Source organism: Stenella coeruleoalba (genome assembly GCF_951394435.1).
Source record: "Stenella coeruleoalba genome assembly, chromosome: 11".
Lineage (NCBI taxonomy): Eukaryota > Metazoa > Chordata > Mammalia > Artiodactyla > Delphinidae > Stenella > Stenella coeruleoalba.
In genome coordinates this window covers 19,878,817-20,003,611 of record NC_137157.1, presented here as the reverse complement: position 1 = coordinate 20,003,611, position 124,795 = coordinate 19,878,817, and the positions used below count along the sequence as shown (strand labels likewise).

Below are 124,795 nucleotides of genomic sequence, written 5' to 3'. Positions count from 1 at the left end.
CGATCTTTTAAATTTGTTAATGAAGTGAAAAAAATGTATATCATCTCCTAATGTTAAACCAAATCTACATTCCTGTGACAAACCCAAGTTGATCACGATGTACTAACTTTTTAAGCACATTGCTGTGTTTGGGTTGTTCAGCTTTTTGTGTCCATTTTCATGACTGAGATTGGCTTGTAATTTTCCCTTAGCCTACTGTCCTTATCTGGTTTGTAATCAAGGCTATGCACATGGCTTGCTCCCTCTTCAAGTCTTTGCTCAAATGTCACTGTTCATCTCAATGAGGCCTTCTGTGCCTCCATTTTTAGATATTGTAATTGTAAACTCAGCACCTTTATTTCTCTTCTTTCCCTAGTCTCCTTCCCCAGCTACCTTTTTCCTACCACTTACTGCTTTCTGTTGTATGTAATTTGATCATTTACTTAACCCCAAATGTTTGAAATTCTTTTGTGAAACTATCTGAACCTAGTGACATCATTGGAGTAGTTCCTTGAAAGTTTTCTTTTTTATCTTTATTTTTTAACATCTTTATTGGAGTATAATTGCTTTACAATGGTGTGTTAGTTTCTGCTTTATAACAAAGTGAATCAGCTATACATCTATCCCCATATCCCCTCCCTCTTGTGCCTCCCTCCCTCCCTATCCCACCCCTCTAGGTGGTCACCAAGCACCGAGCTGATTCTCCCTATGCTATGTGGCTGTTTCCCACTAGTTATCTGTTTTACATTTGGTAGTGTATATATGTCCATGCCACTGTCTCACTTCGTCCCATTTTACCCTTCCCCCTCCCCGTGTCTTCAAGTCCATTCTCTATGTTTGTGTCTTTATTCCTGTCCTGCCCTTAGGTTCTTCAGAACCTTTTTTTTTTCAGATTCCATATATATGTGTTAGCATAACACAAATAACTCAGTTTCGTTTCTTTTTATGGCTGAGTAATATTCCATTGTATATATGTGCCACATCTACTTTACCCATTCATCTGTCAGTGGACACTTAGGTTGCTTCCATGTCCTGGCTATTGTAAATAGTGCTGCAGTGAACATTGCGGTGCATGACTCTTTTTGAATTATGGTTTTCTTAGGGTATATGCCCAGTAGTGGGATTGCTGGGTCATATAGTAGTTCTTTTTTTTTTTTTTCTTTTTGTGGTATGCGGACCTCTCACTGTCGCGGCCCCTCCTGTTGCGGAGCACAGGCTCCGGACGCGCAGGCCCAGCGGCCATGGCTCACGGGCCCAGCCGCTCCGCGGCATGTGGGATCCTCATGGACCGGGGCACGAACCCGCGTCCCCTGCATCAGCAGGCGGACTCTCAACCACTGCACCACCAGGGAAGCCCGGTATAGTAGTTCTCTTGATAGTGTTCTTGATTTTTAACTTTCTTCTGTAGAAATTGGTCTTTTTAAGCATTTGTCTCTATTGGGGTCAACTATAGTAAACTGCTTTTTCTAAGGAATTCTCTATTTCATTTAGTTTTATAAACTTACCTGCATAGAGATGTATACAGTAGTCTCCTTTGATTTTTTAAATTCTTCTGCATTAATAGGTATTTCCCCTATGCCTGTCTCTTCTTTCCTTCCTTCGTTCCTTCCTTCGGAGTTAGATTGATTCTCCCCCTTCGCCCCCCAATTTCTCAGCATTTTGTGGACAGGGTTTCTAGTTCAAGAGCACCTTCTTCTGTCAGTATAATGAAGTGCAGTTTTTTTTAAGCAGTAATGGAGTTGGGGTGAGGAGGATAAGTTGATGTGTCTTGTTTCACTTTTGTTTGCAGGACCTTTAATTTTTCCTCTTGTCTTTCTTATCGCTCCAAGACGCACCACTTCTATTTTTCCCTAATATTTATATTATTTATTTATATTTATGTGTTTATTTTGGTTGCTGCAGGTCTTAGTTGCAGCATGAAGGATCTTCCTTGCAGCATGCGGGCTTCTTAGTTGCGGCATGAGGGCTTCTTAGTTGCAGCATGCAAACTCTTAGTTGTGGCATGCATGTGGGATCTAGTTCTCCAACCAGGGATCGAACCCCGGCCCCCTGCATTGGGAGCACAGAGTCTTACCCACTGGACCACCAGGAAAGTCCCAGGTGCCACCTCTTATCACCAGAAGCAATGTTTCTTTAAGGCTGCCACCACTATTGGTCCTGCTTTCTTTCAAAACCCAGCCAGTACTGTAAACTACCAAGTCCCTGGCCTGTCTTCCTTGTTTTGATTCTTAGTAGTATTACATTTTGTCGTTCTAGGAGTTACATTATCTTTACTTAATCTAGGTCTTCTGCTCCCCAGCACTCTTTTGCATATAGTCTCTTAAGCTTCCCCTCCTGCAGGCTCATACTGTTCCCACAGGCTGACAGCAAGAGCTCTGTTAGAATTTGTTGTCTACTTCTCTACTAGGAGAAGGTCATTGTATTTTCGGTCTCCTGATAACGTGGAAGGCGTGGGTTATGTGTGAAGTCTTACTTTTCTATTTCATTAATTTCTGCTCTTACCTTTATTACCTCCCTACTTTCTTTTTTTGTTCTTTTTGTAACTTTTTATGTTAGGCCATTAGGTTGTTCATTTCCGACCTCTCTCCTTTTCCAAGATGCTCATTTAAGATGATAAATTTCCCTCTATGTATCATTTAGCTGAACCCCACAAGTTGTGATAGGCAATATTTTCATTCCCATCCAGTTCTAAGTATTTTTAAGTTTCCACTATAAGTTCTTCCTTGATTCATGAGTTGCTTAATATGTGTTTTTAGGCTTTCAAACAAATTTGGTTCTTAAAATTTATTGTTGGGCTATTCTAACTGGATACCCCTATAATCTGAATCATACCTATGATTTGAAATGTGTTAACGAACTCAAGGTCCATCTTAAAAAAATAGTTTATCCACGCTTGATAAGAATGGGTATGCTCTAATTTGGAGGTGCTGGGTTCTAGATATATCCAAGATATATCAAACTTTTTAATTGTGTCATTCAAATCTTTTATGTCTTTGCTGATATCTTTGTCTCCTTGGTCTAGGAATAATTGAGGAATGACTGGATATGTGTTAAAATATAGTCTGATAGTGGATTTATAAATTTTTTTAAATTAATTTATTTTTGGCTGCATTGGGTCTTCATTGCTGCATGCGGGCTTTTCTCTAGTTGTGGAGAGCAGGAGCTACTCTTGCTTGCAGTGCGCGGGCTTCTTATTGCGGCGGCTTACCTTAGTTGTGGAGCATGGGCTCTAGGCGCACAGGCTTCAGTAGTTGTGGCACGCGGGCTCAGTAGTTGTGGAGCATGGGCTCTAGGCACGCAGGCTCAGTAGTTGTGTCACACGGACTTAGTTGCTCCACGGCATGTGGAATCTTCCCTGACCAAGGCTCGAACCCATGTCCCCTGCACTGGCAGGCGGATTCTTAACCACTGTACCACCAGGGAAGTGCGGATTTATAAATTTTTCCTTATAGTTCTATCAACTTCATTTTTGTATTTTGAACCTATTTAATTAGGTGAATACAAGTTTAGAATGCATACATCTGTCAGTTGAACCTTTTTTTAAAAAACGTCTTTACTGGAGTTTAATTGCTTTACAATGTTGTGTTTCTGCTGTATAACAAAGTGAATCAGCTATATGTATACATATATCCCCATATCCCTCCCTCTTGTGTCTCCTTCCCTCCCTCCCTCCCTATCCCACCCCTCTAGGTGGTCACAAAGCACCAAGCTGATCTCCCTGTGCTATGCGGCTGCTTCCCACTAGCTATCTGTTTTATATTTGGTAGTGTATATATGCCCATGCCACTCTCTCACTTCGTTCCAGCTTACCCTTCCCCCTCCCCGTGACCTGAGATAGATTCTCTACGTCTGCATCTTTATTCCTGACCTACCCCTAGATTCATTAGAACCATTTTTTTTTTAGAGTCCATATATGTGTTAGCATACAGTATTTGTTTTCCTGTTTCTGACTTACTTCACTCTGTATGACAGACTCTAGGCCCATCCACCTCACTACAAATAGTTCAATTTTGTTTCTTTTTATGGCTGAGTAAGATTCTATGGTATATATGTGCCACATCTTCTTTATCCATTCATCCGTCTATGGACACTTAGGTTTTTCCATGTCCTGGATAGTTGTGCTGCAGTGAACATTGTGGTACATGACTCTTTTTGAATTATGGTTTTCTAAGGGTATATGCCCAGCAGTGTGATTGCTGGGTCATATGGTAGTTCTATTTTTAGTTTTTTAAGGAACCTCCATACTGTTCTCCGTAGTGGCTGTATCAGTTTACATTCCCACCAACAGTGCCAGAGGGTTCCCTTTTCTCCACACCCTCTCGAGCATTTACTGTTTGTAGATTTTTTGATGATGGCCATTCTGGCTGGTGGAGGTGATACCTCATTGTAGTTTTGCTTTGCATTTCTTTAATGATTAGTGATGTTGAGCATCCTTTCATGTGTTTGTTGGCCATCTGTATATATTCTTTGGAGAAATGTCCATTTAGGTCTTCTGCCCATTTTTGGATAGGGTTGTTTGTATTTTTGATATTGAGCTGCATAAGCTGCTTGTATATTTTGGAGATTAATGCTTTGTCAGTTGCTTCGTTTGCAAACATTTTCTCCCATTCTGAGGATTGTGTTTTGGTCTTGTTTATGGTTTCCTTTGCTGTGCAAAAGCTTTTAAGTTTCATTAGGTCCCATTTGTTTAATTTGTTTTTATTTCTACTTCTCTAGGAGGTGGGTCAAAAAGGATCTGGCTGTGATTTATGTCGTAGAGCGTTCTGCTTATGTTTTACTCTAAGAGTTTTATAGCGTCTGGCCTTAGATTTAGGTCTTTAATCCATTTTGAGTTTATTTTTGTGTATGGTGTGAGGGAGTGTTCTAATTTCATTCTTTTGCATGTAACTGTCCAATATTTTCCGCACCACTTATTGAAGGGTCTGTCTTTTCTCCATTGTATATTCTTGCTTCCTTTATCAAAAATAAGGTGACCATAAGTGCATGGGTTTAACTCTGGGCTTTCTATCCTGTTCCATTGATCTATATTTCTTTTTTTGCGCCAGTACCATACCGTCTTGATTACTGTAGCTTTGTAGTATAGTTGGAAGTCAGGGAGCCTGATTCCTCTAACTGCGTTTTTCTTTCTCAAGATTGCTTTGGCTATTTGAGGTCTTTTGTGTTTCCATACAAATTGTGAATTTTTTTGTTCTAGTTCTGTGAAAAATGCCAGTAGTAGTTTGATAGGGATTGCACTGAATCTGTAGATTGCTTTGGGTAGTAAAGTCATTTTCACATTGTTGATTCTTCCAATCCAAGAACATGGTTTATCTCTCCATCTATTTGTATCATCTTTAATTTCTTTCATCAGTGTCTTATAGTTTTCTGCATACAGGTCTTTTGTCTCCTTAGGTAGGTTTATTCCTAGGTATTTTATTCTTTTTGTTGCACTGGTAAATGGGAGTGTTTCCTTAATTTCTCTTTCAGATTTTTCATCCTTAGTGTATAGGAATGCAAGAGATTTCTGTGCATTAATTTTGTATCCTGCTACTTTACCAAATTCATTGATTAGCTCTAGTAGTTTTCTGGTGGCATTTTTAGGATTCTCTATGTATAGTATCATGTCATCTGCAAACAGTGGCAGCTTTACTTCTTCTCTTCCAATTTGGATTCCTTTTATTTCTTTTTCTTCTCTGATTACTGTGGCTAAAACTTTCAAAACAATGTTGAATAATAGTGGGCAACATTGTCTTGTTCCTGATCTTTGTGGAAATGGTTTCAGTTTTTCACCATTGAGGACAATGTTGGCTGTTGGTTTGTCATATATGGCCTTTATTATGTTGAGATAAGTTCCCTCTATGCCTATTTTCTGGAGGGTTTTTATCATAAATGGGTGTTGAATTTTGCAGAAAAAAGCTTTTTCTGCATCTATTGAGATGATCATATGGTTTTTATCCTTCAATTTGTTAATATGGTGTACCACATTGATTGATTTGCATATATTGAAGAATCCTTGCATTCCTGGGATAAACCCTACTTGATCATGGTGTATGATCCTTTTAATGTGCTGTTGGATTCTGTTTGCTAGTATTTTGTTGAGGATTTTTGCATCTATGTTCATCAGTGATTTTGGCCTGTAGTTTTCTTTCTTTGTGACAACCTTGTCTGGTTTGGGAATCAAGGTGATGGTGGCCTCATAGAATTAATTTGGGAGTGTTCCTCCCTCTGTTATATTTTGGAAGAGTTTGAAAAGGATAGGTGTTAGCTCTTCTCTAAATGTTTGATAGAATTCTCCTGTGAAGCCATGTGGTGCTGGACTTTAGTTTGTTGGAAGAGTTTTAATCACATGTGCTTGTGATTGGTCTGTTTATATTTTCTATTTCTTCCTGGTTCAGTCTTTGGAAGGTTGTGCTTTTCTAGTATTTTTCCAATTCTTCCAGGTTTGTCCATTTTATTGGCACATAATTGCTTGTAGTAATCTCTCATGATCCTTTGTATTTCTGCAGTGTCAGTTGTTACTTCTCCTTTTTCATTTCTAATTCTGTTGATTTGAGTCTTCTCCCTTTATTTCTTGATGAGTCTGGGTAATGGCTTATCAATTTTGCTTATCTTCTCAAAGAAACAGCTTTTAGTTTTATTGATCTTTGCTATTGTTTCCTTCATTTCTTTTTCGTCTATTTCTGATCTGATCTTTATTATTTCTTTCCTTCTGCTAACTTTGGGGGTTTTTTGTTGTTCTTCTTTCTCTAATTGCTTTAGGTTTAATGTTAGGTTGTTTATTTGAGATTTTTCTTGTTTCCTGAGGTAGGATTGTATTGCTATAAAATTCCCTCTTAGAACTTCTTTTGCTGCATCCCATAGGTTATGGGTCGTCGTGTTTTCATTGTAATTTGTTTCTAGGCATTTTTTTATTTCCTCTGTGATTTCTTCAGTGATCTCTTGGTTATTTAGTAGCATATTGTTTAGCCTCCCTATGTTTGTATTTTTTACAGTTTTTTTCCTGTAATTGATAGCTAGTCTCATAGCATTGTGGTTGGAAAAGATGCTTGAGATGATTTCAGTTTTCTTAAATTTACCAGGCTTGATTTGTGACCCAAGATATGATCTATCCTGGGGAATGTTCCGTGAGCACTTGAGAAGGAAGTGTATTCTGCTGTTTTGGGATGGAATGTCCTATAAATATCAATTAAATCTATCTGGTCTGTTCTGTCATTTAAAGCTTGTGTTTCCTTATTTATTTTCATTTTGGATGATCTGTCCATTGGTGAAAGTGGGGGGTTACAGTACCCTGCTATGATTGTGTTACTGTCGATTTCCCCTTTTATGGCTGTTAGCATTTGCCTTATGTATTGAGGTGCTCCTATGTTGGGTGCATATATATTTCCAGTTGTTATATCTTCTTCTTGGATTGATCCCTTGATCATTATGTAGTGTCCTTCCTTGTCTCTTTTAACATTCTTTATTTTAAAATCTATTTTATCTGGTATGAGTACTGCTACTCCAGCTTTCTTTTGATTTCTATTTGCATGGAATATCTTTTTCCATCCCCTCACTTGCAGTCTGTATGTGTCCCTAGGTCTGAAGTGGGTTTCTTGTAGACAGCATATATACGGGTCTTGTTTTTGTATCCATTCAGCCAGTCTGTGTCTTTTGGTTGGAGCATTTAATCCATTTACATTTAAGGTAATTATCTATATGTATGTCCCTTTACCATTTTCTTAATTGTTTTGGGTTTGTTATTGTAGGTCTTTTCCTTCTCTTGTGTTTCCTGCCTAGAAAAGTTCCTTTAGCATTTGTTGTAAAGCTGGTTTGGTGTTGCTGAACTCTCTTAACTTTTGCTTGTCTGTAAAGGTTTTAATTTCTCTGTCAAATCTGAATGAGATCCTTGCTGGGTAGAGTAATCTTGGTTATAGGTTTTTCCTTTCATCACTTTAGGTTTGTCCTGCCACTCCCTTCTGGCTTGCAGAGTTTCTGCTGAAAGATCAGCTGTTAACCTTATGAGAATTCCCTGTATGTTATTTGTTGCCTTTCCCTTGATGCTTTTAATATTTTTTTCTTCGTATTTAATTTTTGATAGTTTGATTAATATGTGTCTTGGCATGTTTCTCCTTGGATTTATCCTGTATGGTACTCTCTACACTTCCTGAACTTCATTGACTATTTCCTTTCCCATTTTAGGGAAGTTTTCAACTACAATATCTTCAAATATTTTCTTCGGCCCTTTCTTTTTCTCTTCTTCTTTTGGGACCCCTATGATTCGAATGTTGGTGCATTTAATGTTGTCCCAGAGGTCTCTGAGGCTGTCCTCAATTCTTTTCATTCTTTTTTCTTTATTCTGCTCTGCAGTAGTTATTTCCACTATTTTATCTTCCAGGTCACTTATCTGTTTTTCTGCCATAGTTATTCTGCTATTGGTTCCTTCTAGAGAATTTTAAATTTCATTTATTGTGTTGTTCATCATTGTTTCTTTGCTCTTTCATTCTTCTAAGCCCTTGTTAAATGTTTCTTGTATTTTCTCCATTCTATTTCCAAGATTTTGGATCATCTTCACTATCATTACTCTGAATTGTTTTTCAGGTAGACTTCCTATTTCCTCTTCATTTGTTTGGTCTGGTGGTGTTTTTTTACCTTGCTCCTTTATTTGCTGCATATTTCTCTGTCTTCTCATTTTGCTTATCTTACTGTGTTTGGGGTCTCCTTTTTGCAGGCTGCAGGTTCGTAGTTCCCGTTGTTTTTGGTGTCTGCCCCCAGTGGGTGAGGTTGGTTCAGTGGCTTGTGTAGGTTCCCTGGTGGAGGGGACTGGTGCCTGTGTTCTGGTGGGTGGGGCTGGGTCTTGTCCTTATGATGGGCAGGGCTGCATCGAGCAGTGTGTTTTGGGGTGTCTGTGAACTTAGTATGATTTTAGGCAGCCTCTCTGCTAATGGATGGGTTTGTGTTCCTGTCCTGCTAGTTGTTTGGCATGGGGCGTCCAGCACTGGAGCTTGCTGGCCGTTGGGTGGAGCTGGGTCTTAGTGTCGAGACAGCAATCTCTGGGAGATCTCTTGCTGATTGATATTACATGGGGCCAGGAGGTCTCTGGTGGACCAATGTCCTGAACTCGGCTCTCCCACCTCAGGGGCTCAGGCCTGACACCCAGCTGGAGCACCAAGACTCTGTCAGCCACATGGCCAGGTATGTGGGGAGTTTCTTGCCTTTTGGAAGACTGAGTTCTTCTGCCATCGTTCAGTAGGTGTTCTGTAGGAGTTGTTCCACATGTAGATGTATTTTTGATGTATTTGTGGGGAGGAAGGTGATCTTTACATCTTACTCCTCCACCATCTTGAAGGTTCCCCTGCAATAGGAGACTCCACTGAAGACACCAACCTCTGCAAGAACTAGAGGTGTAGAGGCATTTTTTTCAGAGGGTTTGCAGCTTGCTCTTTTTTTTCTTTTCCTTTGTACTTCGTCTCGTTTCCCTTGTTCACAGGGATGCTTCGTGTAGAGGCCTCGCACCCGGCACTTCAGATCAGAGTGCCTAGTGAGAAATGGCTGCGCTGACACCTTAGCTGCATGGGCCGGTCCCTGCCAGTTGAACCTTTAATCATTACGTAGTGATCCTAATAATGCTTTTTGTATTAAAATTCTATTTTGTGTGATATTAATAAAACTTCTCTATGTTTTTCTGTTTTGTTTAATATTTACCTAGGACATCTTTTCCCATCCATTTACTCTCAAACTTTCCATATCCTTTTATATTCATGTGTATCCCATAGTGCATATGTGGTTTTGTTTTATGATACAATATAATAGTCTATCTTTTAACTGGTAAGTTCTGTCCATTAACAGTTTCTGTGACTAACTCACACTTCTGAGCTTCTACCATGTGGTACTTTATTTTTTTTCCTTACCTTTTCTTTTTCTCTTGTGTGCTTTGTGTTGAATGGAGTGGTTTTTTTTTTTTTTTTTTTTTTTTTGCGGTACGCGGGCCTCTCACTGTTGTGGCCTCTCCGGTTGCGGAGCGCAGGCTCCGGACGCGCAGGCTCAGCGGCCATGGCTCACGGGCCCAGCCGCTCCACGGCATGTGGGATCCTCCCGGACCGGGGCATGAACCCGTGTCCCCTGCATCGGCAGGCGGACTCTCAACCACTGCCCCACCAGGGAAGCCCAAATGGAGTGTTTTTGTTTCTGTTTTAATCTCACATTTTACCCACCTTTACTCATTCAGAAATTATATTTTCAATTTCTAACTCTTGTAGTTTACCATTCACACTTAAAATCTATAATTATTCAATTTCATTTTCTTTATAGAATTTTTTAAAATTAATTTATTTTTGGCTGCATTGGGTCTTCATTGCCGCGCGCAGGCTTTCTCTAGTTGCAGTGAGTGGGGGCTACTCTTCGTTGCAGCACACGGGCTTTTCATTGTGGTGGATTCTCTTGTTGCAGAGCACACGCTTCAGCAGTTGTGGCATGCAGGCTCAGTGGTTGTGGCTCGCAGACTCTAGAGCACAGGCTGAGCAGTTATGGCACATGGGCTTAGTTGTTCCATGGCATGTGGGATCTTCCCAGACTGCGGATCGAACCCATGTCCCCTGCATTGACAGGCGGATTCTTAACCACTGTGCCACCAGGGAAGTCCTCAGTTTCATTTTGAACAGCTTTCCTTTGAACACTTTGATTCCAATCATCCCTTTCCAGTCATGATATATATACATTCCAGTGTATACATATATACACTATTGTTATCCATTATTTCTGGCTTTAATCCCTGAAGTTAGACACTATTATTATAATAATATATACAGACAGTTGATAATTTACTTATGTATTTGCCAATTTCTGCACTCAGAAAATACTCCTTTTTGGATTTTAGACCATCCTTCTGGCATCCTTTTCCTTCTTCCTGAAATAACATCCCTTAAAAGTTCTTTTGGTAGTAAACTCTATTTTCACTTATCAGAAATTGTCCTTATTTGCCTTTTATCTTAAAATATCATTTTCTGATTTGATGTTTTTTCTCAGCAGTTCAAATATATGCCTCCACTGATGCTGTTAGGAAGTCTGCTTATTGTTGCTTCATAGGCAGTTTATTAAATTGTAGTTCATTTTTATATGATCTGAATATTCTGTCTTGCTACTATGTTTTTTAGGGTTCTGTAGTTTCATTACAATGAGTCTAGGTGTGGATTCTTTCTGTTTGTCCCCTTTGGTTCTTCATATATCTGTAGATTCAATTGTTTCATAGAAATAAATTTTATGGAAAATTCTTAGCTATTCTCTCTTCATTCTATCTCGGACTCTAATTAAATTATATTAGATCTTATTACATCCACGATATCTATAAACTTCCATCAATTAGCTGTTACCACATAGTAAACCACCCTAAAGCTTAGTGGCTAAAAGCAAACACCATTTTATTTGTTTGGAATTTTATGGGTTATCGCTTTGGGCTGATCTCACCTGTAACTCATGTGGCAGCAATCATCTGGCAGGTCTGTGGGGACTGGGTGATCTAATATGCCTTTGCTTACACATTTGGGGATATGCAGGCTATTGGCTATGGTGCTTCAGTTCTCCTCTAAGTGGGCTCTCCAAGAGGCTGGCTCAGGCCCATTCACATTAAGGTTTCAAGGTTCCAGCTGAAGCCAAAAGAGGGCAAGCCCAAAGTACAAACAGTTTTTAAGCCTCTGCATGTGATGTGTTCCATGTGCCAAAGCTATTCAAATAGCAAAGCTAGCTTTAAAGAGTGGAGAAATAAATTCCAGTAACTTGGTGGGAGGAACAGCATAGTCACAGTGCAAAAGTCTGTGCATACAGGGACAGGAGGGATTATTGTGGCCATCTTTACAAATAAGCTATCACAAACCTCTTTCATGGGAATTCCCTGGTGGTCCAGTGGTTAGGACTCCATGCTTTCACTGCTGAGGTCCGGGTTCAGTCCCTGGTTGGAGAACTAAGACCCTACAAGCCACACCGTGCAGCCAAAAAAAAAAAGCCAAAACAAATCTCTTTCATATTTTGCACCTCCCTGTATCTCTGCTGAGATGTGTGTATTTTTGGTTAGTCACTATGTGAAATGCAGCCAAATGCAATTCTGAACAATATAGAGGTAATAACTGAAATTCATTATTTTACCTAGTTTGCATTAGCTAAAATGGACTCTTACTGGGAGAAATCCAAGCATATATAATGACTCAAAATTTGTATTACTTCTGTAACAGTGCTGGGCAAGTGAATAGGTCCTTGGGCCAGTTTCCATCCATGTGGTCAGTCAGGGACCCAAGCCGATAGAAACTGCCGTCCTCAACATGTGACTTCCAAGTTTGCCCTAGAGGTGGTCTCCGTACTCTTTTCCCCTTCTAGCTGGCGGGGATGGAGGTTTTTATGGGCTAGGCTTGGAAGATGTAAGCAGTTGACACATCATTTCTGCTCACATTTTATTGGTTAGAACTTAGTCACCTGGTCACACCTAACAGTCAGGAAGACTGGCAAATATTGCCAAGCTGAGGGCCCAGGAAGAGAAGAACGAGGAGCTAGGTGAGTAGCTAGCAATCACTGCTTCCTACCAAGAAGAATTCCAAAAAGAATCTTAGAAGTTAAGTATAATATTACCCAAGGAGAAACTCATTCAAATGGTTTAAAATGTGACATGGGGGCTTCCCTGGTGGCGCAGTGGTCGAGTGTTCACCTGCCGATGCAGGGGACACGGGTTCGTGCCCTGGTCCGGGAGGATCCCACATGCCACGGAGCGGCTGGGCCCGTGAGCCATGGCTGCTGAGCCTGTGCGTCCGGAGCCTGTGCTCTGCAACGGGAGAGGCCACAACAGTGAGAGGCCCGCATACGGGGAAAAAAAAAAAAAAAAAGTGACATGAAAATCTAGGACAAAATTAAATTGGGCTCTGCCACTTATTAACTGTGAGAACTTGGTCAAATGACTTGAGTTCTCTAAGCCTCCACTTTCTTCACTAACATAATGGCCATAATAATAGTATTTATCTCAGAATTTTTTCTTTTAGAAAAGTGAAATAAATGCATAAAAACTCTTAGTTAGGTACTCAACAGCATATAGCCAAGGACTCAGTAGATATAAGCTATCGACATTGATAATATTATAATGGGTACTTGTTGAGTCACTGGCGTAGTATTTCCTGAATATCAAACATATGAATGCCTACCAACACCAGACATATTTAACATAAAAAATAAAAATTTTATATTAAAAATTAGAAGTAATATTTTATCAACAAGTGTAGATTTTTAGATGGAAATATAACAGTTCCTTCTTTTTTTTTTTTTGCGGTACACGGGCCTGTCACTGTCGTGGCCTCTCCCATTGTGGAGCACACGCTCCGGACGCACAGGCTCAGCAGCCATGGCTCACGGGCCCAGCCGCTCCGCGGCTGTGGGATCTTCCCGGACCGGGGCACAAACTCGTGTCCCCTGCATTGGCAGGCAGACTCTCAACCACTGCGCCACCAGGGAAGCCCAACAGTTCTTTCAAATAGAATAGTTACTTAGGTTATGTAGAAAGCATCTGAGTCTTTAAGGAAGTATTTTCAAGAGAAGATCTAAGGGGACTTCCCTGGTGGTCCAGTGGTTAAGACTTCACACTTCCACTGCAGGGGGCACAGGTTCAATCCCTGGGCAGGGAACCGAGGTCCGGCATGCTGTGCAGTGCAGCCAAAAAAAAAAAAAAGCATCTAAGAAGTTGACAGCTATTTAATCAAAAGGAAAACTGCATAGACTGGTTTAGAAGGACCCTATGGCAGTCAGTGCTTTCACAATCTTAAGGCCAGTCTCATTCCTTACCCCATCCAATTCTGCCTATAATTGGCAAATTATATTGATTTTTATTAAGTTTAGTGAACTGACACTTAGCACATCAAAGAGAACAACTTCCTAGACATCCCTTTAACCAGGGAGCCCTTTCCCTCCAAGACCCTGTAGGAAAGCTTCATGGCAGCTGCCAGTTCCCTCCCACTGTCTCCTACTTGCTCGCCTCCCCACTACACCTTTATTTTTCCTTTTTCCTGTTACCCTGGATCTTCCCTTTTGTGTTCTTCTATCATTTTCTTTTGTAAACAAGATAACTTTCTCATGCTTTTGTTGCATCCCCTCTATTACTCCATTCACCAAAACAAAGGAGCCTCCTAAGAAGGTCTGAAAAGGACAAGATTATATGTAAGTATTGATATTTTTGCAATCATAGTTAAAAAGAAAGCTTAATTTGGAAAGTTAATCTTCTAGGCAGACGTCCCAAGCAGCCTTGATATGAACCTCTTGGTCACTCCTGTTCACTCACTGAGCACTATGGCATCTGCCACAATCTTCTCATGTTGACTCCTGCTGCCCTCGTCCTTTGGCCTCTCCGTTCCTTAAGATTCTTGTCTAAGTGACCTGCCTCTGCACTCCATGCAATGTCCTCCAACTTCTGTGGCCATACCTGGAGCTGTTCCACCTTCAGAATTCCTCTTTCAGAAATCCTACCCTCAACCAATTCCTCCTACCTTTCTAGCTCAGTCTCATCTGTTCCCACTATAACCATTTGCCAGGCTCATAAGAACTTCCAATCCTTTACCTTTTTATATACTTTTCCTCTCTCCATGAGCCCCACTCTTGAGGTCTTAGACTCAGATCCCATCATTTCACTCAGTCTCTTGCAAATAACAACCTGTGCTTCCACTGCATTTGTCTGGCAAAGTGTTACTCCTGCAAAAATCCAACTGTCTTTCTTATGCCTACCCCAGCTCTGGTGCCTCTGAAGAAAATTACCCAAAGGGGCAAATGTGTAACATTTAAATTTATGAGTTCTGGCTTCATTTGGGCCCTCAACATTGCCCCAATTTCCCATTTCCCTCTAGCCAATTCATTCTCTCCAGTAAGCCTTTTCTACTCTATTCAACCTTTAACCCTACCACCTCCCTTCATGCTTAGTATTTGTTCCTCTTCCTATTTTTTTCTGAGGAAATGTTGAGACTGAAACCCCCAAAACTCCTGCCATCCAACTTACAACCTACCTGCATCTGTGTCCATCCTCTCTTCCTCTTAGACTAAGGAAGATGTCCCTCCTCCTGTGATCTAACTTCTATGGCCTCTTGTCTTCCAAGATTCTTATATTATCCATTATTTCTCTCTTTCTCTGCTCAATCCCTCCCATTAACATTAACAAATACTCTCTCAGCTTAATTCCTGAGCCTTATTTCCAAACAAACTGCTACTGTCCTATCTCTTCCTCTTAGCAGCCAAAGTTCTAGAAAGAATTATCTAAGTTTGTTGCCTCAATTTCTTCTCCTCCCATGTGTGCTTTAAGCTACTTTAAAACAACTTTGGCCCCTCCCACTAATTCAAAATGGTGATCGCTCTGAAGTGACCAGTTATCTCCGTGTTGCTGAATTGAATGGACGTCCTCTGGTCCTCACCTCACTTGACTCTCAGCAACAGTCAAAACTATCGCCCACTCTTTCTTCCCTCATTCTGTCTTCCTTGGGCTTCTTCCACAGCTACACATTCTCTTGTTCCTCTTATCGTGGCAGCTTCTCAGTGCTTTGCTAGCTCTTCCTCCTCTAATGGACCTTTAGATGCTGGAGTTCCCCAGGAATTGGTTTTACTTGTTTTTTTTTTTTCCTCAGTTTGCACTCTTTCTCTAATGTTTTCATATATACATATGGCTTCAAATATCAGTTTTGCAAAGTGTGGTTCATGGGCCAGCCTGTACCAGGATCACTTGCAGAGGGTGAAGTGGGGCATGTGGCGGAGTGGGAGAAAGGAGTGTTAAAATTCAGGTTCCCTGGCCCAATCCAGGGTCTACCAAATTAACTGTGGGCGGAGACTGGGAATCTGCATTTTAAATTCATTCTCCAGGTTATTCCCATACCAACTAAAGTATGGAACCACTAATTTGATTTGTCACATTAACAAGGACAGCTCAACATCTCCATCTGCTGACTTATTAAAATCATTGCCTTATTTTCTCAAATGTTAGGAAACAAAAATCAGAAACACAGGAACAAAGTAAGGAACAAAAGAGATGAAAGAATTATCTGCCTCATGAATAATCAAGATTGGATTATGTCAGCTTTTGACTTTCCTAGCTCCAAATGAGAACTGTTCTATATTTGGGTTTCAATTTTTAATCCTTAACCAACTGAATAAAAATGTAAGAATTGGAATGACTATTTCATCACACACAGTCTCTTAAAATGCAGCATTTTATTCTTTTGTTGTTATTTCTGAGATATACATTTTAAAGTAATAACTAGAATTATGACTTATAACATTATACCAGAACATATAAGATTTTTAGAAATTTCATGTAATGTCTGAAACATTTATATTAACATATTTCCATACAAATAACCCAAAGAAAATTTAGTACTAGTTTTTTTTGTTTGCTTTTTTTATACTGCAGATTCTTATCAGTCATCAATTTTATACACATCAGTGTATACATGTCAATCCCAATCGCCCAATTCATATCACCATCCCCACCCCACTGCAGTTTTCCCCCCTTGGTGTCCATACGTTTGTTCTCTACATCTGTCTCTAAACTTCTGCCCTGTAAACTGGTTCATCTGTACCATTTTTCTAGGTTCCACATACATGTGTTAATATACGATATTTGTTTTTCTTTTTCTAACTTACTTCACTCTGTGTGACAGTCTCTAGATCCATCCACGTCTCAACAAATGACTCAATATTGTTCCTTTTTATGGCTGAGTAATATTCCATTGTATATATGTACCACATCTTCTTTATCCATTCATCTGTCGATGGGCACTTAGGCTGCTTCCATGACCTGGCTATTGTAAATAGTGCTGCAATGAACATTGGGGTGCATGTGTCTTTTTGAATTATGGTTTTCTCTGGGTATATGCCCAGCAGTGGGATTGCTGGATCATATGGTAATTCTATTTTTAGTTTTTTAAGGAACCTCCATACTGTTCTCCATAGTGGCTGTACCAATTTACATTCCCACCAACAGTGCAAGAGGGTTCCCTTTTCTCCACACCCTCTCCAGCATTTGTTGTTTGTAGATTTTCTGATAATGCTCATTCTAACTGGTGTGAGGTGATACCTCATTGTAGTTTTGATTTGCATTTCTCTAATAATTAGTGATGTTGAGCATATTTTCATGTGCTTTGGCCATCTGTATGTCTTCTTTGGAGAAATGTCTATTTAGGCCTTCTGCCCATTTTTGCACTGGGTTGTTGGTTTCTTTAATATTGAGCTGCATGAGCTGTTTATGTATTTTGGAGATTAATCCTCTGTCCGTTGATTCGTTTGTAAATATTTTCTCCCATTCTGAGGGTTGTCTTTTCATCTTGTTCATGGTTTCCTTTGCTTTGCAAAAGCTTTGAAGTTTCATTAGGTCCCATTTGTTTATTTATTTTTTCATGTCCATTACTCTAGGAGGTGGATCAAAAAAGATCTTGCTGCAATTTATGTCAAAGAGTGTTCTTCCTATGTTTTCCTCTAAGAGTTTTATAGTATCCAGTCTTACATTTTAGGTCTTGAATCCATTTTGAGTTTATTTTTGTGTATGGTGTTAGGGAGTGTTCTAATTTCATTCCTTTACATGTAGCTGTCCAGTTTTCCCAGCACCACTTATTGAAGAGACTGTTTTTCTCCATTGTATATCTTTGCCTCCTTTGTCATAGATTAGTTGACCATAGGTGTGTGGGTTTATCTCTAGGCTTTCTATCTTGTTGCATTGATCTATGTTTCTGTTTTGTGCCAGTACCATATTGTCTTGATTACTGTAGCTTTGTAGTATAGTTGGAAGTCACGGAGTCTGATTCCTCCAGCTCCGTTTTTTTCCCTCAAGACTGCTTTGGCTCTTCGGGGTCTTTTCTGTCTGCATACAAATTTTAAGATGATTTGTTCTAGTTCCATAAAAAATGCCATTGGTAGGTTGATAGAGATTGCATTGAATCTGTTGATTGCTTTGGGTAGTATAGTCATTTTCACAATATTGATTCTTCCAATCCAAAAACATGGTATATCTCTCCATCTGTTGGTATCATCTTTAATTTCTCTCATCAGTGTCTTATAGTTTTCTGCATACAGATCTTTTGTCTCCCTAGGTAGGTTTATTCCTAGGTAATTTATTCTTTTTATTGCAATGATAAATGGGAGTTTTTCCATAATTTCTCTTTCAGATTTTTCATCATTATAGGAATGCAAGAGATTTCCGTGCATTAATTTTGTATCCTGCAACTTTACCAAATTCATTGATTAGCTCTAGTAGTTTTCTGATGGCATTTTTAGGATTCTCTATGTAAAGTATCATATCATCTGCGAACAGTGACAGTTATACTTCTTCTTTTCCAGTTTGTATTCCTTTTATTTCTTTTTCTTCTCTGATTGCCGTGGCTAGGACTTCCAAAGCTATGTTGAATAATAGTGGTGGGAGTGGACATCCTGGTCTCGTTCCTGTTCTTAGAGGAAATGCTTTCAGTTTTTCACCATTGAGAATGATGTTTGCTGTGGGTTTGTCATATATGGCCTTTATTATGTTGAGGTAGGTTCCCTCTATGCCCACTTTCTGGAGAGTTTTTATCATAAATGGGTGTTGAATCTTGTCAAAAGCTTTTCCGCATCTACTGAGATGATCATATGGTTTTTATTCTTCAATATGTTAATATGGTTTATCACATTGATTGATTTGTGTATATTGAAGAATCCTTGCATCCCTGGGATAAATCCGACTTGATCATGGTGTATGATCCTTTTAATGTGTTGGATTCTGTTTGCTAGTATTTTGTTGAGGATATTTGCATCTATATTCATCAGTGATATTGGCCTGTAATTTTCTTTTTTTGTAGTGTCTTTGTCTGGTTTTGGTATCAGGGTGATGGTGGCCTCATAGAATGAGTTTGGGAGTGTTCCTTCCTCTGCACTTTTTTGGAAGAGTTTGAGAAGGATGGGTTTAGCCCTTCTCTAAATGTTTGATAGAATTCACCTGTGAAGCCATCTGGTCCTGGACTTTTGTTTGTTGGAAGATTTTTAATCACAGTTTCAATTTCATTATTTGCGATTGGTCTGTTCATATTTTCTGTTCCTTCCTGGTTCAGTCTTGGAAGGTTATACCTTTCGAAGAATTTGTCCATTTCTTCCAGATTGTCCATTTTATTGGCATAGAGTTGCTTGAGGTAGTCTCTTAGGATGCTTTGTATTTCTGTGGTCACTGTTGTAACTTCTCCTTTTTCATTTCTAATTTTATTGATTTGAGTCCTCTCCCTCTTTTTCTTGATGAGTCTGGCTAATGGTTTATCAATTTGTTTATCTTCTCAAAGAACCAGCTTTTAGTTTTATTGATCGTTGCTGTTGTTTTCTTTCTATTTCATTTATTTCTGCTCTGATCTTTATGATTTCTTTCCTTCTGCTAACTTTGGGTTTTGTTTGTTCTTCTTTCTGTAGTTCCTTTAGGTGTAAGGTTAGATTGTTTACTTAAGATTTTTCTTGTTTCTTGAGGTAGGCTTGTATAGCTATAAACTTCCCTCTTAGAACTGCTTTTGCTGTATCCCATAGGTTTTGGATTGTCGTGTTTTCATTGTCATTTGTCTCTAGGTATTTTTTGATTTCCTCTTTGATTTCTTCAGTGATCTCTTGGTTATTTAGTAAAGTATTGTTTAGCCTCCATATGTTTGTGTTTTTTATGGTTTTTTCCCTGTAATTCATTTCTAATCTCATAGTGTTGTGGTCAAAAAAGATATTTCGTATGATTTCAGTTTTCTTAAATTTACTGAGGCTTGAATTGTGACCCAAGATGTGATCTTTCCTGGAGAATGTTCTGTGCGCACTTGAGAAGAAAGTGTAATCTGCTGTTTTTGAATGGAATGTCCTATAAATATCAATTAAATGTATCTGCTCTTTTGTGTCATTTAAAGCTTCTGTTTCCATATTTATTTTCATTTTGGATGATCTGTCCACTGGTGTAAGTGAGGTGTTAAAGTCCCCCACTATTATTTTGTTACTGTCGATTTCCTCTTTTATAGCTGTTAGCATTTTCCTTTTGTCTTGAGGTGCTCCTATGTTGGGTGCATATATATTTATAATTGTTATATCTTCCTCTTGGATTGATCCCTTGATTGTTATGTAGTGTCCTTCCTTGTCTCTTGTAACATTCTTTATTTTAAAGTCTATTTTATCTGATATGAGTATAGCTACTCCAGCTTTCTTTGATTTCCATTTGCATGGAATATCTTTTTCCATCCCCTCACTTTCAGTCTGTATGTGTCCCTAGGTCTGAAGTGGGTCTCTTGTAGACAGCATATATATGGGTCTTGTTTTTGTATCCATTCTGCAAGCCTGTGTCTTTTGGTTGGAGCAGTTAATCCATTCACGTTTAAGGTAATTATCGATACGTATGTTCCTATGACCATTTTCTTAATTGTTTTGGGGTTTCTATTTTAGGTCCTTTTCTTCTCCTGTGTTTCCCATTTAGAGAAGTTCCTTTAGCATTTGTTGTAGAGCTGGTTTGGTTGGTGCTGAATTCTCTTAGCTTTTGCTTGTCTGTAAAGCTTTTGATTTCTCCATTGAATCTGAATGAGATCCTTGCCAGGTAGAGTAATCTTGGTTGTAGTTTTTTCCCTTTCATCACTTTAAGTATATCATTCCACTCCCTTCTTGCTTGTAGAGTTTCTGCTGAGAAATCACCTGTTATCCTTATGGTAGTTTCCTTGTAGGTTATTTGCCATTTTTCCTTTGCTGCTTTCAATAATTTTTCTTTGTCTTTCATTTTTGCCAATTTGATTACTATGTGTCTCAGCATGTTTCTCCTTGGGTTTATCCTGTATGGGACTTGCTGTGCTTCCTGGACTTGGGTGGCTGTTTCCTTTCCCATGTTAGGGAAGTTTTCAACTATAATCTCTTCAAATATTTTCTCTGGTCCTTTCTCTCTCTCTTCTCCTTTTGGACCCCTATAATGCAAATGTTGTTGCGTTTAATGCTGTCCCAGAGGTCTCTTAGGCTGTCTTCATTTCTTTTCATCCTTTTTTCTTTATTCTGTTCTGCAGCAGTGAATTCCGCCATTCTGTCTTCCAGGCCACTTATCCATTTTTCTGCCTCAGTTATTCTGCTATTGATTCTTTCTAGTTTAGTTTTCATTTCAGTTATTGTTCATCTTTGTTTGTTTGTTCTTTAATTCTTCTAGGTCTTTGTTAAACATTTCTTGCATCTTCTTAATCTTTGCCTCCATTGTTTTTCCGAGGTCCTGGATCATCTTCACTATCATTATTCTGAATTCTTTTTCTGGAAGGTTGCCTATCACCACTTCATTTAGTTGTTTTTCTGGGGTTTTATCTTGTTCCTTCATCTGGTACATAGCCCTCTGCCTTTTCAGCTTGTCTATCTTTCTGTGAATGTGGTTTTTGTTCCACAGGCTGCAGGATTGTAGTTCTTGCTTCTGCTGTCTGCCCTCTGGTGGATGAGGCTATCTAAGAGGCTTGATGGGAGGGACTGGTCGTGGGTAGAGCTGACTGTTGCTCTGGTGGGCAGAGCTCAGTAAAACTTTAATCCACTTGACTGTTGGGTGGGGCTGTGTTTCCTCTCTGTTGGTTTTTTGGCCTGAGGCAACCCAACACTGGAGCCTACTTGGGCTCTTTGGTGGGGCTAATGACAGACTCTGGGAGGGCTCACACCAAGGAGTACTTCCCAGAACTTCTGCCAGTGTCCTTGTCTCCACGGTGTAACAGAGCCACCCCCTGCCTCTGCAGGAGACCCTCCAACACTAGCAGGTAGGTCTGGTTCTGTCTCCCCTATGGTCACTGCTTCTTGCCTTGGGTCCTGATGCGCACACTACTTTGTGTGTGCCCTCCAAGAGTGGAGTCTCTGTTTCCCCCAGTCCTGTCGAAGTCCTGCAGTCAATTCCCACTAGGCTTCAAAATCTGATTCTCTAGGAATTCCTCCTCCTGTTGCTGGACCTGCAGGTTGGGAAGCCTAACGTGGGGCTCAGAACCTCCACCCAGTGGGTGGACTTCTGTGGTATAAGTTAAGTGTTCACCAGTCTGTGAGTCACCCACCCAGCAGTTATGGGATTTGATTTTACTGTCATTGTGCCCCTTCCACCATCTCATTGTGGCTTCTCCTTAGTCTTTGGATGTGGGGTATCTTTTTTGGTGAGTTCCAGTGTCTTCCTGTCGATGATTGTGCAGCAGCTAGTTGTGATTGTGGTGTTCTTGCAAGAGGGAATGAGAGCATGTCCTTCTACTCTGCCATCTTGGTTCCTCAAAATGCAGCATTTTATGGATTTTCAAAGTTAGCTTTCCTGGGGTTGGCTAATAAAAACCATTGTACTTTCCATTAAAAATTTAACATGTGTCACTATAATTCTACCTAATATTTATTGTTCTTGTTATAAAAGTATTCATTCTAAAACAATTTTTAGAAGATAAATAATTTATGAAGAAATGAAATTCACTCATAGTCTCACTACCAAGAGACAATACACAATTTTAAATTTGGGGTATTATTTCCTTTCTTCTGTACATAAATGTATTTCCCCCCAGATAATGTAAAAGTATATTTTGACTTTTGTACCTGCCTTAGTTTACTACCAGTTCTTCAATTTATTTGTCTGTTTTTAATTATATATTTTTACCTCTTTAAAATTTGGCAAAGGCTTCAGGATTTTATTGACTTTGATCATACTTAAGAGACTGCCTAGTTCAAGTCTCAGGGCTAATTCTTAGAAGACCACATTTTTACTACTGCTCCATATATGTCATTTGCCCATTTATTCCCTCTAATTACCTGGATTCCTGACAAAATGTTTTCTTATTTTCTTTTTTTTTAATTGTTGCACATTTTATCATTGAAGTATAGGTGATTTGTAATATTGTATTAGTTTCAGGTGTACAGCATAGTGATTTGGTATTTTTGCAGATTATATTACATTATAGGTTATTACAAGGTAATGGGTATAATTCCCTGTGCTATCCAGTATATCCTTGTTGCTTATTTACTTTATATATAGTAGTTTGTATCTGTTAATCTCATACCCCTAATTTGTCCCTCCCCACTTTCCTCTCCCATTTGGTAACCACAAGTTTGTTTTCTGTATCTGTGAGTCTGTTTCTGTTTTGCGTATATATTCATTTGTATTATTTTTTAGATTGTATAAGTGATATCGTATAGTATTTGTTTTTCTGTCTGATTTATTCTGTAGGTCCACCCATGTTGTTGCAAGTAGCAGTATTTCATTTTTTTAAGCTGAGTAATATTTCATTATATATATATATATATATATATATGTATGTATGTATATATACCACAACTTCTTTATCCAGTTGTCTGTTGATGGGCACTTGGGTTGCTTCTATGTCTTGGCTATTGTACATAGTGCTGCTATGAACATTTTGGTGCATATATCTTTTTCAATTAGTGTCTTCATTTTTTCTGGATATATACCCAGGAGTAGAATTGCTGGATCATATGGTATTTCTAATTTTAGATTTTTTTTTTTTTTTTTTTTTTAGGCCGCACCATGCGGCATGAAGGATCTTAGTTGCCCGACTGGGGATCGAACCTGTGCCCCCTGCATTGGGAGCGTGGAGTCATAACCACTGGACCGCCAAGAAAGTCCCGATTTGTAGATTTTTGTGGAACCTCCATATGGTTTTCCATAGGGTCTGCACCAATTTACATTCCTACCAACAGTATATAAGGGTTCCCTTTTCTCCAAATCCAATATTTGTTATTTGTAGACTTTTTGATAGCTATTCTGACAAGTATGAGGTGATATCTCATTGTGCTTTTGATATGCATTTCTCTAATAATTAGTGATTAGCATTTTTTCATGTGCCTGTTGGCAATCTGTATGTTTTCTTTGGAAAAATGACTATTCATGTCTTCCCATTTTTTTGATTGGATTTTTTTTATATTGAATTGTATGAACTGTTTGTATATTTTAGATATTAACCCCTTGTCAGTCACATCATTTGCAAATATTCTCTCCTATTCTGTAGGTTGTCTTTTCAATTTGTCAATGGTTTCCTTTGCTGTGCAAAAGTTTAATTAAGTCCCATTTGGTTTTGCTTTCACTTATTTTGTCTCAGGAGACTGATCTAAGAAAATACTGCTATGATTTATGTCAAAGAGTGTTCTGCCTGTGTTGTCTTCTAGTTTTATGGTTCAAGGTCTGACATTTAGGTCTTTAAACCATTTCAGTTTATTTTTGTATATGGTGTAAAAGAATATTCTAATCTCGTTGTTTTACATGTGGCTGTCCAGTTTTCCCAGCATCACTTGTTGAAGAGACTGTCTTCTGCATTGTATCAATATATTCTTGCCTCCTTTTGTCGTAGAATAATTGACGGTAGGTGCATGGTTTTATTTCTGGGCTTTCCATTCTGTTGCATTGATCTATGTGTCTGTTTTTGTGCCAGTACCATGCTGTTTTGATTACTGTAGCTTTGGAGTATAGTCTGAAGTCTGGGAGGGTTATACCTCCAGCTTTGTTCTTTTTTTCTCAGGATTGCTTTGGCAATTCAGGGTCTTTTGTGGTTACATACAAATTTTAGGATTACTTGTTTTATTTCTTTGAAAAATGTCCTGGGTATTTTGATAGGAACTGCATTAAATCTGTAGATTGCTTTGGGTAGTATGGCCATGTTAGTAATATTGATCCTTCCAATCCAAGAGCATGAGATATCTCTCCATTTCTTTGAATCATCTTCAGTTTCCTTAATCAATGTTTTATAGTTTTCAGAGTATATGTATTTCATCTCCTTGGTTAAGTTTACTCCTAAGTAATTTTTAATGCAATTTTAAATGGGATTTTTTTAAACTTATATTTCATTATTAGTGTATAGAAATGAAGCAGTTACTGTATAGTAATCTTATATCCTGCAACCTTGCTGAATTCATTTAGGGGGGACTTTAGTGTTCTCTATAAAAGTATCATTTCATCTGCAAATAGTGACAGTTTTACCTCTTCCCTTCCAATTTGGATACCTTTTATTTCTTGTCTGACTGCTGTGGCTAGGGCTTCCAATACTATGGTAAATAGAGGTGGTAAGAAGGGTATCCTTGTTTTGTTCCTGAATTTGGCAGGAAGGCTTTCAGCTTTTCATCATTGGGTATTATGTTGGCTATGGGTTTGTCGTAAATGGCCTTTATTATGTTATGTTCCCTCTATAGTCACTTTGATGGGAGTTTTTATCATGAATTGATTTTGAATTTTGTCAAATGCTTTTAGAGATGCATCTGAGATGATCATGTGATTTCTGTCTTTTGTTAATGTGGTGTATGTATCACACTGATTTGCATATGTTGAACCATCCTTGTTACTCTGGAATAAATCTAACTTGATCATAGTAATGATCTTTTTATGTATTGGTTGGATTCAGTTTGCTAGTATTTTGTTGAGGATTTTTGCATTTGTATTCCAAAGATATTGGTCTGTAATTTCCTTTTTCTGTAGTATCTTTGGTTTTGGTATCAGGGTGATGGTGGCCTTGTAGAATAAATTTAGGAGTGTTCCCTCCTTGATCCTTTTGGAATAATTTGAGGATAGGTATTAGTTCTTTTTTATATGTTTGGTAGAATTCCCCTGTGAAGTTGTCCAGTCCTGGACTTTTGTTTGCTGAGAGTTCTTTTTGTTTTTTTGTTTGTTTTTTTCTTTTTTTAACAGATTCAATTTCACTTCTAGTGATTGGTCTGTTCAAATTATCTGATTCTTCTTGACTCAGTCTTGGCAAGCTGTACATTTCTAGAAATTTGTCCATTTCTTCTAGGTTGTCGAATTTGTTGGCATATAACTGTTCACAGTATCATGATTTTTTTCCTCTGTGGTATGGGTTATTTCTCCTCTTTCATTTCTTATTTTATTGGGGTCCTCTCTCTTTTCTTCTTGGTGAACCTGGCTAAAGTTTATCAGTTTTATTTATTTTTTTAAAAAAAACAGCTCTTGGTTTCATATTTTCTAATTGCTTTTTTGATCCCTATTTTATTTCTTCTCTGATCTTTATTTCCTTCTTCTGCTGACTTTGGGCTTTTTTTTGTTCTTCTTTTTCCAATTCTAGGTTGTTTGCGATTTTTCTTGCTTCTTGAGGAAGGCCTGTATCACTATGAACTTCCCTCTTAGTATATTGATATAGCTTTTGCTATATCCCAGAGATTTTGGAAAGTTGCGTTTTCATTTTCATTTATCTTGAGGTATTTTCTGATTTCCTCTTTGATTTCATTATTGACCCATTGGTTTTTTTAGTAGCATGTCATTTAGTTTGCACATGTTCCCCCCCCCTTTTTTTTCTGTAATTGATTTCTACTTTCATCCCATTGTGATCCAGAAAAATGCTTGATATAATTTCTATGCTGTTTAATTTGTTGAGGCTTGTTTTGTGACCTAGTATGTGATCTATCCTGGAGAACATTCCATGTGCACTTGAAAAGAATGTGTATTCTGCTTTTTTTGGATGTCATGGCCTTGAGATATCAATTAAGTCCAACTGGTCTATTGTGTCATTTAAGACCTCTGTTGCCTTATTCATTTTCTGTCTGGATGACCTGTCCACTGATGTCAGTAGGGTGTTAAAGTCTCCTACTATTATTGTATTACTCTCAATTTCTCCCTTTATGTATGTTAGCACTTGCTTCATCTATTTAAGGTGCTCCTGTATTGGATGTGTATATGTTAACAAGTATAATATCCTCTTCTTGTATTGATCCCTTTATCATTATGTAATGCTCTTTTTTTGTCTTTCATTATAGCTTTTGTTTTAAAGTCTATTTTGTTTGATATGATTATTGCTACCCCCACTTCCTTGTCATTTCCGTTTGCATAAAATCTTTTTACCATCCCCACTCTCATTCTGTATGTCTTTTGCCCTGAAGTGAGTCTCTTGTAGGCAGCATATTGAAGGGTCTTGTTTTTTTATCCAATTAGCCACCCTATGTCTTTTGATTGGATCATCTAGTTCATTGACATTTAAAGTGATAATTGATAGGTATGTATTTCTTGCCATTTTATTCCTTGTTTTCCAGTTGTTTTTGTAGTTCTCTGTTCATTTCTTCTTTTTGTTTCTCCCATTGTGGTCTGATGGTTTTCTTTTGTAGTATGCTTAAGTTCCTCTCTTCTCGGTTTTTGTGTACTACTGTAGGTTTTTGATTTGTGGTTACCATAGGGTTCATATATATTGACCCATAATTATATCTACTTGCTTTAAACTGATAATCATTTAAGTTCAAACACATTCTAAAAGATCTACATTTAAATTTTTAACTTTTTAATTGAAGTATAGTTGATTTAGTGTGTTAATTTCTGCTGTATAGTAAAGTGATTCAGATTATATATAGATATAGATAGATAGATATAGGTATATACACATTCTTTTAAAAATTCTTTTCCTCTATGGTTTATCACAGGATATTGACTATAATTCCCTGTGCTATAAAGTAGGACCTTGTTGTTTATCCATTCTCTATATAATGGTTTGCATCTACTAACTCCAAACTCCCAATCCTTCCCTCCCCAACAACCCCACCCCCTGCCTTGGCAACCACAAGTCTGTTCTCTGTGTCTGTGAGTCTGCTTCTGTTTCATAGATAGGTTCATTTGTGTCATATTTTAGATTTCACATATAAGTGATATCATATGGTATTTGTCTTTCTCTTTCTGACTTACTTAATATGATCATCTCTAAGTCCATAAAAGATCTACATTTTTTATTCTCCTCTACCATGTTTTGTTTTTCATGTCATATTTTATATCTTCATGCTTATCCCTTTACTGTTTATTGTAGTCATAATTGCTTTTCAATTAAAAAAAATTTTAAATCTATCTACTGGCTTATTTAAGTGATCTTCAATCCTTACTACATATTTGCCTTTCCTACTGGGATTTTTCCCTTTCAGAGAAGACCCTTCCACACTTCTTTCAAGGTAGGTTTAGTATTGCTGATTTCTTTATTTTTGCTTATCTGAGAGATTCTTTCTCTCTCCTGCTATCCTAAAAGATAATCTTGTTGGGTAGAGTATCCTAGGTTGCAGGTTTTTCCCTTTTCGGACTTTGAATAATCATGTCACTCCCCTTTGGCCTTCAAAGTTTCTGCAGAGAAATCAGCTGATAACTTTATGGGGATTCCCTTGTATATGATTCTTTTTTTTTCTCTTGATGCCTTTAGAATTCTCTGACTTTTGCCATTTTAATTATGATATGTCTTGGTGTGGGTCTGTTTGCGTTCATCTTCTTGGGGACTTTCTGTGCTTTCTGAACCTGGATATCTGTTTCCTTCTTTAGGTTTGGGAATTTTTCAGCCATAATTTCTTCAAATACATTTTCAATCCCCTTCTCTCTCTCTCTTCTCCTTCTGGAACCCCTATAATGTGAAAGTTGGTACGTTTTATACTATCCCATAGATCTTGTATGTTGCTTTCATTGTTTTTGTTTGTTTTGTCTCTCTGCTCTTCCGATTGGGTGATTTCCATTATTCAGTCTTCCAGATCACTTGTGTTCTTCTCTGTCGGTTAGTTGTCTATTCACTGCTTCTAGAGTGCTTTTTATCTCAGAAATTGAATTATCTATTTTTTTTATTAAGTCCTAAGTTTCTGGTTCCTTATTAAGATGATCTGTGCTTAGACTGATTCTCTTAATTAAGTTAGCATTTTTATTACCAACTTCTTGAATTCATTGTCTGGTAGACTGATTATCTCTGTTGCATTATTTTTTCAGGGGTTTTCTCTTGCTCTTTCAACTGAGAGTAGTTCCTCTGCCTTTTCATTTTACTTAACTTTCTCTGTCTCTATGAATTTAGGTTTAACAGTTATCTACTGTCTTGAAGGGGTGTTTTTACGTAGGAGCATCCCTGTGTAGACTGCATGTGTCCAGTGTCTTTGATGGGAGGGCTGGATATGATGTGGATGTCAGCCACATCTTTCCTCAGGGTGTGCTGTCCACTGCCACTTTGATAGGGGGTGTGTCTGGTGTTGCTAGAGCTAGAGTCTGCACAGGGTGTGAGGCGGACTTCTTCTCTGCTCAGTGGCAGGGGCAGGGCCTGCTCCCAAGTGGCTGGAGTGGATGCCCTGAGGGTCAGGCTTGAGCTGGCTCTGCTCCCTTTGTGTTTTTTTCCTTCTCCCTGCATTGGGGCCTTTGCCCCAAGGAGGGTAGTGCAGAAGTAAGTGGGGCTCGTGTACTTAGAGAGGTTCCATGCACTGCCTATACAGGTGTCTGCAGCTCCACTCAGATGTAGCCTAAGGCCGCATCTTTTCCCTTGTTGTGGTTGTCCCACACCTAGTGCAATGTTGTGGTGTGGAATGGGCAGGGCTCAAGTGTTTGCTTGGCTGGGGCTCATGGCATTCTGGTTGTGGGCACTGAAGCAGCTGGGCTGCTGTCAGAAGTCTGGGCTGCTTCTGTGACACTGTCTGAGTAAATGCCAGTGGCCTCTGCCACCCCACCTGGATCATACCCCAGGCCTCCCAGCCACTTCTGCATCCTAAATCAAGTCTTTTCCCAGGACCTGGCTGCGCTAGATCCAGTACCAGCTGTGGTGTGGAGTGAGGTGTTCATTCAGCTCAAATGGGGCGTGCAGTAAGACAGCAGCCACTAGGGCAGACCTCTCCCCACCCTGTCTGGGGATGAGCCAGCACCCGTGTACTTCTCACGAGTGGGGTCTAGGCTTCTCTCCTCTGCATGGGAGGCCCAGTCTGTGGCTCAAGACACTCACTCCTCGGGGCAAGTCTCTGCCCTTGCGATTTCCCCTCCCCTCCCCTGTGAGTCCCCTCTCAGGGGCACAGGTCTCGACTCAATGCTGTTTTATTTTTTAACTGTGCTGAGCAGCTTGTGAGATCCTAGTTCCCTGACCAGGGATTGAACCCGGGCCCTTGGCAGTGAAAGCATGGAATCCTAACCACTGGACCACCAGGGAATTCTGGGGTTTTTTGTTTTGTTCTGTTTTGTTTCCGAGCCGATGTTTTTCTTCCTATCCTACCCAACCACGTGGGAATCCTTCTTGCAGTTTCCCTTTTTGGTCCCCCGGATGTGATTTGCAGTGCTTTTCAAGTGTTGGGCCAACCTGCAATCCTGGAATGGGCCCAGCCTGATCATAAAGTGTTGCTCCTTTGGAGAACGAACTAACGTGGCTTGCTAGTGTTTCGTTTGGGATTCCCATGAGGTAGACTGGCCTATGGTTTTTCCTTTCTTGTGGCAACTGAACCAGGCTTTGGTGTGGGGTTGTGTTGACCTTGACGGAAAAATGAGACAATGTTTTCCTTCTGTTTTCCATGCTCTGGAAGAATTCTGGGGGATTAGTGCTATTCCTTCCATAAATGTTCTGACCTAAGCTGCAATCACATTTTACTTTTAAACCCTTGATCATTATCTGTATGCTTTTTGGTATATGTAGAAACAGTTTTAAAAATAAACACTTTAAGAAAAAGTAGGCAAAAAATATTTTTAATTAGAAAATGTGTCACTTTCTTAGCTAAAAGCAATGTAATAATTTCACCCTAAAGACTACACTGGAAACCTCACCCCTGACCTGGATAACAATCCTTTACATACTTTCCTCACTATCATCCTCACCACTGACATTTATCAGGCAGGAGTATTTGCCAGGCACTGTGCTGGGTATGTTGCATGTCATTTCTTCCATCCTCACCAGAAGCCTATGAGGTAGGCAGACACCAGTATTGCCTCCTACGTTTTAGAAGAGAAAGCTGAATCTTGGCAATCAATGTCTAGGAGCGAGGACTCAAACCCCGTAAGTCGGACCGCAGAGAGTGTGCTTTTCACGTGCACATGCCACTGTGTCCTGGGGAGGCGGCATGGCCTGGAGGGGACTAGAGAAAGAGACAAGCTGGGCTCCAGCCCACCTCTGCCCCCAGCTGGCTGTGAGACCTTGGACAAATCACGTAATCTTCCTGACCCTAGTGTCCTCGATGATAACATACAAGATGTGGGGCTTTGAAACTGCCTGTGAAGCCTGGGAGTTTTGGAGGCACTGCCTTGGGGTCAGGTAGGGTGAGCAGCTTTCCCTCTTCTGTGTTACATACTGGTCTTCCAGAGGGTTTCATTTGGACTATTGGTTCTGAGGCTTTAAAATTCTGGAAGACCATTTGACGACTCATCAACTTCTGAGGTTCTTTCGTTCTAATGATTCTACTGAATCATTAGATAAATGATTCCATGAACATTCTGATTCTGTTATCCATCTCATTATCTATTAAGCTCTGAATAAGGTGTGGATTGTATTCACCTGACCAGAAATCTCCATCACACCCAAATATTCATTTCTTTAACTTTTCTAGAATTCTTCATGTTAAGAATGATACCCAGATAACCCCTAAATTTTTACCACATAAATCCCATTTAGAACTTATTTTCCCCCATACAGTGACATTCTCCAGGTTGTAATATTACCACCCTCTCCTTACACTGCTTTCCACTTAATTTCAGTTGTGTTAAGGACAGATCCTGACATTCCATGTAAGCACTCACAGTGATTTCTGAATCTGGATAACGAACTCACTCCTCAAAGATTAAAAATCAAAGCAGCAGATAAAATTTAAGTTTTTATGAGACTTCAGTTTTTGAAATACATAACTCTTACAGCACAAACACAGTTATTTACAAGTTCTTTTTACAAAATATGTATGCCATTTTGAAAGAATACTGTTAAGATCATGATCTAAAATGCCTGTCAGAGTTCAAAAAGGACACATAAAGTCCACAGTACAATGACATAAATAAAGCATGGCTGAACATCAGGGCTTACCCACACGTAAAAATACGAATTCTCTATCCCAGTGGTCACAGACCAATGGCCTATGGCCCGAATCCAGCTGGTGGCCTGTTTTTGTACATCTGCGACTTAGACATGGTTTTGACATTTTTAAAGGATTGTTAAAAACAAAAGCTAAACTAAACAAAGAATATGCAACATAGACACAGGTGGCCTGCAAATATTTACCATGTGGCTTTTTTACAGAAAAAGTTTCCTGACCCTTCATTGTGTGAAACTGATTGAGAGCCAGCTACTGGAATATACTGATGGGTATTAAAGAAGACACCACTGTTACGGGCCACGACCACCAGCACTACTCGTCTCTAAAATGAGGCACTTCTTTTTGAATATGTACATCTTCAAAACATAATTACATCTGGCAAGTAGCTCAGCTACTTAACTCTAGCCCTTTGTAATCAGGCCTCCACATGAAATCACAGTATTCTTAGGGGCTGAAGAAAACAAGCACAAAGTCTCAGATGTCAGTCACTGAGCTCATAAATAATGGTAAGTGCGTTAAGATCCCATTGTTTTAAATGTTAATAAAATCCATAATTTAGGTACTGCCAATAGGACATGATATTGCTGCTGCATTAGTTAAATGACATCTATAAAAACATGTTTACACATCCCGATTCACTGTTTGCAAAAGCAAGGATAACTTAGTTAACTTAGTATGTACTTACTTTAGAAATGAGAAATGGAAAAACCAAACAAACAAAAAAAACCCCAAAATGTAAAACCACAGCAAAAAGCTTTGGAATGCAAGACTGGGGACTCTTAGCAATAGCACTCAAGCTGGCTGAGGCTTCTCATATTAGTTAGCTGCTCAGTTGCCATAGCAACCATTGCTGTCTCTCATCAGCGAGGCTTTTCATTAAAAGAAAGATCGGTCCACGAGCAGATGCTTTAAAAGTAAAACCAGAGCTGCTCAACACACACATTTCCTGTGTGTTGGTTAAGCAATTCCTGGTCAGTAGGCTACATTCATTCCAGAAACCAAGTATTACACTGGATGGTATTCCTTCTTCAGGCCAAGCTGGCTAAGCATTACATCATGAAGACATCTCTGATGTCGAGTTTTAAAATGCTCAGTGAATGCTGAGGTAGATTTTCAGATGAAGATCCTTTATACCTTGATTCGGTCAGGACTGGCTTCTTTGTGTATCCTCCTCCTGGGAAATATCTTCCGCTTAAGTGCAATTAACTAAAGGATGAAAGACAGAAAATAAATTTTAATTCTCCAGGTTGACAAACTTTAACTTTCTTTCTGAGGGTCCTATGACCTTAATCTTTTCCACAGTCCTATACATAAAAAACAGACAGCAAACATCATTCCTCCCCTCAAAACGAAACCAACCACTGATTTTGTCTGGCTTTGGTTAAAGTTACTTTGGTCCAAGTTTCATTTTTTTAAGACCTATAAAAACTACAGATTTTTACATAGCAATTACCACGTATATTTATTTTCACAGTATCTGTTTGTCAAGTCTTTCTACTGAAGGAAATGGACTCTTCAGCCATTAAGATGTTGTCTCTGGGTTTGAAAATGACTACATGTGTAAGTTGGAATTTTAATTTTAAGAATTCTATCACCACTTTTTTTCCTATACTTAGTGACCACAGCAATAATCATTGGGCATTGCCTGTATTTTCAAGTTCATGAATGGGTTGAAATACAAAAGTTCATTTATAACTTAGCAGCTTAGAACTTGGATAAATACTTCTAATAGAAACAGTTTATCCATGATACATCTGAAATAGAAAACCTGACCACCTTTATAAGAAAGTTTCAATTTCTACTGCTCCATCTTGAGGTGAAAGCAGAACTTTGCCCGGACCACCCTGGTCTGGATGACGAGCTGGGATTCTGGGGCAGCGGAAGAGGCAGCCCTGGCTTGTGTGGGAGTGTGCAGGAGTTAAGGAATTCGATTCAGGCAGGTGAAGAGCAGGGTGTCGGGGAGGAGAGGGGATTTACTCTTCCCTTCCTCTCGCCCTGCCTCTCTGGTCCCCTATTCTCTGCAGGTATAAACGACAGCGGAGAAAGACCCTCCTGTTCCTTCCATGGCCGCCAGCTGCTCCTTTCAGCCAGTGTCCCTCTCCTCCCCCATCGCAGGCCAGCACACAGCTGACTCACAGGTTCCTCGCTGGACCTCCGTTCTAAAAGCAGGTACAATCTGTTTAAGATTTTTTTCCTAAGAAAGATTTTTACTTGCCAAGAACAATGGCAACAAGACCAAGAGGAAGGTTTCTATTCCGTGGGAAGTGGATGAAGGTTAAATTGCAGTCCTGCTCGCCTGTCAGACCTTTATTTCCTGAGTTTCCTTCCATCTGCAGCACGAAGCCCAGGGCTATTTACCCTAAAGCTCTCAGTTCTCGGCCGCCGCCCCGCGCCCGGCCTCCTCATTGTAAGTAAACTCTGTAAGCTTCCCATCCTGACAGCCAGAAAAGCTCCACTTGAGAGTCACCTGGAATGAGGCTGAGGCAGGTTCGCCTGCCCGGCACAAGTCGGTCAGCCCAGACACCCGTCCCTTCCTTCCGAATCCTTTCTTTTCAGAGCATCTCACACCTGCTGTGGCCTAATGAGGACTCTCTTATCCCTTTCTTTTGACCTCACAAATCTCCCTCTGACTTCTGGGAGGGGGCTGTGTGTGCGCCTGTGTGGGGATGAACTCCCAGCAGCTCAAAGGAAATGTAAGTGGGAGACGGGCCGTGTGCCCGAGCCAGGCACCGTCAGCAGAACAGGGGGAGGCCTGAAGATAAGATGCTGTGGCCACTAGTTTGGAAAGATTAACAGAAAATTAGTGTCAGATGCAGATTCGAGGTGGTTTTTTTGGTTTAAAATAGTTTGACTTGCAGACTTCAGGCTAAAACTGAAAAGCTCTGTTTATTGAGCTCCAGGTACAAAGAATACTGGTTATAGATTTAGAGGATAAAAGGAAAAAAAAAGGCGATTATGACTGTTGCCTGAATATTATGAAATATTTAACATGAGTATAAGCCAACAGGAGAAATAAACATTTTCTTCTTATGAATTTATATCATTTTCTTAAAAAAATCAGATTAATGATACCAAGAAATACTGTTTGACATCCACATAAAATATATAACACTTACCTGTTCAGCAAAAAATGAGAATACAGTAAATATAATCAATGTTGCTAGCACACAATGAGTCCAAAACTTCAATTTGTCTCGATACACCCTCCTGTTCAGAGGGAAAAGAAGGAAGATATGTAGTTATGTGTAGGGTTTAACTATCATTACTTAGTAAAGCTACTAGTTTAGCAAAAACAATGTCTGGAGGCAATTCTAAAATGTTAACATAATTATACATTTCCCACCTGAGTTCAGATTTTCATTGTTATAGTAAATATTGGAATTAGTAAAAGTTACCCAGGCAGGGGAGAGGACTTCAAAAGAAAATAAGAATTTTTAACAAATTAAACAAAATCCCCTCTTCCATTCATTTGTATTTGCTCAGTCACCCAACCGACACCTCCTGTGGATACAGCAAGGCGACAAGGAGAAGTCCCTGCTCTAAAGTATCTGCAAACCTGGGGAGGCGCTGACGTGCAGACAACTAGCCATCACACACGTGGACAGAAATATCTGTTATCAAAAGCAGAGTCTTGTGGAAAAACAGTGAAATGAGGAAAGCACCACAGAGATGGGAAAGCACCACAGAGGTGGGGACACTCCATTTGAGCCTTGACGTGGGGAAGGAGAGCCTGTGGCTGAGAAAGGGGATGAGCGTCAGCAGCCGCTGCAAGCTGCGTCCTGCTCAACTGAGCCCAGTCTGCACGGAGGCACGAGGGACACTCGGCCGAGGAGAAGCAGGTAGGTGTAAACTGCAGCTGTTCGGGAAAACCACGCAATAGCATTTGGACATAATACTCTGTGGGAAGTGCGTGTGTGTGTGTCACAACCGGGGTGCAAATGGCGGCCGTGTGAAGGATGGATGTCAAAGCAGGTGGCCAGAGGCAGGCAATCCGGTCAGTCTGGGCAGAGAAAAGAATGAGGGCTGTACTAGGGCAGTGAGAATGGAAGGAATGAAGCAACAGAAGAGACATCCTGAGGGTGGGATCAACTGGCCTAGGAGATAAATGGGAGTACAGCAGTTTCATCACCTGTAATTTGGAAATAATAATTTGTTATGAAGATTAAATAAATGCTTAACATAAGGCTTAGAAGATATGCTATGCTAACAACTGCCAGGTTTAGGCCTCTGCTGAGTTCCAGGCTTATTCACACCTGCCTGGTAGCGGGTGTCTCTACTCTGAGTCACATATTCCAAATGGTACCCTGCCCCGCACTGTTCTTCCTCCTGTGTTTCCTACGTTAAGAGGATCAAAAACCAGCTCAGTGAGTTCTAAGTCTACAGTATCATTCAGAATCTGTGTGTAATTTGAAGAGCTAAGAAGCCACAGGCTGTGACACAGCTAATGAGTTGCCCAGTGACCAGAGAACCCTGTAACGGGAGCTGAGCTCCCCTCAGCCAGCCATGCACTGAGCACCTACTGTGCACCACGGATGCAAGTGGACTCGGACAGGGAGAGCCAGTCTCTGCCCCGACGAGGGCTCACAGTCTACAAGGAGCGACAAGCACACCACATGGACTGCTCTAAGTGCAGAAGCTGCTCTTCCCAAGAAAGGGACAGGAAGAAAGCCACTGCAGGAAACCAGGGGAAGATGACGGGGACTCAGGAGTGCAGGATCACGAAAGGAAAGCAAAGGAAGACGTTTCTATCGGGTTGGCCAAAAAGCTCGTTCAGGTTTTCTTCCGTAATGTGGAAAAACCAGAAGGAACTTTTTGGCCAGCCCAACAGAAAGCAGGGCGGCATTGGTGGGTCAGCAGCGAGAGATGACACAGAAGCAGGGCGGCTGAGGAAAAGGAAGCCCCCGGATCAGCAACCTGCACCTGATTCACCTCATCTGTACAACACAGAACTCAAAGCCCCCTCCAGCTACTCTTAAACCCACTCCTTTCTTATTCAGTAGGCCCTTGAAGGTGAATTTAGTCATGAACTGGATTGGTGGGGACTGACAGCTGGAACTGTCCAAAGTTCTTTTTCCTCTGAGCTAAGGCAAAGTGAAAATGGTGAGAAGCCGTTCCTTGCCATTGCTAGAAGACAAGTTATTTAGTAACAACTTCTCCTTATGAAAATAAAAATAGGTACATAGTAGCAATACACGTGCTAATTGTCTCACTTACCCAACTGCAAGACACCAAAGAGCTCTAGCTGCCAAGGTCTGCTAATTTCCTCTCTCAAATCTCTGCCAATTGTATCTACTGCTTCTCTTTATTCCCTGGGCCATGTCCTTGGTTCACACCTGGACCATCTGTTTCCAGGACAAGTGAAATGCTTACTGCTTGTCTCTGCCTCAAGTTCCCAGACAACACTGCCTCACTCCAGACGCCTTCCTCACCAGTCCACCCCGCAAGCACTGTTAAGTTATCTTTCCAAATCATGAACTCTGATGAGACAGACATCTAAAAAAGTCTCTCCTGGGAACCGCTATTCTCTAAAGAAAGATGTCTAACTCAGATACAGCCCTTCACAATTTCTCCTTTCCCTCTCCACAGCACTGTCTTCTGGAAAAGTCCTTTTCATAATTCAAAACCAAGTCCAAATGTCACCGTCCTGTCATGGAACTAGCTGCTTCCTTCTCTGTACTCTGAGAGCACTGAAGCCTATCTAGTCACGTCCTCCGTGTCACGGCTGGTTCGCTGGCTTCTGGTGAAGGCCGGCACAGTGTCCCTTCCATCTTGAACAGGCAATACCACACCTAACTTGGCCTCACTTTACTGCACTGCACAGCCCTGTGTCAAGCAAGTCTGTCGGCACCATTTTCCCAACAGCATTTGCTCACTTCGTATTTCTGTATCACATCTTGGTAATTCTTGAAATATTTCAAACTTCTTCATTATTATGTTTGTCACGGTGATCTACGATCAATGACCTTTGATATTACTACAACTTGCTGAAGGCTCAGATGATGGTTAGCATTTTTAGCAAATATTTTTAAATTAAGGAATGTACTTTTTTTTAGATATAATGCTAGTGCACATTTAATAGACTATGACATAGTCTGAACTGGGGGACGTCCCATGTGAACTGGGGACGGCAGTGGTCTGGAACCGAACCCGCAGTATCTCCGAGGCTTTGCCCCTGTTCCTAGTGCCTGGTGTGGCGGGCAGGCAAGGGGTCAAAAATTTCCCTAAATTGAAAGATAAAATGATCTTTCTAATGAAGTGTTGGTAGTAAAAATCAAAGAAGGAAACATTCTAAAGCAGCTTTGGAATACAGTGGAACGAACGTGTGGAGGGTCAGGAATCGGGCTGGACTTGCCACTTGTCAGCTACTCCACCTTGAGCAAATCACTCACTTCTGTTACTGTGCTCTCACCTGTAACGTGGCAACAAGAGTAGCACCTTTCATTGTAAAGAGTAAATATACTGCCCAGCGGGTACTCAAGAAACAGGGCAGCCACTTTGATGGCAGTGATGACAAATAAGGCTCAGAAAGTGTGCTCAGCCACTGAGCTCAATAAAAACTATGCGTGTACTTTACAAAGAAAGCAAATAACACAGTAAAGAAATTTCATCACTCTAAAAAAAGAAAAAATACACATATGTACGTACATGAAACAGGAAAACTTACCATTCCTGCAGCTCATGCATATGAAGGAAACGGTTTCGATACTCCCTTGGCAGCTCAAACTGGGATGGGATGGGGAACACTGATTCGTAGAAGTCCCTGAGAACAGCCTTCACTGTCTGGGCATCTTTATGATTGTGGTCAATGTTGTCATTCAGGCAAACAAACTTCCTGGAAACGAGAGAGACCCAGGGTTACTACTGGTTATCATAAGGATGATCCTTACCTAACGAAAGAAGTGTGGATTCCAAATATATTTTAAATGGACTTATGTCCCAAGCTGTTGCATTTACTGATATGATTCTCTAGGGGAATAATGTTCTGTAAAATTTTTCTTTAGATATTCCTCTCCTGTAAAACAAAAAGAACTAGGGATGATAATTTTGAATGTGCCTTCTAGCTATGGGAGTGAATTATTTTAATTTCTATTTGGCATGTCCCTGACTGAAGCATTCTGTTAGCATCTAGGGAAAAACCTACTAAATGCCTACAACTGAGTTCTCTGAACTGATACAGTTACATTACTAAGAACAGTCCTGTAGATCATTGCGATAGAGATGGTTCCTTATAGCTATAGATTTTATGAGATTGATGACGACTTCTTCACATGTCTCCAACCAGGCTGTAAGATGCTAGAGTTCCAGCAAAAAGTAGGTTACAGTGGTGCTTCCCTATGTCTCCAACCAGGCTGTAAGATGCTAGCGTTCCAGCAAAAAGTAGGTTACAGTGGTGCTTCCCTACTTGTTTCAGGTTCCCTTCCCGGCAAAAGTCACTAAACTGAGGGCCCATTAAAACAGTAGGTAGGGATAACACCACTTTTGAAGTACATTTAATTTTTTTTTTTTACAATTTTATCAAGTCTAATAAAGCCCTCAGATCCTACTACCAACTTACAGGAAATACAGGGGACAGAGAAACACGTTAAACAACTGGGAGACAATCAGAAAAGTCCAAAGTTCAGGAAATCTACAGAATATATAATCTGATTTCTTCATATACACATGCAAACATTTATATGGTTTAAAAAAAAAGAGATGGGGAACCTATGGACTTAATTGCAATGAATTAACTTGATACCATTTCAAACCAACAAAGTTAAAAACATAAATGCTTATAAAAGACAACGGAGGAGAAAAGTCTCTGCTTATTGAAGATGAGTGATGAGTAAGTGAAAGTTCATTATCCTATCTCTTCTCTAAAGTTGGGGAAGTTTAAATTAAAGGATATTAAAGAGTTATGTCAACCAAATACAATGCATGAGGCTTGACTGTTTCCTAGATTAAAAACAAACAGCAGCTGTAAAGGGCATCTGGACGCAACTGGTGAAGTGTGAATATAGACCATCTATTAGATGGTTCTATTTTAGTCAGTGTTAAGGTTCTTGGATATGTGTTAGTGGTCCTGTGGTATAAAGGAGAATGACTGTTTAGATGTGCTAAACACTACTGAGCCCGTGCTCTAGAGCTCGTGAGCCACAACTACTGAAGCCTGCGCACCTACAGCCCGTGCTCCAAAACTACTGAGCCCATGCGCCACAACTACTGAAGCCCGCTTGCTCTTGGGCCCACGTGCCGCAACTACTGAAGCCCACGCGCCTAGAGCCCGTGCTCCACAACAAGAGAAGCCACTGCAATGAGAAGCCCACGCCCAGCAACGAAGACCCAATGCAGCCAAAAAAGGAAGAAGACGTGTAAAATAATGAGGGGTAAAGGGTCTGGATGTTTGCAACTAATTTTCAAATGGTTTAGCAAACAAAACAAAAACCAAACCTGTGTGTTTTTGTGTTCATACAGAGAGATGGAGAGAGAGAGCAGACAGACATAACAAAATGCTGAAACTTTAAAAGTCTGAGCTAAGGGTTTATTGTACTATTTTTTTCAGTTTTTCTGTATCTTCAAAATTTTTCAATAAGTTGGGAAAAGTTAAACAAGAAAGTACGTGTATGAGACAAAGAGTATGTGTAGACACAGGGTAACTAAAGCAGACCTTGCTGGGTGCCCAGCAAACACTCCCTCTCCTTCCAATGAGAACTTGCATTTTGCTCCGTATTTCTCCCCCATGAGCTGACTCAAAAGGTAGGCAACCGCACCCCAACCCAGAGTCAGCTTCTGACTAGCGTAAGTGAATCCCTCCCCTTCACTGCGACTGGTATAGAAATGGGGGGAGGGGACAACACACGACACACAGGAAGGGACAATCCCCTATAGCCTCAGAACATGGCTATGTCTGCAGGGACATTGGAACAGCTGCAGCTGCCCTATCTCCAGCCTGAGGATGAAGCCAACACAAGCAGGAAGGGAGAAGGGCAGCGGAGCCCAGATACCGCCTATCCTAGATTCCCTGTTAATGCGATAAACCTGTCCTTAAAGTGTAAGTCAGTCAGAAGGCTGGTTTTCCACTCCTGACTTAAAAATCAGCCCCCCAAAGTAAAACAGAACAAGAGTTAAAAATGATAAAATCTGTTCAGGGTTATAGGACGTATCTAGGCCCAGCAGACACTGCTGGAAAAGCCTGTCTTGCCTTGGGTCTTTTCAGCAAAACCCTATCCCTTTAAGTATCATGAAGATGTCTGTGAATCCTCTCGCCCAACAACTTTCAAACTGGCACAAGACATAAAAGTATAGGGTACAACTAAAAACTCTAACTTCTCAATTGGTCTCACTACAGATCACCAAGGACTGAGCAAGCACGTCGATAGAATGGGGGAAGCAAGAAGCAAGCACTGAAATTGGCTCTTAAGGTTGTTTTTGTTTTTTAAAATTTGAGCAGGGCATTCCAGGAAGGGAACAGCATGTACAACAAGAGCTGCAAGCTGGGTGGTTCTTAATTATTATGGCTTATTGTTTGCTTAGCTTGTGGGAAATATTCGTTATTTTGTAGGAAATATTTTATGAATATACTACATAAGTATTAAAAATATTTTCATTTTTCTTAAAATTCCATATTCCCCCCTGCCCAAAAATCAAGAATGGAATTTTAAGAAAAAATACCATGGCTTTAAAATGCCCGGAAATTTTACACCTCTGATCATGTATAATTAAGATCATAATTTAAAAGAGATAAAACTGAAAACTTCCAAAAGCATTTGAAAAACTCAGATGAAAATATTCAATTTCATAAGCCAAGGTTTTTTTTCTGAGAAACTACTGAAACACCTATTTCCCACTAAAGTTCAAAACTCAAAAATGCAGATTTTAACCAATTTTTTCGAACTAGGGCAACTGTTAGGGGGCCAGGCTGGAAATTTTCAAGGTTTATGTAAACCTGAACATTGAATTTATCCCCAAAGAATGACTGCAGTTTACTGGATTTTCACATTTATGGTAGCATTCCTTTTTCCTCAGAAGCTAATTTGAACTTTACTTTGAATTGCAGGTCTAACCACCAAAACAACTTCTCTGGTAGCACCTTTTTAGAAATGCTCTGAGAGTGTCAGCCGTCTGGCCTCACCTCCCCGATGATGCTGTCCGCCCCTCAGCCCAGCCCTCAGCCTCACTGAACAGTCCTGTCACTGGACTCTGAGATGTCCGTGCTAGTCCCTGTGCGCGCGGGGCCCGATCTCAACTCACAACTCCCATCTCTCGGTTCAAACACTACCTCTACCGTTAGACATTTCCGTCTGCTCCAAACAGAAATAAGCCACTTCCGTTTCTCTAGTCCTACTGCTTTTTTTCCTCCATACTTTCTATTCAATTGCGCTGTGAACCTAAAATGTTCTAAATTAAAAACAACGACAACAAACAACAACAACAACAGTACCTGGGGTTTTTTCTTATATCATCCAACTGGCCAACCACATGAGAAACATTGGTACGAATCATCTTAAAAGCAATTTCTTCTTCTCCCATGATTTCAAATCTAATATCAAAACATATTTAAAGAGTTTAAATATTTATGTGGATATGTAAAATAAAATTTCAATAAGAAAAGCATTTTATAAAACTTAAAAAAAATCAGCATCCTTGGAATGACTTAATTTTTCCATATTACTAAAGAAAATCTCACATAAATTTCAAAGAATGCTTAATAGATAAACTATGGTAAAATTATGAAAATACCACTCATAATTATCCTTAAATTAAAAAAAGAGAAAATGTATGTAGTACTTACCTATATTTGTTTTTGTCCTTATATGCTTTGTGGATTCTATCAGTTACTGGTTTACAGTTGGTTACTAGACTTTTAGTGACTGGTGGCTGCGAGAAAATACAGACATTATATCAGGGCAAAGACTAGGGTGAGGCAACTGAAGCATCATCTCAGGTGCAAAATTTAAGGGGGCACAGACAGACTCAGTAATTAAGATGACTTTTTTTTTTTTTTTTTTTTTTTTGCGGTACGCGGGCCTCTCACTGTTGTGGCCTCTCCCGTTGTGGAGCACGAGCTCCGGACGCGCAGGCTCAGTGGCCATGGCTCATGGGCCCAGCCGCTCTGCGGCATGTGGGATCTTCCCAGACCGGGGCACGAATCCGTGTCCCCTGCATCGGCAGGCGGACTCTCAACCACTGCACCACCAGGGAAGCCCAAGATGACTATTTTAATGTAATATTCTTAAAAATCAAATTGGCATACTATGGCCCGCATGCTAATTGCCTGTTATTGTGAATAAAGTTTTATTTTAATCACACATTACTACACACTATCTGTTAAAACAGTCTTATAAGTGATTGCTATAATTTTTTCAAAATGAAAATAAATTTCGAAGATAAACTGTAATGAAGTGGTCTATATGATACTCATAAGCTAAGCTGTCATTCTTATAGTCTAATTAGAAAATACTTTATCCTGTGTGTAATCACAGTTAATTACAGTAATGAAGCCAACACCTTGGCTAAGAGTTCACTCGAGTAATGTTAACTAATGCTGTCTGTATAATTAGTACTTATGCTCTAAACAGCTTTATTTGCATAAGCCTGAAGACTAACTTATAACCATTAGCAAAGCAGCCCCTACTTACTTAATCCTTAGCGTTCAAAGGATATTTGCTGATTCTAAACCTCATGCCAGATATTTGGTAAAACAGTAAAATACTCTAATAGATGAATATGTGTGCATTTCTTTAAAAAAAGCCCTAAAATCCCTCAAGAACCTTTCATCGTGCCTGTAAAAGGGAAAGATGAATAACTGTTTTCTACGCATAGATCATCTTCCTTAGAAAAGAACACTCTTCTCTAAGTTCTATACCAGTGCAAGGGGTTGGTAATTGTAAAATCTTACTAGGAAACCAAAGTTTATAGAGAAGGAAAGACAGACAAGTGAAAGGACGGATGTGGAAATACAGATGGTGAAAGACAAGTCTGGAGCGAGCACTGAAACAGGCTGAGCCACTCGCAAAGCTCCCTGGACCTGGGGTGACGTCAGTAGCCTCTAAGGCAACCTGTCAGTACGATCACAACGTGGTCCCGAAGACAGTAAAGACCAGAGAGGCCTGGTCCAGGGGAGAGGCTGAGCGGAGATGGTTTAGGAGCCCAGCACACCTTCTCCTTTCTTCCTCCTCTGTCCAGTGCTCTGGGTTTGCCCACCAAGAAGATACCAGAAAAGACAAGTCAGGGCAGCCTGGAACCCTCGGCTCACTGTTCCCCTCCTGGAGAAAGGGTGTACCCAGATCTCTGATAACTGGTAGAACTTTATTTTGACAAATACATAAAAAAAGTGTTTAAACCAGGACACTGACCTCTGGATGATTTAGAGTTGACTATATTAGCTTTGTTGGGGTAACTCCAAATTGGGGGGAAACAGAAAAGAGCTTTATCATTGTTTGAAAAGTCCTAAAACTGAGAATGTCTTTTAGCCTATGCAATCTACTTTTTTTTTTTTTAACTTTGATTCTATTCTCTCTGGAGGCAGGGAACACACCTACAGTGATTACAGATGTGCCTTTTTAATCATTAAGAACACGCTTGTAAAGAACTACTAACATCTCTGTATAACATTCTGGGTCTGACAAAGCATTTTTACTGGATTGCGCCAAAGACCCAGAAGAAGCTGCTGCAGCTCACAAGACAAGCTGCCATTCTCCTATCAGCCTGACTGCGCATCAGCTCCATGCGAGGCCTCCCGAGAACCCGCAACCCAGGACTAGTCTCCACCTGCTGATTCATGCCTGTTTACCCCACTAGAGGAAAATCCCTTAGGGCTGACACCAGGTCTTATACCTCTACCTCAGTTTTGTTGATTTCATAGTTTTAAGTTTTAGAATATTTAGAGAACTGGCTTTAAGTGACACATTTGTATACAAACCCATGTCATCTGCTAAACTAACCAACGCATGATCAGCAATACTTACAGTTTGTCTACGGGTTCCTAAAGCTGCTGGGCTGCCCCTCACACTGTCTCCTCATGAGGGAGCTTCCCAGGACCCTCCGAGAACACAAGTGAGAAATACCATCCCTGCCGTGTGCAATGAATGCCAAAGGAATGACTGCCTTCTTTCAGGAATCAGATTTTTAACTGATTCATTACTCTTCTCTACATTCATTTACAAACATCTGCAGTTAATTATAGGGCTTGAACATTTGCAAGATGGTCAGTTTTTTTAAAATACATGTTATTATGCTTATGAAAGTGTACTCTATTCATTATAGAAAATATGGAAAATACTAGTGTGAAAAAACGATATTAAGAACTACCTATGGGGCTTCCCATGGTGACTCAGTGGTTAAGAATCCGCCTGCTAATGCAGGGGACATGGGTTCAAGCCCTGGTGCAGGAAGATCCCACATGCCGCAGAGCAACTAAGCCCCTGCGCCACAACTACTGAGCCCGAGTGGCACAACTACTGAAGCCCATGCACCTAGAGGCCATGCTCTGCAACAAGAGAAGCTACCCAATGAGAAGCCTGCGGACCGCAACAAAGAGTAGCCCCTGCTGGCTGCAACTAGAGAAAAGCCCGCGTGCAGCAACAAAGACCCAAATGCAGCCAAAAATAAATAAATAAATTTATATTAAAACTACCTATGTTATTAAAAAAAAAGCCGGACACAAGACTGCACGCTGCATGATCTAAAAAAAACCAAAACATATATACACACACACACACACACACAAATGGACTATTACTCAGCCATAATAAGGAAATGAAATTGAGTTATCTATAGTGAGGTGGATGGATACAGTCTTTCATACAGAGTGAAGTCAGAAAGAGAAAAACAAATACCATATGCTAACCCATAGATATGGAATCTAAAAAAAAAAAAGGTCTGAAGAACCTAGGGGCAGGACAGGAATAAAGACGCAGACGTAGAGAATGGACTTGAGGACACGGGGAGGGGGAAGGGTAAGCTGGGATGAAGTGAGAGAGTGGCATGGACATATATACACTACCAAATGTAAAACAGATAGCTAGTGGGAAGCAGCCACAGAGCACAGGGAGATCAGCTCGGTGCTCTGTGACCACCTAGAGGGATGGGTTACGGAGGGTGGGAAGCAGATGCAAGAGGGAGGGGATATGGGGATATATGTATATGTATAGCTGATTCACTTTGTGATAAAGCAGAAACTAACACACCATTGTAAAGCAATTATGCTCCAATAAAGATGTTAAAAAGAAGAAAAAGAACTACCTGTAATTTAACCTACTGTCATTTTCATTAATTTGGGGATGTGTGTGAAGGTATCAGGAGTTTTCCATAGTTCAAACCGTATTCTGTATATGGCAGTACCCATTTTCTCCCCACCTAATTTTATTTTATAAACATTCTTCCATATATATCAGTAAAAATTAACTGTAAGCATCACATAATGGCTGTATTATATCCTTGGTCCATCAACTCTAAATGCACTTTTTTTTTCCACATTATCATTTCTCTGAAGCTGGGATGCATCTTACAGATATCAAGAGTCTTCCAATCATTTCAGCCAAATGCTGCTCTGATACACTTGTGTATAGATCATCCACTGCCCCTAGTGGTAAGATCCAGAAAATGCCAGCATCAAAGCAACTGAGCTTTGATGAAAGATGGGATTCCGCCTGATGTTTAACCTCAGGATTGTTCTCCCAAGCCAGTGAGTATACTCTGGCGCTGCCTTCCGCTATCCTTAGTGAACAGGATGTCTGCTTATAGAATATAAGCAACTAATCTCAGTATTAGCTTAACATCCATTAGGGAGGAAAAAAAGATATTCCAAAGAAAAATATGAATGATTCTGGATTATCTGTGCTACTGATTTCCACCAAAGACCTATAAACAGAGCCTGCTTCTAGGTTTTCAAGTGCTCTACAGAAATGATGTAACTAACACCCGATAAGGATATACGTTCTACTTTACATAAAAGAACCCATGGCACTCACCAGATTGGGATCATAGTACGCTTCCTGAGTTGGTGGGATGTTGTTTAGCTGAGTGATGTTAGCAGGAAGCATTTTCGAACAATTTATTAACACGTGTTCCAGACCTGTTAAGTCCTAACAAAGCAAAAATAAAAGGATAAACCTATATACATTACAAGTAACAACTGTGGTTTTAAAAATAAAAATGTTAAAGTCACCAAAATTTAAGCGTTATCGTCAAAGAGGGTTTGACTATATGATTCTTAAGGACACCCTAAAAAGAGCAGAATGAAACAATACAAATAACTCATCTTTGTCTCAAAGTAGAACATACGGGCCTGTGAGGCACCGTTTTACACAAGGTGGTCCACGGGATCACCAGATGGGTGTCCTGCAGCTGGATTCATCTTGGAGCTCTCCATTAGTGAGTGTCCTACTCCTGGGACTAAAGGATGCCATGACAGAAGGGGCTCTGCAACACCGTGGGCCTGGCTAAGATCTCCACTCGGCCACACCTGAAGGCCCTGAATGAGCTTGACACGAGAATCGAAAATCTTATCTGCAGGTACGGTCTGCCTCGTCTCCAGACAATACAATTACAATCCCTACTAAAAGCCCCCAAAAAATAATCTTATAAAATATGAACTTCAAATTTGATTTTAATCCTGGCATTTAAAATGGACTAGTTGTGAACCCCCTCATTAAATATGAAGAATTACTTGTACTTGCATCCATTGAAGTATGTAGGGGAAAGAGAGAAAGTATCAAATGTAAAAGTTTCATTCAAAATGTCATTAAGTTTAGGGGAAAAAAAATGACAATACCTGCAAACTTAAAGGCAGGTCGTGAATTCTGGTAGCCAGTGTGCGGATTTCTCTGTCAGATAAGACACCAGATTGGTCTGTGTCAACTTCATCAAAAACCTGAGATATGTTCAGTGGCTGAACTGCACTCATGAGATAATAAAAGTAAGAGAAGGCAAACTGCATGTCCTCAGAGTGGCGCACTTTGTGAAATGACGTCTTGTCAAATTCTTCAGGGAACCTGTCCAAATGTAGCATATCATAAGATCTGGATATTTAAGATATATACAGTACCTAACACTTGTGGAGTCAGAATCTTCCTTCCCACTTATTTAGATAATACCTTCGACATACTAGTCATCAAGTGTTAGAGCCATAAACGCAGCATAGCAAGGATGTAAACTTCAAGCAGCCTTGGCTCTGAGCACACACAACTCAAACACAAGCAAGACTTACATGTCTTGCAGTTCTTGCATAACTATTCGGTCGATCATGTGAGGCATGTGTGCAGGGACTTTCCGAGATGTGAATCCAAACTTGCTATTTAGAATTTTGTTTACATATCGGAGGGAATCTGCGAACGTATCTTTTAGTTGCCTCCCTGTGTGTTTGCTCTCAGTAAAGTATGCCAGTTGTGTCTTCAGTGACTCTTCTTCCTGAAAAGAGAATTCCACACAACACAGCATTGTGTTTAGTGCACAGGTGCCCTGTGCTAACAAGAGACAGAGGTACTACTTTATGTCACCTGGTAATAACTAGTCACTAACTGTCCTGAGGGGCAAATGAAACGAGCACTAACAGGTCTCCTCAAGCATCCTAACATCAGGACAAACTGGATTTCAGTGAAAGTATCGCCAACATCGGCTCGAGAACAACAGCTGTGGGGTGGAGGTCTGCTTTTAGGGTACTCTTTAAGGACTAGTCATTGATCATGAGATTTCATAGCCAATTTCAATGCAATATTTAATTGATTTACAATAAATCTGATAGTGCTTTCAGTATCAAGTTATTTCTACTGGTGACATCAAAGCAGCAAGTCCCTTGAGTTCTGAACACAAAGACGAGAATACAAAATTGGCTTCACCATATAATAGTGTTAATATTATGAAATGTAAAGAACCCTATCAAAACCAGTAAGAGGCGAAACTGAATGAATGGGCAAAGAATATTGGCAAAGAACCTGAACACACTTTACAGAAGACGAAATATTTTTGCTTCTCAAACTGATGAAAATATAGATGCTATTAACTGCTGTTGGTTAGTCCTGTGGAGAAACAAGCACGCTTGCATACTGTCTGTGGAAGGAGGAAGGGGTGCAATATTTAAGAAAGACAGTTAAATTTTATACGCAATAGACCCTTTAACCTAGCAATTCTACCTACAGAAATAAAACTTCCTCAAGAGTAAGATATATGTACGAGAATATTTATTGCAACATTAGGTATTTGTACTTGCAAAAACACTGGACGCAACTTACAGCTGTTAAAAATAAACAATGGCAATTTGCCCACATACTACCACATCAAAGGCAACTGCAGAGCAATATATATAACTTCACTGCTGCAAAACAAACTATATAGTATGTCTGCATATCTGTAGAAAAATACTGGAAGAATACCCACCAAACTACATATTCATAGTGACTGTCTCAAGTAAGGAGATTAAGGAAGGAAGGAGACAGACCTTTCCCTTTTTTTTCCCCTGCTTTTTTTGTTTTTTGCATTGCTTGCGATTTTTACCATTAGCCTATAGTACTTTTGCAATTTAAAAAGCAGGGAGCGGGGGAGAATGAGGAAATCAATGTAGGCAAGAACTCTGCAGCACCTTGCTTAACAATTAGTAAATGCTACCATGGCAGGGACAAGATACTTCCTGAAGACCATGAGAGGAATGAGACAACGCCCCTCTTCATCACTTTCCCTCAGCCTAACATCCACTCACGGCTGTGCTTTGGTCACGATCCAGTCCCACCCTTCCAAGGTCAGCTCACAGGGCATGTCCTCCTGTATGCCTCCCCCAATACCTCCAGGCAGAGTTAAGGAATCTTCCCTTCGGACTCCTTGTCCATACTTCAGCAGACACTTATCACACTGCCACAATTATCTGCCCACAAATCTGTCCTCCCAGCTTGCTCTTTGAGTCTCCAAGAGCAGCAAGCAACTGTTCTCACCATCTTGCACTCCCCGGCAGTCAGCACAGTGACGGCGCTTGTGAGATGTACAAAGGACCCCAGGGCACCGTGGAGGCCGTGGTACAGGAGGGAGAGCGCTGGGCTCACCCTCACCTGCTGTTGTGATGTCGGGAAAGCTAACGAATTTATCTGCCTCTCGGGTTTTTCATTAGTAAAGTTTGAAAAACATGAGATCTGACTGCAAGGGGTATTCAAAAGCGTTTTCTGATATCGCAACATGCCAAGTAAAGATACCATCCCTGTTCTACTATGGACTCAGGGTATGCCCCTGGCTAAATCCCTTACTCATTCACATGAAGGCTGCTTCCTAAACTGCAAAATGGGGACAATGATAGCAGACCCTTACAAGGTAGTTTTGTTGTTAGAATTATTGGGACAATTAAATGAAACCACATAAGAAAAGTACTGAGTCCAGTGGCGGGCACAGGGAAGTACTGAATGAATGGTAGCTATTATTATATCACTACCACTTACAAGGTTATTTATTTTTCCTGAGCATGGGAAACAATAAGGCTGGATGTAACTTACATCAAGAAGATCTTGGAAATACTTTTTCTTCTCCCATGGCAAAAAGCCCAGGTAACTCTCTGTGTAATGTTGCAGTTTTCTTCCAGGTAATACATTACCACCTAGGTAACTGTTAGCATTTTCCTCCATTCTGTTCTTCTCTTGTTCTTTCCCTGTGATTACCTTTTGTGTCTCCCTGTTTTCCAGTGGGAAAATCAGAGATGAGAGCTTTTCTTTTGACACACCTCCACCTCCTACTTTCGGGGTCACAGTTTTGGACCTGAATCTTGCTTTGGTTTCTAAGTCCAGGGGTGGAGTCTGGCTCTGGGAGTGGCCATTCACTGTCATTGTCACTGTTGGAAAAGGCAATAACCCCTGGAATCTTTCAGATGTTCCTAAGCTGCTGGGTAAGATGCTTTTGTGAGCCTGTTTTTCCAGTGGGGCCTCCAAACTGTCATTTCTTTGCTCTGTCATCAGAGGGTGATTTCTTGTTAACTTTGCATCCTGTGGGTTCATCAGAAACGACCTCAGCAGGGCTGACTTGGATAGATTGTATCCTTTCATGGTGATGTCTCCGTGTTCTAGCTGCAAATCCAAGTTATTAAGGCTCAACTGGGTCTCTTTTGGAAGGAGTGAAATATTGACCAGCGGAATTTGCACCTCCATTTGGAAACTTCCTGTTGTGTTAACATCGTGTCTTTTGACCTTGGGGAAGCGTTTTTCTTCGGGGATATCCTCAAACAGGATTTCCACCTCTGGAAGAAGAGCTGAGGGGCTAACCAAACTTTGGTAAGACTTCTGGGTCGTAGAATTCCGTTTGGGCTCCTCCCTTGTGTCAACCTCTACTGCTATCTGGATTCTGAACTCTTCATCACTTGTACTTTGAAATGTGAGATTAAAATGTATTGTGGTCGCGTTCATTCCACTGTGCATTAAGAGGTGGATGGTTTTCCACTTATTGGCGATAGAAGCATGTCGGATTATTGGGTTGTCACTATAGGCGCCTTCGATTCCCCTTTTGGCTATTTCTGCAAAGCTGAAATAAGGCAGGCATTCACCTTTCGGAATAACATAGTGAGTCTGGTTTGGGAGAAGAGTTACTTTATACAATTCATGAAAATGATCTAGAGGAAAAAAACACAAACATGATTTTTAAAAAACTACGCATTTCCCCCCTTTTCCTTTAATTCTTAGGGTTTGAGTTTTCACTTTCTAAGAGTGACTTTAAATGGACTTTAAAATCATCAGAAGTTCTAACACAAAAGCTACTAGTATAGTGCTCATTTTTACTTTCTGAAGCAATCACTATTATCGACATGGAATGCTGAGGCTGACTCACTACAGAGATAAGGCACGGTTCAGGACAGCGAATTCCAATGGTCAACTTCCATCTTTTTGTCCATTTGAAAAAAAGACAACCTTCTGACCAAAAGGACCGCCATTAATAAGCTATCAACAAGATCCAGTATTCAAACCAAGCTTATTTAATGAATTATTGGTCTCCTTTCACTGTTCCCAAATTAAACCTTCACCACGTAAGATAAATCTGCTTACTAAAAAAAAAGAAAAAATGATCAGACTAGCGCAGTAACAGGAAAAGATGCAGCTTCAGTGTCTTGTGTTGTCTAAAGATCTGTGCCCTCTTATAACTCACAACTAGTTTGGATGCAAGGCTGGGAAAGGGATACCTAGAGAATTATTACTTTAAATAACAAAAACGATCCAAACCCCTCCATTTATGAAAGATTGTTATCCCCTTATCCTAAATACGTTTTTATGGCAATGAATATACCTTGTCCACAGTCACCAGCATCAAAGCCACAGGATAAGACATTGCAGGCTTGGTCACAGAACTTATCAGCCAGCCAGGAATTTGCACATCCTTGATTGCAGTAAGAGACGCCGCTTATTCCTCCACCGAAATGCCAAGGCTGTCCGACTCCAATGCCCCCGGTGCCCCCACCTCCTCCTACATAGCGACCCGCACCACTGTTACCTGGAGGGAGAGGAGGAAAACAGAATCCTGCTGTGCTTACAGTCTTGGAAAAAAGCCAGTTCCTTATTTCTCAGCTGTGTTTTCAAGACCAATGCATGAATTTCAGTCAGGAAAGGTTCACCCCATTCTTTAACAGAAGATTTTACGTAGCTTAAAAAGAGACAATCTGAAAAGGGGGCATCAGTTGCCAGTGGACTGGGTGTGGGATGACCAGGCCTCGGCACTTACATCTGTGCAACCCAGAAGTACAGGCCTCAGATGTGCTCAAGGGGGGCACATGCAGATGTGTATAGAGGATCAGATTATTCTGAAGACCGTGACTCTCGGGACTGACAAGAACATGTCCTAACACTGGCAATCAGCTCGTGACCAAGTGTCACTGCTCTGTCCCCGAGCTCTCCGCGTTGCAGAGACTCTCCTGCACGTCTACGTTCTCTCCCTGCAGCGGTTCGTATTTTTCAAAAGTGCCTCTGATAGAGCTGACTGAAACACAAGCTTTGTTTCTTCCAACACCTTCCCAAACCTGTTTCCTCAAATGCAGTAGGATGAGAATATCTGTGCACCTACTCTCCTTCTTTTGGTGACTGAGAAATTCAAGTGGATAATGGATGATGCTTTATAAACTGAAAGGCAATAAAGAAATGTAAAAACTTGTTATCCTCAACAAGTCTAAATGTTAGTGTACAAGAAAGGGAGAAGAGATGCTGAGGAGAGGAGATGTTTATTTCTTCTGCATCTCTTTAGTCCCTCACTGACCTGGAGCAGTGTGCTTCTAGGGGCCACTGGCCATGAGCTCCGACAGGAACCAGTGAGAGCGATTCTTACTCTCGAGCTCACATAATTAAGGGTATAACTGATTTTCATATTTTGAATAATAAAAGACACTTTCAAGTGTAGGGTCATGTGGGAAAATGCCCCCAACAATATGAATAAACTGGGCCACATGGGGACACCAGTCATCACCTCCAAAGAGTCTACGATGATTGTTTCAATACGCGAAGAACGTTTAATTAAGTCACTGTACCTGGTTGATAATGACAACAAATGAAAAAAATTCTGTCGACATGGACAAGTTACATTTGAACACACCCTCACCGGAGCAATCACCGCCATCCCAATCACAGGCCGAATTATTACAAGCCTTGTCACAATAGCCGTCTTTAATCCAGGATCCCGGGCAGCCCTCAGCACAGTTTGGCACAGGCCATGTCAAATAAACCTATGATAAAACCAGAGGGAAAATAAAGTGGTTTCTGGTTTCTGACACTTTTAAAAAAAATATTTATTTATTTATTTGGTTGCACGCCAGGTCTTAGTTGCAGAAGACGGGCTCCTTAGTTGCAGCTTCCCGGCTCCTTAGTTGTGGCATGCGAACTCTTAGTTGCAGCATGCATGTGGGATCTAGTTCCCTGACCAGGGATCGAACCTGGGTCCCCATATTGGGAGCTCAGAGTCTTATCCACTGCGCCACCAGGGAAGTCCCCTGACACTTTTTATTCTTAAATTAGGATTCCTTTAACAGAAATACAAAACAAATTGAGGCTCTAGAAAAGGTCTGCGTTCAGGGCCATCCTGTGGTAGTTTCTCAGTCCTGCCCTGCTGATGGGTCTTACCCGGCACATTTACTCTTTTCCGTTGCTCAAGGAAAGGAGACAAGGACTCAACTTACGGGTCAGTCTTACAACATGGTCTTATAAATGATCTATTTTGAAATAAAGCAGCAACATGCCAAACTTAAATGCGAGTTCAAGAGCGTGCAGGTGGAAAGTGTGCACACAAGTCACTGCTTTTCTGTGACACTGTTGTCAACTCCTAAGCAGATTCATGCACCGTCTTGTCTCAAGGCTGAAAAGGGGGGGCAGACGAACTCTCAATATCCTTATACGCGAGGTCCTGTGATGAATTATCCAGCACAGCATTCTGAGCTGTGAACCTGTCTGCTTTCAAAACAACTGACATGGTACATGGTTGCTTTCTAAATTAAAATCATTTTTGAAAAATGCATTCCCCTTTAAAATCTCCGTATCTTTGCACGGTGCAACTACCTGCAAGGTCTTTCTTCATCTGGTTAACTCCTGTTCTTCCAAGCTCATCTCAGTCCCTATCCCAGTGTGACTTCACTCTCTGGCGCTCCCACTCCTCGCACCCAGGGCACACCTACTGGCACGGAAATCGCTGTACACAGTCACTGGTTTTGTCTGTCTCCCCTGTCAAGCCACAGCTTGACAGAGTTCTAGAACTTACAAGCTCATGGTGCTAAGTCTCCAACTGATCACTGTACCCTTCTAACAACACTACCAGGGTCTTCCTGTTCCCCCCAATACACAGACAGGAAACCTAGAGGCCAGGTCATCACCCACGACAGTGCTACACAGCTGGCACCCATATCTGTGCTCGTGACCACTTTCTCATCCTGCCCCTCAAAGCCAGAGTGAGAGCGGCTGCCCCCAATGAAATTTCAGCCCTGTCTTTAAGCACTACTTTGAGCTTTCTATCTTGGGCATTTTGCTGACATGGTAAACACGATTTTGTGTTTCACAGTTATTTGCTATTTCTGCTGTTGTAGTAGCAAATGTAGAGTGGGTCCTGGGTGAGAATATAGGGAAGCAAAGTTCCCACTGTAGTTTTCTCACTCCCTGATTGTTAACTTTCCTGAGCTTAACACTCAAAAATGCTTGTTTGATCAAATGTGAATATGGTATATATACTGATTTCCTTATTTCCTGTCTGTAACTTCTAAGTGACTTCTAAGCCAGGCATCTCTTAGCTACTCACCTTCTGACCTTTGGAGTGACTGTAAAAATCATCCGGCCAGACATCCTTTCCAAACATGACATCATCATTCAGGTAAATGAACTTCTGGGACAGCCCTTCGATGCGATGGATGTGACTTTCAATAGCAGGTGAACTGAAGGTAGGCAAGTGGCTCAGATTTCGAAAAACATCCTTTTAACAGAAAAAAAAAGAGAAAGAGAGAGAAGGCGGATGAGAGGTTTTTGTTTTGTTTTGTTTTTGGAAAGAAGGGAGGGAGGGAGGCGCATGGAAGGATTAAAGGAAGGTGGAAATGGAGGTGAGATGGGTAAGAGGATGAAATCAGGAACAAGACAAAGAACAGCAAAAGACAGAACAGGAAATCGCAGCCTTGTGACACATGGCGAGTCACTACCTGGTGTGTGACTATTGTCACTCGAGGATTATCGAGGTTCAGCCAGGATGGGATCTGTCCATTGGTGACAATGAAAATGTTCCGAACCCATGGTGCGTGCCTCTCGATAGATCGCAGTGAGTACCTCAGCTCTTCGTTATCTTCAAAACGGCTGGCAGAAACGTCTTCATCCTGCTTAGCCTGAGAAAAGCATGGGGCACAGAAAGATGTAAAATGCGCCTAAGGCACACCTGCCCCTCCCAGCTGTCCCTTCCGCACTCAGGGAGCGCCAGCAAACTTCCAAAGACCGTGTCCAGCTTTTACACACTACAAAAAATGCAGAACACTCAGCATATTTAAAACAGCACAACAAAAACAGCATTTCTTTCACACATTTTCTGAAGAAAAATTTCTTGGATCTGATTCTAGGTCACTTTCAATTAGTATAAACCAATGGCGGTGACGGGAAAATTAGAGACGTGCCAATCAAGTGACCTCTCTGTAAGCCCTCTTCCTTCTTCTAATACAGTGACTCATAAATCTTTAATAATCAAAGCCCTCAACTCGGGTTCTAAAACAATCTCTGCATCCCTTACCTGGCTGATGGCACTCAGATCCCATAATAAATATGCAGGACTTATGGTCAGTTCCTTTCCATTGATGGTCATATTCTTCTTCGTCTGCTTATTCAGTTCTTGGAAATCTTTGGGGTTATTCAACTTTAGAAGTGCTACACTGGCCTCTGAATACAACTGCAACTATAAAATAACAAGAGGGTTACATGTGGAAAAACTGAACAACAAAGAAGAGACACCTTAAACTTCCCAGTTTGATCCTCGATCTTTAAATACATACAATACATATATATACTACCTATTGTGTACTCTGCTATATGCTACATATTGTACATATTAAATGTATACTACGTATATTTAAAAGATTAAAAGTTTCACATACATGTATGAAATAGTAAGCCAGTATCACCAAAAACAGAAGACCTGAACAGGCCAGACACATTTCCCAAATGATGCAATGGACCAAGTATTTAGAAAAAGAGGGAGTCAGGGGCTTTGGCAAATGGGACATCTCAGGCCCCATCTGAAAACTGCAGTCACTAGTCAATAGTGACAAAGGCTGCCAGATCTCTGGAGAGGCCAGAATCCCCAGTGTTACATGAAATCTCCCGGTTTTCAATGGTAGCGCAAATATTTCTGATTGGCATGCATTCAAACAAAACGCATCTGGTCCCCAGTTTGTGACCTCTGTTCTAGAATATTACCCATCTGCCTACACTGGGGAAAGCCCTGCAAGGTAACTTCGCTGAACACTGGTGGAGAGCACACCTGCCAGCAGGTGTCTAACAGCTGTCGTGCCCACACCTACGATGGGTGTCCTGGCTGCTTGAAGTGTTTCCACAGGAAAACCACCTTGAGGCAACGTTTTCAAAGCAACCATAAATCCAGGAGGGAACACCACAAGCACCAACATGTTTTACAGGCAGGCTTCCCCACCTTGACCAGAGCCCACACCACCCTTGATACGTATTTTGTTTTAACTCTGTATCATACAATTTCCTGTGAAAAGAGGCTTTCAGAGCTTAAAAAGCAGAGAGAGGGTTGAAAACCAGTCATCTAGGACAGCAACATCCTTCTGCTGGCTGAATTGGCTCTTCTAATAGGGCCAATTTCTTTCTTGATTTTTTAGCCTTCTTTCTTAATTTATAAAACAGAGCAAACAATTACTCGGGCTCATTCTGATCTCTTGTATATGCTACATGACTATACTTAGCTCATCTTGCAAAGCTTCCTGAGTTTATATAGGCCAAAAGTAGAGTTTATGTAGGCCCTTTTTATTATGTAGGCATTAACTCTTACTGCAAATTGTGTGTGTGTGTGTGTGTGTGTGTGTGTGTGCGTGTGTGCGTGCGCGCGCGCGCGTGCACATGCACACGTGTGTTGTCTTCCTGATTACTTTCTCTCACCTTAACAGTGTCTGGTATACACAAAGCACTCACCCAAGGTCAGCTCTCACTGCCGTCTCTATTCTGCCTCGCTATGTAGGGGACGGATGGGAGGCGGGCCAGGCAGCGCAAACATTCTGTCTGTTCTATCTGGGTACCTAACAGTCTCGCTGCCCTCCCCCAGCCTCTCCTCCCACAGTGGCTCCTACGGAACCTTGGAGGGGCTCCCTGGAGTGCAAAAATCACTACTATAGGATAAATAAATGTAGTACTTTAATATCCTAATTTAATTTTAAATTTATTTGGAAAATACCCTTATCTTAATTAATCTCTTCTATCCAAGCTGCTTTTATTCTAGAAAAGTATTTTGAAATTTCAGACATTTTCCTAAGGTGATCACTAGGGCACAAGATGAGTAGGCAGTGCCTGTCCTGAGATGCTCACAGCCCGGCCAGGGTCTCTGGGACAGAACTGAGTGCTAGGTGGCTTGGGGTCCACAGGCCTTGGCAAAGGCCCCCTGGAGGAGCCTGGGAGGGCACAGAGGTTCAGCTGTTCAGGTCCTGAAGCCCAATGTCTAACGGCCCTCCCTCCCACATGCCACAAGGCCCCTCCAATGTAACACCCCAAACTGAGCTCTCAGGGTCCTTCTGAAAACCTCGCTTCTCCCATGAAGCTCTGAGTGTGGTTAATGCCACCACACCCGTCTTTGCTGGTCACATCCACTTCCCCTTTCATTTCTCCTTCCATCTGCTCCAGTAGCTAATTAAGTCACCAGGTCGTGCTGACGGTTTCTCTCAGATGGCCCTGGAACCACTCTCATCACTGGCACCACTGCCAAGGCACTTGTGGAACCTGAGTGTCTTGCTGGGCTACGGCAGCAGTGGCTGAACTGGCTTTCCTGCCTCCGGCTTCCTGTTTAATGTCCACCTGCTACACCTTCCGCTCCCGTGTTCTGCAGACCTGAACCGGGTCCTCCTCCTCAAGACGCGCTCTGCCTCCAGGATAAAGTCCGGCCTCCTCACCAGGGGATCTTTCTCGATCTGGCCTCTGCCTAACTTCCCAGTCTCAGCATCAGGAAAATCCCCACCTGGGCTCTGGCCTCTGAACAGCTGCCTCGGTTCTCTGAAAAGGCCATTCACTTGCAAGCCCCTAACCCTCTGCTCAAGCTGCTCCCTCCTCTCGGAAAGGTCTTTCCCACTGGCTTCTCTGCTGGAAGAACGGCTGTTCTGTGCACGGCCCCAGCCAAAATGTTTCCTATTCTGCAAAGCCGTCTTTGCCTGCAGAACAACCAAAGCCCACATGTTCTCCCAGCACTTTGTATAAACACTTTGTTTGGAAGCAATCACACCCAAACACTAAGTGATTTTAGTCACTCAGTTATCCTTAGCACAGTCCCTGGCACAACAGCAGGTGTTTAATCAACGCTCACTAAAGGGACTGGGAACCCAATGACTGGAAACTCCATTCTCCGGGTGCCCATAATAGAACCAGAAAGTGGGACCCAAGGAAAGAGAGCCCCTTGGAGAACCAGGCTTGAATACTGACGCTCTCCTTCTGTGCTTCCTCTTTCTCACTTTCTCTCTAGCCTCCAAAAGATCAGAAGTCCTCATCTCTGAAGCCAATCGCAGGTGCTGGCATCGTGACAGTGAGCTGCAATGCACATTGCGAATAATTGGCTGTACCCCCAGGAGGTGCCGGCCTCCACAGAGACAAGTCTGGGGAATCCAGATCAACCTCCAACTGGGTGAATGACGGAGGAGGGGGCGTCCACATGTACCGAGCCTGGTGGTGCTACTGTCCAATTCAAGTTCCTGCGCCCTCAGCGTCTCCTGGCACACACCACTCCACACTGCCCAAAAACTCGTTTGCTGCGGGGTGACCACGACTTGGGCTGGTGATCTTTGGCAGGACACGCCCACCTAGCAGCACATGTGCTGGTCAAACGTACAGATGCGCATATGTCTATAACCGTAGAACCAACAGCTAGGAAGCCAAGAAGCCAAATAAACATTGGCTGAAATGAATGCTAATCTATGGTTTTATCTGCCCAAATCCATACTGAAAATAATTCAGGGAAGGAGGAATATAATATCTATTTTAAAATAACTGCAGATTAAGAAATTACTCAACTCTAATCTAGCCGGGCATCACCATACTTCCAGGTACCATAAAGAAAGTTATGGAGGAAAATATGAAGAAAAGAAAAAGCATAAATGTCATTCATATTACCATGGTATTTACAAAGGTAATACAATGTATCTTAAAACAGTGAAACACTTAAGGGGAAAAGGAAACAAGTTAAACAGGAACTTTGACTGGCAGAGAGAAAACATGGTCCAGACATGAACTAAATAACCGACTCTCCCCGAGTCACAGCTCTCCCTGCCACTACCTCCACCCTTTCACCTCCCAACTGTTAAATGACATCAAGAAGAGCAGGGATTGAGAAGCAGGAAGCTAAACACAGTGGCAGAATTTAAAGAACATTTTTTTTGTAAAATCAAGAAAAGCAGAGCCTAATGAATTCTGAGCCAAGAACTTTATGCCCTCTAGTCTGAGAGAAGAAACATTCACGTTTTACAACCTGGACTGTTTCTGACAGAAAAGCAGGCACCTTGGCATAAGGTCAAAAGGAAAGTACACCCACACGGACTGTGCCCTACATGAATCAGACAGATGGCTCTGAGAACAGGAAATGTTATGGAAAGACATGTCACCATTTCCAAAGTCAACTCGCGAATGGCCTCGGTGGTCAAGCGTGAAGAGTTAATAAGTATAAATACTAAATATGTTAGTGGCTCAACTAGCTATTAATGAATGAAGGTTTCACATTATCAAATGTTCCAAAAATCTGAAGCATCCCCCCTCTGTGAGTGGAAGCTCTTCGTAAATCCACAGGAGCCTGTGTGTACCTACCACCACATGTCTGATTTCCCCCCATCCCCTCCTTCCACGCTTCCACTGCCATCAGGGCTTTTGTCTGCTTTGTCCACTGCTAAAGTCTCAGCAGCTAGAACAGCACCTGACACACAGTAGAAGCTCATTTGTTAAACAAATGAATCCTGCTTCTGTCTGGGAAACCAACAAACCAAGTTAAGACTCAGAATTTTGCCCAAATAAAGAGTAAAAAGGGAGGATCTTCTACAAATAAAGAGCTGTCTTCGTGACAACACTGTGACAGAACTGAGACCCTCTTTGCTTATGACTGTCGGCTATTCTATAACAAAGGGGGCCACAGAGAAGAGGCACGCATGAAATGGGATGTGCTACACTAATTGCTCTATTTTCTATGCTCTTACCAGTTTTATTTTAGAAGAAAGATTTTCTGGCAATTTTGTTTTCAGTTGATTTGTTTCCTTGAATGTAGGTGGAAATCCACTCAGGAAAGCCAAATCTTGCATTAGCACTAACCCAGGGACTTCCTTATCTGTTGTCTGAAATAAAAAAGGGAAAAACACAACTCACTTTCCACATCATAAGGCTGGTGAAAACTTACAGCTGAGAAAACTAGTAAATATCTATTGCATCACACAAGCTTCAAAATAAGAATATTACAATTATTTAAATCGATATTCACTAGTACTAGAAAGCTAGGCTTAGAGGAAAAGTAAACATTAAAAAGCCTCTCAAAGTTTTATTTCTCATACTTTTATTCTAATCTACTGCAAAAATACAGTTAATTTAAAGTAACATACCAAATAGCCCCTCCAAACTGTCTGTCTGCTGTTTCCTTTAAAAATTCCAGTGTGGGCATCTTCAACTACAATAGAGAATACAATAAACAAGCATGTTTTTAATGAATACTTAACTATGATGTCAGGCAGGACACTGTGCAAGGCATTTTGAGAGCTGTTAAACCAGTATAATACATGGTCTCAAAGAAAAGGTAGTTGGGGGAGACAAAATTAACCCATCTAACAAAAGGGAAACAAATGTAAATTGCTGTACAATTAAACGTTAAATTTTGCAATACTGAAGGAGAGACTCGTGTGGGCAGAAGAAACGTAGAAATGACAGATGGACAGAAATCACAGAGGTAGAAGCAAACATCAAACATCGACATCTTTAATTTAAAAAACAAAATTGTTTGACCAGAGTAAAACATCTGGGAGTGGTGGGTACTAGGAAAAAAAGGGCAACCAGAAGGGGGCTTTGAAAGCAAGGCCAGTGGCATTTAGATTAACGGCAGGGAGCCACTTAGGACTCTCCTAAGGTTCCTCCGGAGTCACAGTGAATTCCTAAAATTCATCAGGTAATGTGATTAGAGCAGATTAAGTTGGGGGTGAGGTGGGTGATGACACAGCCCTACGGGGAGAGAGTTCTAAAGTGATGGGAACAAATGAGATCAGCAAACCTGCTGATATTCGGGGACCATGGAAAACAGGACAGGTTGGAAGGCTGCAATTCTGATCCTCAAAATGGGCACAGAAAGCAGGGTCTGCAGATTATAGCCTGCAAGATGGGTGCTGATCCCGAGCAAGAGTCTCAAATGTATCAGAAAAATACAGTTGGTGAGCACTGGAGAAAAGAGAGTCTTCACAATACACTGTTTATCTTTAAAGAAAGTACTGGGCACTAAGAGCATGAGTTCATTATGGGTAAATTTATCAGATACACACCTCACTCTGCCTCCGTCTGTCTGTCTGTCTGTCTCTCCCCATTGATATGGTGGATTCTATACTGGTAAATCAGACAATTCGAATCGATGAGCAATGTGTATTTGTACATAATCTCGGGAAGGCAGCTACACAACACATGGCATCTTTGTGGGTTTCACAGAGACCAGATCTCAAGTTAGGCGGATTATAACCAATTCTGATCAGGGAGTGTAAAATTGTAAAAGCCACAATCAGCCTAGAGGGGAGTTCTGGAGGTCTGCTATAGGTCTGCTCAACAATCCATCAGAGTTTTGGAAGATACAGAAGGCATGCTTGTGAAATGTGTGGGCTTACACCGAGCCGACAGAGAAGCTACTATCCTGGATAACAGACTAAGGGTTCCCCAAAGTCCTTGACTGTTTGGAGCAATCAGTCAAATCTAGCAAAATAAAATCTCTTACAAACGAAGGTAAGATCTTTAACTTGACAACAAGCCAAGTAAAAATTAAAAGGAGTACTTTAAAAAACATTTTTTTAAAATAAATAAAAGGGGTACTTGAGCATTAGCACATGTAAGATTTTTAAAAAAACTTAGGAGTTTTAGCGGACAGTGAGTTCAGTATGAGGCAGTAATGCTCAGGCCACACAGAGTTTCCATCCCAGTTTTGTGCTTTTAAGCAGAAGAAGAGGCTTAGAGTAAGAAGGGTGACATTCCCCAATACCAACCCATCAGGAAACCCTGTTGAGCTGACCTTCAAAATGTCCACAGTCCAACCACTTCTCACCACCACTCTGATCCAAGCCCCCTTCCTTCCTGCCTGAATTATTACAAGCTTTGCCCCTCCTCAGTCTATTCCCACCACAGCAGCCAGACAGATCCTTCTGGAATGTAAGTCAGATCACATTACTCCTCTACTCAAACCCTCCAATGATTGATTCCTCACCGCACTGTGATTGGAAGCTAAAGCCCGTTGTGGTTACTGAGGCCTGTACCATTTGGTCTCTGTGACTTCTCTGGGCTCATCTCTTGCCTTCTCCCCCTTGGTTCACTCTATTCCAGCCACACTGGCCTCCCTGTTCTTCTTCAAACATGTCAGACACCCTCCTGCCTCAGGACCCTTGCACTGGCTTACTTATATAAGTATATATGTGTATATATATATATACACTTACTTTATATATAGGGAATATATGGAGAATCACTCCTTCCCCACATATTCATGTTGCTGGCTCTCTCACCTCCTTTAAATTTTCACTCAAAAATCGCCTTCTTGGGGAGTCTGCCCTACCACTCAATTTCTCCTGCTCAATTTTTCTCTACAGCATTTATCTTCTACAAACTACATAATTTACTTGTACGTTGTATCAATTGTCTGGCTCCCTCTGCCAAGATGTAAATATTTTTTAAAATTTATTTATTTTTTAAATTTTTGGCTGTGTTGGGTCTTTGTTGCTGTGTGTGGGCTTTCTCTGGTTGCAGCGAGCAGAGGCTATTCTTCATTGTGGTGCACGGGCCTCATTGCAGTGGCTTCTCTTGCTGTGAAGCACAGCCTCTAGGCATGTGGGCTTCAGTAGTTGTGGCATGCAGGCTCAGTAATTGTGGCACACGAGCTCTAGAGCGCAGGCTCAGTAGTTTTGGCGCACAGGCTTAGTTGCTCCGCGGCATGTGGGATCTTCCCAGGCCAGGGCTCGAACCCGTGTCCCCTGCACTGGCAGGCGGATTCTTAACCACTGTGCCACCAGGCAAGCCGCCCAAGATGTAAATTTGCTAAGGGCCGAGATTTCTGTCCATCTGCTCACTGCTGCATCTTCAGCACTGAGTAGTACATGGCACGTAGTATGCGCTCAGTAAACACTTCACAAATGAAGAGTCCTGATCTCTTTGAAGACTGAACCACACCGAAACAGAATGTTCAATTCCAGTTGAAACACTTTTAAAGTAATAGAAACTGAAGCTCATTCTGAGAAGAGCAAACTAGGGTGCAGACAAGCCCCTAAGAGACAGCTAAAGGAAGAAGAAGAAATGTCACACAGGAAAGGGATTACACTAGTTCTGTAGGATCCCAATGGGTATAAATTTGATCAGTGTGAGAGAGCTATAAGGAGGCACTTTGTAATTCCTTGTAAAAGTCAATGTAGTCCAGAGGTAAAATCAAGTGTCACAGGAGGAAATTCATTTCCTAAACATCAAAGGGATAAGCCTGACTGGAAAAACCATTTTGCTGAGGAGACGCAGGCCCCGGCTGCAGGGCAGGATGGCTGACTGCAGGAGGACTGTCCAATCGGTGGACACAAGGGAAGTGGCAGGGTAACCGGGACAGAAATGACACATTTGAGAAGGAAAAAAATCAACAGATCGCAATGATTAACTGGAAAGAGGCTAAATGATTTTTTTTTTGCGGTACACGGGCCTCTCACTGTTGTGGCCTCTCCCGTTGTGGAGCACAGGCTCCGGACGCGCAGGATCAGCGGCCATGGCTCACGGGCCCAGCCGCTCCGCGGCACGTGGGATCTTCCTGGACCGGGGCACGAACCCGTGTCCTCTGCATCGGCAGGCGGACTCTCAACCACTGCGCCACCAGGGAGACCCTAAATGAGATTTTTTAAAAATGCCAAACATGGCTAAAATTTTTTAATCTAGATCAGGGTTTGGCAGTCCATGGTCCAAAATCTAGCCACTGCCGCATTTAGTATGGCCCCAAGCTAAAGACAATTTTGACATTTAAAAATGGTTAAATGTTTATACAAATACCTACATAATATCTGCCATTTTGCCTCTTGGCCCACAAGGCCTAAAATACTTACTACCTGGTCCTTTAACAAAGAATTTTGTGGGCTTCCCTGGTGGCGCAGTGGTGAAGAATCTGCCCGCCAATGCAGCAGACATGGGTTCGAGCCCTGGTCCAGGAAGATCCCACATGCTGTGGAGCAACTAAGCCCATGTGCCACAACTACTGAGCCTGTGTGCGCGCTAGTGCCCGTGAGCCACAACTACCGAGCGCACGTGCCACAACTACTGAAGCTCACGCGCCTAGAGCTCATGCTCTGCAACAAGAGAAGCCACTGCAGTGAGAAGCGCACACACCACAACGAAGTGCAGCCCCCACTCGACGAAACTAGAGAAAGCCCGCGCACAGCAACGAAGACCCAACACAGCCAAAAATAAATTAAAAAAACAACAACTCAGCTTTAAGAAAAAAAGAATTTTGTGATCCTGGATCTCAGTAACTAAGGATGCTAAAGAGTGAGTTTCTGGGGCTTCCCTGGTGACGCAGTGGTTGGGAATCTGCCTGCCAATGCACGGGACATGGGTTCGAGCCCTGGTCTGGGAAGATCCGCCGCGGAGCAACTAGGCCCATGAGCCACAACTACTGAGCTGCGCGTCTTGAGCTCGTGCTCTGCAACAAGAGAGGCCGCGACAGAGAGAAGCCCGTGCACGGCGATGAAGAGTGGCCCCCGCTCGCCACAACTAGAGAAAGCCCTCGCACAGAAACGGAGACCCAACACAGCCAAAAATAAATAGATAAACAAATAAATAAAAATTAAAAAAAAAAAGGGCTTCCCTGGTGGCGCAGTGGTTGAGAGTCCGCCTGCCGATGCAGGGGACACGGGTTCGTGCCCCGGTCCGGGAGGATCCCACACGCCGCAGAGCGGCTGGACCCGTGAGCCATGGCCGCCGAGCCTGCGCATCCGGAGCCTGTGCTCCGTGGCGGGAGGGGCCACGGCAGTGGGAGGCCCGCGTGCCGGAAAAAAAAAAAAAGAAAAAAAAAAAGAGTAAGCTTGTGGCCCACTAAAAATGGATGCGCATATATACAATGGAATATTACTCAGCCATAAAAAGAGATGAAATTGAGCTATTTGTAATGAGGTGGATAGACCTAGAGTCTGTCATACAGAGTGAAGTAAGTCAGAAAGAGAGAGACAAATACCGTATGCTAACACATATATATGGAATTTAAGAAAAAAAAAATGTCATGAAAAACCTAGGGGTGAAACAGGAATAAAGACAGAGACTTACTAGAGAATGGACTTGAGGCTATGGGGAGGGGGAAGGGTAAACGGTGACAAAGCGATAAAGAGGCATGGACATATATACACTACCAAACGTAAGGTAGATAGCTAGTGGGAAGCAGCCGCATAGCACAGGGAGATCAGCTCGGTGCTTTGTGACCGCCTGGAGGGGTGGGATAGGGAGGGTGGGAGGGAGGGAGACGCAAGCGGGAAGAGATATGGGAACATATGTGTATATATAACTGATTCATGTTGTTGTGAAGCTGAAACTAACATACCATTGTAAAGCAATTATACTCTAATAAAGATGTTTAAAAAAAAAAAAAATGGATGCGCCATGAAGGCAGGAATGTGCCTTTTCTTTTTCTCCGCTGTTTGCCTACAACAACCACCAACTCAGAGCAGTGGCTCGACAAATCTTTACTGAATGAATCAATATAATAGGATAGTCAAATAAAAACCCAAGTGAAAATTCAAAAACAGTGTTCAGAAGACTGTCATTTAACACAGATTTTACTTATACCAAAATTTATAATCTTTTATGTCTCTGATATGTTATAAAATTAGTGGAGATAAACCCAAGATTCTCTCCATAGACGTTATAACTGAGTTATAACTGCTCACATAGTGTCATTCTTTTTTCTCTTCAGGAGAAGTGTTATCAGAGTACCTTAATTTAAAGAAACCTTAATTTAAAAAACAAAGCTAGTGGGAAAGGAGCCAAGATGGCGGAGTAGAAGGACGTGCTCTCACTCCCTCTTGTGAGAACACCAGAATCACAACTAGTTGCTGGACAATCATCAAGATGAAGACACTGGAACTCATCAAAAAAGTTACCCCACAACCAAAGACAAAGGAGAAGCCGCAAAGAGATGGTAGGAGGGGCGCAATCACAGTAAAATCAAATCCCATAACTGCTGGGTGGGTGACTCACAGACTGGAGAACACTTATACCACAGAAGTCCACCCACTGGAGTGAAGGTTCTGAGCCACATGACAGGTTTCCCAACCTGGGGGTCCGGCAATGAGAGGAGGAATTCCGAGAGAATCAGACTTTGAAGGCTACTGGGATTTCACTGCAAGATTTCGACAGCACTGGGGGAAACACAGACTCCACTCTTGGAGGGCACACACAAAGTACTGTGTGCATCGGGACCCAGGGCAAGGAGCAGTGACCCCAGGGGAAGGACCAGTGACAGCAGAGGAAACTAAACCAGACCTACCTGCTAGTGTTGGAGGGTCGCCTGCAGAGGCAGGGGTGGCTGTGGCTCACTGTGGGGAAAAGGACACCGGAAGCAGAAGTTCTGGGAAGTACTCCTTGGTGTGAGCCCTCCCAGAGTCTGTCCTTAGCCCCACCAAAGAGCCAAGGTAGACTCCAGTGTTGGGTTGCCTCAGGCCAAACAACCAACAGGGAGGGAACACAGCCCCACCAAACAGTCAAGTGGATTAAAGTTTTACTGAGCTCTGCCCATCAGAGCAACAGTCAGCTCTACCCACGACCAGTCCCTCCCATCAAGCCTCTTAGATAGCCTCATCCACCAGAGGGCAGACAGCAGAAGCAAGAAGAACTACAATCCTGCAGCCTGTGGAACAAAAACCACATTCACAGAAAGATAGACAAGCTGAAAAGGCAGAGGGCTATGTACCAGATGAAGGAACAAGATAAAACCCCAGAAAAACAACTAAATGGAGTGGAGATAGGCAACCTTCCAGAAAAAGAATTCAGAATAATGATAGTGAAGATGATCCGGGACCTTGGAAAGAGAATGGAGGCAAAGATCGAGAAGATGCAAGAAATGTTTAACAAAGACCTAGAAGAATTAAAGAACAAACAAACAGAGATGAACAATACAATAACTGAAATGAAAACTACACTAGAAGGAATCAATAGCAGAATAACTGAGGCAGAAGAACAGATAAGTGACCTGGAAGACAGAATGGTGGAATTCACTGCTGAAGAACAGAATAAAGAAAAAAGATTGAAAAGAAATGAAGACAGCCTAAGAGGCCTCTGGGACGACATTAAACACAACAACATTTGCATTATAGGGGTCCCAGAAGGAGAAGAGAGAGAGAAAGGACCAGAGAAAATATTTGAAGAGATTATAGTTGAAAACTTCCCTAATATGGGAAAGGAAATAGTCACCCAAGTCCAGGAAGCACAGCGAGTCCCATACAGGATAAACACAAGGAGAAACATTCTGAGACACATAGTAATCAAATTGGCAAAAATTAAAGACAAAGAAAAATTATTGAAAGCAGCAAGGGAAAAACGACAAATAACATACAAGAGAACCTCCCATAAGGTTAACAGCTGATTTCTCAGCAGAAACTCTATAAGCCAGAAGGGAGTGGAATGATATACTTAAAGTGATGAAAGGGAAGAACCTACAACCAAGATTACTCTACCAAGGATCTCATTCAGATTCGATGGAGAAATCAAAAGCTTTACAGACAAGCAAAAGCTAAGAGAATTCAGCACCAACCAAACCAGCTCTACAAGAAATGCTAAAGGAACTTCTCTAAATGGGAAACACAAGAGAAGAAAAGGACCTACAAAAAAAACCCCAAACAATTAAGAAAATGCTCATAGGAACATACATATCAATAATTACCTTAAACATGAATGGATTAAATGCTCCAACCAAAAGACACAGGCTTGCTGAATGGATACAAAAACAAGACCCAAATATATGCTCTCTACAAGAGACCCACTTCAAACCTAGGGACACATACAGACTGAAAGTGAGGGGATGGAAAAAGATATTCCATGCAAATGGAAGTCAAACGAAAGCTGGAGCAGCAATACTCATATCAGATAAAATAGACTTTAAAATAAAGAATGTTACAAGAGACAATGAAGGACACTATATAATGATCAAGGGATCAATCCAAGAAGAAGACATAACAATTATAAATATATATATGCACCCAACATAGGAGCACCTCAATACATAAGGCAACTGCCAATAGGTATAAAAGAGGAAATCAACAGTAACACAATAACAGTGGGGGACTTTAACACCTCACTACACCAATGGAAAGATCATCCAAAATGAAAATAAATAAGGAAACAGAAGCTTTAAATAACACAACAGACCAGATAGATTTAATTGATATTTTTAGGACGTTGCATCCAAAAACAGCACATTACACTTCCTTCTCAACTGCGCACGGAACATTCTCCAGGATAGATCACACCTTGGGTCACACATCAAGTCTCAGTAAATTTAAGAAAACTGAAATCATATCAAGCACCTTTTCTGACCACAACGCTATGAGATTAGAAATGAATTACAGGGGAAAAAACGTAAAAAACAACAACACATGGAGGATAAGCGATACGTTACTAAATAACCAAGAGATCACTGAAGAAATCAAAGAGGAAATCAAAAAATACCTAGACACAAATGACAAAGAAAACACGATGATCCAAAAACTACGGGATGCAGCAAAAGCAGTTCTAAGAGGTAAGCTTATAGCTATACAAGCCTACCTCAAGAAACAAGAAAAATCTCAAACAATCTAACCTTACACCTAAAGGAACTAGAGAAAGAAGAACAAACAAAACCCAAAGTTAGCAGAAGGAAAGAAATCATAAAGATCAGAGCAGAAATAAATGAAATAGAAACAAAGAAAACAACAGCAACGATCAATAAAACTAAAAGCTGGTTCTTTGAGAGGATAAACAAAATTGATAAACTATTATCCAGACTCATCAAGAAAAAGAGGGAGAGGACTCAAATCAATAAAGTTAGAAATGAAAACGGAGAAGTTACAACAGACACCGCAGAAATACAAAGCATCCTAAGAGACTACTACAAGCAACTCTATGCCAATAAAATGGACAACCTGGAAGAAATGGACAAATTCTTTGAAAGGTATAACCTTGCAAGACTGAACCAGGAAGAAATAGAAAATATGAACAGGCCAACCACAAGTAGAAATTGAAACTGTGATTAAAAATCTTCCAACAAACAAAAGTCCAGGACCAGATGGCTTCACAGGTGAATTCTATCAAACATTTAGAGAAGAGCTAACACCCATCCTTCTCAAACTCTTCCCAAAAAGTACAGAGGAAAGAACACTCCCAAACTCATTCTATGAGGCCACCATCACCTTGATACCAAAACCAGACAAAGATACTACAAGAAAAGAAAATTACAGACCAATATCACTGATGAATATAGATGCAAAAATCCTCAATAAAACACTAGCAAACAGAATCCCCACAACACATTAAAAGGATCAAACACCATAATCAAGTGGATTTACCCCAGGGATACAAGGATTCTTCAATATATGCAAATCAATCAATGTGATAAACCATATTAACAAACTGAAGAAGAAAAACCATATGATCATCTCAATAGATGCAGAAAAAGCTTTTGACAAAATTCAACACCCATTTATGATAAAAACTCTCCAGAAAGTGGGCATAGAGGGAACCTACCTAAACATAATAAAGGCCATATACGACAACCCCACGGCAAACATCATTCTCAATGATTCTCAATGATGTTTTTCAGTGAAAAACTGAAAGCATTTCCTCTAAGATCAGGAACGAGACAAGGATGTCCACTCTCACCACTATTATTCAACATAGTTTTGGAAGTCTTAGCCATTGCAATCATAGAAGAAAAAGAAATAAAAGGAATACAAATAGAAAAGAAGAAGTAAAACCGTCACTGTTTGCATATGACATGATACTATACATAGAGAAACCTAAAGATGCCACCAGAAAACTACTAGAGCTAATCAATGAATCTGGTAAAGTTGCAGGATACCAAATTAATGCACAGAAATCTCTTGCATTCCTATACAGTAATGATAAAAAATCTGAAAGAGAAATTATGGAAACACTCCCGTTTACCATTGTAACAAAAAGAATAAACCTACCTAGGGAAACAAAAGACCTGTATGCAGAGAACTATAAGACACTGATGAGAGAAATTAAAGATGATACCAACAGATGGAGAGATATACCATGTTCTTGGACTGGAGGAATCAATACTGTGAAAAGGACTATACTACCCAAAGCAATCTACAGATTCAATGCAATTCCTATCAAATTGCCAATGGCATTTTTTACGGAACTAGAACAAATCATCTTAAAATTTGTATGGAGACACAAAAGACCCCGAGTAGCCAAAGCAGTCTTTAGGGAAATAACCGGAGCTGGAGGAATCAGACTCCCTGACTTCAGACTATACTACAAAGCTACAGTAATCAAGACAATATGGTACTGGCACAAAAACAGAAACATAGATCAACGGAACAAGATAGAAAGCCTAGAGATAAACCCACACACCTATGGTCAACTAGTCTATGACAAAGGAGGCTAGGATATACAATGGAGAAAAGACAGTCTCTTCAATAAGTGGTGCTGGGAAAACTGGACAGCTACATGTAAAAGAATGAAATTAGAACACTCCCTAACACCATACACAAAAATAAATTCAAAATGGATTCATGACCTAAATGTAAGACTGGACACTATAAAACTCTTAGAGGAAAACATAGGAAGAACACTCTTTGACATAAATCACAGCAAGATCTTTTTTGATCCACCTCCTAGAGTAATGGAAATAAACACAAAAATAAACAAATGGGACCTAATGAAACTTCAAAGCTTTTGCACAGCAAAGGAAACCATAAACAAGACAAAAAGACAACCCTCAGAATGGGAGAACATATTTGCAAACGCATCAACAGACAAAGGATTAATCTCCAAGATACATAAACAGCTCATGCAGCTCAATATTAAAGAAACAAAAAACCCAATCCAAAAATGGGCAGATGACCTAAATAGACATTTTTCCAAAGAAGACATACAGATGGCCAAGAGGCACATGAAAAGCTGCTCAACATCACTAATTATTAGAGAAATGCAAATCAACACTACAATGAGGTATCACCTCACACCAGTTAGAATGGGCATCATCAGAAAATCTACAAATGACAAATGCTGGAGAGGGTGTGGAGAAAAGAGAGCCTTCTTACACTGTTGGTGGGAATGTAAACTGATACAGCAACTATGGAGAACAGTATGGAGGTTCCTTAAAAAAATGAAAAAAAGAATTACCATATGATCCAACAATCCCTCTACTGGGCATATACACAGAGAAAACCATAATTCAAAAACACACATGCACCCCTATGTTCATTGCAGCACTATTTACAATAGCCAGGTCATGGAAGCAACCTAAATGCCCATCGACAGATGAATGGAAAAAGAAGTTGGGGTGCATATATAGAATGGAATATTACTCAGCCATAAAAAAGAACAAAATTGAGTCATTTGTTGAGACGTGGATGGATCTAGAGACTGTCACACAGAGTGAAGTAAATCAGAAAGAGAAAAACAAATATCGTATATTAACGCATGTATGTGGAACCTAGAAAAATGGTACAGATGAACCAGTTTGCAGGGCAGAAGTTGAGACACAGATGTACAGAACAAATGTGGACACCAAGGGGGGAAGCCGCGGCAGGGTGGGGATGGTGGTGTGATGAATTGGGCAATTGGGACTGACATGTATACACTGATGTGTATAAAATGGATAACTAATAAGAACCTGCTGTATAAAAAATAAATAAAATTCAAAACTTAAAAAAAAAAGAAAAAACAAAACAAAGCTAGCTCTCGCTTCGGAAGCACATATAGTAAAATTGGAACAATACAGAGAAGATTAGCATGGCCCCTGTTCAAGTATGACATGCAAATTCGTGAAGTGTTCCATATTTTTTAAACATAAAGAAGACGAAAAGACAACCCTCAGAATGGGAGAAAATATTTGTAAATGTAACAATTGACAAAGGATTAATCTCCAAAATTTGCAAGCAGCTCATGCAGCTAAATATCATAAAAACAAACAACCCAATCCCAAAATGGTTAGAAGACCTAAAGAGACATTTCTCCAAAGAAGATACACAGATTGCCAACAAACACATGAAAGGATGCTCAACATCACTAATCATCAGAGAAATGCACATCAAAACTGCAATGAGGTATCACCTCACACCGGTCAGAATGGCCATCATCAAAAAATCTACAAACAGTAAATGCTGGAGAGGCTGTGTTGAAAAGGGAACACTCTCACACTGTTGGTGGGAATGTAAATTCATACAGCCACTATGGAGAACAGTATGGAGGTTCCTTAAAAAACTGAAAAGAGAGCTACCATATGACCCAGCAATCCCACTACTGGGAATATACCCTGAGAAAACCATAATTCAAAAAGAGTCATGTACCACAATGTTCATTGCAGCTCTATTTACAGCAGCCAGCACATGGAAGCAACCTAAGTTTCCACCAACAGATGAAAAGATAAAGAAGATGTGGCATATATATACAATGGAATATTACTCAGCCATAAAAAGAAACGAAATTGAGTTATTTGTAGTGAGGTAGATGGACCCAGAGACTGAAAGACAGAATGAAGTTAAGTCAGAAAAACAAATACCGTATGCTAACACATATATATGGAATCTAAAAAAAAAAAAAAAAAAAGGTTCTGAAGAACCTAGGGGCAGGACAGGAATAAAGACGCAGACGTAGAGAATGGACTTGAGGACACAGGGAGGGGGGAAGGGTAAGCTGGGACGAAATGAGAGAGTGGCATGGACATATATACACTACCAAATGTAAAATAGCTAGTGGGAAGCAGCCGCATAGCACAGAGAGATCAGCTCTGTGCTTTGTGACTACCTACAGGGGTGGAATAGGGAGGGTGGGAGGGAGATGCAACAGGGAGGAGATATGGGGATATATGTAAAGCTGATTCACTTTGTTATAAAGCAGAAACTAACACACCATTGTAAAGCAATTATACTCCAATAAAGATGTTAAAATAAAGAGAAAGAAAATAAAAACAAAGCTATATTTAGCAAAACAATAAATCATATAACTTGTTAAATTTGTCAAAAATTACCCCTGTACTTTCCCTATATATTTTAAAATATAACCTAAATTTTAAAAATAGGTTAGTTAGTGCTTGCTTCAGCAGCACATAAGCTAAAATTGGAATGATACAGAGAAGATTACCATGGCCCCTGCACAAGGATGACATGCAAATTCGTGAAGCGTTCCATATTTTTCACTTTGTTATAAAGCAGAAACTAACACACCACTGTAAAGCAATTATACTCCAATATAGATGTTTAAAAAAAAATTACTCACTGTAAATAATAATGATAATAAAAATAAATAGTAATTATAAGTAAAAAAAAAAAGTTAGTTATACAAAATAGTTCAGAAACAGGTCTATGGTGTGAAGGGGAGATACCTTTGCTTAGAAAAGTCATAGTTTCCTTTCAAATCACAAATAATAAGTACCAGGAAATGAGCACTGTGTTAGACACTGTTCAGGACACCAAATGGTGAGGATAAGGTTTCTGCCCTAAAGAAATTAGATGAGGGACTTCCCTGGTGGTCCAATGTGTAAGACAGCGTTCCCAATGCAGGGGGCCCGGGTTCAATCCCTGGTTGGGGAACTAGATCCCACATGCATGCTGCGACTAAGAGCTCGCGTGCTGCAACTAAGAAGTCCGCCTGCCACAACTAAAGACCGCACGTGCCGCAACAAAGATCCAACGTGCCGCAACAAAGACCCAGTGCAGCCAAAATAAATAAATACATAATAAATAAATAAAATAAAATGCTGAAAATAAATGGTGAATTAAAAAAAGAAATTAGGGTTTCCCTGGTGGCGCAGTGTTGAGAGTCCGCCTGCCGATGCAGGGGACGCGGGTTCGTGCCCCGGTCCGGGAAGATGCCACATGCCGCGGAGCGGCTGGGGCCGTGAGCCATGGCCGCTGAGCCTGCACGTCTGGAGCCTGTGCTCCGCAACGGGAGGGGCCACAACAGTGAGAGCCCCGCGTACGGCAAAAAAAAAAAAAAAAGAAATTAGATGAGAACAGCATAAACTCCTGTGCACTCAAAAACTAAGTTGTGAGTTAGGTTACAAGTACTACAGGGATACAGAAAAATAAAATCATTGTGAATGTACTAGTCCAGGATCTCCATGGAGACAGAACTGGAGAGGGGGCTGGAAAGAATAGGAGATGGGCTGGGAGAGGAAGAGGCTCAGGACAGGCAGCCCCACATCTGTGAGATGACGCCGGCAGCTGTGAGGAGATGCGAGGAGGGCAGGGATGCGAGGGCCGATGGGCAGGACCAAGGCAATTAAAACTCCATCTGGAACACCAGCAAGAGGAATTTGTGTCCATGTGAAAAACAAATATATACTACTATTATTCTCTCCAAAGGGATAGCAACTGTAAACAAATTGGAAAACTCTGATTTTATCAGTTTCATGCTAGACAGATCAGAGAAGAACTTCAGAGGCCGGCAGAGCAGACAGGCATCTATCATTGGGGCCTGGGTGAAGAAACTCAGTCTGGTGTAGAAGAAATCTGATGAGTATGAAAGGTAAGAACCTAAGATTTTTGCAAAAAAGCAAGTCATAGGATGAGGCGGATTACTGGTTAGAGTATGAACGGGTCAAAGATGGTTCCAAAGATTTAGGTTGGGAGGTACGGCATTGAAAGAATGGGAACTTGAGAACAGGGCTGTAAAGAGAATGCGACAGTTTTCATTTTACACAAGTGAAAACAGAGCTTCCTGGGAGAGTCACTCAGCACAGAGGAAGGATGAGACAAAAGGAAGGATGATTGAAGGAGACGCAGGCGTGGGGCTCAGCAGCTCAGTGGCCGAGGAGAGGACGGGATCTCTAAGGATGCGGGTGCAGTTCTATGTCAAGAACTACAAATTTAATTCTATTATCGGGCCAAATCAACTGCATAACCACATGATTCAGAACATAAAGTATGAATGCTCCAAGTATGGTCAGTCCAAGCTGCAGAAAACAACCTTGCTGAGGAATTTTGAAAGAAAAAAGAAAAAAAATAAAGCCTCCTGAATACCTCCCAGCCGAGAGAATATGGTAAATTTGAGTGAGAACCAGGTTTAAGGTCCCGACCACAGCACAGGAAGGCATGTGTATTACACAGAGTAAAACAGATGCAATCCCTTTCTGACAGCAGGGCTGAAATCCAATGGTAGCTCCCCTTTTTACATTTTTGGTTTATCAGGCATTTCTTTAAAAGTGAACCAATTCTGTTCCATTCAAAATTTTGTTATTACAACATCCAATGATAACATGATTTTAAAATACCCACAAGAAGATCTTACCATTCTTTGTACTGTCGAAAACAACAACTGAGACATTAGTGGAAGGGTTTTTTGGTTTTGCAACGTTGAATATGTCACTGGCAGAATGAAAAGAAGGATAAAGAGATGGCAGGTCCTTCAGTGTGATGTTGGTCGGCAGAGCTGGGTCCAGGACGAGCATTGGCACCTTAATGCAGTGTGTCAGCAAACACTCCAACTGCTTCTCACTGGAAAGAGACATGAACATGCTCACAACTACATGCTTGAAAATTTAATCAACACTGAAAAGCTTGTTGGTACTACTAAATTTCACAGGTGTTTCTTCTATATTTTATTTAAAAATCATGATCTTTCAATAAACAAGGAATTTTATCTCAAGAATATAAAAATTTAGTAAGTTAGCAAGTATGGCATAAAACTATCAAACAAGTGCAACTCGAAAGATAGAGCTTTCAAACTCCTGTTAATAAAATAAGACTGCAGACTTCCCTGGTGGCGCAGTGGTTGAGAATCCACCTGCCAGTACAGGGGACACAGGTTCGAGCCCTGGTCTGGGAAGATCCCACATGCTGTGGAGCAAGTAAGCCCGTGCACCACAACTACTGAGCCTGCTCTCTAGAGCCCACGAGCTGCAACTACTGAGCCCATGTGCCACAACTACCAAAACCCACACGCCTAGAACCCGTGCTCCACAAGAGAAGCCACTGCAATGAGAAGCCCGTGCACTGCAACCAAGGGTAGCCCTTCCTCACCACAACTAGAAAAAGACCGTGTGCAGCAACAAAGACCCAACGCAGCCAAAAAAAAAAAATTAATTAATAATTAAATAAATTTAAAAAATAAAATAGGACTGCCACAAAATTTACTAACTCAAAGGTGTACAAGAAATTAAGCACTTCATTACTATTGTTTTAAACATTATTTGTAATTCCAGTAAAGCCCAATATCAGACAGATTAGGAAGTAGAAAACTTCTGGTTAACAGAGTATCATCTTACCAGAAACAGTTTACCAATTCCAACTAGAATACAATTAAGTACACTGAATATGACAGGACACTGATGCAAACAAAAGCAAATGTGACAAAGTTTTATGAAGTTACATGAAATATTCCTGTCTAAACATAAGAAATACCTAAATTAAACAAATGGGCAAAGGACACAGCTAGAGAACTCAGAAGGTGGGAGCTATGACCAGTTAACAGACTACATGAAATTGTGCAACCTCACTAATATTCAAAGAAATGCAAAAGAAAACAATGACCTTTTAACTAAATTAGCACCCCTCAAAAAATGATGATGCAATGTTAGTGCAAGGGCAGCAAACTCTGCAGGTATCCCTCCAGATGGGTTCCCCATTTCCTCTTTGGAAAAGCAATTACATTATATATACATATATACTTCTTCAGACCCATGAAAACATACATACGTTTCTTCCTCATTAGTTTATGTCCAGGAATCTAGTCCAAGTAGAAGAGAAACAAAAACAGGAAAAACAACAAACCCACACACAGAAAATGCCATAGGCCCAAATATAGTATCACAAAATATTTACAAAGTGAAAATACGGCAGTACCCAACATTTAGCAAATTATACTACAGTTACTTTATGGAATATTATATATTAAAATTGATAAGAAGTATTACAATAATTTATCAACATAGAAATATGTATGATTATATAAAATAAAAAGTAGGACACAAAATTGCAAAGATTATAAATTATTTACTATAAAAACATACATGAAAATAGAATAAGAAAATGATCATAATTGTTGAGTGAGGGCCAAAGAATTATGTGAGTTCTTGTCTTTCCTCTCAACCTTTCTGTAATGTTGCATCATTGCTTCAATTTAAAAGTCATTTAAAAATAACAGTCTTGGGGACTTCCCTGGTGGTGCAGTGGTTAAGAATCCGCCAGCCAATGCAGGGACACGGGTTTGGGCCCTGGTCCGGGAAGGTCCTACATGCCGTGGAGCAACTAAGCCCGTGCGCCACAACTACTGAGCCTGCTCTCTAGAGCCCATAAGCCACAACTACTGAAGCCAGTGCACCTAGAGCCTGTGCTCTGCAACAAGATAAGCCACCGCAATGAGAAGCCCACGCACAACGACGAGTATAGTCCCCGCTCAACGCAACTAGAGAAAGCCCATGTGCAGCAATGAAGACCCAATGCAGCCAAAAATAAATTAAAAATAAATAAAAATAACAGTATTAGCAATAGGTATTTATAAATAAATATGCATAATTAACATTAACAGATGATTCAGAAGGCACTTTTGGATCATTTCTATGAATAACTCTTCTATTTTAAGTCTAATGGTTCAGTGGGGAAGTGGCAGTTAACAGAGATTTCCGCCTGTTAGTGAGACGGTCTTGTTTTAAGGACCTATCAGAGTCAGGTATGATTCAAATCAAGAGAGATCATCTGATTCTTGTCATTGGGTTAAATCTCCTTCCCAAGTCCTTAAATATAAGACATACAACTATGACAGCTTTTAAAGATAAGGAAATATACACTGAACACATAGTTAAACAATGGACATAGATTCTATAAATGAAAACACTGGTGTAAGTTAGACTTAAGTGAACCAAGAGAACAGCACATCAAGACCGATTAATGGAAACGACAAAGAAGAAAAACCTTACCTAACGTATCTAGAATCGATAAAGTTTTGGTTAGCTACAACCAGAATAACCACAGTTCTCAATCAGCTGTGTCTCTGTTTTCTCATCTAACGGATGCACTTAATTTGGGGGTCAAAAACCAAAAGCAGAGGGACTGAACAGGAGCAACAGAGTAAGTAAAAAATACTTACTCTGTTTTGTTGTGTACTCAACAAAAGCAAGGGAGAAGAACCTAGACGTTTCACCTCCCTCCTTTGATTTTCATTACTGAGAGGAAAATCAAAATGCTTACCTCTTCTTCGTTGGTTCCGTTGTGTTTTTCCCAAGGATTTCTCTAGTGAAAGCAAATAGATTTCATTATATATGCATGGACTAGTGCTAGACTTACATGTGAATGAGGGAACTTAACACTGATTTTCCTGGTTACTCCACGAGAACCAACCAGTAAGTTAAGAAGTACTGTACTGTGTATAACATTTAAGATGCATAATAAATTATACATTTTAATATGCTATGATCAACAAATATTATCACGTACCACCCACAGTAACCACAAAAGTTTACTTAAAATATAAGCTTTTACGTTTACTAGTAAAACATAGTTACGAGGCGAGGCTATCAAAGTGATTTTCATGCACTGGGGAGGAGCACAGAGAGAGAGACAAATGTGTTGCAGTATGACATGGCCAAAGGCCTGCAACTGGGGGCACCCAAAACATTTACAAAGAAATGAACGGGGAAATTCTCAGTAAATACTCCTGAGGAATCGGAGGAAGTTACATCAGCCAGGTCTCCAGCTCAGAAGGCTCTCCAGAAGCCCACTGTACTTTTCCCAGATAAATAAGATAATCAAAATTCCATATTTAAAAAAATTACCAAGGTTTCTAGTTCCATAGTATACTATTTGATATTAAAAAGGGTAACAAATATACTTTTTACTGCCTTTATCAAATGGAAAAAAACTTATGTCTGTAGGCCTGTTTTATTTTCAAGGGACTAATCCATCTTACTGTGTAGCAATTCTGCATGATAAAAGCTTACTTCATGAAGTTATCATCACATCTGGGACTCAGACCGAATGAGCAGGAAGCCCAGGGCTCCCTTAGGTGGCTCCTCCACCTTTAGGCCCTTTGGAGACCAAGGCGTCACTAGAACACCACATTCATGAGATGGCCACCTGACAAAGTGAGGCCAAGATCTCACCGAAGTGGCCGAGTCCTCCTTGGGTGCCAAGAAACAAGGGTCGGCTGCATGACTGCCAGAATCTTGTAACGGCATGAATTTGAGATGCAGATTCTTGTTTGAACAGCAGTGTAAGCATCATCTTACCTTCTGAAATGTACCATTAGTTACAAGTGTAGAGCTTTGTGTGTCTTGTTTTCTGACGATCAGTTTTACCTCATTGCTTTCTGCTCCTCCTCCATCTGCTCTCTGACTTGCTGCAGTTCCTTCAGTAGCTCAAGATCCGTGCCATTCACCCAGGTGTAAACCACGTCGATCGGCATGGGCAGACAGAGCCTAGGGTAAACACACAAGTCCTCCAGCTCATGTGCATGTTGCCAACATACTTGGGAATAAGAGCATAACAGGGTTTAAACTCAGAGGTTATGAAAAAATCAGCGAAAAGGTGATCCAACCATGGCGTATACCACAGACTTGCATGCTTTCAAACTGGGGCTTGGGCACTAATATTTACTGAGCCCCTTCTCTGGAGTTGCATTCTGCTAGACACTTTATGCAGTTTTGCATCGTCTGATCATCACAGCTACCCGGTGGAGGCTGCTGTCCCTTCAGTTTTAAGGCTGTGGGGGAGGTCTTAGAAGCTCACTTTAAACTGCTACATTCTCAGTTTAGCAAGTGAGAAAGCTGGGATACAAATGCAGCCAAACATAGAAAAGAAATTAGAAGCTTAAACAAAATTACCAAAAAAAAAGAGTTAGCCAGCAGTCCCCAATGAAGACCTGGCCCTCTTTAATGCTACAGGCTTCCCATTCCCAGCTGCCCCCAAGCCTGGCCCCTCCCCATCCTGTTCGCCCTACTTTGTTTTTTTTTTCATAGCAATGATCACCTATGAAATAATTAACATGTTACATACACTGGTAATTCATGTGTCCCTCCCCTAGAATGTAAGCCCCAAGGCAGCAGGAAACATACCTGTTTTGTTCCCTAAAGTACCCAGCGGATTAGGATTTGTGCCTGCAACGTGAGGAACTCGATGATTTACTTGAACACTACTAGCATAGAAGACCTTCCCGAACCTGCTTGATTTTTCCCTTACTATCTTACCCCTAAGGAGTCAGGCAGGCTTTTAATTCTTGAGTATCCTAAGCTCCATCTCAGTGTTTTTGTTCAGGTTTTACCCCTGCTGAAAGCTTTCTTCTCCTTTCCTTCATCAACTTACCATAATCCTACCCATCTTTCAGAGTCTGCTCCAGACCTACAACACGGGAGTTCATAGTGACATAGACATAATTCGGATAATTCTGTTTCAGGTTTGATCTTTTCCAAGAAACAGTACAGTTTCTTTGCTTTTTTCGGTTTTTTTTTTTTTGGGGGGGGGGTTGTTTTTTTGGTTGCTGGTTTTTTTTTAGGCCAAGGACCTAAAGCTTACCCTCCTTTTGTCTTTCTTACAGGCCAGGCACAGGATCAGGCCCCCAGCAGCACGAAGGGCTCCAAAGACTAAGCAAAACATGACTTTTGGCCACAGGGTTAATTATCTCAGGGGAAAACAAATGCAGTTTGGTGGATAAATCTTTCAAATTATGGAAGGAAAAAAATAAATAGAGTGACAAACACTTATAGCTTAAAAGAAGCAGGTGAGATGACTGGATGAAAGGAGTGCTTACCATTTGGTGAATAAATATTTACTGAGCACTCAGTATGTGCTAGGCACTGTTCTAGGTGCTGGGGACTCAGCAGTAAACAAAAAAACCCAAAATCTATGCCTTCATGAAGCTTACATTCTAGAAGGGTGAAGACAGGAAATAAACCAAATAAGTGAAGTCAGATGATGTTCCATGTTATAAAGAAAATGAGGATACACAGTACGTCTAAGTGGGGGGTCAGTTTTAAACAGGGAGAGCAGAGATGGCCTTACTGGAAGATGGCATTTCAGCAAAGAGATGAAGGAAGTGAGGAAGCAGGCCATGTGGGCAACTGGGGAAGAAGAGCCCAGAGAAGGGAAACATCATGTGCAAATGCCCTGAGGCAGCTGCCTATCTGGCATGGTTAAGGAACTAGAGGCCAGTGTGGCAGAGACAACAGGAGCAAAGGGAAGAGCATAAGAGGAGATGAAGGTCAAAGAGGTTCCAGGGGACCCAGAGCTTCATGTGGAAAATGCGGAATCAATCAGCTCATACTCAGACACAAGTGACAGCTGAGCATCTACCAACCCTCCCGTAAAGGTGCACCACTGCCCGTAGAATAAAATCTAAACTCCTTCATAATCTATACCCTGTGCTCTAGACGCTCCATGTGTATGCCCTTACCCAAACAGGATAAGAACTTGCAGGCTTCTGTGTCTTTGAACATGCTTCTCCCTCTGCCTAGAATATCCTTTCTTTCATGCTTCTTTTTAACCACTTCCTCATTCCCCAAATGCCCTCCTCCCTCACCTCCCACAAAGAAAATATACTGCTTAAGAAGCAACTTCCACTGTACTTTGTACTCTAAAGAAGCCTTAGCATACTGGTTGTACTATTTTTTTTGATGTCTGTCTTCCACTAGATCAACTATCTCTAAGGCAAAAATGGTGTCACGCATTCTGTGCCCCTCTTCATTAATTATTTCCTCTCTTTCCTGTACAGGCTCAGGCTCTCTCTCCTTACTGTAACGATACGCAAATGCTTCCTCATCTAGGTTTTCTTCCGCGTGTGTCTATACGGATGGTTCCCAAATGTTAGCAGACATCAGAATCACCTGTAGGACTTTCAAAAGAGATGGCTGGGCTCCGTCCCCAGAGTCTCTGATTCATTAGTTCTGGAGTGGGGCCCCAGAATCTGCATTTCTAACAAGTTCCCAAGTAATGCCAATGCTGCTGGTCCAAAAACTCACATTGAGAACTACTGATTTATAGGTAGATTTAGTTCATGTTTTTAAGTTAAAAAAAAAAGCCTTCCCCACTAAAATATCAGTTCTAGATGAGGTCAATGAGCTCCTCTTGTTCATCACTACATGCCTAGGAATAGTGCCTGGGACATAGTGGGGTTTAATATGTATTTACTGTCCAAATAACTATTAGTTCATTCCCTCAACATAAACATTAGTCTTTCCTATTAAAAAAAAAAAATGCCTCACATTACCCGCAAGTAAATTATCCAGAGTCATCTCACTCCCAAGTTCACAGGTGATCTATCTATGCTCAGACTCAAAATTAATTTGGAAAAAAAAAAAGCTTAAGTGACATATTTTAGAAAGAAAAGGCTTTTAAAAAGGAGGCAAAAATTTGCACATTCCAAAGCTTTTCTGTAAAAGTAATTATCTGCTATTAAAGATTGTTTTAATAGAGTCAAGAGATATCCATGCAAGTTCAACTGAGGAAAACAGCATAAGTATGTAATAATGCATGTATGTGCTGGTGCTTCTAGTAAGGCTGTATTACACGATCAATCCAATCCTCTGGTGTTAAACCGACAACCCTGAGGAGATCGTGTGATCTGCCCCTGGTCAGTGAGTCAGTTGTTTTTCTACTTATTAGACATGGTCACAGTGAGTGTGAGTCTTTTGTTCTAACCACAGACCACTAGCTTAGTTTCCAGATGACAAGGAAGTCTTTAACTTAGAGCTGAAGACTAAGAAAGTTACCTATGATTCAGAACCAAAGCCGTGGTGATACCTTTTATTTTTTAGTTTAGTTTAAGTGAATATGAAGGCACTCAATAGTCCCTTGGTTCTACATCACATAAAGCAGAGAGGAAAACTTAGAGCATGAATAGTATCTTAGAAACAAAGTTGGAAGAGATTGTACACTTCATCTAATATCTACATTTTAGAGATGACAAAACTGAGCCCAGGCTGACTCAAGCCCTCACAATTAGCAGCAGCAGACAGTTCACATATTCATTGGTCACTGGCATATAGAATGGGATTTTTTTTTTCATTCAGGGCAAACAACATTAAAAAGACATGTAGAAACACTAGCAAAACAATGAAAACTTCCTATAAACATTATGGTTTTTTTAAATATATTAGATATTACATATGATCCATTTTCTTGTCATCATCGAAATTAGATAATCTTGAAATATCCCTACATAAAAATCAAACTATATTTTAATGCAATCTAAAATTAAGAGAAGAAATATTTAAAACACACACCCACACCCTTCAGAAAGAGAACAAGAGTGTTTGATTAAAACTGCTGACCTCAGTATCTAGATTTTCTGAGCTAGTTTTCCTTCTAAAAGTTTTGAGGCTCCGTCCAGGCAGAGATTTATGCGTCTGTGCACCACCAGCACGCAACACAGCATCAGACACAGTAGGCCGAGTGAGTACTCAATAAATGTTGGGAGTGAAAGAAGGCCATTTTGAGCTTTTCTTAGGAAAATCAGCATTGTTAAAATAAAAGTTGGAGAAGGAGGAAAATTATGTTTCATTAAGAATCCGTTAATACAATAGTTGTCAAAGTGTGGTCACCAGACCAGTGGTTTCAGTATCACCAGTGAACTTGTTAGAGATGAAAATTCTCTGCACCCCTCTGAGACCTACAGATGCAGAAACTCTGGAGATGGGGAGAAACTGTATTTTCTCAAGCCCTCTGTGGAATTCTGCTGCACACTGAAGCTTGAGAACTGCTACATTAACGAATTATTCTCAAACTTTTTAGGGTCCAGACACTTCACACTCTTAAATATTCTTAAGGAACCCTAAAAGCTTTTGTTTTTAGGTTATAACTATCTACACTTGCCATTTTCTTTTTGTGTGTGTGGTTGGATATAATTTACTTTTTTTTTTTTAACATCTTTACTGGAGTATAATTGCTTTACAATGTTGTGTTAGTTTCTACTTTATAACAAAGTGAATCAGCTATACATATACATATATCCCCATATCCCCTCCCTTTTGCGTCTCCCTCCCACTCTCCCTATCCCACCCCTCTAGGTGGTCACAATGCACTGAGCTGATCTCCCTGTGCTACGTGGCTGCTTCCCACTAGCTATCTATTTTACATTTGGTCCAATGCCACTCTCTCACTTCGTCCCAGCTTACGTTTCCCCCTCCCCGTGTCCTCAAGTCCATTCTCTAAATCTGTGTCTTTATTCCTGTCCTGCCCCTAGGTTCATCAGAGCCATTTTTTTTTTTTAGATTCCATATATATGTGTTAGTATACGGTATTTATTTTTCTATTTCTGACTTACTTCACTCTGTATGACAGACTCTAGGTCCATCCACCTCACTACAAATAACTCAATTTTGTTTCTTTTTATGGCTGAGTAATATTCCCTTGTGTATATGTGCCACATCTTCCTTATCCATTCATCTGTCGATGGACACTTAGGTTGCTTCCATGTCCTGGCTATCGTAAATAGTGCTGCAATGAACATTGTGATACATGACTCTTTTTGAATTATGGTTTTCTCAGGGTATATGCCCAGTAGTAGGATTGCTGGGTTGTATGGTAGTTCTATTTTTAGTTTTTTAAGGAACCTCCATACTGTTCTCCATAGTGGCTGAATCAATTTACATTCCCACCAACAGGGCAAGAGGGTTCCCCTTTCTCCACACCCTCTCTAACATTTACTGTTTGTAGATCTTTTGATGATGGCCATTCTGACCGGTGTGAGATGATACCTCATTGTAGTTTTGATCTGCATTTCTCTAAAGATTCACACTTGCCATTTTCAAATATAAATCAGACATTCAAAAATTCATTTTAAAACAATAATAAACCCCTTCATGGGTTAACATAAATAACTTTTTAAATGAAAAGAGCAGGGACTTCTCTGGTGGCGCAGTGGTTAAGACTCCATGCTCCCAACGCAGGGGGCCCGGGTTCGATCCCTGGTCAAGAAGCAGGATCCCACATGCATGCCACAACTAAGAATTCACATGCCACAACTAAGGAGCCCGCCTGCCACAACTAAGGAGCCAGTAAGCCACAACTAAGACCCAGTGCAACCAAATAAATATTTTTAAAAAATAAAATAGGACTTCCCTGGTGACACAGTGGTTAAGAATCTGCCTGCGAATGAAGGGGACACGGTTAAAGCCCTGGTCAGGGAAGATTCCACATGCCGCGGAGCAACTAAGCTCATGCGCCACAACTACTGAGCCTGCGCTCTAGAGCCCAAGAGCCACAACTACTGAGCCTGCGTGCCACAACAAGAGAAGGCACCGTAAATGAGAAGCCCGCGCACCGTAATGATGAGTAGCCCCTGCTCACCGCAACTAGAGAAAGCCCGCGTGCAGCAACAAAGACACAATGCAGCAAAAATAAGTAAATTTAAAAGAAATAAAATAAAATAAAAACTAAATGAAAATAGCAGTATTTTCTGAAACAACAAAACAATTTAGTGAGAAGAGAGGCATTACTTTACATTTCTCCAAATCTCTTTAATGACTTAGTAGAAGCAAGCAAGCAAGCATGTCAAATCATCTGAATTCAATCTGTTCCCATATGCTCTTTTGGTTGAAGAAAACCCAGGCCCACAGATACGTACTTGGAAAGGGGAGGCGTATTTTAATAGCCTTTTCAAATAATAGTGCATATTCTTCTTTGATACTACACCAAAATAAGGGGAAGTTTCTTAAAAATTGGTTGCAATGTGTGATCTGAAACTACATTAATGAACTTTTTGTGCTTTTACATTAAAGTCCGTCGGTCTTTCTTGCACTTTGAATGGCTTTCACCCATGTGAAATTCTGTAACATCAATGCATTGGTCATCTGGAAAACAACAGCTTACTGAGTTATGCAGCTCTGCCAAATGTGACATATTTCCTTAATTTTCTTACATAATATTAACAAACGCAATTTTCTTGGATAATGCTGCAAATCTAATCAGAGAAGTCTTTACAGTATTGTGAAGCTATTAGGCTTACAGTGGTGGAAACAAGATTTCCAAAATTCTAATTTTCACTTCAAAGCTCAAATTTTATCTTTGGCAGCAAATACTATCATTTCTTTCCTTTCAAACACAGGATCGCTTTGTTTACTGTCAAGAAAATACCTGCCAAATATAACAAGTCTGAGTAATGACACTGTCATCTGTCCTTTCAAGTTATAACAATGGTGATCCATGAAACACAACAGTGAGTTCAGGCTGCAACTCAAACAACCACGAGAGGGCTTTTCCTCAAGACAATCGCCATGCAGCCAGGTGCCTGAGGTGTGCTTCCCGTTGCATCACACAGAACATTAAGAAAATGTGTACTCACGGGGTCAGGGTAGAATCAAATCAACGATTTTTACTGCTTCCTCAGGAACATTCTTAAGCGAACCGGCTTTTTTCTGCCCCGTGCAGATATGTGGCGGTGGTGAATTACAGTGGCTTGTGCTAAGGTGTGGCAATTTTACCCACCATGGCTTTTACACAATTCGTGCAAATGTCAACGCAGTAAAAAAAGGCAAATAACACCTCAGCGCTCTTATAAATATAGCTCTGATTTCGCAGATCCCCCAGGTTCTTTGGAAACTGCTGTTTTAAGAGATCCTAAGAGAAAGATCTAGAGTTTCCCTACTTCGCCCTTCACTTGCTTAAAGTAAAGCTTAGGCTAACTCAAGGAATCCTACAGCCCTTCTTCGCTGAGAGGTTCAGGACTATAACAGTGCATACATCTATGTCTAATTAGCACAGCTTTTTTTAAAAACTACTTATTTGATAGGGACCATACAGGTACTCATAACAAGTGGATAGAGGCGCAACGAAGTGCTTCTAAGCGGGGACAAGAGCTCCAGCAGAACTGCCGATGCAGTCTAGAGGCTCCCAGAAAATGGTCCAAGTGCATCAATTGACACCGATTACTAGTTACACTTTCACTAGGTTTTCTGGTTCAGTGAAGGTAGAGAGGAGGACTTATGGTGTCTATCCTCCAGGGAAAATGGACAGTCAGGATCTAGGGAAGTTTCTGATTATGGCCTCTGACAGTTAGACCAAGGTCCATCTGTGAGGTTAACTACCTTTGTTAGCTACCTCACATTTGTTTTTGGTCACCCGTGCTCCTTGCCCTATAGTGATTAGCTGTGTGCCGTTACAATGGAAAGCAGTTAATAGATACTGCATAAAGTGAGTAAACCAAAAAGGAGAGAACTCCGTTTTTTGTTTTTGCTTTTTTTTTTTAAGTTGAAAGGACGGTCACCAGAAGAATCCGAAACAAAAATTCATTAACCATGGTTCCTCTGGGTCAGGGGAAATTCAGAATGGAACAGAGAGAGGCTTTACTTTTTCTTTTTGTTTTTCTTTTTCTATAATGTTTGAACTGTTTTTGACCATAGACATATATTGCTTTTATGATATAAAACCATACAAGTAACAGTTTTACAGACAAAAAAATGAAAAGACCGTGTGTGACTTATTTTAGCTGTGAGAAGGGAAGGAGGATGTTGGAAAAGATTGCTTTAACTTTGGGGTCTGTCTTGTGAAGGACGAAAAAGTCTCCAAGGAAAAGGGTGAAGGCAGCATTCAGGAGTGGCTGCACCAAGAAGCTTGGCTTTAAGGAGAAAAAGACCCAACCTGTGAGGTGGTTTGCTCCTCCCCACGGCGAGGCAGCCAGATGTGGTGACCACAGGGGCATGTGGGCATCCAGTCCTGGTGGATACCACAGCAGATGCTCTGGTTAACACAGTGATGTCAACAGAAGAACACTGGCCGGGGCTTGGAACTGGCTGCAGAGTAGCCGCCTGGCTTCCTCATCCTACAGGGGGATGGAATTACCTTGAGCTCACAGAACTGGGGCAAGGACAAAGCGAGATCGTGTAACTTAAAGTACTCAATATACTGCAAAGCAGGATTGCTCTTTGGCAATCAAATTTTTCATCCATAAAACGTGAGGATGGATTACAAGGTACCTTCACATGGGAGTAGTCTTGAACAAGCTAAACCATACCTACAACTTGGAAAGACCTCTTCAACTGTTCTACTTAAAGCATGGGTGATTTCAAGGCTTATTTAAGCCCAAATAAGCTACTCTCCAAAACTGATCTCTTCTCACCGATTCTGAAAGGACTTCCCAGCAATATTGTCTCTGTAGGAATCAAACAAAACATGGTATTGATCCCGGCTCCATTCCAGAACCACCTAGGGAAAAAAAGAAAAGAAAAACAAATGTTTTCTTTGCATCAAATACTGAGAGTATGTAACTTTCATTTCATTTTAATTTCATTAAGAATTGCTAAAGGACTCCCAAGGCAATAGAAATAAAAGCAAAAATAAACAAATGGGACCTAATCAGACTTATTACAAGCTTTTGCACAGCAAAAGAAACCAAAAACAAAATGAAAAAACAACCTACAGACTAGGAGACAATATTTGCAAATGATGCAACCGACAAGGGCTTAATTTTCAAAATATATAAACAGCTCATGCAACTCAACAACAACAACAACAAACCCAATCAAGGACTTCCCTGGTGGCCCAGTGGTTAAGAATCCGCCTGACAGTGCAGGGGACATGGGTTCGAGCCCTGGTCCGGGAAGATCCCACATGCCGCGGAGCAACTAAGCCCGTGTGCCACAACTACTGAGCCTGCACTCTAGAGCCCGCGAGCCACAACTCCTGAGCCTGCGTGCCACAACTACTGAAGCCCATGCACCTACAGCCCATGCTCCACAACAGGAGAAGCCACTGCAATGAGAAGCCCGTGCACCACAACGAAGAGTAGCCCTTGCTGGCTGCAACTAGAGAAAGCCCCTGCGCAGCAACAAAGACCCAACACAGCCAAAAATAAATAAATTTATAAAAATAAATAAATAAATAAAATAAAGCTCAATATAACTGTCCTTGGCTAGTACGGCTACCTGGAAGGTGGGGAGAAAACATCAGAGAGAGTGCGCTTCACAAACGGCTGAGAAATGCTGACGTGCTGTATGTTAATACAACATGCCTTCCTTCATCAGATAAATTAATCTTGGCATCTCCAAACCGCTCCGGTGTATTAGAAACAACGGCAATAGCAAAGGGTCCTTAAATACCACATTTAGGAACGTTCCTCTAGTTCAGAGTTCTGCACTCTTAGATCTTGGGGGAAGTGGTAGGAATGCTGGCTTATTACTCGGGATGTGGGTTTTCATCCCAGCTCTGTCACTTTTATGAGTGACACTGAGCAAGTTACTTAGCCTCTTCAGCCTGTCTCTTCATCTGTAAAATGCAGGGGGTCTTTGAAATCCCTGCCAGTCCTAACAGTCTATGACTTAAGAGGGGCTCCCAGCTGCAGGGCTGACACTGTGTTTCTCACCTGTATCCTCCATGCCCCCACGTCAACTCCATAAGGACACCGTGTCTCTTCCTGTCTTCACCTCCTCTGGGTCTTTTGTCCCTGCTCCTAAGCCCATCAACATTTGAACTTGATTCTCTTCCATCAGAAACATTTCCCTTTTCTGCTATTCCTGTCAACTAAACCCTATTATGAAAATCTTTCTAAACTTTTCTAGATGAATGAGTAATATGCTCTATGAGGAATGAAAAAGGAAACTTGTAAATCAAATAAAATTCATCTAAGGGTTAGTGTCAGATCATTTCCTTAATACTATCAAGGACGGAAAAGAGTAGAAAAAACTTGTGCAATTAAAAAATTGTTTATTCTGGGGTAAACTGTAAAAATATGAACACCTTCCAAACAACAAAGAAGCCAAAAAAGACTTAAACTTGCAATTAGATAGTTTTCAGCCATTATCAGCAGTAAACAAAAGACCAGAGGAACAGGTGAGAGAAACACTGACTACTGTAAAATCGAGTCTCTGTTCTTGCACAAAGCCTTTCCATATTCTTCAGCCCAGTCTGAATGCTTCCTTCTCAGAACTCTGGATAACTTCTATCACTTACTTGATGCCTTGCATCACTTAGTTTTATTGTTATTTACCTTTTACCCCATGTTAGCATCTTGACAGACCAAGCAAACTGCTCAAAGGGTAGAGAACGACTTACAATTCTGCTTATTATCAACTCATACCCAGCACATTACATACCATCTTCTTCTTAGTAAATATTACCTCACTACTGTAGGAGTGACGTAAGAGCAGGCTGGATTTGGGAACTTGGGATGCCTTCTAAGAGAACCTCCCAGTTCTCCTGCTTCGTAGTTGTGTAACCCTGGGTAAACTACAATGTGTGGGCCTCAATTTCCTCAACTATGAAATAAGTACTAACTCTATTTCATCGGTCTGCTGTGCTGCTGTAGTAGGACGGTGATTCTCCCATGACGTGGGCAAGTAAAGGGTATGGGGAGCGTGCCAGGCATACTGGAAGCCGAGGGTAAACAAGCTTAACTTCTGAAATGCCATCATTTTTATAACGGCAAGACATTTAAGACATTCTATTGGTAGTAATGCAAATTTTTTATGGAGAAAAATGGAATATTGATGTGATAAAAATACCAGATATAATGTTGACCTTCAAAAAATGTCCTATTTGCCATTTTGAGCTATTCTCCCCATACACACACACACACACACACACACACACACACACACACCTCCTCTCTACATTATTCTCCTCAGAGGACTTACTTTTGTCTGTTACTAAGGGTAGTTTGTTGGTAAAAATTTAAGACACAATGAACAAAATACTATTTACTAAAATACTACATGAGCTCTCAAATACCACATAAACAATGTATTATTAATAAAGAATTATAAAAATCATCTAAAGGTAGTTTATTCTACTAGTTAAAGATGTTTATCACTTTTGGACTTCCCTGGTGGCGCAGTGGTTGAGAATCCGCCTGCCAATGCAGGGGACACGGGTTCGAGCCCTGATCCGAGAAGATCCCACATCCTGCAGAGCAACTAAGCCCGTGCGCCACAACTACTGAGCCCACATGCTGCAACTACTGAAGCCCACGCACCTAGAGCCCGTGCTCCGCAACAAGAGAAGCCACCGCAATGAGCAGCCTGCGCACCGCAATGAAGAGCAGCCCCCGCTCGCCGCAACTAGAGAAAGCCCGCGCATGGCAATGAACACCCAGTGCAACCAAAAATAAATAAATAAAATTAAAAAAAAATTTTTTTTAAATGTGTATCACTTTTAAGACTCCATCTTAGCAATCATGGCATCCAAGGTATTCAAGATCAATTGTTGGTTAGTTTTACAAAATTGCAGCCAAAGTCAGTCTTAATGTGCTGATCACAGGAGAAGGGGTTCAAACACACACTCACCAAGCACCACTGTGCCAGGCACACCCCTCCATTGAATCCCCACAATAAGGCACCACTTTGAGGCACGTACTACGATGGCACAAAAAGAAGCTCCAGGCCAAGCTGCAGTGTGTGTGATGGGGCTGAGGTTTGAATCAACCGAACTCCGTAGCCCACGTTCCTGTTTAGCTTGGCCCAGGCTCTCTCAGCTTCACCTGGCCTGCTCTTCTGATGCTTATTTACACAGAGCCAGCTTTGTCAAATACACATTCATGAATGTGGTCATTCAACCAGTTGAAACTGGTATGTTTATCATCCTTAATTCAATGGCCCAGCATTTTTAGAATGTCTGATAGTCCTTCAGCTGGTCTGTGCGCACAAACGCTAAAATTTTCAGTTGATAAACTTTTTCAATTATGAAACCGGCACACACTTTTGTTGATGATCTTCATGGTCCCGAAACAGGACCAAATGCATGCCTGTGGTACAGTAACAGTGAATGAGGTGCAAACCCCATAATCCTTTGGGGATTCCCCAGCTACGGAAAGGAGGAAGGTAATTATTAAGAAGAGGACTGGTGAACAGTGCAAGGATCATAAGATTACAATCAGAAGTTTAAGTCTGGAACGTATCAATAATAAAATCTAGGGCACTTCTCCATTTTCAATTTCTTCTTCTGTAGAATGAGGATATTAATACCACCTATTTCACAAGATTGTTTTGATAAGATATGCAAATCCTATAGGGCTGTACAATACTCACTGCAAACTGCTCACAGGTCTCTTAAAGACAGCGTTTACATGCTACAATATAATTAATTCACCTGTTTAAATATCATCTACACCTCTGCGAGCAACTCAAAGCCAGGAACTTAATCTCTCTCATTTTCAGTCCTAGAACCTTGCACACTGCCTGGCACAAAATCAATAAACTTTCTAGAATGAGTGAATACGGCTACTAGTTTTACAAGACAAACACCTTGGAACAGCCTACTGCTCTGTGGTTTCCCTCCAGAGCTTCCTGCTTTCAGATCCACTCCCAGATAGTCAATGTAAAGGCTAAAGGCTACAGGTATAGAGAGACGACAGCAGGCCTCAGCACACAAGGATGCAAAACTCTCTCTGTAAAAACACATGTCCCTTTCTCAAAGTTTCAAGTGTATAAATGTGACGAGCTACCTTGTAAAACTTAAGATGCCAGGGCTCTCCAAACTCAAGCAGCAAGAACTCTAAGTAACTCTGACAGAGCTTTTCAACATTGATAATCACATCAGAAGTTTATAATATTCCCAAATTACAACAGGTTCTCCATAGTTTCTGAAAACAAAATATATTTTGCATTAAGAGCCACTAAATGGCAGACAAAGATAATCTAAGCTTTATCTTTTTCTGCTAATTCCCCTCCTCCCCTGATACCAATCAGGAAGTCAAATCTCATCACCAGCAGCATTTTCTAATCACATTTGATTAAACACGTTTGTTTTCCTGCTTTAGTCCATTAGGGTTGCTCTGACAGAATACTACAGACTGTGTGGCTCAAAACAACAGAAATTTATTTCTCACAGTTCTGGAGACTGGGAAGACTAAGATCAAGGTGCTGACAGATTTGCTATTTGGTGAGGGCCTGCCTCCTGGTCCATAGATGGCTGTGTTCACGCTGTGTCACCTCACATGGTGGAAGGGGCAAGGGAGCTCTCTGGGGTCTGTTTTATAAAGGCACTAATCCCACTAATGGGGGTTCCACCCTCATGACCTAATCATCTACCAAAGAGCTCACCTCCTAATAGCATCACACCGGAATAGTTTCAGCATATAAATTTTGGGAGGACACAAACAGCTCACTGCATTTCCCAACACGAAGTGGCTAAAATAAAAGATTAACCCATTTCTTATTAGGCATTGAATGGTTACCAAAAGTGGGCTGATCTCTCCTTTTCATACACAGGAAATGACCCAAACCCAAGATGCATGACCACTATTTACTTGAACATTAATTAAACTCAAAGATACTTTTCTAGACCACGTCTACCTTCTTTGAATTCTTCACAGAATTAGATACACGACATACATTTGATGACCATTTTAAAGGGCAAAAAATGGGAACCAGGGCTTTGTCCTCAGGGAGCTGACATCCTGTTAAGGACTAATCATGTACTTTCATGAAATGATTTAGGAACACTTACTGTTCAGCTTTTACATGAGTACAGATTAAAACAGATTACTGTTGGAGAAAAGGAATAATCCAGGATAGGGTTAATCATAATAACTTAACAAAATCTCTCTCCTTTTTCTAGGAGAGAAAGCTGAGATTTTTAAAGAAGTAGAGGAGCAAAGAGAGGGAATTCCCTGGCAGTCCAGTGGTTAGAACTCCGCTCTTTTACTGCGGAGGGCCCAGGTTCGCTCCCCAGTTGGGGAACTAAGATCCCACATGCTGCACAACGCAGCCCCAAAAAAAAAAAAAAAGTCTCCTCAACCACACTTGAAAAAAAGGAAAAGGTGGTGGTGGGGAACTACTAAAGATGGTTTCCAAATGTATTCAAACTGACTTTCTGGGTACATATATGTAGGTTTAGTTGTTCTACAGTTCAGAGTTTACAGAATCACAGAATTACACAGGGAGTACTTTAAATCCAATGCCAATGTGTGAGCCCTGCTAGAACGTCCTTGCAAACAGTTACTGTACCTATGAATTTAGATCTGCACTGTCCAAAAACATGGTCCAAAAACAGATCTGCACTGTCCAAAAACGTCCCCACTAGGCACGTGTGGTTATTTAAATTAAGACTAAATAAGTTAAATTTAAAACTTAGTACCTTAGTCACACTAGCCACATGTGAAGTGCCCAACAGCCACATGTAGCTAGTGGCTACTGTACTGGACAGCTCATAATTACAGGCCATTTCCAACACTGCACAGAGTTCTCCTGGACAGGGCTGCAGCTATTCAATGCCTAAAGATTAAGTACGTGTCACAAAAGCAGGCCCTGACCTCAGCCCCAGTTTTGTGATTTTATTTATTTTTTTAATATAAACTCTTTATTGTACAGATGAGACTCTGAGACTCAAAGAGTTTAAGTGACTTATCTAAAGTCACACAAAAAGAAGAGTTCTGGGCCTCCCTGGTGGCGCACTGGTTCAGAATCTGCCTGCCAATGCAGGAGACACGGGTTCAATCCCTGGTCCAGAAAGATCACACATGAGCAACTATGCCCGCGTGCCACAACTACTGAGCCTGCACTCTAGAGCCCACCAGCCACAACTACTGAGCCCACGTGCCACAACTACTGAAGCCCGTGCGCTAGAGCCCATGCTCCACAAAAAGAGAAGCCACCGCAATGAGAAGCCCGAGCACCGCAACAAAGAGTAGCCCCAGCTCTCTGCAACTAGAGAAAGCCTGTGTGCAGCAACGAAGACCCAACGCAGCCAAAAATAAATAAAAATAAAATAAATAAATTTATTTTTTTTTAAAAAAAAGAAGAGTTCTGACTCCCCCTCCCCTCCCCAATTTTTGTCAACAGGCTGCTGGCTCCTCTTAGCAGACGGATGTTTCCTCGGATCTCAGACAGCTTCTTTCCCGCGTGGGATCTGGCACAGATATCTTTCACCATCTTCTCCCATCAGAACATGCATTTCTGGCAAGAGAGCAGCTCTGATTCCCTGGCTTTTCTTCCTATTTCCTCTGGATAAGGTCTCTATAGTTTTGTTTTTTTGTTTTTGTTATTTTTTTAATGGAAGAAGCCAAAGTACTGCAGTGAGGATATTTATCTTTGAGATTCATTTAGGGGAACCTGGTTTTCTTGGCCAAATGCTATAGTGAGCTAACCCTAGGTAGAAAGCATGGGCAGGATGAGGATGCACAAATGTAATAGTTTTGTGATTTTAGACAAGTCACTTAAAGCTCTCTAAGTTCCAAAACAATTCCTTATCCCATAAGGGGCTGTTATAAAAGAAATCAAGTGAGCTGATATATATCCATCTATTCTAATAGCTACGAAGTACTACAGGAAATGTAAGGTATTAAGACTATGAAAGAACACTGAACTTACTTAGTCCTTCAAGAGGCTCACAGCCTACTGGGCAGACAAATATGAAACAAACAATTATAACATGTGAAAAATATACCCAAAGTATAAATAAAAGTGTAGTTGGTAAACACTTGTTATAACTATTAAACCAGAAGCCAAAACTAATCAAACTAAGTTTTTTTGTTTTTTCTCTTTATTTTGGTAAAATTTAATTGCCATAAAAATGTTTAGTGAAATGAGATAAAATTTTACAAAATATCTGCTTGTGGTGCTTACTATACTTACCTCCATCAACAAATGAATTTTATCTCATACTGTTACTTAGACAAAAACATTTTTTAAAATTCACCAAGGAGAGTTCTCTTTTTATGAGTGTCAAATGCAGAGAAGTCATAAATTAGGCAAAAAGAATGCTATATATTTTTAAATAGCTTTAAAGCCATTTAAAAACCCCTTTCCTGAGGGGCAATTAGCAATATGTATCAAAGGACCAAAGAAATGGTCATGTCTTTGTTCTAATTCCACCTCTAGAAATACATGCCAAGAAAATCATCATAGGTGCACCCAAACACTTCTGTATAAATATAATAACCATTATTACTTATACAAATAAAACCTGGAGATATTTAAAAATTAAACAACAGGTAATCGGGTAAATAAATTAAGGTACAGTCACACAAATATTATGAAGCTATTAAAAATTATGCAGTTTTTAAGCAACTATTAAAAATTAGTAACTTCAGTTAGCCAACAAATATGTGGCACCATTCCAGACTCTGAGGACATAGTAATGGACAAAACAAAATGTCTTCCTTCTGGAGCATACAGACTAGTCAAAGGGTAAAGTGTTTGGTAAAATATTACATGAAAAAAGTAACAATCAGAACTATCAGTCTGGAATGTAACCTCAGCAAAATGGCAGAGTAAGCAACTCCAATCTCTCATCTCCTCAGAAACACTGAAAAACAAGCAGAAACTGCCAGAAAAATAAAAGACAAATATTGTATGAAATATACATTATATGAAATGTCCAGAATCAGCAAATCCATAAAGACAGGAAGTTATCAGAGGTTACCAGGGCCCAAGGGGAGAATGGAGAGTTACTGCTTAATACCAAGTTTCTGTTTGGGGTGATGAAAAAGTTTTGCAAACAGTGGTAATGGTTGCACAACAACGTAAATGTAATTAATGCCACTGAGTTATACACTTAAAAATCATTTAAATGGCAGGGCTTCCCTGGTGGCACAGTGGTTGAGAGTCTGCCTGCCGATGCAACGGACACGGGTTCGTGCTCCAGTCTGGGGAGAACCCACATACCGCGAAGTGGCTAGGCCCGTGAACCGTGGCCGCTGAGCCTGCGCGTCCAGACCCTGTGCTCCGCAACGGGAGAGGCCCGCATACCACCAAAAAAAAAAAAAAGGCAAATTTTGTTATTTGCATTTTGCCATAAAATTTTGGAAGAGAAGTAAATCACTATAATACTCCTCCCAAGAGTAATAAAGGAACATTATCAACAATTCTGATCACAGATTGGATAACTCAGATGAAATGGACCAAATCCTTCACAGATAAAAACTACCAAAGCTCAAACAAGGAGAAATTCATAATCTGAATAGCCTATACCTATTAAATAATTTGGATCAATAAGTAATAACCTTCCAAAACAGAAAGCAACTGGCCCAGATGGGTTCACTGGTGAATTCTACCAAATATTTAAGGAAGAAATGATACCAATTCTCTACAATTTCTTCCAGAAAATGGAAGCAAAGGGAACACTTTCTAACTCATTTTATGAGGAAAATTATAAACCAATAACTCTCATGAACATGGATGTGAAAATCCTCAATAAAGTGTTATCAAATAAAATCTAACAATGTATAAAAGGAATTATATAACATAACCAAGTGGGATTTATTCTAGGTATGTATTTTTGAAAACTGGTTCAACATTCAAAAATTAATTAATGTAATCTACCATATCTCAAGGCAAAAGAAGAAAAATCATATGATCATGTCAACAGATAAAGTATTTGACAAACTTCAACACCCATTTTTTCTTTTTTTGGCTGCACCATGTGGCTTGTGGGATCATAGTTCCCCAACCAGGGATAGAACCCTGGCCCTCGGCAGTGAAAGCGTGGAGTCCTAACCACTGGACCACCAGGGAATTCCCTTAACACTCATTTTTTTATTTAAAAATAAAAAATAAAAGCCTCTCAGCAAATTAGGAACAGAAGGGAACTTCCTCAACCAGGCTATTTCCAAGTGAAATTAACATTTGCATTGGGACTAGTAAAGCAGCTTGCCCTCCCTAATGTAGGTGGGCCTCATCTAATCAGTTGATGGCCTAAATAGAACAAAAAGGCTGAGTAAGGGAGAACGTCCTCTGATCTGACTGCCTTGAGCCGTAACATCAGTCTTTCCTGCCTTCTAACTTGAACTGAAACATCAGCTCTTCCTGGGTCTCTAGGCTGCCAACCTTCAGACAGAAACTACAGCATCGGCTTTCCTGGTTCTCAGGCCTTTGGACTTAGACTAGAGCTACTTCATTGGCTCTCCTGGACCGCTAACCTTGCTAAATGCAGATCTTGGAGACTTGTAAGCCTCCACAATCCTGTAAGTCAACTCCATATAATCAGTCTATTTCCATACACACACACACGTGCACACATGCACGTATGCACACACATACATATATCCTATTGGCTTTGTTTCTCTGAAGAACCCTAATATAATTATATGTCAACTGATACCAACTAAACCTGTATACTTTTGTATTAAGGTTCAATTTAGAAACTGATCACTCATGTGACCTTTCCATATTTAGATACTAGGGAAAAAGTATCTCTGCACTCCACCTCTTGGTGCCAGGCTCTATTCTAGGGGCTGAGGATACAGTAGTGAATAAGACAGAAATGCTCCTCCCACGGAGCTTACATTTTGAGGGAGAGAGAAATGAGACATTAAATACACACATATATATTTTCAGACTGAAACTACGTACTACTTTTAAAAAGAAGGGGAATAGAAAAAGGAGTGACCTGGTGAAAGAGGCTGCTTTAGGTTGGGTGGTGGGGAAGGCCCACCTGAGACGGCATTACTGAGCTGAGACCTGTATGACCAGGAGCACGTCACATGGTGGTCTGCGGGCAGTGCTCTCCAGCCTGATGGGACAACAGTGCAAAGGTCCTAAGGCGGACACAAACCTAATGTGTCAAGGAACAAAAAGAAGGCACCAATTCTGAGCCTCAACCTCAGGCAGGTTTGCAAGTATCCGCTTGCTTTCTGTGCCTTTACCACTGCTTGAGAAGAACATGTCCAGGCTGGTCTGCTGGTCCCAGGACGAAAGACATGTGGTCCAAGTCCAACCCAGATGAGCCAACTCCCACCTGACCTGCACATCCCAGAGAAGAAATAACTGTCATTTTAAGCCAGGGACTGACAAACCTCTTCTGTAAAGCGCCAAACAGTAACCATCTTAGGCTTTTCAGGCCATATGGTTTCTGCCACAGCTATTCAATGCTGCTGTTGTACTGAGAAAACAGCCATAGACAACAGTAAATGAATGGACGTGGCTATGTTCCAATAAAACATTTATTTATGGACACTGATATTTATAATTCATATAATTTTCATGTGTTATGAATAATTCTTCTTCTTTTAGTTTTTTAAAGCCACTTAAAAATGTAAACTCCATTCTTAGACTGCAGGCCATACAAAAACAGGCGTAGTTTGCTGCTCCTGTTTTAAGCCAGCAAACTTGAAGGTAGTCTGTTAGGGTACATTTTTGTAGAAATAGTTACAGCACACACAGTGGATACGTGACACAACCTGCTCAAAGAAGTGGCGCATTTAGGATCTTACATACAGACCATTAGAAGGAGTCTGAATTTTCTACTGTGTACAATGGGCATGATGTAGCCTGATTCACATTTTTTAAAAGGTAGCCTGGTTGCAATGTGGAGAATGGATTGTAATGAAGCAATAGTGGTGAGAGATGATGGTGGTTTAAATATCCATAACACAGGTACCACATCTTTTTTTTGGAGGGGGGCCCACATGGCACGTGGGATCTTACTTCCCCAACCAGGGATTGAACCTGCGCCCCCACCAGTGGAAGTGTGGAGTCTTAATCACTGGACCGCCAGGGAAGTCCCACCACATATTTATTCTTAAATTGTTGGAGCAGAGGTTCTCAGCTTTTTCAGTCTTAGGACCCCTTTATACTCTTAAAAATTATTTAAGAGCTTCCATGGTGGTGCAGTGGTTGCGAGTCCACCTACCGATGCAGGGGACACGGGTTCGTGCCCCAGTCTGGGAAGATCTCACATGCCGTGGAGCAGCTGGGCCCGTGAGCCATGGCCGCTGAGCCTGCGCGTCCGGAGCCTGTGCTCCGCAGCGGGAGAGGCCACAACAGTGAGAGGCCCGCGTACGGCAAAAAAAAAAAAAAAAAAAAAATTATTTAAGATTCCAAAGAGTTTTTAAATTTTTAAATTTTATGTGGGTTATGTCTACTGATATTCACCATATTAAAATTAAAACTGAGGAAATTTTAAAATATTTGTTCATTTAAGAAATAAACCCATTACAGGGCAACATAAAGATTTTCATGAAAAATAACTGTTTTCCTAAACAAAAAAGTTTAGTGAGAAGAGTTGCATTGTTTTTAATTTTCACAAATTTCTTTAATGCGTGGTTTCATAGAAGACAACTGGAATATCTTTGTGTTCTGCATTCAGTCTGCTGCAATGTCACATGTCTGTTAAGCCTCTGGGAAACTCCACTGTACTCTAATAAGAGAATGAGCGAAAAAAGGTAAATAATGTCTTAGTATTATCGTGTAAATAGTTTGAACTTGTGGATCACTGGATAGGGTCCCCAGACTACCTGTGGAAAACTGCTGGCTTGGGGTAATAGCTTACTTTTAAATGCTAGAATCTCAGTGATTCTGAAGTACAGCTGTCCTTCGGTATCCTTAAGGACACCTACCCCGCTTCCAACCCACAGATACCAAAATCCACAGATGCTCAAGTGCCTTATATAAAATGGCATAGTATGTGCATATAAACTAAGCACATCCTCCCATATACTTTAAATCATCTCTAGATTACTTATAATACCTAATACAATGTAAATGCTATGTAAATAGTTGCTGGCGCACTTGCAAGTTTTGCCTTTTGGAACTTTTTAGAATCCCCCCCCCCTTTTTTTTTGGCTGCGTTGGGTCTTCGTTGCTGTGTGCGGGCTTTCTCTAGTTGCGGTGAGCGGGGGCTACTCTTTGTTGCGATGCGCAGGCTTCTCATTGCGGTGGCTTCTCTTGTTGCGGAGCACAGGCTCTAGGCACACGGGCTTCAGTAGTTGCGGCACGTGGGCTCGGTAGTTGCAGCTCGTGGGCTCTAGAGCGCAGGCTCAGTAGTTGTGGCGCACGGGCTTAGTTGCTCCGCGGCATGTGGGATCTTCCCAGACCAGGGCTCGAACCCGTGTCCCCTGCATTGGCAGGCAGACTCTTAACCACTGCTCCACCAGGGAAGTCCTGCCCAAATGTTTTCAATCCCTGGTTGGTTGAATCTGCAGATATGGAACCTGTGACTATGGAGGGCTGACTGTACTTTGACGTAAGTTACTCTACTTTACATACTATTCAGTACGGACAACTTTAAAATAAAGAGACTCGCCCCAAAAGTCAAGCAATTAATTAGATATAGATTATGCCAGTTTCCAAAAGCAAAGACATTGTTCTTTCAGGCCTTTGTACAATTATAAAAATCAACATGCAAAGCCTGCTGACTGTGCAGCACTGCACCCAGTGTGGCAGGTTCACCTGAACCCCTACTACGCCCCACAGTCTCCTGTTCCCAGTTATCCGTCTGCAGTTCACTGTTCACAACACCACAGAGCAACTGTTCTAAACACAGATTTGACTCATCACTCTCTTGCTTAAAACCATTTGAATGGTCCCCATTTTCTTCAGGAGGAATCCAAATTCCTTGGAGTCACTCCATAGGCGAGTTCTAAACTGGCCACCGCCTGCCTCTCCAGCTTCACTCCTGGGTACGCTGCTGCGGCCCTTCAGAACCACTTCTGTTCCAGAAGGTGAGGGCTACCTCTCATACCCATACCTTTACACCTAGAGCATCCTTCACTTACAAGGGGGGAGGGGCTCCCGTTTCTTCCCTCAGCCATCTCCTTCAAGATCAAGCTCACATGTCACCCTGAGAAACTTCCCCGGACACTCCGGTTATCACAATGCATCTTAAGTTTGCCTATTTGCTGGTCTGTCTGGAGAGTGAGCTCCTCAATAGCAGAAAGATACAGAACCATCTTTGTGTCTCTAAGCAGTAGAGTACCTGGCCCAGAGTAAACACCTCCACTGATCTCTGCTGAGTGAACAACTTACGAAATTTGGTAAAGAAACTTTATCCAATTTAGAATTAGTCAGAAACAGAAATGAAGTTAATGGAGAGAGGTAATGAAGGAGGGATAAACTAGAACCTAAAAGAAGAAACAATTTTAGGAAGCAATTTTAAAGGGCAATACAGGGCTTCCCTGGGGGCGCAGTGCTTAAGAATCTGCCTGCCAATGCAGCGGACATGGGTTCGAGCCCTGGTCTGGGAAGATCCCACATGCCGCGGACCAACTAAGCCCGTGTGCCACAACTACTGAGCCTGCACTCTAGAGCCCGTGCGCCACAAGTACTGAGCCGGCGTGCCGCAACTACTGAAGCCCACGCACCTAGAGCCCGTGCTCCGCAACAAGAGAAGCCACCACAATGAGAAGGCTGCGCACCGCAACGAAGAGAGGCGCCGCTCGCCGCAACTAGAGAAAGCCTGCGCACAGCAAAGAAGACCCAACACAGCCAAAAATAAATAAAAAATTAAAAAATAAAGGACAATACAGTTTTTAGTCTGACCATACATAGAATGCATTTGACTCTCCTTGCACAAGTGTGACTTAGTCTGTAACATTTCTGAAAGATCACTTTTTTCCCTGCTTAATTTAGTGTATGTATGAATCACACACAGGCTGACTAATCACCTGCTAAAGATACTGCATGTGGATCACAAGATTGAAACAATCTAAGGACAGTAAGAACTTAAAAAGATACATTGTGAATATACATAACCTATCACAGCTACAATTGTTCGTTACAGTTTAGAAGGAACCAGGATAACATACGTTATTGTAAAGTGCAGGCTGTGCTAAATTAATAAGGCACTTGCCTCCTCTGCTTTCATATCAACCAAAATAAAGCACACTCAGATAAAGAAATCATCGTGAACTTTTCTACTCTGTCTCTAAGAAAAGATTAATATACTCTTCAGTGTGACCTTGGACATCAGGCCAGAAGGCAGGTGCCCTGTTGTCTTCGTGAGTGTTGTGGTCAAGGGAAGATCAGGGCTGGCATGGGGCACTTGGCATTGAATTGGCATCTACTCAGCACCTTGCACCAGGCACTATGCAAGGTACCTTATATACTTTAGGCATCTTATTTAAACCACCTTTCCTCACAGGCTCAATCACAATCAGTGAGCAAAACTAAATATTTGTAAGTATTCATTCAATAAATATGCACTGAGCACCTATCGCTAGGGTCTGGGAGGACAAACGAACCTGTCTATCTTGTTCACTTTTATATACCAAGATGTCAGTGGAGTGTCTGGCACATAATGGAACATGAAGGCCAGATGATTTTGCCTCCTAAATCTCTCAAATCTGCCCACTTCTCTTTATCTGCCCTCCACCAGCCTAGTGCAAGGCCCCTGACTGAGTGCCCTGCAGCCATTCTTGTTTCCTCTAATTCAGGGTTTCCCATTTTTGGCACTACTGGCATTCAGGGCCTGACAACTCTTCGTTGTGGGAACTGTTCTGGGCACTGTAGGATATTTAGCAGAATCCCTAATGCCAGCAGCACCAACCCCAAGCCCCAGTCATGCCAATCCAAAATGTCTCCAGACACTGCCAAACGCCTCAAGGCTGAGCGGCAACATCACTCCCAGGTGAGAACCAACCGCCTAGAGCAGACTTGCTCTCCCTCCGCCCTCTGCCTCAGTAGTTCTGGCCCTTCAAAGCTGAGCTCAAACTGCATCAAGAAAGCCTCTGGAATATTACTCAGCCATAAAAAGAAAAGAAATTGAGCTATTTGTAATGAGGTGGATAGACCTAGAGTCTGTCATACAGAGTGAATATGGAATTTAAGAAAAAACAACGTCATGAAGAACCTAGGGGTAAGATGGGAATAAAGACACAGACCTACTAGAGAATGGACTTGAGGATATGGGGAGGGGGATGGGTAAGCTGGGACAAAGCGGGAGAGTGGCATGGACATATATACACTACCAAACGTAAGGTACATAGCTAGTGGGAAGCACCCGCATAGCACAGGGCAATCAGCTCGGTGCTTTGTGACCGCCTGGAGGGGTGGGATAGGGAGGGTGGGAGGGAGATGCAAGAGGGAAGAGATATGGGAACATATGTATATGTATAACTGATTCACTTTGTTATAAAGCAGAAACTAACACACCATTGTAAAGCAATTATACTCCAATAAAGATGTTAGGAAAAAAAAGAAAGAAAAAAAGAAAGCCTCTCCCAACGCAGCCACTCCAGGGTGGGTCTCACTGCTGGTCTCTCCCACAACACTCTCCCCTTTAGCATTTTTCACAATTGTAATTAAGTAGCATTTAATGTCTGACTGCACAACCAGGATATAAACGCTCAGTCTGCAGGAACCAGTGGGCTTTGTTCACTGCTCTAAGCCCAGGGGCGGTGCTACAACAAAAAATTTACTAGTTTAATGAATGATTTAAGTGCTCTGCTGGGGCACAGGGATTCCAAGGGAAGAAAGACAACATCTTTGTGTTCAGAGAGCTGAGTACAGAAATGGCAAATAAGTTTCATCTCCTGGGCAAGCTCAATTAATTTGTACCTGCTCTGAGAAGCTGTACATCTAGACATGTTTCTTCTAAAGCACCAATATACCAGATACCACATTCCAAAGCAATATGTAGGACCAAGATGCAACGTTTCCTCAGGTGGTTGAAAACTCATCCACATCATGGCAGAAGGGGTCAGAGGAGAGCTCTGGGAAGCTGCTGGCGCTCTGTTAATCCCGTTCTGCCTCATCGAAAGGACAGGGGTAGAAATCTCTCTCCCACGCCAGGAAACTTCAAGTCCGGGAAAAGGACTCAACTAGGATCACGGAGAGAGCCAACCTCGGGTTCACACAGTTGGGTGCATGCAACATCCACCTCGTACCTGAGAAACAGAAAGGGCTGGCTGGCTATCGGCTCCGGGGACAGGGAGACATTACTGCCAGGCTGGAGTCAGCCCACACACCCCCACTTTGAGCTGATGGGGTTCAGGACATGCTACCTCAAAATACGGCACCTTGGCAAACTGAATATTTCAAGCTGAATGAATTTGAGAAACACCACATAAAAAGGATTTTCTGACCTTCCCCTGAAACAGGTCATAAGACTTTCTGTGAGACAGGCCCACTCTATGCTCGGAAGAAAGGAGAAATCCTCATCTCTAAAGGCAGAGGAATGCCGCAAGAAATCTGAATGAACAGGCCTCGCGTCTCCCCCAGCTTACTCCCCAGAGCGCACACCCTTTTTTGTCCCATCGCATTTTTTCCGCTGTTCTCCATGCTCCATCAACCCCAGCGTTACAACCCTCGGGTTTAACTGCTTCTTTGGTCTTCATTTCCTTATGAAGGCCCCAAGGTCATGTAAAACTTAGAGTATTTATATTTTTTGGCTGCACTGGGTCTTCGTTGCTGCACATGAGCTTTCACTAGGGGCGGCGGGCAGGGGCTACTCTTCGTTGTGGCGCGCAGGCTTCTCATTGCGGTGGCTTCTCTTGATGCAGAGCATGGGCTCTACGTGCGCGGTCTTCAGTAGTTGTGGTGTGCGGGCTCAGTGGTTGGAGCATGCAGACTCAGTATTTGTGGCGCACAGGCTTAGCTTCTCCACGGCATGTGGGATCTTCCCGGACCAGGGATCGAACCCGCGTCCCCTGCATTGGCACGTGCATTCTTAACCACTGTGCCACCAGGGAAGTCCCTAAAACTTACATTAAATAAATGTATGCTTTTCTCTTGCTAATCTGTCTTCTGTTACAGGCGCCCTAGCTGAGAACTAAGGAGAGTAGAGGAAAAGGTATCTTTCCTCTCTTACAGAGCAAAGGATGCAGGTCACCTGTGCAAGAGATGAGATGTGGGCCATTCACAAGAGAGCACTGCAGAGGGTCACCTCAGACCAGGTCCATGGTCCCCCAGAAGAGCAGACACTGAGGGGCTAAGGAAGGAGCAAGCAACCAGCCCAGAGGAAGAGGCATTTGCTCTCAGCAGAGTAAAAGCAAGTGACAGCGCTCAGGGTGGGGTCTCTGAAGGATGCCCTTTGAAAGCACTCAGAAGAGAACGAGCATTGACACCAGCAAATCGCAGAGCTCCAGCGCCTATTTAGGAAGGACTTTCCTGCCCTCATTTCCTTTCCTTCTTCCCAGTCCTACAACCCAGGAGGGGTCAGAAACAGGCTCCGTGGCAGAAAGAGAGAAGCAGCCCACCGTACCCAAGCTCCCTTCCTCAATTGCAGGCTTTCTGCTTGGAGCAGGCCTGGGCCGGAGAGGCAAGAAGCTTCAACTTCAACAGGCTCAAAGTTCTGTTGTGACATGAGACTGAAGGCTTTCATGGCTGAACTGACAGTGTGTTTTGTAATCTGAAGCAACCACGGGACATTTTCTTACCCAGGAGTGACAAGAGCAGGCTGAGTTAGGCCCACAAGAGTGTCTCATCCAGGGGCAGAGGCAGAGCTAACCCTACAAGCTGACGTCAAGGGCCAGTGGGAGAAAAAGACACCTGCTACGTGTCCTCCCGGCTGTGCTCACCAACACGACCGTACAGCTACTACAACCGTACAGCTAGTAGCCGCCAGCGACACCGACCTATTCTTTCCTAGTGGAACACCACCTCCATATAACACAAATGTTCAGGAGAGGGGTCCCAACTTCACGGGGGCATCAGACTGGTCAAAAAGCAAACCTCTTCCTCCTTTTAAGGTGTCTATTAGGGGTGGCTCTATGATCCAGCTGGGGCCAGTTCCAGGAAAGGTTTGGTGAGGTCTTGGGGCAAACTCTTCCTGTATATTCTGGGAGAGTTCAGGAGCTGGAAGAACGCTGAACTGTTACAGAATTATTCTGCAGTCACGTCTGCGCATGGTGAGAAGAGACCACCGTGACGAGAGAGGCCCCTGCATCACAGGGCGGCGCAGTGGCAGGGACGTGCTGCAGGCAGTCAGCAGGAGGTGTGCATCCAGGACCTGTTGGCAAGGCACTGGAACCGGGGAGTCACAAGCATCCGGCTGGGGTCTGAAACCTGACATCCCCTCTAAGAGGAGACAGCCAGGGAGCAAAGCCTGGAGAATCCCAGCGTTTAAGACAGAGAAGTAATGGTGAGGACAAGGAGAACAAAGAGGGGGTCTTCCTGAATAAAGAGGGAGTGAGCATTCCCACATACATGGGGTGACAGATGCTGCAAAAAGGTCAGGTGAAGCTTTCTCTCTTAATTTTCTGCTTAATTTCATTAACAAGATCAACATTATTTAGACCTCAAGAGTAAGTCAAATCAAATGCAAATATCAAATCACCCATTAAAGATATATATTGAATCGTTACTGAAAGATTTATCAGTGCACACTAGCACTGTGTTTAGCAAAACTCCATATTAATACGCCCACTAAAGAATACAAGTTTCGGTGGGCTTCCCTGGTGGCGCAGTGGTTGAGAGTCCGCCTGCCGATACAGGGGACACAGGTTCGTGCCCTGGTCCGGGCCCGTGAGCCATGGCCGCTGAGCCTAAGCGTCCGGAGCCTGTGCTCCACAACGGGAGAGGCCACGACAGTGAGAGGCCCGTGTACCAAAAAAAAAAAAAAAAAAAAAAGAATACAAGTTTTGGGGGCTTCCCTGGTGGCACAGTGGTTGAGAATCCATCTGCCAGTGCAGGGGACACAGGTTCGAGCCCTGGTCCGGGAAGATCCCACATGCCGTGGAGCAGGTAAGCCCATGCACCACAACTACTGAGCCTGTGCTCTAGAGTTCGCATGCCACAACTACTGAAGTCTACGCGCCTAGAGCCCGTGCTCTACAACAAGAGAAGCCACCACAATGAGAAGCCCGCGCACCACAACAAACAGTAGCCCCCACTCGCCACAACTAGAGAAAGCCCACGCACAGCAACGAAGACCCAATGCAGAAAAAAAAAAGTTAATAAATAAAATTTTTAAAACAGAATACAAGTTTCACAGATTAGAGTACTTAAAAACACAGTATCAAAAATGGAAAATGGAAACAACACACTTTCACATCTTCTAGAACAAGGTAAAGGGCTAACAGCTATCACAGTCACAGTGTCAATGTGTCAATGTTAAGGCCAAGGAAAAGATGGGTTTTGACTCAAGCCAGTGTCTAGGACATCTGTTGCTCTGGCTCTTTGATAACAGCCTCCTGATTTCCCTCTGGGGAACCCCTCTCAGTTCATGTGGTTCAGTGGAGGCTGACAGTCCCACCCATAACCTTAGCTCCGGAAATGATCAAGGTGGTTAATGAAGGCACAAGGGCACTCACTCCCCAGCTAGGCAGGCTGCCCTGGGTCTAGCTGGCACTAATGAGGAAGAGAAGGTTACTAAACTGGGAGACCAGCTGCTGGAGTTGCTGCCACCAATCTTGGCTCCCATACGGCGAGAGCTTGTCTGAGAACTAAACCCATGGAGCTGGAGAACAGGGACAAGGAGTCCTGATGACATCATGTGAGCACCTCGATCTGATCCAGCCAGAAATTTCACCCTATATTTTTCAACTACATGAGTCAAAAAACTGCCTTTTTTTCTTAACCCAGGTCCGAAGTGGAATTCTATCACTTGCAACCAACTGCCATTGGCTAATACCAGCAACAATTTTAAACCACTAATAATTCAAAAAGAAAAAGCTCCCGTCTCCTTGTAAAAGTCTCAACTTCCCTTAGGATGTTTCAACCCATAATTTTCTTCCCTTCCTCTGATCTTCTAAGTCATTACTGTGTACCTACTCAGGCATTCAATTACTTACTCGCTTGTATTGTTACTCATATGTATATCATGGCCTCATCTCAACTAGTCAAAGATGGCCAAGGATGAGCTGTACATAATTCTTTGTATCTGATAGTACCCTCCACCGTACAGGGTATAACCTGACCAATCATGTCTGAGAAATAAAAGGTAAGTAAAGATGGGCTGCATCAGAGTAGAAAACTTATCTTTACTGGAAATGAGCTTAACGGGAGGTTCTTTAAGATCACCCCCAGTTCATTCATTCATTCACACATCAAGTATTTATTTGGCACCTACTGGGTACAAAGCACTTTAGAGGTGCTAATAATAGCAGGGAAAATGACAATGTCTCTGATTTGACACTTAGCTGGGCTGTGTATCTCTCCCAAACCCCCCAAAAGAAAGATGCCATTTAAAGAGGCTCAGTGAGGGAATTCCCTGGCGGTCCAGTGGTTAGGACTCTGCGCTTTCACTGCCAAGGGCGCAGGTTCAATCCCTAGTTGGGGAATTGAGATCCCGCTAGCCACGCAGCACGGCCAAATAAAAGAGGCTCAGCGCAGCCACCGGCATTTTCTCTGTAGCACAAACTCCATTACATTATAGTTCATGCTTTCCCATGTGAAACATCCAATAAATGTATATTCACAGAACATTAAAGCTAAAATGGGGGTGTGAGAAATCCAGTCTGGAAGTTTTAAAACATTTTTAATAATGAAAGTTTTCTCCACACCCAAAAGAAATCTACACAAACAGGCAAGAGTGGCTGCCCCAACCTAGGAGGCAGCTGGGAGTAACACAGTCTGGAAACCACTGAGGATACAGTTTATGGTGGGGCTAGAGCCAGGCCAGAGGCTGCCTCCCAGCTCTCAGGCCAGGTTCCTATAACGTCGACTATTTGTTGCCTTTGGCAAAGAACACACTCAAAATGTATCTGTTTAATGAGCAAAGTAATCAAATATAAGCATAACTAATTTCTTTCTTGAAATTGGGCCAGTATGAGAAACTGGAGCTGGACCCAGTTTTCAATCTTCTTTTTCACTGAATATCTAACTAATCCAAAATGGCGATAGAAGACAGGTGAGCAAAAGAGAGGAGGGAGGCCAGGGTTACTACCCAGTATGGGTAGATTCTATCTGAACTTGTCTGACTCCCTCACTGAAGTTAATTTTTGGACACCTCTTTGTTTCCATACTTAGTACATGTAAGGAAGTGATATATTGTATTTTATACACACACATGCACACAGACACACACATACCCAGTAATGATCTACAATCCTTTATTCACAATCCTAAAATCCAAAAAGCTCTCAACACTGAAGATCTTTTTTGGCAAGAAAACCTGACCTGACCTGAACTCATCTGGTGGCAAAACTTGACCTAAACTGACTTGAAGTTATTTATTGTCTTTATTCTCCCCACTGAGTGTAAATAGAATGTGTGTAATAGTGTAAATAGTTCAGCAGAATTTTCAGATAAGGGATTGTGGATTTCCATATAAAATGTACTAAATAATGAGGACCCTGAAATAACAGATTTTTACTTCAAAAGCACGCTTTAAGGTCTATACAATATTAACAGAGGACAAACATTTAAAATCAGAAGTTTCTGAGCTAAAAGGGATAATCATTCATTTATAGATGAGGAAACTGAGGCTCCCGGAGGCCACATGACTCGCCGAAATCAACTAGTTTACCTGCTACCCTCACCCAAGGCGATGCACTTCAGTGGCCATTAGTCCCCATCCAGAGGGCCCTCCCTGTGGGTTTGGATCAGGTTCTGCTTTTGTTTCATCAGAGTTCCCAAGGGTTCTTCAAAAGGACCTGGCTCAACTTAAGGGGAAAATAAAAAAAAATTTTTTTTTAGTACTTCCCTCTCTCAATTCCACTTTTCTTTCTCAGTATTTGGATGAGTATACAAATAGCTTACTAAAAGGTAGCAGCCAATAATACCACTTATCCTGAGAGAGGGAAAAAAGATAGTGATGAACCCACAATTAACAATGATCTTAGCCCTTCTACCCATTACAATCAGTGAAGTTATTAACAAGTTGGTAATATTAACTGTGTGATGAGCATATTCTATTTCAAAGGTTTGTTTCAAAATAAGTACGAAGGGCATAAGATAGTTGATGACAATAATGATAGCAGCTGTAGTTCTACCACTTAACGAGAGCCTATTATGTGCCAGGAGCTAATAGGCTCAACCCTGCAAAGAAGGTATTCTTGCCTCCTTTTTGAAGATGAGGAGGCTGAAGTTTAGAGAGGTTAAGTATCCTTCTGAAGATCATATAAGGGACAGCCCAGACTATCTGAGAAGCCATAGAGACATGCTTAAGCGTACAGCTCTGGAGCCATACACTGCCTTGGTTTGAAGCCCAGCTCCGCCATGAACTAGCTGGATTAATTTGTGCAGGTGCCTCAGTTTCATCACCTGTAAAACGGGTATACAGTCAGCCCTCCAGTATCCCTGATGCGGAACTGGAGGATACGGTGGGCTGAGTGTAAGGGTCTTGATCACCTTCAGACTTTGGTATTGGAGGCAGGGGTGGGGGATGGTTAACACTAGTACCCATCTCACAGGTATGATGTTGTGAGGATTCAATGAGTTAATATATGTAAAGCAGTCAAGAGAGTGCCTAACATCTGACAAGCCCTATGTATTAGCCATGATCATGATCATTAATACTGGCACCAGCATTCAAACCCAGATCTGCCTAATCCTGCAGCTCCTCTTTTCAGCTGCACTGTAGAAATTAACTACAGGCAATATAGTAGGGGTATCGAGCCAGCTGTTTCCATTTCCCATGCCACCTGCTGGCATTTTTTGCCTCTCATTTCTTTTGTCTGTTCCAAACTTTAAGATCTGTGGCCATTTCAAGACTTTCAGTAACTAAATAACCAGACGTGGAATACATAAAAAGAAAAAAATTTTTTTTTTCAGGTGAATGACCTTTAATCCAGTCCCTGCCTCACCAAGACGAGGCGTCCGGAGTGATGGCAGAGCCCTAGGGGACAGGGCAGGCTAACAACTGATGCCTTTGAGTCACCTTCACGCTGCAGGGGAGTTAATAAACAGCTAACTTAAAATTACTCAGGGCCAAAAAAATCTTTTATCAGCAATAAGACACTTAACTATGTATAGATACAATCACTGCATTAAGGTGCAATACATGAAACAAAGACAGAACAGCAGGTAGTATAATATTAGGTACATATTCCACATTTACAAGTCTGGGGCACTTTCTCAACCCTTACTTATAAGACTTATTTTCATCAGCCCCTAGACCAAGAACTACTAAAAGTGTAAACCTGAAAATCATGCCATATATTCATTAGACAAATATTTAGACTGTATACTCTGGCAGTACCTGGCACAGCACCTGGTCACAGTGGTTAAAGATAGCACCCTCTCTTATGGAGCCCACAATCCAGCATGGGTACAGACTTCAAGCAAATGTATACTGTGGCATTTCTGAAAAATATTCTGTCAATTTTTAAACCTTTTGCAACCTCCTACCCCCAAAAAAGAAAAAAATAATAAAACAAAGAGACGAATTTCTAACAACTTGAAAATACAACTTTCTTCCAATTCCTAGACACATTTTAAAAGGGGATGTTCTCTAAAATCACATACGTGTACTCCAGTTCTCACCTATTCATAGTCTCTTGTACATCTGTTTATGACAAAGAATACTGTATTAGACTGTCAGTCATGAAATAGCCATGCAACCTAAATCAAAAGGCTGTTTCATTCAAGAAAATATTTAAAGTCCATACCCAGAGGGGCACAAAATCTATTAAACCTGGGTGTTTCCACCTGCCAAACCTGTTGCTTGGACCCTCTGGGGTTTACAATCTTAACGAATTACTTTATGCTTATACGTATGCTTTACGCTTTAACTAACAGCAGATCAAGACAGGCTGGGTTTGTGTGATCTGGAATCTAAATGATTAGCATATCCCATGACCCGAGAGCTTGTGCTGATTCCCAAGAGACTGGGTGCTGGAATCCAAGACGGTTATGGGCATCCTGTTCACAGGAAGGGGCCCTAGGCTCAGCTGATCTCGGGATAGAGAAAAGTGTTTGGAGATGACACACATCAGTGTTTTCACATCTACCAGTACAGCCTCTAAGGGCTCACTGATGATATTCAGCTGTCTCAAATAAGAGACCAAAAAAAATGAAAAAAAGCACCTTTTCACGTGGAAGTCCTTTAAATTTGGGGCCCGTACACTCTCCCCACTGCAAATTCACGTGCCAAGAAAACACCCCTCTTGGACAAAGTTTTGAGATCCGGGAAGAAACGGGATTAAGAATATAAAGTGCCTCTGTCAAAGGGAAAAGATCAGAAGGGTGACACCTGAGGAGGAAACCGCAGGTGGGGCAAGGACTGAGAAATCAGTGCAATTTAGGAACTCTGGGTCCCGGGACAGGGGTGCGTGGAGAACAAGGCCTGAGGGAGAAAGTCAAATGACTTGGGGACCCTGAAGAAGGCACCTGGAGGGAAAGGGAATCGGCAGAAGGAGCGCGTATCCCCCAAACCGTCGGGAGAGCGAGGTCTGGAGCCCAGGTGCTGAAACCGCAGCCCGGAGAGGAGCTCAGAGTTCGCGGCGCCCCCGGGGAAAGGGCAGGTTCTGGAGCTCGTCCCCGGAGCTGCAGGGAGGATGGCGAGGCAAGAGTGGAGCGCGCCGGGGCTGGGGCGCCGTGGGGTCGTGCGGGTTCAGCGCGCCCCGGCCAGGGCTCCCGCGCCTCTACTCACCTCTCCGAACTGGAAGGCCGAGACGATGGTGACAACGACGCCCACGAAACAGACGTAGAGCCCATACCTGTGGGACAGGCAGGTATAGGTCTGTCTCTGCAAGAGCTTGAGCAGCATCACCCCGGCCGCCGACACGCCGCGCCGCGCCCGAAGGGCCGGAGACGTCGCCGCCGCCGCCGCCGCCTCCTCAACGAGCCGCCATTCCGCGGCCCCCACCGGGCTGCCGCGTTCAGGTCACAGGCTCCGGCCGCCGCGCATTGCCGCTCCGGGGATCGACGCCCGCTCGGCTCCACGCCGCGGCCGCCGCTTCCGGGAGCCGGGAGCCCACGCCCTCGGTGCGGCGGAGGCGGTCGCGCGGCCCGCTAGGCGGCCGGCGCCGCCCCGGTCTAGCCCAGCTAGAGACGGGGTCGGCGGCGGCGGCGGTGGGAACAGCAGCGCCACCTGCAGGGCGGAGGGGTGGAGGGCAGCCGAGTGCCCTCCCCGACTGCGCGTGCGCCGCGGGCTCTCCCGGCCTGGCTGGGATTCTCGAAACCGGGTTGGGCGGGCGACCGGGCCGGGGCTGGCCTCTGCAAGGAGGCCGCGCCCCAGACGGTGCTATATTGACACGAATGTTTTGGTGCACAAAACCCTTCCTGCATTTGCAATAATTGGGAAATCATGGTTTTTCACAGCCCTAAGAGGAGATGCTGTTATGGGCCTCCTTTCCTCTCTGGCTGTCTAACCATATTGTTTGAAAGAGGAAATTTGGGGGCTAAATGTGCCAAAACCTAAATTCATTCATTCATTTATTAATTAAATATGTATTTAGTGTCCGGTGCCTGGCATAGTGCTTGGTGTTGGATATTCAAAAATGAGCTAGGGCTTCCCTGGTTACGCAGTGTTTAGAAAACCGCCTGCCGATGCAGGGGACACGGGTTCCAGCCCTGGTCCGGGAGGATCCCACATGCCGCGGAGCAACTAAGCCTGTGCGCCACAACTACTGAAGACCGCACGCCTAGAGCCCATGCTCTGCAGCAACAGAAGCCACCGCAATGAGAAGCCCGCGCACCGCAACGAAGGGTAGCCCCTGCTCGCCGCAACTAGGGAAAGCCTGTGCACAGCAACAAAGACCCAACACAGCCAAAAATAAATAAATAAAGTAAACTAAAAAAAAAAAAAAAGAACTAGATCTGGCCGCTGTTCCCAGAGAGTCTAGTTGGGGAGATAAACACATAAACCACTAAATACAGAAAAAGTTGTTATGATAGAAGTCATGTGATGTACTGGAAGTCATGCGGGCAGGAACCCATGCAAAGCGGGTCAGTTATTTCTACTTTGGCACCAGATGATTTCTAGCAGGGCCTTCAGGTAGAAGAGGGGGTTTAGACAGTACCACATAATGGAATAAAACCAGAGGACTTAAGTCTCAAGGGGTTTGCAATGACAATATTTCATTTCAAGATACACTTTTTTCTTTCAACATTTTATTAACACTCCTGGTGTCTCTTTCCACCCCTCATCCCAGGAGAAGAGGGAGGTACCTGACTGGTGAGGTTGCAAGGAATTGAGCTTGTCTGCCAGAGACAGGAGTTCTGATCCACTCTCTGCCAAGTACAGGAGCACCTGTGTCCCAGCCTGGGCCTGGGCCTAGAAAGTCTGTCTCATTCAGGGAGAAAGTATTGGCTGCCCACTTGTCTGAGGAGGTGAACAACATTCTCCAATTAACTCTATCAGTACTAAAGCTGACGCTTTGATCTCCATCTCTCTGTACCTATACCACATTCTCAGTGGTTTTGAAACTTAGGAGATGAGAATGCTTTAAGTGTTGGGCTCCAAAACACCATCCATCTCTGAGTCACCTTTTGCTCAGTCTTGATGAAAAATGAGCAACCAAAATAAACAATCCTACACAAAGAAGAGCCTCTTGCCCTGGGCCTGCAAAACGTAAATGTTGAATATAAAGATGTTGTATTTGGAAGGCCTTACCTTAAGCTTGATAAGAAAACTGAACCTAAACAAAGAGCTTGAACTAGCTGATTAAGCAAAGTTGAAATAACTCCTGGTACATCTATATTTAGCTGAGTCCTTGCTTTACTCAAGGTAAAAAGTTGTTAAAATAAATAAAGTAAAATAAAGTGTTCACATTATGAAATGCCTTTACTTTTCAGCTTTAGGTTTGAAATACTTGCTTGTTGTCAGACAACCTACTTTAATTTTGTCCCCTGCCTCCTTTCAGGGTATACAGTGTGTGTTCATAAAACACAGGTCAGTTGTAAGTGACCGCATGCCTTTCTTTTTTTATCCTAAAAAAGAAAGCCAGGGAGGCTTTTAATTTTTTTTGCAAAATATCAAATAAAACAAAATTATTAAGAAATTTTATTGCTTCTGATAGAATTCCAAGAGCCAAAACATAACATGGCCCACTGTTTATTTTTGTGAATGCAAATATATCATGTACACATAAACAAATATACATGTTTTTCTCATTAGTGTGACCATACATTATTCTATTTACTTGATTTTTACTTGTGGGTTTTTTTGGTAGGTTTCATCGATGCCATACAGGCATCATAAAGGCAAGAGACTTGCCCATCTTATTCATAATATATCCCTACCCTTAGTATTGTGCCTTGCCTATAGTAGCCAATTGATAAAAATTATTGGATGAATGTATATATTTTGAACTGATAAAAGTATCAAGTACACAGTTGGAATTATTGAAGTTTTGGTGAGTTGAATTTCAATATGTTGTTAATGGAAACAAGAATATTATGGGGCTTCCCTGGTGGTGCAGTGGTTGAGAGTCTGCCTGCCGATGCACGGGACATGGGTTCGTGTCCCAGTCCGGGAAGATCCCACGTGCCGCGGAGCGGCTGGGCCTGTGAGCCATGGCCGCTGAGCCTGCGCGTCCGGAGCCTGTGCTCCGCTACGCGAAAGGCCACAACAGTGAGAGCCCCGCGTACCGCAAAAAATAATAATAATAATAATAATAATATTATGAAGAACACACCAAAATTTTGAGGTAGGACTCACTTTGAAAACTATCTGGACCTAGATCATTTTGGCTGGGGGATTTCCAGAAATGTACTCAAGTCATCTAGGTTTTTAAATTTCTGTTATGTTTATTTACTCTGTTTCATTTTGTATATTACTTTTTCGTCTGTCTCAATTTTTTCCTTTTTTTTTTTTTTTTTTTTTTTTGTCCGCACCCAAGACGGGCATTTTTGCGCCCGGACCAGGAACTTCAGCAGTGAAAGGAAGGAGTCCTAACCACTGGACCGCCAGGGAATTCCCTTCTCTGTTGCTCTTGAGCTAGTTGTTTCAGTGTTTATTGTTTTTCATAAATGTTCCAAAACTATAAGCTTCCCTCTAAGTACTAACTTTATTGCATCGCATGAATGTCAATATGGAATGCAGGTGCACTCTGGGAGGTGGGGCTCCACTGCATGTGCCCTGCCTGGGGCGCACAGTGTCCACATCAGGGGGACCGAGGCAAGATGGTTCCAGACCTAGGCTAAGGTGGTAACTTGGGCTCTCTGGATGTTCATGGATGGGGCAGAGCACCACTATGTCCCCACACACTGGTACAATAACCCACCAGGCAGCACGTGAAAGAAAAACCGAAAACAACCCTCTGGAATCAGGAAGCGCCCCCTTCCTCCTGCAGTATGCCTCTAGCGCCCTCTACTGGCCAAGGAGAAATACTCCAAGTCCAAGTCCAGTATTACGGAGCCAGTTCTGAACGGTTGAAGTCGGAGCTGAGAGGCAACAACTGATAACTGGCACATCCCTGAAACTAGGGTTCCAGGTGTAATTTAGATTCTCCTAATAAGATGAATTCACAGAAGATTTTAATCCGGGAGTGACATGGGGTGAGAAGCTGGGCAAAGGGCACCTGTTTTTTGCCAGTGAGTAAGTGCAGGTGTGATTTTGTTCTGAAGCCAGCACTGCTGGAAGTGGCTTCCTGCCTCTGTAGCAGATGTCCTGGTCTGCTCTTCTCCGACCGTGGCAGAGTCCACAGCTCCCTTGGAGCTCAGTTCAGCTGAGGTTTGGGGAGCACTTCCTACATATTCAACCTAAAATCTTTGTTCATCCCTCCTAATGGTTCATGGATGAACCAACTGAATCTTTTTATGTTTAAATCAATGAGTAGATGTTCTAGTCTACAAATAACGATCTGACCAAAACAAGGTAAAAGAATGTATTTCATATGATATTGACACTTTGGAATTCATAGAAGCTTCCTTTGTTGTCTAGTACATGGTCAATTTTTGTGAAAGTTTCAGGTTTGCTCAAAAAGAATATATATTCTCTCTCTCCCTCTGCCCACCCCGCTCCAGCTCCTATACTTCCCCATTTAAGTTCTCATGAGCTATCTATTTAACTACAGGTTCCAACTATTTCCCAGGATCAATATCAAGCCCACCATGATATACTTTGCAAAATCTACCTACCTGCAAAAGCTAACTCCTACCCTTCTGTTTGAAAGTTGTATCAATTTCCTGATCCTCACACCTTTGGAGCTTTCTGATCTCCATGATTTTTTTTATTGGTTTTTAGTTTTCTGCTCCTTAGAGCCAAAGTAATGGGCACTCAACATACATATTTATTTGTTTATTTATTTATTTTTGGCTGCACTGGGTCTTCGTTGCTGCGCGCGGGCTTTCTCTAGTTGCAGTGAGCGGGGGCTACTCTTTGTTGTGGTGATCGGGCTTCTCTTTGCAGTGGCTTCTCTTGTTGCGGAGCATGGGCTCTAGGATGCGGGCTTCAGTAGTTGTGGCATGCGTGCTCAGTAGTTGTGGCGCACGGGCTTAGTTGCTCTGCGGCATGTGGGATCTTCCTGGACCAGGGATCCAACCTGTGTCCCCTGCATTGGCAGGCGATTCTTAACAACTGTGCCACCAGGGAAGTCCCTCAACATAGGTATTTGATTATCCGTAAACACTGATTATCTAACTCATTGCAATGTTAAGTGCATAATTAAATAGGAAGACTTTTGTATCTTACACAGTCTGCCTTCTAGAAGATTGGCAGGGGTTACTCCGATATTTTGCTACAATGCTTTGGCAATGATCTAAATTTATTATAGTGACTGTTACCAATCTTAAGGAAACAGTATAAATCCAAGTGATGCCAGCTATATAGTTAAGGGCACCAAATTCCAGAGTTAGTTTATCTGAAGTGCAGATATCACAGTAGAAGGCAATATAACTGATGCCTCTGACATTTCAGGCCAAAAGGGTTAGGAAATGATTATGGTAAGAATCTCTAGGGGGTACCAAGGGAAAGGGTTAATAATGATTAGCATTAAGTGTGAATAGAGAGGGAAGCTCATGAAAAAGAAAAGTCTATTTTCTTTTGTCTTTTCTTCTATCATCAAGTACAGACTAGCTGCCGGTTTCTCTCTATTGCCCCATTGTGAGGTGCATGTGAGACAAACAAAACTCTAAAAGCTACATTCTAAGTTCTCTCCCTTGCAATGTGGACAGTTCTATTCCTTCCTAGGGGGCTGATATCCTCTTTGAGTCCTCAATTGTTTTTGTTTTTTTTTTTTTTTTGAGTCCTCAATTTAAAGCAGGTTTAATTGCATTAAAACTGCAATTGAGATGAGACAGAACTAGTTTTGCTCATGTTTCCCAACCCACTTCATACTTGTCTAGAGTCAATGGGTAAAGTCATTCTTCTTGGCTTTATTTTCACTTCACAATGTGCAGATTTACTGCTAATTAATTCTGAGAAGTTCCTCTAGATAAGCTAGAAATATTCCTTTTTTTAAAAAACTGAAACATTCTTTTATATTGAGATAAGTTCCTCTCTAATAATATTAAATAAAAAGTTATGGGTCAAAACCTCAGTGTCTGTTGAGCAATCATGAAACAATATTTTGGCTTCTGTATCCATTTACCGCCCTAATTCTTTTACCTCAATTTCCTAGAATATTATCTAGTTAACATTTTTTTAAAAACCAACATTATCGAGAGATAATTTACATACCATAAAATTGAGACATTTTAGGTCAACAATGTTCTTAGTAAATTTATAGTTGTTCAACCATCACCGTGATCCAGACTTAGAATTTAGAATATTTTCATAACCCTAAAAGCTCTCTTTGGAATTCCCTGGCAGTCCACTGGTTAGGACTCTGTGCTTTCACTGCCGAGGGCATGGTCAGGGAACTAAGATCCCGCAAGCCACAAAGAGCGGCCAAAAAAAAAAAAAAGTTCTCTTGGACTTGTTTGCTATTCTGAGCAGCATTCCATTGTATTCCTACCATGTTTTGTTTATCCAGTCACTGGACATTTGAATCATTTCCAGATTGGGTCCATTATGTGTCATGCTGCTGTGAACAATCACATATCTTCAGGTGGACTTATGTTTTCGTTTTCATTTCTCTTGGGTAAATAATGAAGGAACGGAATTGCTGAGTTCTGTGGTAAGTTTACATTAACACTTGAAAAAACTGCCAAACCATTTTCCAAAGTGGCTACACAATTTTACCTTTTCAGGAGCAAAGCAAGAGGATTCCAGTTTTCTCTCATTCTCTCCAACACTCGGCACCGTCTCTCTTTTTTTTTTGAATTTTTGAATTTTATTTTATTTATTTTTTTATACAGCAAGTTCTTAGTAGTTATCCATTTTATACATATTAGTGCATACATGTCAATCCCAATCTCCCAATTCATCCCACCACCACCACCACCCCTGACCTCTCATTTTATTTATAGTCACTCAGTAGAGTTTTGATTTGTACTTCCTTGCCTTTCCCTAATGACTAATGATGTTAGCATCTTTTCAGATGCTTATTAGTCACTTGTATGTCTTCTTGGATGAAATGTCAATTCAAATCCCTTGGCAAATCTTAAATTGAGTTCCCTCCTTAACCTCTGACAACCTGATTTCTACCCTTGCTGCTATTAAAACTGCCCTCTCTGATGAGCCAACTACCCTCAACTCTAAACCAAGTGCTAAAAAAAAAAAAAAACCCTGCCCTCTGAAATAATAAAACACCACTGAAATAATGAATCCTACACTGTTTGGTAATATTTTCAATAACCCCCTTCTTTGGCCGTGCCATGCAGCATGGGGTATCTCAGTTCCCTGACCAGGGATTGAACCCGGGCCCTCAGCAGTGAAAGCACTGAGTCCTAACCACTGGACCACCAGGGAAGTCCCAAACAACCCCCTTCTTGAAATGTTGTCTTACTTTGGTATTCAGAACAGAATACTTCCCTGATTCTTCTCAAGTATCTTTTTTAATTTTTATTTTGGCAGCCCCTGAGGCTTGTGGGATCCTAGTTCCCTGACCAGGGATCAAACCCGGGCCCCCTGCAGTGGAAGCATAGAGTCCTAACTGGACCACCAGGGAATTCCCCTTAAGTATCTTTGATAAATTCCTTTTTTGGGTTGTGTCCTCCTGTCCTCTCTAGGTGGTCCGGACTACATGGACGAGACCTCTGCCCTCTGCTCTTCTCCTTTTCCATTTCATTCCATGGCAAAATTATAATATCTCTAAGGAAATGTCTAAAAGGAAATGGTATATTTAACAATATCTTCAAGGAAATGGTGTTATCAGAATCTGGTGAGAGCTGGAGCTGTGGAAAAGGAGCTGCCCAACAGGAGTTGCAGTCGTGGATTAGAAATGCAGGCATTATCAGAAGGGATGAAGCCAGCCACGCAGAAGCTGCAAGAGGCTGGGAAAAGCCATTTATGGGGTCAGCAAAGGGTTTGGGAATGAATCTGGGAGCAAATGGAGACTAGTCAATATAACGTCCTATTCCTTCAAATTCAGTGTCTAAAACAGATCTCATCATCTTTGTGCCTAAATCACCTCCCTGTTTTACCTCCTGTGCCTCTGTCAATGGTACCATTACTCTCACAGACTCTTAGGCTGGAACCTCAGAAATCACTCTGACCCTCAGTCAGTGATCTCTTCTGCTTGTAAATTCTCTATCCCTTATTTGACATTAACCATCTCATGAGGTTGAACCAAATAATGGTTAAGATCCTCTATATAAGAACCTACTGTATAAAAAAATTTTTTTATTTAAAAAATAAAAAAAGATCCTCCATAAATGTGAGATGCCATGGTTTTATGGTATGCAACACTGCATCATGCTTTTATTGAAATTCTCAAGTGCGTACTTGTATTTTGAACAAGACTGTAAGCCTTTTTTAGGGCAGGGTCTACTCCTCATACGTCTTCAAACCTTCTTCATGCCCATCAGGTTTCTGTTAGGGAAGGGACTCAGAAAATGTTTGTAAAATGAATAAATGAATGATTTAATCATGGGCCTAAAACTTGCTTAAATCCTTTGTCCAAATTACAGATTCTGACAACAAATACTCAACACATTTTGTTACCTAATAGAACTCAGTTTCACTCACTCAACATGCAGCAAAGCCAATCTACTGACACTGGGTTGTAGTGAAGGAAATTACAGCGTTTACTTGCAGGGCACCAAGCAAGAAGAACAGGCAGCTAATGCTAAAAAGACCTGAACTCCCTGATGGCATGGGTTTTTAAAGGCAACATTAGGGGTGAGGGTTGCAGGGTGTGTGATCAGCTTGTGGACATTCATCTGATTGGTTGGTGGTGAGGTAACAAGGTGATTATTTCAGAAATCTCAATCCTCAACCTTCTGGTTCCAACAAGTCTGATTAGCAGTTTCTATCCAGCAGGGGTCCTGGTTTCTATGAAACAACTCAAGGATATGCATCTGATTGTTATCTATATCCTTCCAGGAGGAACTAGTAGTCCTGTGACTCTATTGTTCAAGTTATTAGTACTTTTCTTGCTTGACTGCTTTTCCTTTTTTCCTTCATTTTCTCAATCATTAACTGAGTCTGCCCTTTGGAACTCAGGGAAGGCCTAGAAGTCTAAAGCTTTTTCTACAGACAAGAAGCTAGAGACACGGAGAGACTTGTACCTGGGAAGGGCCTTCAGGGTCTTGCTTGGTTTCAATTTCACCTCTAAGTGGCAGGACCCACAATGATAATTTCCAAAGAAGGTCCAATTCCAGCAAGCACATCCTTGAGGCTTCAAAGATCATAGTAACAAGAGTGTAATAAGAACAGAACCCGTTAGTCAAACTATTCTCTTTTTGGTGAAATTTACCAATGAATTACTTTCCGTGCAAATAATTTCTAATAAATGTGGGTAAGAATCAAAAATGTCTGCTTAGCAAATATTTACTTTTGTGCATTATTTCTATGAATTTTAATATCTTTTTGTTTTTAACTAAATCTTAGTTTGGTTTTCTTATTATGAAAGTATTACATTTAGTAGGTCAAAGAAGACAACATCTCCTATAGCTCTCATCCTGTTTCTTTTCTCTGAATGTTTCCTCTTGCCTTTTCTTTTGCATATTGACCTTTATTTTATTTTATTTTTATTTTTTGGCCATGCCACACAGCTTGTGGGATCTTAGTTCCCTGACCAGGGATCAAACCCGGGTCCTTGGCAGTGAGAGCACAGAGTCCTAACCACTGGACCACCAGGGAATTCCCACAAATTGACCTTTAAATTTTATTTTTCCAAAACAATTCACACTCATAAAAATAAAAACAATAAAAGCATATAAGGTAAAAAGTTAATGACTCCTTCCCTCCAAGGCCCTGTTGCCAATCCCAAGGGGTAACCATTGTTAACAACAGGATGCATATTCTTCCAGACAATTGTTTTTGCAGATTTATTTTTTTTAAAAGTTGAAGCATTTTTTTATTGAAAGTACAATACCCACCCTGAACCTTCTCATCTACTACCTAGATTCTACTATTAGCACATTGCCTTATTTGCTTTTTCACATATCTATTCAAACAGCTATGCCAATTCCCATTCATCAGTCCATTTTTTCAGATTTCAAAATAAGTTGCAGAGATCAGTACACATCATCCCTAAACACTTCACCATTAAATTGCATTTAAAATATCATCTCATATATATTGATCCACAACTTGCTCTATATATATGTTGCAAGAAGGGGGACCCCTTCCAGGGCCCAAGAGTGGGCTCTTGTCTAGTACTCAGAAATGAATTGTCTGGGGAGACACACGTGCTGACAAAGCAAGAGACTTTATTGGGAAGAGGCACCAGGTGGTAAGGAAATCCAGGAGAAATGCTCTGCCACGTGGCTCGCAGTCTCGGGTTTTATGGTAATGGGGTTAGTTTCCGGGTTGTCTCTGGCCAATCATTTTGACTCAGAGTCCATCCTGGTGGCGCACGCATCACTCAGCCAAGATGGATTCTAGTGAGAAGGATTCTGGGAGGTTGGTAGGACGTATGGACTGGTGTCTCCTCTCTCCTTTTGACCTTTCCCAAATTCTTCGGGTTGGTGGTAGCTTGTTCTTTCTGCGTTCCTTACCAGGACCTCCTTTTGTAAGATAACTCATGAAAGTTGTTACTATTGGGCCTGGCCAGGGTGGGTAGTTTCGGTCAGTGGTTCCCCTCACATATAGATTCAACAAGTCAATATTTTTTATCAAGGGTTTACTATGTGCCAGGTACTTTGCTAGGCCTTAGGATTATATTTACAAGGGAAAGAAACGCCATTCCTGAATCATGGAGCTTACTCTAAAGGTGACTTTGAAACTCTTTCCACAGTAATAATGTTACCCCAAAACTGGGTTCACCTCTTGGTAGGTATCAAGACAATAGACACAACCAAGCCAAAGATCAGGAGAAGGAAGGATTTATTACTTGCAGCAAAGTAAGGAGAACAGCAGGGATCTTTCCCGAAGCAGAGTCTCCCCGAACAGCAATATTGAGGAAGCTTTAAGCTAGGGTACCTGCATATTCATGAGGCGGCTTGAGCAGAGGAGAGTTCAGCATAGAACTGGGGCAAAGGTTGACAGAGTCCAAGCTTTAGTTGATTGAATTCAGAAGGGTGAACATCACCATTCCCTCCTCCACCTGAGTGGGGGCCTTAGTTCCTGCAGAACTCAAAGATATATTATTGCGTATATCCCTTGAGGAGGAACTAGGACTCTGCTTTATCGCCGCACTATTGTTTGACTGCCTTTTACCGTTCCTCCGTTCCTTTGTTCCCTAAGATAATTGACTACTGA

At 41.6% G+C, this 124,795-nt stretch overlaps 1 protein-coding gene and 1 long non-coding RNA gene across 6 annotated transcripts; one reads left to right on the top strand and one right to left on the bottom strand.

Moving 5' to 3' along the window:
- Positions 1–30,262: 30,262 nt before the first annotated feature.
- On the bottom strand, positions 30,263–114,159 carry GNPTAB (N-acetylglucosamine-1-phosphate transferase subunits alpha and beta). Of its 4 annotated transcripts, none has more exons than XM_079938268.1 (21): positions 113,753–114,159; positions 88,749–88,834; positions 79,999–80,118; positions 78,893–78,934; positions 75,996–76,201; positions 60,887–60,951; positions 60,491–60,625; positions 55,828–55,989; positions 55,253–55,432; positions 54,862–55,032; positions 53,176–53,305; positions 51,883–52,086; positions 50,112–51,214; positions 47,849–48,048; positions 47,414–47,633; positions 46,611–46,724; positions 42,431–42,516; positions 42,080–42,178; positions 38,324–38,491; positions 34,776–34,866; positions 30,263–32,865 (listed from the first exon to the last, which is right to left on the bottom strand). In XM_079938268.1, exons 1-21 carry the CDS (start codon positions 113,867–113,869, stop codon positions 32,788–32,790), a joined length of 3,777 nt encoding a protein of 1,258 aa, XP_079794394.1. In that variant the 5' UTR covers positions 113,870–114,159; the 3' UTR covers positions 30,263–32,787. The 4 variants fall into 4 exon arrangements, with proteins under 4 accessions (XP_079794394.1, XP_079794395.1, XP_079794396.1 ...); XM_079938269.1 differs by having other exon boundaries at positions 53,182–53,305; XM_079938270.1 differs by lacking the exon at positions 88,749–88,834.
- On the top strand, positions 32,876–41,091 carry LOC307194884. 2 transcript variants are annotated; one of them, XR_013830647.1, is made up of 4 exons: positions 32,876–33,219; positions 33,684–33,828; positions 35,143–35,498; positions 40,988–41,091. It is a non-coding gene; the product is annotated as an uncharacterized lncRNA (long non-coding RNA). The 2 variants fall into 2 exon arrangements; XR_013830648.1 differs by having other exon boundaries at positions 32,876–33,828.
- Positions 114,160–124,795: the final 10,636 nt, after the last annotated feature.

Coding starts and splice junctions, on each gene's coding strand:
- GNPTAB (XM_079938268.1), bottom strand. CDS start 113,869: ATGCTGCTCAAGCTCTTGCAGAGACAGACCTATACCTGCCTGTCCCAC. Junction 46,725..47,413: donor ACCTGCCTTTAAGTTTGCAG/GTATTGTCATTT, acceptor TTGCTTTGTTAG/GACTTAACAGGTCTGGAACA. Junction 42,179..42,430: donor AAGGACAAAAACAAATATAG/GTAAGTACTACA, acceptor TTTTGATATTAG/ATTTGAAATCATGGGAGAAG.